Consider the following 144179-nt stretch of genomic DNA (forward strand, 5'->3'; position numbering starts at 1 on the left):
CTTTTGGGGCTGTTCTGCTGCATAAATAATATATGGCTGTGTGTCAGCTTACAGAATCTTGCCGCTGGTTTTGAAGAAGAAGTGCCTGGTACAGGCAACGCCCTGGACGCCCTGTTCCAGGACCTGCGGCATTGGCATATCCAGCCGAGTGACCAACGACAACAGAAAGTGTGAAATGAAAAAAGAAAAGAGATTATGCTTAATCCAGCCTTGTCTGACCAATGTCCCAAAGACAATAAAGGTATTTCCTAATAGAAAATGAAAATATTGGAAGCAATGGAAAAATAGATGTATTAGTAACTTCTAATATAAAATGACTTTTTCCTTTTTTAAAGGATTTTAAAACAACTCTTCTGTTTTCTACACTCAGCCTTCAGGTGTCAATAGTAAACTACAGATGTGCAATTTCAAACAAAACAATACAATGTCCTGAAGCATTGCTAGTGCTGTCCTGGTGCTCAGTCACTCCGAAAATATTTTCTATTTGGTGGCTGATAAAGAAAAATAAGACAGCTTTCAGGAGTAATTTTGAAGATATTTCTATGTAAATGTTGCCATTTTTTCCATACATGTTGTTTTTAATGTGTAAAAAACTCAGACTTTTCTTTGGTTTTATATTAAAGATTCCAAAAGGAAAAACATGCCAACCAACCTTCCAGCTTCCTGCAGCAGAGAAACTTGTTTTTTCGGGATGCTCGACTACTCAAAGCTACAAACTGACCTTCTGTGGGGTGTGCTTGGACAGGAGGTGCTGCGTACCTAATAAGTCCAAGATGATCACCGTGCAGTTCGAGTGTCCCAATGAAGGCTTCTTTAAGTGGAAGATGATGTGGATAACATCATGCGTCTGTCAGAGGATCTGCAGTGCTCCAGGAGATATATTTTCCGAACTCAAAGTTCTATGACAAGTTACGCCATTGACTGTAACGTACCAAAGGTGCAACAGCACATTCTCACCCTGGAGAGTCAGCGTAACCCCCTGCCACAGCAGTGTTCATAGTGACACTACATATATGAATATTCACTTTTTAAATAGCACCTGGAAAATGCAAGTGAGAGCACATCTTTTTAAATGTAATTGTTTTTATACCTTGAAAGACATTCTTGAGAAGGATGTATATATCTTGTCAAAATATTAATTAAAAAAGGCACAGCCAGACAGCTTTGTACCCCACTGTAACAAGTTGTTGCCCACAAAGACAAATACGTGTCAATTCACAGACGTTCTAATTAGGAAAAAAAAATACCCTGTAATACTTCATCTATCATTCTTGATTCTCAAACGAACATTTTCTCTTATGTATCTGCAATAGTAAAACACATCAATGCTGCTTCAAACAGAAGTCAATTTTAAGCTCAGATTGCTTTTTGCAGCAGATAATCTTTCTCTGGTGTTGTGAATATAAGCAATGCACTTGTAAAGGAACAAATAAGTGGGCACTCGCAGATAACAGATGCAAAATTTCAAGGAAATGACTATTTTTAGAATGTTTTAAAAAAAATGTTTTCAAGAAATGTTATCACAATGTTTTATTGAATACTTCTGGATGTATACATTCAAAATTGTGCTTGCTTACACACCCACTCCAACTCTGCTGGAAGGACTTCAAGCTTTAATAAATCATTGTATTGATCCAGTTTGATTTGTAACAGTTCACCCCTCTTGCTGTTCCAAGGCAGCCAAGACTGGCAAGAAACTGGAAATAGCTGTACATTGTTTTGTAAAAGTTCTTACTGTAATATAAAACTCTACTTACCCTGGTAATTATAAATATTAAAACATCTATTTTACTTGCATTCTTTTAAGCATAGAAACTTTGTTCTCCAAACAGTCATCACAACTTCATTGTAAGTGCATGTTTCGCTCAGAGGTATATTATACTATTTCATTATCAAGTGCAACTCAGCATTCATGAATATGAATCATTAAAATAATATATTATTAATACTTCAAGTATAATACTTGAAACAAAATTTTGTTGAATTTTCTGATATTGCCCATTTTGACATCAACTCAGAATGCTCTAATACAGATATGTACAACATGGAAGCAAAAACATTAAAACTGTGAACACAGCTTAGAGCATTCTGAAATTACTACCCTGCGAAGTTTAAGAAACCAGTTTCATCAGAGACTTGCTTTCATCTTTGAAAAGACCGTGCGGGCTTTTCTTCTCTTCATAGTCGTCTGTTAAAAAACAAATCTTGCAATGGTGATTCTTCTTTGAAGCAAGGCCTACCTTTAGTTTACCGTAAGCTGAGAGTCTGAGAAAAGAACTACATTTTTGGCTGTTACAAATGTCTCTTTCTTCTCTTTACAGCATATGGTATGCCAATTTACTCTACAATTATGAAGACTGCTCTTACTGATATCCGCCATAATTAGCTGCCTTCAAATCTGTCTTACAGGCTGGACCTGTCACTTAATATGACACCCCTCGGAGCTGAGGAAGCCATTGTCCCAGTCTCCCTTTGGAATTACAATAGCTGGGCACGCTGCAATTCATTCTGCTTAAGTGAAGTGGCTGGATGCTTGGGGGTATTATTTGTTTATAAAGAAATCAGTTCTTCCTTCTTTAAACAGCTATCTTCAGTCTTGATGGATCTGTTCTAGGCCCATCTTTTGTTGCATCCAGTTCATTGTACTCTTCTATTAGATCAGACAAAGATGATATGGCTTCAGAAAAACAGCTTTGCTCCATCCCCTCTATATGCAGATAATGGTGAAGGTGAGCCTATGAGAGTAAAAAAAAAAATATATAAAAAAAAAAAATCAGTGTTATCCTTTTTCTTGGCACCTAATTCCTTTGGCTTGATAAGTACCATTTAGCCTGCACTGAAGAGGGGAGCACTGCAAGCACTGTAGAAAGTAAACACTTACATCATGACACCCGTTGTTTAAATACTTGACAACTTCAGTAACAATCCCCTATGGAATCACAGTTGATATTACTGATTTCTTACACATCCATCTTTTCATATTCTGTCTTCTCGAGTACACCTGACCAAACTGCGTATTGGGTTTAGGTGGCAAGGTTTTGGCAGCAGGGGGGAGCATAGGGCTGCAGGGGCGGCTTTTGTGGGAAGACACCAGGAGCTGCCCCCATGTTGGACACAGCTTCAATAGTTCCAGACGGCTCCAATACGGACCTGCTGCTGGCCAAAGCTGAGCCCACCAGTGATGCTGGTAGTGCTTCTGTGAGAGTGTATTTAAGGAGGGGTAAAAAATGCCGCACAACAGCTGTGAGAGAAAGGAGTGAGGAAAATGTGACAGAAACAGCCCTGTTGACACCAAGATCATTGAAGAAGGAGCAGGAGTGAAACTGAGCCTGGGAAGAAGAGTGGGTGAAGGTGTTCTCAGTTGCAGTTTTACTTCTTGCTATCCTACTCTGTTATTAACTGGCAATAAAATAATTTGATATTCCTCAAGTCGAGTCTGTTTTGCCCATGACAGTAACCTGTCCTTATCTTGATCCATGAGCTTTTCATTGTACTTTCTGCCCCAGTTCTGCTGAGGAAGAGAAGTGAGAGAACAGCTTGGTGGACACCTGGGGGCCAGCCAAGGTTAACCTAACACAAACTGGTAGGCAGATCTGTCAGATACTGCCTCGCTGCTGAAGAAAGAAAGTACATTGGCAGTAGGTACAGATTAATATGGGGTTTACACTTTTAAAGCAGCAGGTGTTAGAACGATTCCTTGATAGGTGACACAAATAAAAATCTTGGGCTGTTACTTTTAAGCAGTCCCTTGGTGATACTAAGATTTTCTTCCCAGTAAAGCAAGATGCTAACGATTAGTGGCTATGGATGTTATAATGACAAGAGTTGTACCTTTTTCTTGTAAAGCTTCATAAATTTGTCTTTGAGTTCAATGAAAGTTGGTTTTACGCAGGTGTTGTTTGCTAAAGCCAGAAGGGAATGGGAATGGCCCACAGGAGGTACTGAACACAAACCAGTTTTCCAGCCCTCTTGATTCCAGGAGACAAAGTGCAGGGAAGGCTTCAACCTGTGATACAAAAATTTAGTTACCTAAGGAATGTAAAGAACACGAAGTTTAAGTTTCCTTTGCTAACAAAGAGTCTGAAAAGGTTAACATTTAAGTTTTCAGAACTAAGCAAGCCAGTTTTACTTTGAAATCTAAAGTAACCTATTCAAAAGTAAAACACTGTGTCTATTTTAAATTTAAATTGCCAACACCAATTTTATTTTGTTAATTTAAATGTATCAGGGTTTGAAAAGTAAAGTTACAAAGAGCTATTTACATAAAAGGGACTGCAAGCACTCTGAGATTTAGGCGAGGGGCAGTTTATTACTGTGTGGGGACAGTCAGTCTAACTGTAGTTTAGAAATAAGTAAAATGCTTTAGATTCTCAGAAGTTTTCCCCACGCACCCCTGTCTGCCTGTAAACTCCATTCTCTACACAAAGTTTGCCTGCCTTTCCTGTTGTAACTATATATAGATCAATAGTGTAAGAGGTAGAAACAGAGTGCCAACAACAGAGTTGTTAAAATAAGGATGATTCCCTATCTACATGAAAGTAACCGTGACAGACAGGGGCATTCTGTTCAGTAAAAACAAACTTCTACTACGAATTTATTCCTCCAAAATCCTTTACTGGCAGGAGACCTCTGGAAGGTCAGGCTTTGCTTTCTTTTGCATTTCTGAGAATGAGAGGAGTGGCACAGGGACACCTAGTCGGCTCCCTTTATTTGGAAATCCAAGAATGCTGTGACTTATTCTAACTTATAATGTACATTAATTACATTTTCTTCCCTTCTGAAATGAAGAAAAATATTTCTCAGTAAACTGATTTGGTATCAAAATACTTCAAATGAAAAGTGAGAGTGCTTTGGACAACTGACAACAATTTCAATAAGTCCCATGACTAGTTTGCGTGGTATTACAAACCTTTCAATATTTCTGCGAAGGTCTGAAACCTGCACGTTTCCTCGAACGAGAAGGGCACAGGCAAGGTAGAGGCTGTGCTTTGGATCTGCTTGAATTAGTTGATGATCTCTGCTAAAAGCATCTGAAAACATCTGATCCAACCTAGGGGAAAAGAAAACAGAGTTACCTACTCTTACTGAAGCAGACTACACAAGTTCTTCAGTATGCCCACCTTCAGGGTTTAAAAATTCAAGTTCATAAATTTCTGGAGATAAAGGTACGTTTAACCTGGGACTGTGAATGACAGGAAAAAGATTTAAACCTTTATATGTCCATATGTTGGCTTTACAAGTTTTTAAAAACACACCAGACCCATTTTTCCCCCTCTCTCTTCTCCCTCATGTTACAGCCACTGTTAAGCCTGAAGTCAGAGAAGCAGGCAAACTAAGAGACCTTTATTACAGCAATTTTAGGTCTATGGTTACAAAGTATTAAAAATATGTAAAAAGATTTAACAACTTGAGGTTCTAGCTATAGGACAATTTGAGTGGACAATCTCACTGTTTGTGAAGGATCTGACTAGGAATACCGAAGTGCTGCTGACCCTTACAGAACTGATTATCTGCCTGTTACAATTCATTGTTTAAAAGGATCCACAAATCATAGAAGTGTATAATTTTGATTAATGATTTATGAACAGACAGACTATTTTTTTTTGACAGACTATATTTATTTGTCTACTTATTCTAATTTTATCATTGTTGTGGTTTAACCCTAGTTGGCAGCTAGAACCATGCAGCTGTTCACTCATTTCCCCCCCTCCAAATAGGGTAGGGAGAAGAGAGAAAAAAACCTTGTGGGTTGAGAAAAAAAACCAGCTTAATAGAACAGTAACAGAAGAGAAAAAAAAATAAAAATAATAGTAAAAGAATATACAAAATCAAGTGATGCAATACAACTTCTCTCACCACCTGATGATCAGTTGCCCAGCCCATTCTGAGCAGCAAATGACGATTCCTATCCCCCAGCCAAGTCCATTTACATACTGAACATGATGTCTATGGTACAGAATATTCCTTTAGCCAGCCTGTGCTCCCTCTCAGCTTCTATGGGAAGCTGAAAAAGTCCTTGACTTAATATAAACATTACTTAGCAACAACTAAAACACGTTATCAACATTACTATACTAAATCCAAATCACAGCAGCTACTAGGAAGAAAATTAGCTCTATCCCAGCTAAACCGGGACAATCATGTATGACTCCTTTAAAAGATGACACTGCAGATCATATTCTTTCTCTTTTCACCTCTTCAAGCAAGTTCCACTGTACCATGGGATACCAAAGATGGTGTCTTGATGTGGTTTCTATGGAGGCATAACATCTAAGCTATTCTTTCCATTCGTCCCAAACTCTCTGCATCATCTCTATTTCTTTTTTTTATAAATCACCTCCACTACAAACCGCCTATTAAAAAAATAGCTAAATAAAGGAGAAAAAAATATTACTTATCACTCCTCATTCTGAAACATGATCAACTGAGCACCTCCTCACAGTCTGCTACCTTCCCTCCAGCGCTGTACTGTCCCCTCTGGGATTGGTTTCAAGAGGTTCAACTGATCATCACAACTTGCTGTCAAAGAAAAGGGGTGGTGGTGCCCTCTTCTCCACTTTGCGTACTTCCATCACCTACCCTTAGCTGCCTCTATCACTATTTGGAACTTCTGCTGACTGAACCTTAAATGACTAAAACGAGTAAAAACTATTTTAACTGGTCATTTTTCTGCCGTGTCAGTGGGATAAATAACCTTACAAAATTTGACAAGTTTCCGCTTATTGTTACAATAAGCTGTTAAATAGGCTCACTGCATCTCCAGACTGAAGATGCCATTACTTCCCAGGCAATCTAGTTTAATTCCTTGTTTGTCTTTACAGTACTTCTTGAGTTGAGTGCAAACTGCTACTCAAAAGAACTTGTGGTGTGGGTTCTAAGTAATACATTTTTCCAACAGAAACATTTCCCAGCAGAGATAAAAATACATTTCAAGTTTACTGGCTCAACCATTACAGAGAAAAGGGACAATAGATGTTCCTAAAAATCAGAAGAACAAATTTGAAAACGTGGCAGACTTAAAACTTCTAGAAAGAAAACTTCTAGCCTTAGTTTTGCTATAGTATGACTTTTTTTTTTTAACTATGGAAGAATCAGAAATTAAGCTTCAAATGTAGAGCTTTCATAATATTTTTTTCTTACCTTCTAGAAGGTACATTAACATCAGCCAATGTATACAGAGGAGTTAAGCTTGAAACCAAGTAATGAAGTCGAGGAAACGGAACCAAATTCATGCTGATTTCATTAAGATCCATGTTAAGGGAACCTTCAAACCTAGCAGAGCTGAAAAATTAAGAAATGGTTATAAAACTGTTATGAACTAAGTAAATTACTTTTATAATGTAAACATTCATCAAATCTATTTTTCAACTGTTCTGTACAATAAAACAGTAAAACAATGTAGCGTTCAAGAAACTGTTTATGTATAATTACTAAACTTTCACATTTGGCAGTACCAGTGCTATATCTTATTTACTTACACTTCTCATTATAGAACAATAAGTCACCAAGAATGAGCCTGTTTCCTGATTGTAGTCTTTAGCACTGTTTTTCAGTATGTGGACATAGCTGCTGAATACCAGGTTTAATAAATATGCTATGATAAAACGCACGTGACTTAGCATTCCTGACAAACCGTTCAAAAAAAAAAGCAGGCCAATACTTTATTATTTCAACAGGAGTTTCTTGCAGCAATAGAAGGTTTAGGAGCAACAATGATCTGATGGTATTTATAAAATAATACACCTGGCCTAAAAAGGCAAACTTCCCTGGGCTCCATGAAGCATTAATAAAGGACAATATTTTTCTGCCTATAAAACTTTTCTTGCTCCATTTCTAAGACTGTCATGGCTAGAGAAACACCACTGCAACCTGAATGCTTCCAAATACTTTAACGTTTAGTAACTAATTCTTAAGAAGAGGAGACACAAAGGGAAAAGATGATGCAGGTCTGCATATTTGCAGCACACACTGCCTCCAGCAATACCACTTTGACAGATAAATAACCTGTAACTTTACCTTGTCAGGTTCAGCAGCAAGTTGGCTACGATATTATTCATTGCGTCAAATGGCTTCTCTTGAGCAGTTTTTGCACTGCCTGCACTTGACGTTACCAAGCTGCTCTGCTTCACAGTTGATCCTAGTTTCCCAGAATTGGTCATCTGATGAATTTTATTAACTATATCAAACAGAGACTTTGAAAGAGAAAAAAAAGCATACAAGAAATCTTGAGCACTGAGCCTTCAAAGTCAGTACACCAATTTTTCATTTCAATTAATCTTAAAGAAAAGCATGTACACAGACACAACTCAGAAGTCTGAATTTTATTCAACTATTTAAAATCCTATTCTTCTAAAATTACATTTTAAATTTTCATCATTCCTGTGAAAGCAAAAGCATATTCTCTAAATATATTTCACTTTCTCTTGCTTTTTTCATAAGCAAGCAGCAAGACAGTCATTGAACTTAGAAACAAATGAGTCTAGTGATTTGCGTGGTCAGGTGTGCCTATGATGCCCATATCACCAATCAGTAACGTAAGTCTGTTGGAATTTGGAGTGATTAGTCATTTCCCTTGCAGGGCCTTACTAATACTACACACAAATGATTGCTAAAACAAGGTAAGACTCTCAGCCTCAGTAAATAGAAGCTTTTCACTGTTTACCTCAAAATAGACATTAAAAAATTCACTTTAGACTACTTTGAAGGTGCAGAGCAACATTTTAGTGACACCAATATGAATTTCAGAAGTTTGCAAGTGACCTAGGAGTTCAATTATTACTTTAAAAAATGAAATTATGCTTTAAAGACTTGGTACTCAAAATCAATACACTGAAGGAAGAAACACTTCTTATGTGCAGTCCAATAAAACAGAAACTGACAGAAATAGAATATTATTTCTTACTTCATTCTCTATTGGTAGCACACAGTCTGCATGTTCATTAAGCTCCTTCATAGCCAGAACACTGTTATATGGAGAAGTAATAACATCATCTTCACCAGAGGGATAAACTGAAGTAACAAATCTATATACTTCTGGGAATTCATCCTCAAGTAAATTTAGTACAAAAGTTCCAAGACCAGATCCTGTCCCTAATTACAAAGACAGAATGAGAGAAGATAAAAGGTTCCCCATGTTATCTTAAACCTTAAGTCTCATATATTTGAAACATACAACTTTTCAATTATATATAGTAATATATTCTGAAGCATTTTGCTGACAGTGGAGGCTACTTGGATGTAAATTAAGGCAGGAAGGTTTTTCCCAGACAGAAAAATAATTAAGTGATAACAGTATTTCTCATAGTATAAAGTATGCAATACCAAGAATGTCTGCAAACCAAAAATTCCTATTACTTAACCAACATTCTTCTGACCTACTGTTTTTATTTCTTATTTTAAAATCTTTAATTTGAATTTTGAAATAAAACATTTCTTTAAAAACACTGAATTGCCCCAAACTATTATTTACTTTCTTTTGGGGTTTCTTTATGAAGTTTTCTCACTCGCCAGTCAAAACAGAGCAACCCCTTTCCCCCAGCACACATACTATTTTCCTCACTAGCACTAAGCTCAAGGCACTGAGTTCAAAACAGAGAACTGAACTCTTATTTTTTCAAGACAGAAAAAACAATTTCATCTATGAACAAGACAGCAATTTTCTGCAATAACGGAAACAGTATCTGCAGAGTCTCTCAAATCAAGCAAATGGCCACAAAAAAGGCCCTCGACAAAACTCTTGCTTCCTATTTAGAGCTATTTTCTGTGTCTTTTTCCACATCATAGTTATAATACAGGCTCTCCCCATATTTCTTGGGGAAGAAGGCTTAGTGGCAATACAGTAATGACAAAATTGTCACTGCAAGGGATTCTCCCTCCTGATTTATTAACAAAGTAGCTAGACTGGATTCAAGAGTGGAAGGAAAACAGAAAAAACAAAGTTCTTCTGAAGTCAAGCAACATTAGAAGTTTCCTTCAAAGCCTTTCGGAAAACTCTTTCCCCATGATTAAAAATAACTTGATTACAACAATGGTGTCAGTGTTCTGAGGCCGCTGTCCCTTCTTCTGACCAGTAATACCTCAGTGTTTCCTTGTATTTGGTAACTGTCCTGATCCACCCACTGCCTCGTATTTAAAATTTCAGCAGTATTTTTATTCTGGGTAGCACTTGCCTTAGTTCATGATTAGTGCTCCTCAGTGCTCTAACAAACCAAATAATAAATAATTCGAGGTCCACTTAATTGGATTGTGTTAAATTTTTTATTCTGCACTCTGAGTGATATTGATTATTACATTGATCTTCTTTTCAAGATCCAAGTTTTTCTTTTTTATCTGTGGCTGGTGTAATCATATTAAACAAAAAAAATTACTTACCACCTCCCATAGAATGAATTATAAAAAAACACTGTAGACAGTCACAATGTTCTGCTGTTTTCCTCAGCTTTTCCACAATGTTCTCCTGGTACTGATAGCCATACAGCTTATGACCTACAGCCCTGAAGAGACAAAAAGTACTCTTAAAAAAAAATAATCCAACAATCAATCTTTCAGTTTTTTACTTTAACTCTTCCTATTTGACATTTTAGAGTTCAGAGGTGAGTGCAATACCCAATTTATGAGAGTTGCTAAGCTGTGACTACATCATGTGAATATGGGAGTCAGGATATGGTTTTAATTTTGAAGATGCAAGCAGCATTCACAGCTTTGGAGCGTGCACTATTGCTTTGTACCAATAAGGAAATCAACTCCCACATCAGATGATCAAATTGCAATTATGAAATGAAAATTATGTACTCCTTAGAAATAAGGATTTCCCTATGTAATACGTATACTGATATTCCTTTGAGTACTATATGAGTCAGTTGCTATCAGTAATAAAAAAACCACGCAAACAGCTCATTTTCAAAATACTTGTCTGCTAGATGGTGAAGTTACAGAATTCTTTATTCCTTGTATTGCACTCTCTTTTCATACATTTGCTGATTTGCTTTCCAGGCTATAGTGCACTGAATATTATAAGAGGTGCAGTAAGGTCTCAGTGAAAATTTGGAATTCAGTATGTTAATCAACCTTTTTCTGGATTTCTCTTTTTGGTAATACAGTTTGTATGCACAAAGCCAGACTCTGTGGTGCTTAGAAATCAGAAGTGCATTTGTTCATATATCTCATTTCCACATTAGTTGCACAGTCTCAAAGTCGATTATGGCTTTGACTGAGCAATGGAAGCAGCTGAATACCAAAGAAACAAAAATAAAAAGCATGTTCTTTTGAAAAAGAAAATCAAAAAAAGAGGAAGAAAAAATAGACAAAATGATATACCAGCAGAATTATCCTTCTGTAAAGGCTTTTCAAAGCCCTGTTCCAGACACCAGTGGCTCCAAAGTTTACTGGCAATATGCTGCAGCTTCCCAGGTGCAGAACAAACCAGAAAGCTACTGTTATCTTTTCCTTTTTCAAATGCCATCTAATTAGTTGCTAAGAAATGCTTTCTGAAGAGGTTCTCACCAGTTGTTTCCTGAACCAGAAACATCTGTGATAAGCTGCTTGCTATCAAACACATCCCTCAATGGTCCCTGCAGAATTTCATTTACCACACCCTCCTCCATGTCAATCAACAGTGCCTTTGAGAAAGGAAAGAATTAAAATTCAGTCAGTACGCAAACTAGCCTTCAAAATAATCACACAAATACAAAATGATTTACCATATAAAAGGTATTTTGTTTCTACCGTGCTACAGAGAATCTTTTTTTTTTTAAGCTGTTAACTAGGAGACCAACTGGATTCACCTCGGCTGTCATTCAAGACGACAGTGTTTCAGATAATGCCATTTTGTTAAACTTTTAAAATATTTTGCCCCAATACTTTGAAGTAAGGAAATTAAAGAATTTTTGTTTCAAGTTCTCTTCCCTCTTAATCACTTAAAGTGGCTCTAAGAAATCCATTCCTTCAAAAAATTCAAATAAAAACTTGGTTGCTAATACCTGCAATCATTTTATTAAAATTATAATGTAAATTACTCAACCAGACTGGCAGCAAACCGCATTACTTTACTGAACCATAAAAGTTACTATTAGAAATTTTACTATTCAAAGTTGTATTTAAAAACATATGCAATCATAAGGGCCTTATGAAAATTCCTACACAGTTGCATGTAAATATGCAATGTAAAAAAAATGACCTTTATAGATTGCCTTACTCGTGCTTTTAAAGAGCAGATTTTTCCTTTGTAAATATCAGGGCCATCACCACCACTTCTGAAAAAAAAAAAAAAAAAGTAAAATCCAAGCTCAGAACTGTAATAGAAAATAAGGCAATATATATCATAATAAAATTCCCTCCTTAATCTTTCATGTTCAGAGGACTGTTACAGTGTAGACAAACAGAAACATGCTGAATATGCTGCTAAGAAAGACCTCATAATTCCCTAAAGTAATGCAATTACAGGACACAATCTCAATCAGAAACATCCTAAACAGTACTTCAGGAAGCTGAAAAGATAAGCCCTGAAAGTCTACTCTCAGATACAGCCTCTGCTCTGGGACAATTCTACAAGCATTGCCAAAACTTGAAAGGATTATCTTTTATCCAGCATGTGGTATATCTGCATCCTATAACAGAACAAAGTACACCAAACAGCACCACTGGCTTTTCACTGGGGGATATACAGCACTGTACTACTGCCTGAGGTGTGAAAGCTGTGTAACTGCACTAGCACAGCACTCGGCTTGACTTATTTTGCCATTAAGATTTACCAGTCCTGAAATCATCCTGGGCTGACATAGCTTAATTTTCCTTTCTTTTTTTTCCAGGATTGGTTGTATTGAGCTAACCTAGAGGACTACGCATTGTGTACAATCGCATTTTTTCCACCATGAATGCTGGTGCTTCTATGCCCAAAAGGTGAGATACCCTGGTCTGGCCAAACTATACTCAACATAGGGGAAAAAAGGCAGGGATACTAGAAGACAGACCTAATTTTCCCCTCAATTATTTACCTAATATGGGGGCTGGTCAAGCCTAAATTTAAAGTATCTCTTAGGCTATTTTACATTCAATTACAAAAACATTAGCTGAAATTCACTACAGCATCAAATGTTCTGACCATGCTCAGTTCCATCAAGAGTGAGGGGAAGAGACTATGGGGCTGCACTGAATTCTTCAAGGATCTTCCAACCTTTCACTCAAAGAATCTCTCCACATACTGCTCATTAGCTGAGCAGCTCACTGCAGCCTCCAGTACTCACCTGATACCTCTAGCCTACATAACTCCCTATATGAGTCCACTATAGCACCAAATTTCAGATACTTGAAACAGAAAGGTAAAGATAGTGTTTTGAGGAGAATACAGAATAGCAAATAGAACACAGAAAAGCAAAATCCTTTTCTAGCACAAACTAAATATGACCTGAAACAAAGAAAACTGTAAGTTCGATTAAGAGAAGATAATAGAATTGTTGATCTACTGTGTTAAACTCATGAGTACTCGATAAGAAGACTTACCTTGTATCTATGTTCCTAAAGAAACTGCTTAATGCTTCATCATAAATTCCTTTCTAAAGGGAAACAACATGACATAAGATAATGCATAAAGTCAGAAATTCTCAGTGCTGTTTCATAGAATAATTTAAAAGTTGGAAGGGACCTCTGAAGGTCACCTGTCAAACCACCTCCCTCAAAACACAGTGAACGTCTATGTTGAATCCAACTAGCTCTAGTCAGCACTAAAAAGAACATTTCATTGAAGCGTCAGCTTGATATTAAAAACTGGCAGGAGGACATAACTAGGAAATTAATTTTTCAGCACATGATTTAAAAACTACTCTTCCTTAATTTTTAAAGATTTAGGATTTTAATGACGATCCCAATTAAATCCTCAATTAAATTGAATCAATCCCTCAATTAAATTGAATAGCTGCTGTTTAGCTGACTTGGGGCATCACTGTTACAACACTCAGTTCATCAGGGGCTCCATGCCCATGATACCAACATCCATGAAGTTCTGTGGAAAGGAAAGCACATCACACTGTATCAGTGATTCCCAGAATTCCCTGCTGAGGGCTAGTATGCAAATTACTTACTCCACCACAAAGCTAAAGACACCTGGCAAGTTTAAATATGTTATTATTTTACAGACTGCTTACCACACTCCTAATGACTTGACGAAGGAGAATTTGGAAGTCATTGCTCCCTACAACACTAAAACCAAGAGACTCTCCACGTCCTTATGAACTTCATCCATTGCCTTTTTACAGCTGCTTCAAGAGAAGGACTGCTTGTCATTATTGGTTAACACAGGGTGTTTACCAGGAAATAGCATCTCTATAATCATGGCAAGAGGGGTGTAGTTTTGTTCAGGGTACCCAGCGCCATCCTACGCCCTCTTTACATTGCTATTCTGGCCTTCACAACTGTACAGCGAGTCGTACAGCGAGTCACCGCACGGCACGCGCTAACATAAAGGTGGGCTTTGGTGGGACTGCTTTTGTGCTTTACTGCCCGGGGAAAAGAACCTGCATCGAACAACCCTCTCTTTTCACTAACTGCCTCAAACCAGGGAGCCATCCTGGGCTTTTCAAAGTGAAAAGGCCAGAGAAAGCGGATCTGAATTAGAGATTATCAGTTAAAGGGCATAGAAACCTGGGGGACAGTTTTGCTCACAACGAAGCGGCCTGGGTTTAATCAAACACAGTGCTTGGCAGTCACAGTGAAAACACGAAACCAAGCGAGGGCCACCGTCGGCCTCCTCAGGGCGAGCTCACCCCAACCGCCGCCCCGCTCCGGCCGGCAACGCCGTGAGGGGAGGCGGGGCGGGCGGGGGTGAGGGAGGAAGCGGCGCCGTTACCTTGTTGACGGCGGCGTGCTCCCGCAGCGCCAGGTCCCAGAAGCGGCAGCCCACCTGGTTCCCGCACTGGCCCACTGTAACGGGGAGAGACAGACGGGTCAGGCACAGGAAAAGGGAAGGGAGAACGGGACTCCGGGCGCCAAGACCCCTTACCCTGCACCACCACCGACTGGGTCATGGCAGGCCGGCCGGCGGCCGCCTTCTCTTTCGAACTCGGCGCCCGGAAGCCGCGCCCCCTTAACGGCCGCGGAGGAGGGGGGGGTGGGGGGGGAGAGGGCGTTGCGGTGGGCGGCCTTTTCCAACGGCGCGGCCTCCTTCCCCCCGCCTTCCTCCTGCGGTGGAACGTCCCATCGGGCGCTCGCCGCCTCCCCATGGGCGAGTGGAACGTTCCATTAGGGGGCGGGGGCGTGTGTGTCCGTGCGTGAGCTCGCCTGAGGCGGGCGGGTCCCCCCGCGCTGCAGTGTGAGGGAGCGGCGTCTGGGTGTTCATCCTGAGGGACGCGGCTGCTGCTGTAAGATTCAAAGTCTGGTGTAAAAATGAGTGTGCGCTGAGAGAAGCAGAGGGAGCAGTGAGGTGCCTGTCGCCTCTTCGGCAGTACGGGAACTGCCGTGGAGGTGGGGAGGTACCACCAAGCTCGGTGTAGTCCTGAGGGTGACACCTGTCAGGGGCTACAGGGTCTCTGCTAAAGCCCAAACACCAGAGACATGGCAGAGGCCTCAAATGAAGTCTTTCTGTGGGAGAACAGAAATATTTGCATGCAACACAGTTCATTACCTTTTATGGCTAAAAATGGGTGAGGAGATGCGTTTTATTTTCCCCAAATACATTATTCAGAGTGATGGTGTGAAATGTGCCAAATGATGTGAAAATACAAATTTAAAATTAAAAAAATGGTGGGGTGGAAATGCTGTAATGATGTACCCTTCCATCAGGCTTGCAAACTATCTTTTTCTTTAAGCTCAGTTTCACATTTCTTACACAAATAATTGTCCACAGTGTAATTAGGAGGTGCTTTTACCCGTGTTGAGCATGGCAACTTTGGGACTAAAAATGAGAGACTAGAAATGTAGAGATGCCGTTGTCCCAGCATGTTAAGACTGGTCCACAGCATAGCTGCGCTGCAACATGATGTAAAGAATGTGTGAGACGCAAAGCAGTCAACTGCAGAAAGCTCTCTTGTGACACGGATGGCATTTCTGCTTCCTGTGGGGGAACAATAGTGCTTCCGTGCAACCCAGTTCATTAGGTTTTATGGCTAAAACTATCCAACAAAACACGCTTTTTCCAAATATATTATTTCTAGTGCTGGTGTGCAAACAAAATTTGCTGAATGAAATCCTTAACAGAAATCTGAAGATCAGTGTATCTTAATCCTTTACTTGCTCTGGAGAAACCATGGCTCTGACTCCTGGACATGACCTAGGATCCTGTCCTGTAGAGATCAATTATATTTCCACAGGAAAATAAAGTTATACCAAATGACTACTTTAAAAAACTTCCCTGGAGAGATTAAGTATGTGCTGCAGCAAATACAATATTGTGCAATACAATATAATACGTAAGAAATACATATAAAAACTAATTTTTAAAAACATAATTGAAAGAGAAGAATCCTTCTACTTGAAATTCATATTGTTCTTAAGAAAAAAGTAATGAGTGGCCCGAGCTTACACAAGCTTCAGGTTTAAAGTTGCAAAGGACCAATGGCTTCAGTGTTATTGGCAAGTGGGAAGTTTAGCTCAAATAGAGTATCACTGCCTCAAATACTTATTTTATAAACTAATCACCAGTGTAAAACTGCATGAATATTAATCGGGAAAACAGGTAGTAATTTCTCATCTCTGGCAAACTAGATGGTTTTTTTTACAGTTTAATTTTCTTCCCTGTGGTTACGTGAACTGGTCCGAACCTGTAGGCTGTGGTCTGTTCTAGCTACTAGAAGTGAAATTGTTTCTATGCTTCTTGCCTACCATCATGTCCTTAAAGTCTTCCCTTTACAGGTCTTTTTGATGTTACTTAGGCTAAAAGCAGTACAACATTGCTTGTAAGCATTCTAAAGCTTAAATTAAAGTCTACAGAAATCTCTTCATATTACTGTATCTGACTTGCTTTCTTTTTGTGTAGTTAGCTACGCTTTCTATTTGTTCTTTCAGTTAGCTGTAGTTTTTGTGTCTGATGTCCCATCAAGATTCAGCTTAATGGGTTTCACTCCATTGAACATGAGATTGCAGGAAGAAATTCTGTGCTTTGGCTTCCAATATGCTATTAAGAGGTCTGTGATGGCAAATGTAAAGTGATTATTCTCACTGAACTTGGAAACACTGTGAATCAGAGATGCAATTGAGATTCATATTCATGTGGGAATATTTTTTAGCTTCCAAAGGAGGTCCAAGGGCAGGAAGTGGATGTGTAATAACCAGTTTGGCTTGATGCATGTGCTCAGAGGTTTAATGAAATGGGAAGCTCAACTATGTGAAAGAAATAATCACACACTGACTTTCTGTTTTGTTGTAGATGATGACGCTCTACTTCATCTACCATAGTATAAATGCTTCAATCTAGTCAGGTCCCCTCAGAGACTTTTTGTCTATGTTAATCATTTAATCAGCAGTCTTATGCTAATGTGTATTTCTTACCCTTATTTTCTCAGTAACTTTTTGTTGTTGATGATATACAGTAATAGCGTTCCACAGCTTTGGAACACGAATTGAATAATTGAATTGTAGGAATAACTTACAATGTTATTGAGAGGAAATGAGTTGACATGGACCACTGTGTGAATCTGTGAATAACCCTTAATTCCCAACCATAACAAGAGCCAAATGTACATCACAAGTTAAGTATGTGCTGTGCTTTCAGCATCTTTTTAATGACAGTCATTTGACTATATAGGCCACATGCTGCTGTAGGGAGAATACACTGGAATTTGAACTAATGTTATTCCTTGATTTATATCAGGGCTTAGTTCACATATGAAGGTTTGTTGGGGTTGTTTTTTTGTTTGTTGGGTTTTTTTTTCTTTCTTTCTTTTTTCACCACTTATAATGATTGGCTTTGGGGGAATTATTGTCAGACCTATAACCCTTCATCTCTCATTTTTCTGTTCAGGCTGTGGTCCATACTCTTGATCCTTGAGGAGAAGGAAAGGTTGGTAAGAACCTTTAACTGTGGGAGATCTCTACAGATCTTCACAAATAAGAGATAGAGGGGCCAGAGTTCCTAATTAAATACTCTATTTTGAAGGAGTTTGTTGAGTATTTCAACTTGAAATTGGATTCTTTCTTACATACTCATGCAAATGTCAAATTTCAGAATGATCCATGATATAATAACATTATAGTTGTAGCCCCGATTTAGGTAATGGCTGTAACAACGCTTATTAAAACCTTGAAGGTGGCAAAGTTATAATCTCCTTAGTCAGTGCTCATTTTTTTGGTAGGCTTTCTGCAGAATTGAGGTAGTTATGTTAATAGTGAAAATGCAAATGTGCGATCTGGCAATGTACCTCAGAACTTCGAGGGTTTTCCAAAATCTTTGTAGATGAAGGCTGTAGTACTTTGGAGCTATAATTCTTAAGATAGATACAGAAGACAAATTGAATTCTGGGAAGATTTTGACTTAGGTGGTTCCTTTCTCTTAAACACCAGGAGCTTTGAAATTAACGTGGAGGTGTGTAAAATGCAGTGCATCACATACAGACTTTCTTTGGTGCATATGGAATGGTAATTTCAAGGTCTATGTGCGTGTTTGGGGCAGGAGAATTTGCATTATTCTCTGCTCTCTCCTGAGTCTGGAAGTATCCTCTGGTTTATAGTACTTTTCTTTGGAAACCTTGTTTTGCAGAGGGAAAACCTGCATCTCTGAGGCCTAAAAAGGAAAATTGAGGAAGATATCCTCCACAAATACTGCGTGTTTGATTAGCTGGTGATATAGTAAAGAGAAGTAAATTGAATGGTAGCAGTTTATGAATTTTAATGTGTTTTTTATTCACATACTATTTTACTGTATTTTTAGTTTTCCATATATAAAGTATTCAAAGAACTGATTAATCAGAAAATTCATTCTTAAATGTAAATCCACTGGACAAACCCAAATCTCCTTACAGCAAATATGGCTAAGAAAAATATTGTTTACTCACAGAGCTTGGATGTGGATATGAGAAGATACGCTTTAGTTTGAAGTAGGTGTAAGATGGAAAAAATGTTCTGAGTATGTATGTACCAGTTAACATACAATGCTCCACTCAATACTAGCATTCACTAAACTGTGCTGCTCTTAGGGGGCACAAGCATGTGCTTGTTCCTGGCAATCTCTGCTTAGCAGCTGCAGACAACCTTGAAAGGAATTTCAGTAATCCTTGTAATGAACCTATCTAAGCAGGGAATCTGCTCCAGCTATAGGGTCCTGGAGACCAGGGTCTGAGGAAGCTTAGCTCAGGTTGTGGTGTCATGAGATTGAGCCACTCTTAACAACTCGCTGCCACTGGAAGGAGAGAAACTTCCTTTTTCACCTGTGCTCCCAGCTGCACAGCCCCGACACCGTGCATGGCCTCAGTTACCTACTGGGAACCCAGATCACTGATCTGAGGACATTCCCCCTCAAACCCAATAATAAAAAAATTCCCAAACCAAAAGCCCTAAATCTTTTTTTGTTCAGAATCTGGGTTGTAGCTGGGAGCAGGAAAGAGTTGAGCAGGCATACTGATTTTGGTGTCTGAGACAAAGATGGCATTTGAAGGCAATGGGTTTTGGGACCCATGATGTGCTTGATTCAGAGAGACCACAGAGGGGTACTCTTACTGCTTGCTTCTGAAGTATGAACAGTGGGATACAGAGTGATGAGAAGAGGGGGCTATACACCACTCCCCGAAATAGGGGGCCTCCCTATGGGGTTGGGAAGGGGATCAGTCCTGGGAGCATATTGCCTGAGAGTTGCAGACAACAGAGTGGGAGGTGTGGCCAGGAAAAGGCAGTTAGAACAGGTATGGGGCTGAAAGCATGAGCAGAACTGACAAGGCTGGTGGAAGGAGAGACAGGGGCTGCTGGAGCCACACTGTCTTCTTTTGTCCACTTACCACCCAACAGTGGACTCTAGAGACAAGTGAAGAGGCAGTGACGGGGTCCCAGCTGCTGGGGAGTTCCTGTGCCAGTCTGTCCAGAGCTTGCAGTTCCTTATCCAGAGTAAGCCAAAGCAACTTCAATCTGTCAAAACCCTTTTCCTACTGAGAGAGTGGTAGGGAAGGTAGGGATTAGTGCTTTCATATATATCATATTCTGGTGGTTCCTCCAGCTGTCCATAGATTCAAGATCTTTGGATTCCAGTTGTTACTTGTGTGTTTTCCAGATGAGCTCCTATTAATCTCTAGTCTGTAGGGTGTTGTCCTTTATTTTCGCCTTTCATACTTCACTGCTTTGCAGCTGGACATGTTTTGAGTTGGTTCCAACAATAATTTGCCCAACAATTGTAAACCTTTCTGTCAACAGTAATTTATTCTTTAAAGAAAAGAAACCTAAATGGCTTTGATGCCTTGTAGGTTATCACTGAAGACTCTAAGTTTTGCAAGTGACTTGTGCGTGTTTGATGTTCAAGCCTACTGTGAGCTAAAGCCTAGTATTGACTTCTGTCTGCCTTCTATGGTTTTAACATAGCTCAGATGTGCAGCCCTTTGCCTTCTGCTTACATCTTCCCGTTTCACCCCCAGTTCCTCTGCAGCAGCATATCTTCCCTCAGGAACATGTTCCTAGTTTGAGGATGACTTAAACTGTAACTGCTATAGTTGCTGTAGCTGAAGTCCTGCAGCAGTCTCACAAGGAAGTGGTGATTTTATGTGATAAGGGATTTGCCTGAAACTGTGACTATGATTCTTCTTTCTATGCTATGTGTTTGCTTGTATTACATTAGTTCAAATGAGATCACAATGAGATTGTGGATTTAGCGCTGTTCTTGTATGTAAGTGCATTTAAAAATTTAGAGAGAAAACTTGAAATTTGGAATTTTGTCTCTCATCTTCCTTCCTACGTAAGGCAAGTATTGCTCTAAATTACCTAGTTTAGGTAAATGATCAGTTATATCAAGTGTCTGTCTTAAAACATATGCATCCTATCTTCACATGCTAGAACATATCCATGAAGTCTAGAAGTGGAATAAAAATTTTAGGTTTTCATTGTTTGTAAGATTGCATAACTGGTATTCTCACTGCCCCCCATTTTGAGGAATTTATAAATGAGTTGAATGGAAAGTTAAAAAAAAATAAATCTTTGAACACAGTTATTTGTGATGTAAGTGTATTATCTAGCTTTATTCTTTAATGTGCATTAGCAGATCTTTTCCTGCGAAACAAAAGGTGACTTAAGATATTGAATGAACTGATGTGGAGGATCTATCTTGAAAGTAACATATTTAATATAACTTTCATTTCTTTTATAATCGCACATTTTCATGTAACAGACTGGCCACACATACACTATAAGAAATAGTAAAGCTCACTCTTGTGGTATAGTAAGAGAAGTGCAGAAGCAACAGCCCTTTATTCTGCAGTGATTGTTGTTTGCAAATAAACATTAGAAGTGACCCTTAAACATACTGTTTTCTGTACATGGATCCTTGATATTTTCATTCTTCTCTCGATGAACATGTTTTCTTTTGTTCTATTTTTTCCTTCTGTGGTCTAAAGAACTTTACGGGATTGATGCAGTGCATAGTCAGGCTGCTGGACAGGTATTGATGCTTACAGCACCACTAACCAAAGCTGCTTTACTGAAACTCACTGGTTTTTCATCAATCATGAAGTTACGAATGCAGCCAATGAAGGAGTTGCGTGTAGTCAGGCTGGATGTTAGCAGAGACTCTGGAAAAGGAGATTTAAAAAAAAAAATAAAAATCAGAGCTCGTGATGACCAAAATAATCAGTTTTGTGGCAGAATCTTTTAAATTTGCTACTAACTGCAGCTCTGCTAAATCTTCTGTCGGTCTTTTAAAAAATATCTGGCCTACTGCCAGTGTCCTAGAGGCCAGTAGAGTAAGTATGGCGAGTTATCTACATTTATGTAAAACTCTTGATACTACATAGTCAATAGAGGCCTAATCTTCCATTTTTTGACAACTGCATTTTCTTTTAAGTAACAGAGTAGATGAAGCCTGGGGAGCGTCTTTGCAATTTCTTTTAACACATGCATTGTCATCTGTGTCTGATTGGTTAGTTTGCATTTAGTTTTCTATATTTACATGGTATTAGTATTATATCTTGTTTGTTGTCGTGAAGTTCTTTGCAAGATTCCTCTGTGTCAGGGTGATAATAGCATTATAAAGCCAATGTATGGCATTGCTTTGGTATTTTATAATTAACATAGAAATAGAAGGCTCTGTTATGAAGCAGAACAGCATTTGCAATTACCACTTTATATTACCTCTCTGGGAAGAGTTCTGTCCTAATAAAATTCCAGTTTGGATTTAAAGAGTGAGCAGGCATCTGCACATAGATTTTATTATTCCCTTTAGGCTCATTTTTCCTCCTGGTAGTGTGGGATGGGTGAGAACATCACGCACTCAAGCCGCTAATCCATGATAAGCAATATAATAAATTTTGTAGTTAGAGCTGTTCATGATTGACATGCAAGGCACACAGAAATAATGCTCCATGTTTTCAATGAGAAATGTACAGGAGATTATTTAAAAATTGAATCATGTAGTGTTGATTACAGTTTGTATATGAACCCCAACAGAGTAGCTCTGTCTGTTGAATAAGGGAAGTAAATGTAGTAATCTTGGCCCACGCTACACAGATGGTCTGTGAGTCACAAATTCACATTAGCAGACATCTGTGCAGTAGAAATCACTAGTCAGAAAAAGAATCTTCATGTTTTGTCTTGTGTTCAAAGATGCCATTGCTTGAAGAAGAGAAAAGCCTAACAGCAACAAAATCTTGAGATTCCATTTACAGTGACAGTGACTTTCCAATCCCATAAATAAGTAAATCACTTCTTAAAAGCTAGTATTCTCATACTGCAAAGTAAAATGGAAAAAAAGCTATTTTTTTTCTAGCTGGCTGGCTTCTCTACTGAGTCCATATCTATCCCACCAGCAACTGTGAATATTTTAATTTCAACGAAGCAGCACTTTTTTTTCTTTGAGAACTTGAGGCAGAATATTTGTGATCAGCTCTTGAGCTTTTTTTTTTTTTTAACCAGGTTGTTCACATGAGGTATGTTTTTTTCTTTTTTGAAATGAAAACTAAGTGTCTACGCTTTTTCTGGAAACCGTGTTGGAATTTAAGAACTACGTACCCCAAAGCTGCCCAAAACTTACCTGGTACACCTCCAATGAACACTGGCTCCCTGTGGTCAATTGCCTTTGGATTTAGTGGCCCTACCACATGGTTGACTTCAGAGTCTACGTCCAGCTGCACCACATTAGCATCTCGAATAACTGAAAGGAGAAGGAACAGGGATCAAGAAGATTGTAAAAAGTAGCACATGAGTTTTCTATGACAGACAGGAGTTATCTGTTTGATCCGAGTAGTTTGCTGTTTGTTTTGGTGTTTGCTAGATGGGATGTGAGGTATCCATGACAGTACGTGACAGATTCTGGCATAGAGCAGGACCAATGGAAGATACAGTGTAGGAGCAAGGGTGCTTTTGAGTGGGACTCTTGATTGCTGGCAGCTGTGTCTAGACTGCAGGGTATGAGCATACAATGGCACATGGCTCAGAAAAACAGTTTGCCAGATCATTCCCAGTAGGGGACATAGTAGAACGCAGTGAGGTTTCCTCCTTGCTTGTGTGCCTCACCTTCCTTCAGAAGGACCCCAGAATGCATGGAGAAAGGGTGCACACTCACATCTCTTCTGGATGTGACACTGGGATACAGGATCTAGACAGGAAGGTAAGGGAGTTCAAAGTACCTGGGGTTTAGAAGTACTTTTTGACTTTCAAACCCAGGAAAGGAGGATGGCTATCGAGCACAGAGGCAAAATCCTGACTGTAGACATCTCTTTGTGTGAGGCAGGGGCTTCCCAGATCTGTCCTGTTATTTGGCCTTTAAGGGCAGCATATACTTGTGCCTACTACATTCTACCAACTTATTTAACCTCTAATTGGGAAAAGAAGAATATCAGCTGGTATGCAACTTAGGAAAAGTTGTCAGAATTTCAGCTAGGCTGTCTTGTATTCTTTGAACAAGGAGCTTCTATCTTTGCTCGTTCTTTTTAGGAACCTGTGCACGTCCTCCTAGGAAGCTCTACAATTCCTATATCTGAGAGACAAATACAGCTGTGTCTTTCACACAAACTTGTGTCTTGACAGGTGAAAAGGAAGAACTTGAAATATGACCCCACTCCCAGTGCAGTAGCCCATGGAGATGGGTATCTGGGGACAGCGAACTGGGCTCTGTCATCTTACTTAGGGGCTGATCATGTTTTACTGACCTGCAATTCGGTGCCACTTTCCATCGCAGAGGCTCTGTTTCAGTGTCACTGAAGTTGAAAAATCCCTGATTCCATTATTCAGTTTCACAGTAACCTGGGGGAAAATAATGTAGCCGTCACTGTAAACCCCCTCCTGTTCTCTTTTTTCCTTCTGTTGTAATAATGCTGTATTCTCCACTCAAAACATGTCTAGTATTTGTAAGTGAAAGAAAAACGTGATTTCATGAAATTCTTTAAACTAAAGCAACTAATTCACAGGTTTAGGGTGGTGTGGTTTTTTTTTTTTTTTTTTAGATTCAATAGTTCTGGAACATTTCTGATTTGAACACAAGGAAGAATTAAAAAAAAAAAAACCACATTAAAAAAATAACAGCTAATTTAACTCAGATTTTCTAGTACTGCTACTCTATAATTTCCTGTGTGGTAAATTAGTGTTTAGAGGCATCATATGATGTTTTGGCATCTTGCTAGCCACTTAGTAAGGAAAACAGTCATGAAAAACCTAAGTATAAACAAGCAGACAAGATGTAAGAAAGGAATAGATAGGGAACTTAAGAATGACTTTTAAGTTACTTGTTCAAGCTTACCAGCAAATCTTGCTACAGAGCTAGAAAGTGAACCTAATTCTGAGTTTTTGCACCTCTGCTTATGTGAATTAATGTCTTTCTGCATGGAAGTGTTACAGCAGTGGCAGAGCACTGTTGCGTCTCTATTGCGGGGCACAATCACCAGTGGTGATTGCTGGAGAACTCCAAATACTGAATCCAGCAGCTCAGGATTTTCAAATGTCTAAGTTGTCCCTGATAATGCTGATGCATTGTTGACTTAAAAAGTTGTGAGGAAACAATTCAGTATAGTTGTAACTAAGAAGCTTTTAAACTTTTTTTCCGCAAGGGCGTCAGCTAACAAAAATGAGATGATCTTCATGTTTTCTTTGATCCACCCTTTGACAAAATATATAGGAGCAATTAAATGCAGAATCCTGAGAGAAAGTGCCTCCTTAGTAAATCACCCAGACAGGCTGTACTGATAGAGATGTGTACATTTAAAAAATGAATTAAAGGTGCTGATGGTTCTTATTTGTCCAGCAAAAATGTTTTCACAGGGCAGGTCTCTGGTAATGCATTCAAAGAGAGCAGATAGTTAGTGGTAAAAAACAGATGCTTACTAAGAAAGTAACTGACATACCTGTTGCAGTGACAAGCAGGGAAGAGTTGCTTTTCCAGGGTGAATTTTGTTAATGATTTGCATATGTGTTATACAGGAAGTGAGGTATGAAGTCGTAGGTGAGACAATATTTTTTTTTAGACCAATACAGTTGGAAAACCAGACAAGTTTCTAGACATGCTAACCTTCCATCAGATCTTTACATAAGAAGTACCAGTTGTATAAAGATGTAACCTTTAAGTGTGGCTTGATATACAGCAATGCAATGTGCTTTAAGAGGTTCGTTGTTAATTCACCAAGGACTAGCTACAGCTGTAAGACTGGGCTTTACCTTACCTAACAAGCTGTCAAAAGTTAGGTGCCTCACTGAAGCACCTGTTCTCTCTACAGTCAATATAGAAAAATAGATTCTCTAAATGACAGCTCATTTAGTCACCTATATTAGACACCTGCTTTAGGATAGGATGAATCACTGTTAAACTGTTCACTCGGTCACTCTACTGTAGGTTCCTGTTCAAGAAGTGACAGCATGTCACGTGTGGATGAAAAAGCAGCACCAAAGAGTCAGTGCTCTTGCTTCTTTTCAACTGCTCATGGAATATTTATAGTTGGTATCAGTAAAGTGATCTGATTTTGTCTTAGGTGTTATTTTTTGTATTTTAAAATAAATATCTGGGTTGCCTAATCTAAGCAATTAATATGTTTAGGAGAGAACTAAGAATGAATTAATGGCAAACTTGTAAGTCAAAAGCTGCACATAGCAGAGCCCTGGTATGTAGGAGAGGAACCAGTCAAAGCAGTGAAGGAAATGTGACCTTCATTTTACCTGTCCATTTCTCATGTGCATATTCAAGTATTCTCCGTTCACGCTGTGACCGTGCAGTAGAATTCCTGAGCTGCTTCGGGGACGTATTTCAAAAACAACTTCAAATTTCAGGCCTAAACTGAAGGATTCATCTGCAAGGTAAAAAGAATAACATTCTTTTAGTACTAAGTTAATGATGAAATTGGACTTTTATTAAAAATCAAAATAGAAATTCAAAGCCCGGGGGGAGCTTATTTCCCCTGTCTTTAAAACAATTGAAACATGTGCCGGTACACATACTTGAAGAGTCGGCGTGGTGTGCCATCAATGACCCTTTTCAGCTTTTGTTTTGATTATGTTTGCTTGGAGTACTAATAGAGGTTCATTTATTTTTGTCATTATTTAAAAAAATGTATTTTGTTTAAAAATATTTCTTAGCAATGAAATGGACAGCAGAAAGTAAATGATCTGTACTTTTTGGCAGTTTCTTACTGTGCAATTTGCTAGACATTCAGCAATCTATACAGTGAGTGGGAGTTCCCTTGACCTTTGATGATTCAGCAGAAGAAACTCCCTTTTTCAATCTGGTGGCAGGCCAGGGAGCAAATTAGAAACACAGTCTAATTCTTCTTGGTGTTGCCAATGAATAGGGTTGTACAGTTTCCTTTCTGGTTCAGATCAGAGCTTATGTGACCAAAAAACCCTCATAAAACTCTTCCCGGAACACAGCAGGCATAAATGATAGAAAAGATGTGTTCTGTCGTGCTATTCATTATCAAGACATGCAGAAAGCCTTCCCTAGGATTTTTGAATTACATGTTGTCTTATTAATTAAAAAAAAGAAGGGATGACCATTTGCTGGTGTACTTGGTCTTAGCCACATTGACTTCTGTATGTCTATGATAATTTTTACCATATCATAATCTGTTCTCTTGTGAAATTTTCTAATTATTTGAAATACATACATACAGATGTATTTATGTAACAACTTGTAATTGTGACCTGTCAACATCAGCTGCTTACCACAATAATGATCTGTATCTAATAATCCTTACAGTTTACAGCCTCAGAAATTACCACATCCTTTAGTAAAATATGCTATTCTGAAGCACAGTGAACACTACAGTCTTATTACACGATACATTTGTTTAGTAGTGTATTACCAAGGACCACATATCCTCCTTCTGATGAAAAGTATGTTCCTGCTTCTGATGGGCCTTCAAAGCAAGGCGTTACACTGAATGTCTGCGAAGCTGAAGTAATTGATCTTCCATTGAGCTGTAAATTGCTGAGACAACCACTAAAACTGTAGACAGAGTTAATCTGAGGGAGGGGAAAAGAAACATGATTAGTAGATACTGTGCCTGTAGAATGAAATAAACTCTTCTGTCCTTATTTGTTTATGAGCTGTAAGGCTGTGATTGTCGGGTGCATTATTTTTGAATTAAAAAGCAATTTCCAGAGAAAAGAAGCAGGACAGATGCTTTTTGTATCTTCTCATGTCTCTCTGATGACTTCAAGGTAACTCCAACTTGTGTTTCTCAAACAAATCTTACTGAACTGTGAGAAACAAAGTGCAACTAGAGCAAGGCCGTGCTCATACCCTCTACCCTTAAGGCAAGACAGGGGTCTACTTTTTCTGAGTAGTGTATCTATTGTGTTAGGCATGTAACACTAAAGATCACCTTGAAAGAGACTTGGTTATGTTCATTTTTGCTTTAACGCTCCTTTCCATATACTTCAGTACCAAGTTGTAGAGCAGAATCCTGACTTCTAGGTACTGCCTTAAAACAGAGATACTAAGACAACACTAAAATCGTGAAGCTAATCTTATCTAACTTTACCTGTCTCATCATCTAAGCTTGGATGTCACTAGGATTTCTCTGTTCCTCAGGGACCACTGGCTTTCCAGTTGCTGCTGCAAGTCTATGGAAGTCTAGTCCAGCTACTGCCAGCCCAGACCTGTGGGAGCTTTGCTGTCCACTTGAACTGAGCTGTGTGCTCCTCAGTGTGCTTAGGATTCAGATCATAAGATGCTTTTGCCTGTATTCATTTTTGAATACAGTCAGCTTTTGCATTAGCTGTACATAAAGGTATGGGATGATGTAATGTGTGTCTGCTTTACCTGGATATTTCTTACAGCTTTTCCGGGAGCTACACCCCCAATATAGAGTGGTTCAGTGACTTGCCAGGTATTAGCATTACCACCAAAAGGTTCTTCCAGTACTCGGAGACCATCAATTATCAAGCGACCAATATTTTTTCCTCTAATAAATATTACCTAGAAAGGAAGGAGAAACATTTGGAAGATTACTTTCATCTATTGAGGGAACACTCCTGTGCAGTGGAAGAAGAGAAGATTGAGAAGAAAAACTTGTGAGTGATACTCTCAAAGCCTGTATTATTATCTGCCAATATTCTTTGCTGGACAACCCTCTCTTTTCACATTCTTGCAAAGGTTAGATAGTAAAACTGCTGTCTTTCTTACATTTTGGTGTACAAGGTAGAGGTAATTAAGGTGTCACAAGGTCTGCTGAGATCTGCCCATCTTATATTAACATATATGACTCATAGACTATAGATGGAGCCCAAGACAGCTGTGCTCCGTGCTTAGGCACTTTAAAGAAATTTGCTGAATAAAATTATCCTAGTCCTTCCTTTCCTAGCTAACTTAACTCTTAATTGCCTCGCTGTTCTGCTTGTTTCCGTCACTTCTGTTCAGGTGTTAGTGTTGGGCATTGCTGGATTTTTATAACTGACTCTCTTTCCTGTTCCTAATTAATGACGATAAAATGCTGCATGGAAGATTTAAAAACATTGGCAGAAGTTTCTCCACATATAGGTGTGGTTATGAACACATGAATGAAAACTTCCTGACCTGTCACATCAGCAATGGCTTTACTGCAGCCTTGGTATCATGTGCCATCATAATGATTGCTTTCTTTTACTTACATTGTGCCAAAGGCCATCATTGTATTTCTCTTGGCTCTTAATCCTTATCTTCTGATGACCAGCATTAAACATAAAAATGAGTCGGCCATGAGCAACGAAAAGGGCCATGAAGTTGGTCTCTTTTTGATCCGAGACGTAGAAAATCATTCCATGAGATGAGTGAGTTTTCAGACTGATAGAGAACTGAGCTCTGGCACATAAAAAACACGATATTAAAATTAGAACAGATATAATTGACTAAAATCAAACTGCAAGCAAAGGAAAACAGATTTTCCTTTCATCCAAAGGAATATACATCTCCTTTATGTAAGTGGTGTTTCTAAGAAACATTCCATACTGTTTTTTGGAGTAGAAGTCAAAGGTGGAGGAGCAGCTGACTTGCGAGGAACTTGTTTTCAGAAATTAAAATCTCTGGAGTGAGTAAAATCAATACAGACCACAAATAACTGACACTATATACACTACAGTTCCGTTCCTGTTGAACAGCAACACTGGGGCACTTTTTAACTGGGGTGGCATGGAGGCCCAGCGGTTCACAAATCTTTAATGTTATTCCACATAAGCTTCTCCTTCCTTGTAGTTCCTTGTGAAGTCCGAGACAACATGGCAAGTTATACTAGCTTAGTTTCATGCTGTCAACAGTGAAGATTTCTTGAGGGATTGGCATTATTACTTTGGGTCTAAAAAATGGCAAAGCTGTACTGGTGTAGGACGGTGCCAGAACAGATTACTTCTGCTTCTTATGTCAGGCTTCCATTCTTTGTATTGCCTCAAGGATCTATACGTTCCCCATTGCATGTGTCTGTACATTCCACACACACTTAGGCCCTTGCCAATGGTCGTTTTAAAACACAAGTCGTCGTTTTTTAAAAATGTGCATTACAATGATGAAGCTGTAATAACAGTTGTAAAACAAGTATGTCTTGTAGGGATGAAGAGACATATTAGAGTTTGAGTTTTCCTTCTTCATATGGGCACCATCAGGACTGCCCTAGGTAAAACACTATTGAATTAAAACAAATGTAATACTTTTTTTTTTTTATTTAAGTCAGGAAATAGCACTCTTCTTTTTTGAGTTAGTGGTCTGGTATGCTTCCAGGAAGTGCTATGTTGTTGAATTTATAGTCTTTCATGGAAAGTATTAAACCAAAATCCTTTGTTGGTCATAACATACCGTATGGCATATTCTGTGGGAGCCTGAGAATTAAACGTCCACAATATCTGGACTCATTATTAATTACTTGAATTTTCATTATGGCTTGAATTGGACATGGTTTTCATAGCTTTATGTCCTACTGCACTGTGTAGATTCCTAACTATTAAACAGCTGACGAGGTACACTCAGCATGTAACTGCTTAATTTCTTGCTGAACTATTGTGTTCTTTTCCAGCTCTGCTCTAATGCCATTGTTTCTTGTGTAAGGAGAGCAAAGGAGCGTTGCTTGTATAGAACTAACGTCCTCAGAGGCTTCACACAAATAGGCAAGGAGACACATTTTCTTAATATACAATGCAGATGAAGACTCCACAAGAGGGATGTAACTCAAAACACATTGTATTTATTGCTCTTACTCAACTGAAACACATTTTAATCTATCCTAACAACATGCTTGATACAAAAGTTGGCCTAAGATATAAAGGGAAAAGCCAGGGTAACAGCAGAAATGTATCCTTCTTTTTTTTTTTTTTTTTTTTTTAATTTGAAATACATCTTTCCCCTCCCTAGTGTATTTAATTTTTATTTCTAAGGTCCCTTTACCTTTGACTGAAATCCTTTGGTATGTGATCAAATTCTTGACGGCTGTTTGCTGTCCCTCCAAACTGGTACGCGTGTTCAGTTGCCTTGGGATTCATGGGCAAGTGGCACTGAGGATCTCTTTGCATATTCACTTCTTGATACAGCTTTTTGAGGCCAGTTGAAGGCTGTGAAATCTTGTCTTTATCTCTTCCCACCTTCATAGAAAGAGAACCATTAATCATAGATTTTAACTAAGACTGGACATAATAAAATAACAGTATAATTTCTATCTAAACTAGTACTGTATTTTTTCCTTACAAAAATACCTGGAATGGTTCCAAGTCAAATTTTCCTTGAACAGATCTACTATATATGCTCATTTAGGGCAAAAGAAGGGATAAACAGAATCCTTGTGCAGCTAATGTAATTACAATTCAGTTCTTTTGCAGTTTTTCTAATTGAGTCTTCTCTGCTTTTGATGATATCAGCTATACTGTAAGCATAGAGGACATGCTTGGACGAAAAGTTCTGCATACTGGAAGTTGTTTTTTTTTTCCACATTTATATTAATGTGTGCTAATTGTACCCAGTAGAGAGCGCCCCACAGAAGTAACTGAGAACAGCAGCTTATTGCCTTTAGGATAAAGAGGAAACCAAGAAGGCTTGTTTCTGCAGTACTTTTTTGAAGATGTCGTAAATTTTGTTTAACAGTTCTAGCAAGAGAGAATGATGCAAGTGTAGGCCAGATAGACTGGGTCAGGGCATTCATTTGCAGTGATGGAATATGGAAGGGAACAGGATCCTTCGGATATCTGAAATAGCCTTCATGTGGTATATTTTGGATCCGTGATTTGGAGAATTCCCAATCACAGCACAGTATGTATCAGCTTTGGAAAACTCTAGGGTGTTGCTAAGGCAATTTGTAGCAAACCTTTTTATTACGGTTTCCTTTGGCTTTTGATGAGTTTTTTCCTTTCTTGTGGAGAAGAGCAACTGGAGGAGATTCAACAGGGCATCCATATAAAGAAGTCTGAACTTTCTCAGGGTACTGCTGGAAATCTTCCACTTCAACCTCTCGATCCAACCTGTGTTTCAAAGAGGGGATGACAAGAACAGCTTTTTTCCAAGTGTTGGAATTGTCTTCATAAAAATAATAGAATTTTACATTTATAGTTTAAATGGTGTTTGGATGGGCTTTTTTTTTGTTCTTGAATCGTGGATAAAAGTACAGATTTATCAGTGAATGTTTGGTTAATGCGGGCAGCCTATACTACCTCTGCCTGTTGTATCCGTGCTTGCATAAACAAAGAGTATCAATCTGCAACATCAAATTCACTTTAAAATCTTCTATATAAGAATATTTCATAAAGCAATTAGGATCAACAATTTCTGACCATTTTCACATGACCAAACTCCTAACTTCCCCAGCTTCTGTGAGTTGCCTTAGTATCATTTTGTTTCAAAGGCAGAGCTGAAAGCTACATAATATAAATGTAAATTACAGCTATGCAAATTATACATTGCACCAACAGCATTAGCAGGTGTAGCACTGAAAGCTGATTTACATCGTTATTCTCACTTTTACAATATCTTAACCTAGCAGGTCTGTGCCAACATATTCCATGGCAAATAAGGTAAGAAACTTTTTCACACATACTGTCGTCTCACAAAATGAGACAGGGATTTTTATTGTGACAATAAATCAGTTCTCTTGAGCTACTATTCAAGCTGTCAGGCAGCAACTGCCTGGTAATGCGTTTGGGAGGATGCTATGCACCTGGTGAAGTAAGCATTGCTTATGCAGCCAGTGAAGTTGGCTTGCTGCGTTCTGAGGGGAGAGCCTCCAAAATAAAACTTCTTGGCGCTGTCCGGGCTTTTCCCTGCTCTGTCCTTTGCTGGGTTCTTCTTGCTTTGTTTCTTGTCATCAACAGTCAGCTCATATCTGCAAAGAGAAAGTATCCATTTTGTAGGCTAGTTTTGGAAACGTTGATGCCAGTGGTTAGGCAGCATATTACACATGCCCAGATTGCTCCGCTCAATGACTGGTAGTGCTCAAAGTCATGAGAAGACCTTCTCGTTTCCAGCTGCACAAGTAGCAGTGCAAAGCAGCACAGGCAAAGTTGAGTCCAGAGGCCCATGGATTTCATAATATCCTGGGGTTAATTGTGAAGTCAAAAAATACAGTCTGTTTGGTGAAGATACATAAACTAAGGATTGCTAATAAATGGATGGAGCCACCATTTCAGTAAAATAAGATCTAAGCACATGTTAATTGTTTTTCTTTATGCCCCTATCCCTTTTTCCTTCTCTTTCACAGTACATTGATGTTTGAGCTTTTACAATATTTTTTACCTAATCTCATTTTGCAATGCATTATTTGCTGCAGAAGTCAGGAAGGATTTGATTCTTTTAATAAGAAACTGAGTATAACTAAAGCATTGGACATTGATTTTGTTTGGCAAGTTCATAATTCAGCACACACAGGAAAACATGACAGTCCCCACGGCTATTCCAGTCCCCACGGCTATTCCAAGGCATCTTTTTGCACCTTCAGCTTTTCAAACTGTTTCTCAGATGAAGGAAGTCATAGGTACAAACCTCCATTAGAAAACTGAGAATGACCTGGTTGTATCTTCATAGGCAAGATTCTTGAAGAAAGTTGCTTTGATTATTTGACCTTCTAAGAAAATTTTATACATAGAAAACAACAGTAAAACATATCAATAAAACAATGCTTTCAAGTTTTTTAAGAAGCACATACAGAGATTTATTCCCTACTGCTGTATTTAGTCTTACATTTGTGTCTGTCAGTACTAAAAATATTTTGAACACATTCCACTGCATATATCCCAAATGAATGCTTTTTGTGAAGATGCCTCAATTATTTCTGGGTCAATCTGGGATTGCTTTGAAAAATCAGAACAATCAATCCTGCTGAAAAATTAATCTTATGCTAGTCTTAAATTATATTAAACTGCTATCATACCCGAGGACAAAAAATGACTAAGCTTTTAGAAAAAGTTATTTTAGTTTTACTAAAAAGTCCCAACATCTTGTGATCAGGCCAACCTGGCCAGTTTTCAATCACATCGATTTTTGGCTTTGTATTTTTTTGACTGGATTGATCAGTTAAAAATATCACTTTAAAAACCCATTTAAACATCACTTTGAAAGTGAATATTAAATGATAACGTGCTTTACAAGAAATATTTGTATTCTACAGGTAGGGAATAAAAGATGCCTGACAGCTTTACCTTTCTGGGGTGACAGAAGTAATGATGAAGTGGGTTTTTCCATCATTGTAATTTCGGTCTGGTGATTGAATTTTGATTCCACTTGCATTTAAAACCACAGCACCTCTGTCCATGGAGATGGATAATATATCTGACTGAAAGAGAGAAAAAACCCATCTTCATAAGCAAGGGTAACAGAAAAATTAACAGGTCTGTGCATTTTCCTGTTGTATTTATTTCCCTTCCTGCTTTTTTTCCCATTTTTGCTTTATTTGCAGAAAGGTATATTGAGAAGCAAAACAGGAGATGATCTCATTAGAACTGATATTCTTGCTGGTTTTTAAGCCTGAATTCTGGGAATTCTGCTGCTGATTATGTCTCATGTATCTGTCACATGAGCTCCTTCCATCTAGCACGGATATATGATGTTTACTTTTCATTTGTGTTTCTGGTACTGTATAGAGCAGCTGTTGCTGCAAGATTCCTGCTGTCATAAGACTAATACATTTTTTTCTTTTCCTAATTCCCTCTGATCAGGCCTGTTCAATCACTCAAAATTATCTCAGAGATAAGGTCTGCTATCTGGGTCAGGCATAGGGGATCACCGTGCCACATAGCAGGAGTATTGTCCGTTCCATGAGAGCAGGCGTTGCCACTCTGCACTGGTAGGAATCATCCTGTCAAGCGCTAAAGAGCTGAACCTCCATTGTTAAGTAGGGCACTTGGCACCTCATAGGATTAGAGCTTTAGAATTAAAAACCAGAAGTGGTGTATGTAAGGCCTCATTTATGCAAATTATGTTCAATTTAAGCTAATATTCCAAGCTGTAAATTGTAAAAGTTCAGGAGTAGTTATCAGTGTCATACAGCCTTCCCTGCTGTGCTGCTGCTGTGCTTCTGTGAGTGGCAGAACAGACATTTGGGGGTGGTTGCAAATGTTCTGTCATCTCAGCTCATGCTTGCTGCAGATGTCAGTCTGAGCCTGCAGGATCTCGGAATTGCTCTGGCTCACACAACATTTTGGAAGTGCAAGTCCCTACTTCTGCCCATGTCACACCTCTGAGGGGGCATTTAGAGCAGCCTGGCTTCCCAGAGCTGCAAGGAGCCATTCTCAAGTGCAGCTTTTCCCAGTCACACGTGGAGGTCTAAGTACCATGTGGGAATAAAGGCAGCTTTCTGACTGACTTCTGTCAACTCAGCAATGCTCAAAATACTACCCCACTAATTCAAACAAACTTTGCCTTTGCTTCTAGGGGATTGTCTCGGGATGGAAAATGTCAGACCCTTAATATTATTTGTTCTTTGGTAGCACCTACAGGTCCAAATAGGGATTGCAGTGCTGCTGAGCACAGCCAAGATCCACTGCATTTCTGCGCTAAGGACTTTATTGAGCACAAATGGATCCATGTTAATTCTAGGCATACGATCAAATCCTCTTCTCAACAGGAAAATAATGTCTAAGCATCTCTGGTTTTCGTCTGTAGATGAAATGCAAACTGTGAAAATGAGGTCATTAATGAATGCTTCTATATTGCAGTGAAAATTATATTATTCCCCTAATATTCTCCTGGGAAACAATGCAAGGATAAAATAAAACAAACTGTAAAGAAATATATACTCACTCCTTCAGAATAGTAAAACAGCAGCCCGTTGGGCTGCAGTGTCCGGAAATTAAAGCCTCCTTCAAATTCACTAAGGAGAGACACTTTCTGGCTTGATGCAATGAAGCTCTCTCCATTGAAATATGCTTTGCGGGACATCTGTGTATTAAATAAAACAAAATTACAAGCAAACCTCAGAAAACATTAAAATAATAAAAAAGATTAGGCTATTTCTTTGTTTTTAAAGATACAGCCAGTTCAGTTCTACCACAACCTTCAATTTTTCCTGTGTGTCTTGAAGCCCCATTTATATAGGCTTTCCCTCACATACTGTGAAAATCTCCAGAAAGTGTAGCCATTTTAGACAGTGTAAGCCAAGTTGTTCTCGGTTTCCTGGGATTCTTGGCCTCATCCTAAGTCTGCTGATGTTAGTGAGCATGAAGACTAGAAGCAGAGGGAACTTAAACCCAGATCTGAGCTGTGTGGCACTGAGTCATCATCCCAACACGTGATATCTTAGTTTGCGTGCTGCACTCAGTGCTGGAGCGGGGCGGCGCGGTGTTAGACATGGTGGTCTATAACCCTCCGACTCTCAGGAGTAAAACTGGGTCCGAGGCAGGACAAATTGCAGCTGGCTTCCTTCTTGACAGAGGGTGAGATTGCCTGCTGAGTTCTACAGGTGATGGGCCCCTTCATCTTCACAGGTTCGCAGTATGGGTTTGCATAGACATGGCCGCAGGATAAGGACCACAAACACTGTTTGGATTTACCGGCCTTGCATTGTATGGACAAATGAATAATGATGGAAGGGATCAGAAATGAAATGGCAATTTTCTTGATGTGAATGCTGGTGCAGTTGGTTTTGGTATCAGAGATGAGAAGCTGGGCTGACTTAAGGGGAGGCCTTATTTGAAGGGTGAGTATCTTGCTGTCTTTTTCATTTCATATGTCTGTATTAGGATGCATGTGAGGACAATTCTCCTTATTTCTTTAAGAAAAAACAAATTATGTTGGAATATTTCCTTTCAGAATACAGCACACAATTTATTTCACATCCAGCTTTCACATTGCAATCTCACATATGATAAGAATATCAAGTGAAACGCCTTTTGCTGTAATTCAGGGTGAAAATTGGGTAGTATGTCAGCAGACTTAACACACAGACCACCCCTGCCAGTCAATGAATGCATTGTCATTTCCTTGGTTGAAGACTTTCTTTCTATTGTTTGGAGTAAAACTCAGGCTCACAGCTGTATCCATTGCCAAAATTTTGTTGTTATCTCACAAAAGATGTTATGCTTACTAGTGAATCCTCTGGGCACCCATAGCTGATTCCCAGGGTTCCGGGTTCTTCTAACAAGTTGAAATCCTTCTTTTGGAACTGGAAACCCTTCATGCAGCCTTTAAAGCCGATACTTCCTGCCAGATGTGAGCTAATGCTGCTGGAAAACAATGCCAAACAAGCTGCAGTTAGATAGGCCTTGCCTTTCTGAACAGACTTTTATTGCTAAGGTGTTCTAAAAAACTTGGAAGACCCCCAGTCATTTGCCTCACTAGTGCACAATTCCTGCATCTTTATGTAAAACAACTAATTAAGCACATTATGTGTTTTGAAAAGTCAAGATACACAAGTTGTAATAAATGTTATGGGGAGAAATTAATATATGAGAGTTTGGAGAGGAGATCCATGTAGTGTAACTTAAAAAAGATAAAAATAACTCAACTCCTGAAATTAAAGGCTTATTTTAAATTGTATTTCTGTCCACTTACAGTGAAAACCAATGGATTTCTATCTCAATTTTTTATCATTTTAGAAAAGTTTTGCTTTAGTTTTCCTGTCTTGCTTTTACTAGCAAGCTCTGTTCTTGTCTTTGGAAGCAAATGGATCTTTATTTCTTAACAAAAAATAGTAACAGAGGTCAGGGAAGTCAGAGTAAATTCTGCTTGCTGATGAGTGGGTTTACGTAACTAAATGAGAGCAGTAGGTGGGCTTCCAGGATCCTTTTTATGTCAGATTTGAGGTGGGCAGCACAGCAGTGCATCCCAACTGCTCCTATTCACTGCTCCAAGTTTTTCAGCTCCATCCAGTGATAACACGAAGATATCACAGCATTATGGCACAGGGCAAATACAATTGAATACAATTTCCCACATTTCATTATGGCACAGGGCAAATACAATTTATCCCCACAATATTCAAGGTACATGAAGAAGAAGTCATTTTTCTAAAATCACAGATGGTCTGTGACAGGGCAAGGAAATGACATGGGATCTACTGGGTACCAGTCCAGGAGATAACTAGGAAACAAATACACTGAAGGAGTGAATGTGAAATTCGGAGTTTTGACCTGGCTACCTGTAAACAGTCCTTGTTCTTTTGACAGGATGTACCTTAAGCAGTGGGATTCTTCTCACCTCACACGAGGTGATACTTGACAGTGTTGACATCTGCTTCTGTGCTAGTTGTCTATGAGTTATCTCATTGTAAGGTGGACATTGGAAACATGATAAGTGAATCAGGCTCTGGAAATGCTTATTTTTCTACATTGGCAAAAATGGACCATTAGGTGAAATAGTGCAGATGTACGTGTCTGAAATCAGGTGAGAGGAGGAGCACTGCAGGGGCTTAACCTGCTCCCCAGTGCAATCATCAGGAAGGCAAAATCAATGGGAAGGCTCCTGCCATCCTCACTGGGGTTTGGGTCAAGGTGTGGGGTATCAGTCAACCAGCTCTACTCTATTTGACTGTGTGACTGGCTGGATGCCACAAATATGCCTTTCTGTTAAATGCCATTTACTTAACAACATTTTATAGGAGCAAAAAGAACTATAGAAGATAGGCTTTAACCTAAAGAAAGGCTTCTAAGTTTGTTTCTTAACAGTTCCCAGCGCCCAGTGCTCCTACCTCCCTATAGATTTCTGCTTTATACAGTGACTGAGGTGGGAGAAAAATAACATATACTTCCAGATAACATACTTCCAGATTTATTTAATTGGGAAAAAAAGCAATTGATGGGGGAAAGTGCTGTTGCTGTGAATGAAAATACGCTGCCTTGAAAGAATATTAAACTCCTCTAAGTCTGGAGCTATTCCCCCCCTGCTGCTGCCCCCCAGTGTCAGTTAAATTTAAGTCTGTCTAGAAAACGGAAGCATAAATATCAGCAGTAGATAGTAGTAGTAGGGGTAGTAGAGAGATAGTAGTAGAACATCAGTAGATGATATAATTCTAATACTGACTTATGCTCCTGATGAAAATGGAATGATGTCACCACATTTGAACCATACTTTTTGCTTTCTACCTTGTAATGAGAACCAAAGCTGAATACAATATCAAAGACAAAGGTGTAGCTCCGCTTAAATAATTTCTGTATACGTTCTTCAATATTATAATTGGTCTTATTTTTACAATGCCTATGGATTTTTTCTGGTACAACTTATTTATTGAGATGCTATTTTTCCTGCTATGACAGTACCTTCAAGGTGTTTTGCAGAATAACCACAGTTCAGTCAGAAAACTGCAGGCATAATTTATGTGATTCATCTTGTATCCTGCATTTGTGAACAAGTCTTGTCTGCTATTGAGCTGCTCAATTGCCTAGATTTCTAGGTCCTTCTGGGCTTTTTCGGTGTTCTCTAGGCTTGATTAAACAAAGCCATTTTCACCATCCTTTTGTCCTTTGTTTCTAGATCATTAATGTATTTAATACCAGCCCTAAGAGGGATACTTTGTGCATGTGCTGTAGACTCTTTATATTCTGAAAATTGAAGAGTTACTACTATGTCTTATTTTCTCTTTCCCAGCTGCTTTCTAACCCACTGCAGCCTTTCCCCTCTCCACCCCACTAGTTTTCTTAATAGCCCCTTATGACAGACCTTTGTAAAGAACTATTTGAAAGGCCAGACAAATTATATACTCTGCTTCTCCATTGCCTGCCATTTTGTTTTGTTCAAATAATTACATGGGATTGAAAGGCATCATTCTCATTTCCATGAAGTTTGTCCCTATCTTAAAAGCTTAATCTGTAAGTATTTTATATATCAGACATCATTTATTGATTCAACAGGCTGTTCTGACAACAAAATAAGGTTTCAGGAGGTTTATCACTAATTCCTAGAAACTATTGTGCAACATTTGCTATCTTCCCTTCTGGGTTTTTTTTTTTTTTTTAGTTTTTTTTTTTTTTTTTTACATAGAGGGTATTATAAAGAGAGATGGTATTTCTGTTGGCAGTTGTGATGCTTGAAACAGCAGCTGGAGCCCTTCTGAAAATACTGGCCTTGCTATCTGACCCCGGGAATGAATATTGCCTGTCAGAAGAGCATACCCTTCTTCCAAGCAGCCAGTCTGCTCTCCCAAAGCGTGACCCTGGTCCAGCAGGAAATGAGAGTTACACAGTCTACTGAGATTAAACTTGGCTTCTGTCAAATGGTATGATGGGAAAATGAGACATTTTCTTTTCTTCCCACGCCTACACAGAGCCTGCTAATTTGGGTCTAGAGAGAACCTGAGATGGATCAGAACTGAAGTGCATAGTAGGAAAAAGATCATCTTTAAATTTGAAAATGTAGCTGGAAAAGAGTTTTGATACTTCTGCTAGAGCATTGCTATTTTACAAGATCACTGTTTGCAGAGCAAGGAGGAGTAGTGATTCTATGTATTCATGTGTTCTTTGAAAATGCCTTTTTGTTTTATGAAGACAACGGTTTCTGTTACCCTTACTAAAACCAGACCAGTTTCAGCAGAATTTACCTGTGCTGGATCAAGCCTAATCCTTGGTACTTCAGAGCTCCGAGAGACACTTAGAAGAGTGTCTGAGGGGTTGTTTTACATGAGGTGTTGAGGCTGGGAAGTATGTTTTATTTTAAGCCCATCAGTGCAGGTCATATAATGTAACTTCAATACAGTTGATAATGATTGAATCACAGTTTTAAACTAACCTGGAGTGCAAGATCTCAGCAGGTGCTCCTCCAATGTAGATGTCTGTGAATGGCATTGCTGTTCTTTCATTGTCCACACTTTTTATATGTCGTCTGTCTACTACCAAGATCATCTTCTTAGAATTGTGATATATAATAGAAATCTGAAAATAGAAACATGTGCTTAGAAGTGTCCAAAATGTCATATTTTGTAAGTTGCCATGGTGATTTTGCAACATTGATTACATCTTTATATCTTTTTGTTTGAAAGGTTCTTCCCATTTATCAAAAAAGCTGTTTGTTAATTGGGAGAGGCTGACAACAATTACTAGTAGGGAGCTTATTTTGATGCCCCAATTTTTCTGATGACTGAAAACCCAGGATATTTCACTTATGAATAAATCCACATGTAAGTACCCCATGCCAAATTCTACACTGCAGCAAACAGATAAGCTCCATTAACATCGGAGTGCTTTCTTGATTTATCTAAGAAGTTAGAGCATACTTCTTAAAAAACTTATTTCATTGTCAAAGCATAAAAAGCTTAATTGTGCTCTGCTTAAACATTGAACAGAACTGTAGAAGTAGTTGTGAATCAGGAATCAGACTTTGAATTTATATTAAGTAAATGGCAGAAGAAACAAGCCACTAAGGGGGATTTGCTACTGTCACTGTCACAATTACACTGGCTTAAAGCAAATTCTCTTAAACCAAATACAAGTAGATATTTTAGATCTACCAAAGTCCCTAAAATTCTTTGCATATGTGAAAGACTGCTACCAAATTAATTCTCTCTTCAAATGAAATAGGAAATGCAGTATCTTTTTGTAATACACTGCATAACAACTGAGGTGGTCAAGTTAACATAATGGCATGTTTTTAGTTGAAGAGAGTTGTATATTTGAAGGATATAGTTGTCCTGGATATAATTTCATTTTGAATTAATAACACATTTTCTCCCATATGAACTGTCCTGTCCTTGGCTAGTAATATGCAGGATCTGTCCGCAAGCACTGATTTACCGGGAGGCAGGGAGAGCCTTCCCTTTCTGTTTCTCAGTGGTGGTGGGACTTGCATGTGCTCTTTCACATGCAAGGCAGGCATGTGCTCTGCTCTTCTGCCCGCTCTACTGCGTCACCACCTGGCCCTTCATCCTTTTGCTCCTTTCACTGATGTTGGAGTAAATTATTGCTTTTTTGGAACTGCTGGGCTAGTTGGTCAAATGGCTGTGATTGTAACCACATCTTTACCTCATGAAATTTAGCATCGTTTATCTGAGCCTTCTTCATGGAGTCCTCTAGCAGCACAGGGCCGGTGCTGAAGCCAAAGTCATAGCGGAGGTACAAGAAACCATTGTGCATCTCTAGACTGAAGAACATACTCTGTATAAAACAAAACAGTAGTCAAAAAAGCACTATGATTGTGGCAGAAAAAAAAAATAATAAGCAGTGTTATGAGAGTGTCTGACATTGTGAAAAGCATGCTGGGATAAGGTATTTTTGTTTGCAAAACTATGACAGTTTCTGGATTGCTTTTTAAGGTATATAATATTTGTGTATACGTATACATACACACACATAATTGTTTGATAAACAGCACTTATTTGAAGACTTGGTGAACTGTTTTCCTGTAGGAATAGTATTTGGTAGCACAATAATGTCAATATTCTTCACCAGCAAAGTATTGCTCATGCAAACACATCTATTTACTGTCGAAGTAATAGATGACATGCCCCAACTGAAAGATGTTAGACTGCTAAAAGCAATGTTGTGCTAGAATGGCTGTATCTGCATTAGCAGCTTGTCTCATGATGCCTGTAATAGCTCAGGATTATATCTTTTCACAGCCCTGATCAGCACTGATGTATTTACTGAAGGCTGATCAATACATAGAGTGTATTTACTGTGTATTTGGTTTCTGGATTTCCTGACTATTGCTGCTTCATGGTTTGGCTTCTGTTCTGCGGCTGGGTGACCTAAACTTTACAGAAAGGAGCTCTACTTTAGAAAATCTTTCGGGAGTGCATGAAATGAAGATCTGTACCATAGAATTAGTCTTGTTCCAAAACTGAACATAAAGAAGCAAAAAGGGCAGTTTATAGCAACTGTGCATCTGGGTTAATGCTTTTAATGCTAATGTTTCTCTTCTATCCTAGTGTTCATGCTGTTGTTCCCATGCCTAATAGAAACATGGGAATAATCATTGTCAAAAAACTACTGCAGGCCAAGAACTGCTGTCACTGACACAAATGAGTCCACCTTCAGAAGTCATTACTTAAAGTAGTAAAAGTAGGTTTTAATTTAGCGCTTTTAAATGAAACTGCAGCTTGGGCTTGTTCTGAACAGCTTAAACTTGAAAGTGAAACAGGGATTACATTCAACATATTTATGAGCTGTTCTAGCAGAACTGAATAATGGGCCGGTTTACACAGTCTTTCTAAAAGTGTCTGTGAGCAGGCATGGTCTTCCACAGCTAACATCCAACTTGATTGCAGTTTCCGCCGTAACACACAAAGTGCATATATCTCTGACAAACCTCTGGGCACTTTTGCTTGGAAGAAAAGTGACTGATCTGTGGTAGAGGCTGGTAAACTTTTAGCAGCAGTTGCTTAGTTCAAAACCTCCTAAGAGCGAAGGTTAGTGGTGGCATGCTATGCTGCAGAGCAAATTGCTCCCCACAACTCTCCTCAAGAAGTTACTGTAAAGGCAAATGCTGGAGAGTAGCTCTTCTAATGAGAGTGGATTTTTTTCTCTTCTAAATCCTTGATGTGGTGGTACGTGTGGGTGTCTAGACAAGTGTATGTCTGTGGACTGCATCTACATACTAAAATGTTTTCTGTGGCTTTACCAAATTGTAATCCAACAGGACTTGGGATCTCGATGTGGAAATGCCCAAAGACAAAAAATTCCAGGTTTGTCTTCAGAGGGTATTTACATGTGGAATCTACTTTCTTCAAACCCTTACGGAGTTTGCATTACCTGCAAACTTCTGAAAAGCTGGTGATATTTGGATCAAGCCTTTTTATTTGGACTACTTCCCATTTTCAGTAGCTTCGATAAACGTTTAACTCTAGTACACCCTCAGACACAGTTATAAAGTGGCAGCTACCACAAAGTGGCTGTTTTATGGGAGTTACTTCACAGAAGTTTCCTATTGCTTTGATTGTGCATTCACATGAAAATAAAGGTGCAACTACTGGGCCTAACTGGAGTCTCTCTCAAAGTGTCATCACAAGGGTATGACCAGTATGAAGTCCTTTCTGTCTCTGGATGAGAGCAGAATCCAACTCAGGGCTTTGGCTTCCTGGGGCCTCGCAGAGCCAGTTCCAGTTCCCTCCTAAAGTATACATGCATCAGACAAACACAAAGTATTTCCTCATTCCAGAAGTTAAATGTAAGGACATAGGCACTTTGGATTTTCCATGATATTGTAAGTACTGGGGAACTTGTGGTGCTCACGGATAAAGGGTGCCAGCAGGATTTGGTACTCACCCCATTAATCATCAGCAGGATCAATCCGTTGTCTGTAGGTGTTCGAACTTCTATGTCAAACCGAGTCACCTGGCTGAATCTTCCCCTTCTCTCAATGTTTCTTGCCAAGGCATAGCCAGAGCCATCAAAGAAATAGCTCACAGCCCGGCTCTGAGTGAAGGCCAACTTATTTCTATGAAAAAACAAGCAGGGAAGTAATATTTGGCATATCCCCCTTTTAATTTGGGGAACTTTAAAAGGCTTTACAATTAAAATACTTTCTTGAAATAAGTGTTCTGAACTGCTGCTTCTTCCTGGCAGCAGTGAGGCTGATGACTTTCAAATTCTTTCTGGGAATTTTTTCTGAAAAATAGTGTGTGGCTTTGAAGGTGCATCTAATTACTTCATCATTACATTGTGCTTTTATCCTGTGTTGTATTGTAGAGGACAGGAAAATTCTTTGCTCATCCTTGTAAAGTGGCAGGCCCACAACACCTCCTTATTGTATGGTCACATATATATTAAGAGCTTGTCCGGTTTGTGCAGAAACTCATTTGAATTCTCCACGGCCTTTCGCCGAGCATGGGCTCTGCTGGGGAGCCCAGGAGCAGCCTGTGTGCACTGTCCTGGAGAGCAGCAGCTCGTGCTCCCTGTGGGAATGGCGTGGGAAGCAATCACTTGCTCTGTCCCAACACCTGCATTTCTTCCCAATCAGAGCTGCAACCTTCTCTCCTGTTTTGTGTATAGAGAGATTTTACTGTTGCTGCCTGCTGTATGTACAAAATGTCTGTGCTAAACAGACGCTGTGGTTGATGTTCTGCTTTAGGGGCTGCATTTCCCAGTTTGCTTATCTGAGGAATTTCTGTTGTGGGTTTAAGAGTCTATGGCAGAAAGATAACTTCTGTACGGGCTTTGCTAGCTGGGGGTAGGACTGCACTCAATTTACCACTCTCTGGAGCTAGCTGTCTGGGCTGTATCGCTTGCAGCAACAGGATTTGAGTCAGGACCAGTCCTGTCCTAGGCAAGCAGTGGGGGTAAGGAGGGAGCCTGGACCATGCCCCAGTTTCCCTTTTGAAGACATGAGCAAGGCTGTGAGATAGTTAATGGAGACAGCAGCAAATCATACAACATCTCAAGTTGGAAGGGACACATAAAGATCATGGAGTCCAACTCCCATATATATAAATTCAACTTGTTGATGCAACTAGGAGTTAAAAGTCACCGAGTTCCTTCTGGACAACTCAATATCACCTTCACGTTTGTAAGCTAAACCGGGAATGAACCACCAGGACTGGCACTTGCAACAGACCGGAGCAAGCACAGTGACGGTGGGACTGTCCCCTACCTGGCACAAGGTGGCGATGTGGTGGTGTCGATGTTATAGACGTGCTTGAAGTTGTACAGGCTGATCACATCGTCGTTGAGGGTAGCGAGCTCCAGGCAGCCGATGAAGCCAGGCAGGTTTAAGCTGGGAGGGAGCTGTGCAGAGGGCAAGGAAAGGTAAAAGGAGAAAGGTCACACTCTTTATTTGGGTATCACGAAGGCATTTGTGCCTGGCGTCATTTTTGTCTGTGTGCTGTTTGTGTTTTGAAACAAATGGGATGGTGCTACCTTGGAATTGTCTTCGCGTTCCTTATAATGATATGGCCATTGTGCTGTAAGTTAAAATGGAGCACATAAATGGTCTCACAGTGACAACAATAGGCCAGGTGAGGCAACTGCAAACAAAAACTACTGTAGTTTTGAAGGGAGCATGCTTGGAAAATGGGAAAAGGGTTAAGATTTGACTAATTGCAGATCTTGTTCAATGTATTTGAATCTCTCAGTAGATATTTCATCCTTCACTGCCAGAAAAATAACTTCATACTGTGACGAAAGAGAGAGAAATGGGAGATCTTTTTAAACCCAGGAGACTTGTATTCAAAGTCTGTACCACTGGCTAATCCTCAGTAGGTATTTTTTTGAACAGTTAGCAGGATACAGAAGCTCCTTCTTTTAACGAAGTTCACTGCAAATGGAATTTAAATAGCCACACTGGTGAGAGGAAAAATACAAAAGAATAAAGCTGACAGAGCTAGTGAATCATTCTTTTAATATTAAAATACTCTGCCCTGTGGAACAGATGTGATATTGATAACACCTCTTGTACTTTAGAGTCTGATCACTGCAGTAACTTTTCTTCAGCTTCTCATTATTTCCATAATAATGGTAATACAGAAATGCAGAATATGTGTAGCTCTAAGAGAAAATGAGATTCTTATCTGCAACACAGGTACATTTGGTAAATGATTGTGTTTCCTCTTTTCCTTTGTTTCTTATACTATTCTGTTCTAATGGTTAAGTGGTACATTTCTATTTGCAAAGTATGTAACAGGGAAGCAAAGGCAAAAGCTTTTAGCAAATAAGACTGTATGTTAAGAAATGAAAATGTGAGGTCTCCATTCCCAAGGGAGAGAAGAACCATATGCTTATCAAATAATTCCATTAATCCTTTTCTTCCTATTCCCCTTCCCATTTTCCTTCACCTTTCTCTTTTCCTTTTCCTCTGTCTTGCTCTGGAACAGATCTGGAAGGTTCATTTACTGGGTTAATTTTTTTTTGTGTGTGTGTGCAAATATTATTCAGTCCTCAGTCCTATTCCCAGGAAATCTGCACTTAGGGCTCAGTAATCTAAAATTTAGAGCATGGCATATATCTGGTAGTCACAGCAATGGAAAAGCTCAGGAATACATAAGTGGGGGTTGGAACTAGATGATCTTTAAGGTCCCTTCCGACCTAAACCATTCTATGATTCTGTGATTCTATTGAGTTAATCTTTGTTTTTATATTGTTAGGAGGCCTGCTTGTGGAACAGTAATTGGATGCTTTTAGCACCTACTACAGTTAGCTTAAATAATTTAGCATTCTCTAAATGTACTTTCTAAGTATGTTTTCATTCAGCCATGCAATTTTCATAGCCAAGATCATTCATAGCCATTTCTAAATACAAAAAGAGAACCTGGTATGTTCACAGAAGCAGGTAAGTGAGGTGCTAATTCATTCTAACTATTAGGAACTATGCTGAAACAACTGTCTCATGCAGTCTTCAGACATGTTTTGCACAGGCAAGTCTTCATGCTGTTGTAAGGCTGGATTTAAACCAATGATAATTTAAATTCAATCAAAGCACTATATTGCTAGTTTCCCTGACTGTCCTAATATTAACAATACATTACTTTTCATTTTTGTGACAGTCATAAAAAAGAAATTGTAAGCACCAAGAACTCATTAGCATTGAAAAACACTGGTAGACTGCAAACTTAGTTAAGCTGGGCTAATAGGCTTTAATTTATGTATGCTACTTAACAGCTAGAAAGCTTTTTTCTTATTATTACATTTCAGAAAACTTGAATAACAGCTAATAAGTATCTGATCATCTTACTGTATGACATGATACGCTAGAGAAAACAGTAGTTTTTGCCACGGCTAGAAGATGGGATCCTATGATGATAAATGACTAAATAATTTATTAATTAATGACTGATAATTTATTATCCATTTCTGTGTTTATAGGGAAGCCCAGCAAGATAGGTTTGCATTATTTAATTTTGAATATAGAGTATTTATCTGACCAACCTTGAAGTCTGGAGGCACTCCGCCAACATAGAAAACAGCATTTTCAGGTTCCAAATTAAGGAGAGAGCCAGGACCAAGAACCTCTCCCTTTTTGATGAATTTTTCTTCAGCTGTGCTGCTAAGACTGGGCACAGTTAAAAACATTTTGCCGTGTCTTCCAATCCTGTAGAAGGGAATTGTAAGAGAAGAGAGTTTTGTGTTGGCTAGATTTAAAAAAGAACAAGCAAGCCTTCAACTCCAGGAAGGGGTTTTATTTCCTTACTAAAAGACTGGTACTCTGGGGGAAAAGAAAGAGAGAAACCACAGACACTTTCTCTTCCCCCCGCATGGCCCCTTGGGTCCTGGCTCTCTAAAAGCAAAGAGAATTTCCATTTTTTTAAGCAGTAGAGCCAGGCATTGAAGACTCCTGATGGGAAGTTCTAACGCAGCCTTTTCTGTCTGATTTTTTATTCTATTAACTTTTTGATTTGGGGGACATGCTTTACCTCTCAATTTTGATGATGCTGAAGTAAGAGGGCCAGGTGCTGACTGGCTTGGCATCCAGAGGTATCTCCACGTCTTGGCCCCCCAGATTATAAATGTACACAAGGTTGTCATTTTTAACTGCAAGACCCATGTAATTTTTTGCCTAAAACACCAATGGAGAAAGATGTCAGAGCTACAACATCAAAAGAGATTTAATGCAGAACATTAGTAAAGGGTGGACTTTGATCTTTAAATATAACTAATAAACAAAAGCTTCATTCTCTAATGGCTTTCTTTCACCAGATAAAACTGTGCAGAAAAAGTCTCTGATATTTTACTTTATATCATTTTGACTGACATAAATACAAGGTCATGAGATGTCTTCTGACCGTAAATTGGTCATGTTCAATGGGAAGCTGTTCATCAGTATTTAGTGAGCAGTGTCACATGCAGGAAATAGGAACATTTGTCTAAAGCCTAGGTATTATGCTGCAATTAAATATTCTGCCAAGAGGGGTTTCACCTGATTTATATTCAGTAGATGTGCTTTTAGAAAAGCTTAAAAAAAAGCTTTTAGAAAAGCCTGCCTCTTTACCCTTCCCAAGTAACAGCTTGGCAGAATTATAACTGCCTTGTGAGGTGTGATTTTTTTTCTTTTAGGAGCCACAATTTAAAGAACCATTATTTCACAACACTTACAGGTGGTGAGAGTATATGCCCTTTCTAGGCGTTTCAAAGTAGCGACGTACAGAGTGTACTACAGCAGCACAAGCCACAGGCAAAGAATTCAGTTTATTTTTTGGGCTTTGACCTCAGAGATTTGCAATTGACACTGTCAGCAGCATAAACCGGATAAAAACGTGGCCCACAGATGCCAGGCAGGTGGCATTAACTGCGTCAGAGCACCTCAGCACTGGCAGTGGAGATAGCAAGTGTGGCTCGCAGCAGTGACAGTCACAGCAGAATGCTGCATGGGCAGTCTAATTTGCTTTTTAGAGAGAATCCTTCGTTATTTGGGGTAAGAAGTTTCAAGGACAGGGGTCTCAGGAACCCTTGCTTTTTGCTTGTCACAAAACCAATGACAGTCATACAGTAAACACCTCTTATTTTGAAACACGGAGAAACAGTGAGAGGAAAACCCAAGGGCAAATAAATGTCAAACCTATTTCAATTTTCTTTCATATATATATATATAAAAAAATATATATGTGTATGTATGTAAATTAACTGGGTTATTCTCTTACATCTTTGTTTCCAAGGTACAAAATAAATCTGTCTGGAGATGCTGCCAGTTGTGGGTTGTCTTTTGGAAACTTTATGTACAAGCTCATGGAAGTGAAAGATTTCAGTTCCTCCACGTTGATCTTTGGATTGACTTCAACAGCTGATTGGCCTTCAAACATCATGGAAACTTGGACCTGCAGTTGCAAATGAGACATGTTATTGCTGCCTGGGGACATTACTTAAGGTAAATGTGCAAGAATACTTAGCTGGCAGCCTTGCTGCCCGCTTACTGCAAGAGTAGAGTTGACACAAATATATTGGCCATGCAAAATTGTATGTTTATAACAATCGCTTCTGGAAGACACTGTAAAGAAGATGAAGGGAATTAATTTTAAAAATAATTAAAGCTCCTAATTAACTGTGCTTAAGCATATTCATAAAGTAAATTAAATTTCAGTGGGGCATAGATGTGTGCTTAGTTGAATCAGGGCTACATCATTATGTATGGCACGTAATGGAATTCTTACATAGCTATAAAACTTCTACCCATAATTTATTTCTTTGCTTTGGGAGCAGTATGATCAATTTTCTGTTCATGAGTAATCCTGTTATGTTACTGAAGTTATCGTGCTATACATGAGATGCTAATAAAATTTTAAAACAAGTTCATTTTAGTGCAAAATGCCTTCAACATAACTGAAATAATGTTTTCAAGTTTAAGCACAATATGCCTGGATGATGAAATACACTTCAAGAAGTCAAGCACTGCACACATATTAACCAATTTTTCCTTTTCTTTTTTGAAATAACGTACGTGGACAGCATATTCCAGCATTGTGAACATATAATAATACACTTAATTTTTGATTTCTCTGAATCAATTCAAATATAGTGTTTTAATTTTTGACCTCAGTGTTCTTGTTACAGAAAAATTTATGTATGATAATGGAAGTGTTTTCCTCTATTAAATGTGTGAGCCAAAGATTCTCTTACCTTGCAGAAAATTAATTCAATAGAAAAAAAAAAGAAATACTGTAATCTCAGAAAAGTTTGCATTAAATTGCCGTAATTACTATTGCTTGTAACTAATGTTGCCAGCTGAGTAATGACCTATTAGTTTTAGCTTTAAATATTTTTGTTATTGGGCCATCTTTAACACTGTGCCAGTTACTTAAAGTTGCTACTGCAGTAACAGTAGTCTAACATGAATACCATGGTAATGTTAATTGCTTGCAAATAACAACTGTAAAGATTTTAATGACTTCCATGGTACTTTGTTTATCCACTTGTTGGGAAGTGATAATGTCAAGGTTTGGGCTTGTAACATAGCCCAAGAAAGAGGAGATCCTAGTAAGATGCATTTGATTATTAGCACTAGTAACCAGAATTCCCATCCAGAAGTTTTACCTTGCTTGCTACACTCCTGGTCTGAGCAATTAACTCTCTGATCCGCTGAATGTTGGAAGAAATATTGTTCGCTGGTGCCTTCTGTTCTACTGTGCGCAGTTTGTCCAGGAGTTGAGGGAAGACTTCTGTAAGTTTCTTCACTGCAGTTAGAAAAGAAGTGACAGCTTGTTTTTTTCCTCTTTCTAACACAGGTTTCACACCAGGAGAATTCCTCCTTACCCTCTTAGGTTAACTCACCTATCTCCTTCTGCATTAAGAACAAGTCGTAACTGTGGTGTGTGAGAGGCAGTGATTTCAGAAAGGGTAGTGATTTATCATAATCTAGTGTTGCAAACGTTTTTGGAAAGAAGTTTGCACAAAGGAGACTACTTTTTCATGGGACTCCTAGGTACTTACTATGGTCTTGTACCTCTGCAATACTTTCCTCAAGGAGCTTTGCAAATGTAAATCACCTCAACCTTTTCATCTTCCTTCAAGGCAAATAAATGTTAACCCAAATTTTACAGATACAGCAACTGGAGCAGAAGGATTATTTGTCTCACTGGATATCTGTGGCTGACCTGGGAACTGCGTCTAGGAGCTATGGTTCATGAGCTCTTCACATTCATTTTATGGGAGATGAATAGGTTGTTTCCCTCAGCTCTCAGCTGTGCATCTCTCCCAAAGGTTATCACCTAGATAGCAGCAATGGCTGCACAGGTGATGGGTCTGTGTGTGGGTTCACAGCCCACTCTGCTAACAGAAGCACTGCTGCTTTCAGACTGGCAACAGACCTGTACTCTGCAATGGTAGAAAGTCTTAGCTGATGATGCTTGTGCACCTCAACTGTGCTTATGATCTGCCCCAGCCCTTGTAAGTGGTAACCTCTCTATCTTTCCTGCCTACATATGCCAGGGGTCATGAATAAGAGTCCTGGACCTTCAGTCTTTCACTACTGTGTCTTCTGGTACATGTGCAAGTAGGATTGTTATCAAAGAGAAATGCAGGTGTTTTGTTCTGTTCAAAGGGAGAGAAGTCCTTAACCAGAAAGATAAGCAGACAGAAAAATTACTAAGAAAGTAAAGTAACTACCCCTAATTATAATCCCATTTCATCACATCAGATTCCAATGACATGCTGCCCTTTGAAGGTTATTTACACATCACATCATTTTTCATCTTTAATTAGATGCAGGTACAACTAGCTGAGTATAATGAAATGTGATTTTAGCCACAAGCTACATGCATATAAGAAAGATCCAGTATTCATAGTTAATTTTTAATGACATGGATTCACTATAAAGGTTAAGACGAGATTTGTAGGGTTTGCAGTTATATTTTAGGGGTTGTCAACTTAAGTCCACCATTTTTACTCATCTGAGTAGACAGCAGAAAGACAGGTAGAGGAGCTAATCCTCAGATGTACTGAGACTGTATAGAAGGGAAAGAAGGCCTACAATCACTTTTCTGTGCTTCCAGTTCTGTGTTGACTAAAGACTGAAGCAGCTCTCAGCCTCATTCAAAGCAACCCATGGTATGAGAAGATCCCGTGGAGTCCTACAAGTCCTGCTTCTCTTTGGATAGAGTGAAAAGCTATATTTGTCACAGTCTTGCCCTCTCTCTGCTGGGCTGTTTTCACTTGTGTTTTATTTTCCAAGTGTAGAAGTGGGCCATTTACAGCTTTAGACTCTCCAGTCATTCCCATTAAGTCCTGAAAGAACTTATCTGCTGGGGTTCAGTAATCAGATATTCTGTATAAAGCTTACTGTACATTAAAATGCCATTATTTTAGCAAATCCTCAAAGAATTGTTAATTAATTCCACAATGCATTAAAATTTCATCATAAAAAATAAATAATATAATAATCAACTTACAGAAAGTTTTCTCTGCCTTTTGAAATGAATGTTCCATTGCATTGGAAAAAAGCCCACATTTTTATTAAAGTAAAAAAATTGCAAGCTCAGAAGTGATTTAGCAAATTTCAACCATGTTTTTTTTAATAATCACCAACCAAATTGGAATTGTGTCTGATCTGATATCTTGAAAAACTGGCTTTTCATCTGTTTGAAATTTGAAGTATTAAACTTGAAACACAACTGTAACATGAAAACACAAAGTTAACATCTATTACTACTAATACTATTTATAAAATCTGACCATAAATCTCTTCCTCTTGTCCTTTATAATGTCATTCTTCAACACAGAAGAATATTGATTTTTGATTTTACTCTTTGGTATAATGGTGAGTGTGAAAAAGGAAAACTAATCTTACCCAGTGATAAAATACAAAAAAGAATACAAAGGAAACTGTCAAGGAGGAAATGACTTAACTATCTTTCGTGTTTTCCTTCCCAAACTGTCCTTCGTCCTCTCTGCTGTAGCCCACCATTTCCCTGCACAATGATGATACGGAGTATTCTCAGACAAACTGCTCAGCCAAGACATGCTCTCACCTTTCCAAAAATCAATTCCAAGCTTTATTCAAAGGTAATCTGGCCATGCCAGTTTAGAGGCTTCAGCTATCGTGATCATGTTATTGGTATGACGATCCATTGTTTTGGTGTTTCAGGCACCTGTCTGAATGCTTTTTGTGACTTTCTTTTGAACTTTGATGGACATTCCTCTTGCCATGTCAACAGTTCCTGGCAACATACACAGCTGATCTGAGAACACTCCACCCTCCCCCAGCATGTCTACATCTGTCTTCCCAGGCAGTGATCACAGTCACATCTGACTGGATCATCACCCATGCCAGCCTCCTTTGTAGCACTGATCTGTCTTCTCAGCTATTCCCACCTGATCTTTCTAGCAAAAAAATCATTGTGCCTTAAAACAACAACAACAAAAAGCCTTCAGACCAAAAATCATAGACTAGAACCATAGAATTGTCTAGGTTGGAAGGGACGTTTAAGATCATCTAGTCCAACCATCAACCTAACTCTGATAAAAAACCATCACTAAACCATGCCGTGGAAAAGCTGCCTCTACAAATGTAGTAGGGCACACATTGCTGTAGTTTGCATATTAGCATTAGTTTGTGGTCAGCAGGCCCTCCAGGCACTCTGGTATGATCACAGTACTTTCAAGGTGACTCCCTACTGCAAACTCACAATCACAGAGAAGACATTTTCGCCAGGCACATCACATAGGAGCTGAGCTGTTCTTTACAACTCGTGGTGAATGTACCATGCCTGACTTTTTGGGAACATAGACAACTAGGAGAGCTGGGCCATGTTAGGACTATGCACTTTTATGGAGCCTCTCAAATCCTACTGGAAATATTTTTTTCAGTATCACAGCTAATATGAGCAGATTTTTTGAATTCTGAATGTCTGCTGACATTTTAAGCATGAAGAGTCAAATGCAGTTTATGTTACTGCTCTATCTGCTAAGCTGGCACTAGTAAATGTTAAATGTAAATCAAGTGTAAAGGTGAATAAAACCAAAAACCTTCATGTGTAAGCTATAGCAGAGTGTTTCTCTTGGATGTTTTTCCTCATACCATTCCCTCCCCGGATGCCAATCACATCCACATTTACATTAGCTTAAATGGGAGTTGGACCCCACCTCACAGCCTAAACTCTGCACTGTGGTGATCAAAACCACTTTACAGCAACGCAATACAACTACTGTTACATTAACTACACCCTTATGGACGTCTGTGCAGTGATGAGCAGTGAGCTTACCCATTCCCAGAGGGAGTGGCTCAGTTTTTCCTTTGGATGAAAAGCTCAGAGAAATGTGAGTTGCTTCCAGTTCTTGAGCCAGAAGTCGGGCTATTGAATAGTACTAAATTTCTTCTTGTGGAGGGAACCACTTTTATACCAGTTCTTGGGAGCACTCACTTAACCCAAAATATTAGTGAGAGGGTCTTATCCATTACTGAATTCTGGAAATAACATTAAATTACTCTACTCTTACTCCTCCCCCTGATAATAAAAGTGGAATTAATGTGATGTTTACAAGCTTTTCCAGTGATCACTCTGCTTAAATATTATGTATCCTCCCTAATCCTCTTTGCCTCCGTTGTTTAGCCTGCAAGCTCATCGAGTCAGGGACCATTTCTCCTCCACATTTGTACTACTGAGGACAAAAGGGCCCTGTTTTAAAATGCCTCACAATGTTAAAAAAACAAACTTAAATGCCAATCACAATAGCAAGAAGTATTTAAACAAGCTATCTACCATTCAGTGTGACCCTGGTACCCTGATAAAATCAACTTAGAAGCCAATAAGACTTCAGCCCTTAAGTGTTTAAGTCATTTTTGGAAATGTGCAAGTATCCAAAAGTTTTAAAGTACAGTCAAGCCTCTAGACAACTGCTGACTTTATAATATTTTCATGGAAGAAAAATGCTAGAAGACTATAACCGTAAACAATTCTTACAATATGATGTTGCAATGACTCCCTGACCTTTTAATATTAAGGAATGGCAAAATTCAGGTCACCATACCTGCATCCCCAGCTGAATACATAGCACTGTCATATGCCACTGAACCGTGCTGGAAGTCTTGCAGGTTTTGAGACCACAGCCTCACGTTCTCATCCATGGGAGTTGTAGCCTGTGTTACTGTCGTGGTAGCACTTACAGCCTCTGCAATCTTCATTTTAGCTTTCTCCAAACGCTCTCTGGCCTCCACTACAAAATAAATAGCGGATGAGAAGAAATGAACTCTTTCAAAGATTCAATCAAGCTGTAACCAGTATTTAGAAAGTAGTGAGGCTAAGGGGATTATACCTTCTGCGGAATGGACACCCAACCTAGCTCGGTTCGTTTTCCCTTTATTTCCACAGGGAATATTCAAAACTTCCAGTTGTTGGACAACAGTTACTTAATTCTTAAAATTTAACAAATTCTCATGTCCAAAGTGGTTTTGTTTTGTCATACGTGGCGTTTTGAGGTTTTTATTCTTTTTGGAGTTACCAACTACTGTATTTGTAAAACCTGTGGGATTTTGCATATGATAATGTCTTGGCAGTAAAACCCAGCCATTTTTAGGTGAAATTAATGAAGAAATCTTGACCATGTCAGCTTTGAACACCTTCAGTTATACTTGCTGAACGCTCTATGATGTCCCTTTTCTGAAAAACTAACGTGATGTTTTATCAATCAAGACTGCTAGTAGTTACCTCCCAAATACTCGCCAGGTGTGATGTATACGTGAATTAGATTTTGATTATCAATACAACAAATCCACAGACTTGTAGATTATCCAAACTCTGAAAAGATCAATAGTAGCATGGGAGAGGACAATTATAGTAAGGAGGATCAAGAAGAACATTAATAATTTCAGGTGGAAAAGCATATAATTTCGTTATGAATGTGTTAAAGCTGGATGTTTGCTATCCAGATCTTATAGTTTCAGTCAAATTCCTTTAGGCTTCCTTGGGACTGAAATCTTAATACCAACTTTATAGGCCATATGCAAAGATAAAATATGCTCTTAAATATATGAAGATAAAGCATCACAAAGATGAACTTCCTCTTACAACCTGGCTCTGCTGATTGCATTTTTGTGATGACTCTCATCAGTTGGCTTCGCAGAGCATTCATTCTAGCAAAAGTGCCATTAATGTGCAGGCTGGTGTCTGCAATGGTTAAATCATTACCTGTAGGGAGAAAATAGGAGGTGTAGTTCAGTGGCATCAAAGCGGCATTTAGAAAAGTAAATTTTAGCCTGTAGAGGTATGTTATTAAGCATTTAATACACCATAGGCAGTATACCATGGCCTCTTTTAGTATAGGCCATACCAGCACTCTTGACTTCACATAATCTAAAGGAAAAAGCAACCTTGCAGCTCCCAGCCATTATTCGCTTCCCGCAGGGTGTCTCAGAAGAATCTGGAGACCTGTATCTCAGTCAGTGCTATCTCTCTTTGCTTTACCAGAACTGCTGAGAATAGCTGCAAGTATACAGGAGAAGTTTTAAGGAACTCAAAAGGTCCTGAAAAAATTAAGAGATAATTTCTGTAATTTTAGATCTTTCTTTCATTTTCAGTGAAAAAAAGGCCAAAATCCTTTAACATTTTTTATTATCCTTCACTGGTGAAATCCAGCTTTCTGAATGCTTAAGCTGTTGTGAATTGATTTCAGTTGAACTACTTGATTGAGCATATTTACCTGTGAACAACTGTTTGCAGGATAACATGGTTAAACAGTAGTTTATGTCTGAAGTGGTCCTTTTGTGAATGAAATAAACTTTCAGCATTTGTCAGGATGACAATACATGAACGACTCAAACTGTGCCTGTGGCCATTTCAAGTACTTTGTGTGGTAACTTCGATCAATACGCTATTCTGTTACAGCAGTAGTTCTGCCTTAGTGATGTGCTTTTGAAATTTATTGTAAAACACACGCGCTTGTAAACTGACTGGAAAAGTAGAGAAGATGTATATTTACTGCCAGCTGCTGTCCGTTGTAACTCTGTGGCTTGGTTGAGAAGTTCTTCGCTTTTACCTTTATGGTAAATGATCTGAGTATCAATTCCAACTGCAGCCTACAAGGATGTTCCAAAAAAATAAAGTCAGAATAATGCTTATCAAATGTTTCTCTTTATGGTGTTTAATTGAGGACAACATATTACTTCACATAAATGCAACTGCGAAGTCGCTGTAGTTTCATTTCCTTTGTTAACGTTTACAATTGACAGTTGGATTGGAAAAAAAAAGTCCGCAAAGCAAAATTTTCTGTAGATTGCAATTAAAATTTGGAGAAATGTATGTTTTTCCAGACAACAACACTGAATAATGAAGGTGCAGAAAGCGCAAAAGTCCTCTTAATTTATCAGCTCCAGCATGCTCAACCTGATACTCATGCTGCATGTTGGTTAGGCATTGTGACTGTTCGTTCCTACTGTCATCTCCGATGGGTGATGAACACTTGCACTGTGTGTGTCTGGCCTTGCAGTCCACAGTCGCATGCTGGAAGCAGAGGACTGGACCTGAAATGCCACAGCTTTCTGAGGTTCAGGCCCCTGTAATCTAGCCAAATCCTCTTGCTATTCCACTAACAAATTGCTGTTAAGTAACATGTATATAGGTCAGAAACTGTATACGTACAAAAATACAAATAAAATATTTTAGAACAACAAGGGCAGAGACAAAATTAGCTTCCTCATCCCTGTATGAGTGTGTGAGTGGGCTATTTGCCCCATTTTAACTTGACTTTCAATGAGAAACAGTGATGCTTCTGTTAGATCCTTTCCTGGCACATGGTGCTGTGTGGAGTAGGTGGACTTGGGCACTGAATGTCAGCTCAGGGTCCTACAGGGCCAGGGAGTTGTCTGGACTTTAACAGAAATGCCTCGATTTGAGTGACGACACAGAGAAGCATCACCCTATACTTAGGGACAGAAGAACCTGTTGCTTCTTTTTGAATACCAGGGAACTTTAGGCTGGCAGAATAATTAACCACCTAGGATTTAATTCAGGAAATAGTAGATGAAGCAAAATGTGCAATGAGAAGTTCAACGCTGACAGTTAAGCTAAATCTTGTTTTTTCTTTATAGTTAACTGTCTGAAGTCCCTGAGGCATTGCAAAGTAAAAGTTGATATTATGAAAAATACTTACATCATTGACCCGGTTTGTTGTGTTCAGTGCCAGCAATGCACTTTTATTGGCTTCTTCAATATAACCAGCAATGTTTTCATACACATTTGAAGCATTTATTGCCCTTTGTACCAAACCATTTGTATCAACACCATACAAATTCCTGTTAAAAAGAGAGTAAAAGGAGGAAGAAACCAAACTGAATCAAAGTACTTTCAAAATGAATAATTTTCGTAACATTGTGTGAATTCTGACTATATAATCACATGCACAAATGTACTTGACCTAAGTAGTATTCTCTTCATTGTATACGACCATTTATATCAATCTGAAGCAGGTGAAAAGTATGTGGATAGAAGGTACTTCCCAGTGGTTTAATTCTGGGAACTTTTCCCTTAACATCTATGTGAGCACCAACAAGTGACTACTGAGTTTTATCTTTTTTAATCTAGATTAGATATTTCATAATTTAACAGAATAACAGATCTATCAGTTGTCCTTCTTCAAGGATAACTCCTGGCCATGAATGGAAAGGCTTGTGTGTTCCAGTGGCCAGGACAGCTTTATCACTGGGCTATTTATATTTTCCAAAAATAGGTGGGAAAATGGGGAGGATCAGATGAAGAACTGCCTGTGGTCATGAAACTTTGCAAAAAGATAGATTTAAAAAACACAAGATAGTTTTGCTGTCATGGTAGAGCTTGATTTGCATATTAGAAAATGAATGGTCTTCAGGGGAGATTCCAAACACCAGGTGGTTTGGGACTCAACCTTCAGCTGTTAGCAACTTTGAATAAATATTATTTTTTAATATTTTTGTGATAAACAGATTTCAGAATATATGTTAGTTATAGACTATTTATATATAATTACACGTGTGTGTATTCACTTCAAATTGTTTGCACACTAAGGGATTATTAAGTTTTCAGATTCATTGTTGTTGCAAGAATTTCCTGCTATATTCCCCTAAGACAAAAGGGGACCTAAGACCAAACAAAAGCCTAACAGGCTTATAAAGCAAAGCAATAAAACCAAAATGATTTGAAGACAAGCTAAATATTTTAAAGGATTAAAGTTTCACTGCAGGAAATCTTCTCAACAAATAAAAGAGTCAGCACATTTCCATCTGGATATTTCATAATTATTTCTATTTACTTTCTGTTAAATTCTTAATGTGTTGGACTTGGTAGTAATTTTTAAATTATTTTGGTAAGGGATAAAGGGTTAGCCATATGGGGTATTTTCTTTCAAGTGATTCTGCTGCCCCCAGTTAGCTGATCTCAGACTGAACATATTGTTTGTTTTTTGGGCTGTCTGCAGTTTGTGTGGCATTATAGAACAGAGTTTCAGATGTCAGCTTTATACAATTGTACAAAAGAAAACCATCTGTTATTTTTTTTTCTATTTTAATCTCCTATCTAGGGCACACTAATATTAAGAAATAACTGGTATTTAGATAACATACTTGAAGAGTAGTTTTGTCTTCCAAAAGCTTATGTCCATGATGTTACTTAGGGTAGAATTTGGTGACATATTTTATTTAAGAATTCATTTGCAGCAGTGATTTTTCCATGGGTAGTGCCAATTGCAAATAAAATCATATTCCATATCTGTCTAGAAGTTACTTTTTAGTAAATTAAGGGAAAGTTGATGCATTTAGTATTTTTCAGCAAAATAGGAAGTCTTACAGTAAGTTTTTGGTGTTACAGTGGGCCAGTTTCACTAGGACACAACCTATTGAGTAGCAGAACTATTCCATCTATAAACCAGTTCTTGAAAAACAATTATCCCAAAGCCCATTTTGTGGCCCTTAATGCTAAACATTTTTTAATGTGAATGAACTTACTGACATGAGCTGTTTCTGCAAACCCCATTTAATCTGCCTGTATTATTTTACTTGTCAGTAATCTACCTTTCCCATTCTCTTGCTATGGGAAGAGAAGAACATGCCAAATTGGAAAAGGGAGAATATTGTGCAAGATACATGTTTATTCTTTGAAAAGATTAATAAATTTTCTGTAACTCAACTTCAGCTTTTCCCTCTGGACCATGACAAGTCCTTCCATACATGACTTAGCAGTGATTTGTTTAGTGCCTATTTACAGACAGAATATTTAATGTCACTGTGTTTCTGCTTGTCTTTTAGTTCATTCAGCTGTTCAATCAGTAGCACTTGTATGAAAAGAGTCTGCTGAAGTTAACTTTTACCGGTCCAGCTCATCAGCAAGTCTTCTTAGGTTGTGTGCATGATGCATAGCCTTTTCTACCAAAGCATCATCAAACAGAGACAGATTGGCTATTTTTTCTTGCAATTCCTTTTTTGCTCCATCTATTTCTGCGTAGAACCCTGACACATTCTGAACAAAATAAGGAAGGAAGGAAAGAAGATGAAAATTGTAAAAAATCAAGTCTGCATTTTGATTATTATATTTTATTTTAGCCTTTATATTATTATGATGTTGTTTTGTGTTTTATTTGTTTTATGTTATATTTTTAACAGATAAGAAAGAGGAATGATATAAAAGAGTCTGTCCCACGAATGTCAGTATAGCAAAACAAATGCACGAAGAAAAAAATCAAGCAAAATTCCAGGAATCCCTTAAAAAGATATTAGAGACATATGTTTAAAATATGAAAGAAAGACAGTTGATAAATGTCTTACTATCTTGTATGTTTACTTCAGAATGCTGCCAATGACAAGTCTTTCAGCGTGAAGTGCTCATAGGTGAAGTAATTAAACTATATCTCCGCCAAAATTCCCTCATTTTGTTGCTTCTTAAATTGGGAGGTAGAACCCCTATTTTTTTAAATTTTTTTTTTACTTCTTCTCTGTGAAGACTGCAGGCCAGAAATTGGTTTTTGAGACTTCTAAATGATATCTATACAAGTAAACTAAAGAGTGCTGTGGTGGTTGGGCTTATGCATCATCCCATTACTGCGTGGACCCTGGCACTGTTTTGGCCCTGGCCACCCGCCACTCTCCCAAACCTGCCTCCTTGGGGGATAGCATGGGGCAGTGCCTGTGCCCTGGGGACAATTTTGCAATAGCTGGAGGGGGGCAGAGAGTTTAGCTGTATGGCTGTGAACTGTGCCACATTGTGGAAAACAGGCCCTGGCCTTTCTGCCTCCTTGCACAGAGATATCCCTCATTCTAGGAGATCTTGGGGTAGTCTAATTTGTAAATCAGTCCACCTAAACACTATCTATATGTACGTATAGGCAAGGAGAAGTACTATCCCTTTGCCTTAGTCATACTTCTTCCTTATATGAAATACTTGGGGGGAAGACCAAATGGGCCTGCATTCACCTGCTCTCCGATACACAAACTTGCTGATATGTTTGAGGATTATATATAGAACCTAGATGAAAAAAGTATGAAACGGAGGGAAAGAAAAAGGATGAATGAGTGAAGTGCGAAAATACTTATTGCTGATGTGGATGAAAGATGTATGATATTTGCATACTACTTCCTTCCCTGCAGTGTGAACGTCCCCTATGTGTAAACTTATCCATAGGAGTGGAGGACCCAAAATGATAAACTGCAGCAATTTTTTTTTGTACAAAACACTGGAGAAAAAAAAAAATCATACTGCTTGATCACTTAGGGAGGGTTATAAAGCAAACTGTCTTCTTTCTGTTTTTTTTAAATTACTTTTTCAAAGAAAAATGAATGACTTTTGATATTTGCTTTTATGTTAAAAAAAGAAGTTGGAAACTACAACCAGAAAAAAAGACTATGGAGAATTTTCATTTGTCATAAATTATCTCAGAATTTTAAAATAAAACATGGTGGGGAAAAGAAGCAGCTTTGGTAAATATTTTAGTTAGCAAAATCCCAGTTGTATTTTCTTCATCTTTTCATAATAAGTCCGAAAATCTAAAATTTCTAAAAATTTCCTACGTCATCTTGTCTCATTCAAAACACCAGATACTAGCCTACAGTTCCAGAAGAGGATTTTTCTAACGCAATCTGTTTATATGTGTTTTAAACTCTGACAATGGCTGGTTTTAACACCAATAGCTGGGATCTTTAACCTTCTCCTATGCACACTTGCAGGCACGAGAAAAGGAATTTAGCATATATTGCAGTCTTTTACCAGGGCATCTTTTTGCAGCTGCTTGTAACGAAATGATTCAGAGCTCCATAGCAAAACCCTTCATTCAGCTCTGCCTACAGTAAGGTGTCCTTATAATATAGTTGTTTTTCCGAGGTAGTAAAATGTAATTACATAGCTTTTCATCGAGGAAGATTTATACTTTTTGGGAGGAATATTCATCAGTATTTCATTGAAACAGTATAAAAAAAGGAGAGGTTTTTATTTAGTGGTCTAAACATATGACTTAAAAGTTAAAAAAATCAAGACATATCATTTAAACAGGTCATTGAGGAACCTACCTTTATTACCTCACTTAACTCAGAGTTGACCTTTTCTGGTCCTGCCAGAATAGTTGTGGCATTTAACAGAATGCCATTCACTTCATCTACTTGTTCTTTTATCTTCTCATGTTGTTTCTACAATAAATAAAATAAAATTAAATCACATCCAAACCCATCTTTGCATTGCTAAAATACAGTGTTACCATTTTTGTTAAATAAAGTTAAATCAAACGATAAAATGATGAACTAAACAGATTTTAGACAAAGTTGAAGTCTAAGTTTTTCCCAGACATGTCTAATAGCTGCATATTGTAATACAACTCTTTGCACTTTCTTGTCTTTGTGAAAGAAATTTTCACTTTTTAAAAAATTACTAATTTCATTCTGCGCAGAGAAGTCGTGGATGCCCCATCTCTGGAAGTGCTCAAGGCCAGGCTGGATGGGGCTTTGAGCAACCTGGTCTTGTGGGAGGTGTCCCTGCCCATGGCAGGGATGTTGGAACTCAATCATCTCTAAGGTCCCTTCCAACTCTAACCTTTCTATGATTCTATGATTTTATATTACAGCATGAGCAATTATTGGCACGAAGCCTTATTCAGTGCACTGCCAGCAGAGACAAATTAAGCACGGATTTTTCGTAGTGGTCTGGAGACTATTTTTTTTTCTGGAGGTTTGTTAAATCTACGGTACAGAGATCTCTTTTCTTTGTCAATAGTAAAGCTGATGTGAACAATCTCCTTTGTACAGCATCTGGCTTCATTGTGAGCAATAATGAAGTTCCAACTGGTTAAAAACAGTGAACAATTGCCACTACACACTTCAGGCTTTGCTTCATAAATGTGAGATGAGCTGCAGCTTGGCACTGTAATTATGAAACAATGGAACAACAGAAGAGGCTTTGTATGTAAGGATCCCAAGCTGCTTGCTGAAGAATTCACGAGAGCAGCACGCCTGATTTCTCTATTGAATTATTAGACCTTCCACACCAGCATGAACTTCTAGCTCTGCAAATTTCATGAGCTCAAAACAGCCACTGAAGCTATGAAAGCCAGAGGTTGGCCTGAATTTGCAAGATCGTTCTTCAAATACCAAAATTGCTCCCTAAACCCCTCTCCTCCAGAATCCAAAAAATTTCAGCCATTGAAATGAAAACAGTTCATATAAATGGTTAGAAATTGTTCTCTTTGTCACTTTCTTCCTTGCTGAAAAAATAAATGAAAAGTTTTAGGTGGACATTCTGGTTTTGCATCCCTAAAGGACTAAAAAAAACAGCTGAAGAGTCACAAAACTGCTGGGAGGAGAAACAAAAGTCTTTTTGTATGGCTGATGGATTGGGTATTTTTCTGGGATAAGAAACCTGAAAATTCAATTTCCTCATCAGTCAGATGGGATTTGAACCTAATACTACCACTTAAAGGCAAACATGCCCCCCTTCCGTGCTTCAGGGGACAAATCTCTGAGCTCTCCTCTGGAATGATTACTTTGTTCAAAGTACTGAAGCTATTCATTTGAACAGAGCATAAGGGAAAACTGCTGTAGCCTTATAGCTAGGCTGTTCACCCAGCAAGTAGGAAACCCAGTTTCAAGGTATCTGTTGTGGAGCAGTTAAAGAATGGATTTGTGCTTAAAGATGCAAGGACAATTGTCTGCTCTTCCTGAAAAAGCGGGGATGCATTTTGTTTAAGGAGAACCAGAGAGAAAGTTTGGACGAGACGCTATGAATGCACTCAGCCAAGGGCATGAATGTAGAGCAGAATCTTTAAAAATAATTGTTTTGGTAGAATAAAATTAATTTTGTGAGCATGAAGTCCTTCCACATTATAAATCAGTACATAATAGGTGAAACAATCCCACCACAATGTTTATAGGAGCCATGCTACATGGAATTTTAAGCTTCTTGGGTTTTGTTGTAATATGTCTTCCTAGTTTAGGCATCAGTATCCATCTCTTCCTTGGCCTACTGAGACACGTGATGCCAAACTTGTCATTTATTGTCACACCATGAATATATAATAGTACCTTGCACTTCCACAACTTGTTTCTTAGAACTGGACAGTCAAACTCATCCCATTGAGTGGTCCAAGAAATTCTTTTTTGGTGTAGTGAGTCCTGAATCTAAATTGTTTGAAATCTACTATTTTAAGCACCGGCAGAGATGGAGTGTTCACAGACAACAGTTGTGATAAATGTACCTCACGCCTTTGAAGGTTGGCTCTGTTTTCCTTATTTATATCCTCCGTTTGTATAACATGGTCAAGTGCCTGGTTTAATGCCTCCTCCAGGTCTGACAGCTTCACATCCTGTTCGCTGAGCTGCTCCAGCACATCAAATACTAGAGATCTGGTGTCATTGTACCTCTCATGAAACTCTTCAACCTGCTGTAGCACTGCAAGAAAAATCAGAGGCCACTGATTAATCCAAAGCTTGGATTTCTGATGAAACTTACTGATGCAGCAATTTCTGTTGTTATTCAGGGGACACGTTTGTTAAAATCTCACTTGGGAAATCCTAAACCTGGATTTTAATTTTCCCTCTTTTGAAAAGGAAAGATGCCTCTCATTTTAGTATCTCATTTTTATCCCATTAATTCCCCCTCTCAACTAGCTTTTCCTAAAAGAAATTAGGCTTGGCTTTCCTTGCTTTTCATTTGCTTTTCATTGTCAGAGCCAACCAGGCTATTCTGGAGAAGGCCGTCCTTATTGTCCTGGGCCTCTGACTCATGGTCACCGAGCTGTGAGAATTAGGCTCCCACTCTTTCCCATACAAGCAGTTTTTCTCTCTCTGCTGGAGTTTACTGTCCCCATGGCAGAGCTGGCAGGGGGGAAGGCAGATGTTCACATGAGCAGTTCCAGCCCTGGCATGAAGCTTCCTATACAGCTATTGCTGAGGTGGTGCGGTGCACAGGCACACATATTTTTCTCCCCTTGGGGGCAGCAAGCACCAGTAGAGACTTGGGGCAGGCAACTGGAAGCAGCATCATCTTCAGCACACCAGTCAGTTATGCCAAGCCCTGCTGATCCTCCCCCGGGGCTCAGCAGTACATCCAGAGCTGCCCAGCCCAAGCCAGCTGCGCATCAACATGTGGCTGAATGGAAAACAGACTTAAAACTCACACTTCTCCGCTGCATTTTCCTCCTCATCTGCAAGTCGCCTCTGGTTAGTGAAAGGCTTACGGCGTTTGATCTCCTTCAGCATCTCCTCAGCCACACTCAGCTTCTGGGCAATTTCTTCAGGGCTCAGCTCTTGTTGAACTGCATAGTATTTCATCTTGCTGCTGATTTCTGTGGGAAAAAGGAACAGATGGTCAATCCAGCATAGCTACAGAGAAGTAAATACTGCGGAGTGCTTTTACTTTTGTGAATCCAGTTCATGCTGATGACAAAAGAAAGTTTTAATTATCTTCCAACTCTATAGTAGATAATTATTATGTTTAATCCAATCTTAAAATTAAACCTGTAAATAAATCACACTTTCTGGCATATGTGTGGTCTCATCAGCAGAGGATGAGATTAAGCAGGCATGGGTTGTGTGCATTATTCAGCTTGGCAGTTGTTACAGGCTGGGATCATCATTTTAATCTGAGTTCTGTGGCATGCAGCAGGCTGGGGCTTTCATCCAGGACTGTGGTTTTCAAATGCTGCTGCAAAAATGTTATGTTTATCAAATAACAACAATGGCAAGGAGACTGAAGTAACCTCTTTTTCCATCTGAAGAAGTTGGAGGCACCCTAAAGAGATAACATATGGCTTCTGGCCTGATACTGCCTGGCTGGTTTGGAGATAGATACTCTTTCAAGGTTTTGGTCTCAGTTCAAAAAACACTATTGGATTCCTACAGCTGAAATTGAGTTTACCCATCCCCAGTGTAGGCATTACAAAGTTTACCAACTTCTCACTCCCTGGCCTTGAATACCAATAACCTCTTTTATGCCCTATGATGTGAGTAGCTTTGGCTTGTGTTCATCGCTGCTTTTGTGGATAACCAGAGCTGGCAAAGCCAGCACTATGCATCTGTAAGATTTTTATAAAAAGTAGATGTGTAATTATAGCACAACTGATTCTTTGACAGAGTGGCTTTGTACGCAGTTTCTTGCTGGTTCCTGAGCTCATTAGTGAAGCTTTGAAGGCTCATACTGAGCAGTAACTGATCACCACCAGGGGCTCCATGGATTTCTTTTGCTTTCTCGTGCTGGCACACGCATGTGCGTGTGTGCACACATACACCTTCCCTCCAGTAAAGAGGGGCTTGCCTTCTAACGGGTTGATGCCCCTGTAGAAGAATAGTTTTAAGCATGGGGAAAATAGTTTTCACCTACTTGTCTCCAACTGCTTTCTGGGTGAACAAGCATTCTCTTTCAATTCACACCATGGGTCTTGGTTCTTTGTTGACAGCTCAACCTGATTGTGCTTTTGTGTGCCAAACTAGATACATGTCTGCCTTCTGTGGTTCCTGTCCTTCCCCAAACCTATTAACAGTACAAAAGGACAATCTGCGGAGGTCCACCATTTATTGTTGGTGACATAAACTGAGACTCACGCTGACACTTTTGCTCAATAATTGTAGAAATAAAATGTGACGGATGGCCAGACAGTCCAAGGTGATTTAGCATCACGGGTGTATGAAGGTAGTACAGATGAAACATTCTATAAGCCTGGTCTCAGCCTCTTTTGTGTGATGGAGTATGTTAACTGTGCTTGTTGAAATAAAACACTGGTTGAAGCACTCATGGAGATAAGGATAAGCAAGGGTAAGAGTTGATATATAACTTCTCTTCCTTACAGAAGTTGCCACAGATCTTGCAATAATTACTCTTAAGACAGAACCACTCAGGTCTGTTAATCAAGTATTTCTGTTGAAAAAGGGCCGTTTAACCTCAGCTGCCAGTCAGCCTGTCTATTCTGGTGCTATACATGACAGCTTTTGTATACCATTGGCTTTACCAAAGACTGGGGGAAATCAGTGTGCTCTGTGGCAGGATGCAAGTGTTCAGGGGACAGGGATGCTTCTGAGTATGTTCACTTGGAGTTTATTGCTTTCTGTAGGTACTGAAGAAGAGGCTGCAGTTTGTTTAATCTCAGTTTTATATATCAGCATGATAACGATATGTCATAGTTATTCCAGATGAAGATGATCATCTCTGACTAGGAAACTTTTTTTAAGTGCGGTTGTGCTTGGGAAGGTGTTCACTGTTGTCATTTATCCTCTGATATATAGGACAGTAAAAAGACGCAAGAAGTTTTGCAGGCTCTAAATAAAAAAATATCTTCACCTGGAAAGTTGTAAAATAAATACATTTACAGTTAGAAGAGAAGTTATGTTTTGAAATTTATGCTAGTTCTAGAGATGCTTTTATTGCTCTAGCATGTTGCCCAAGGACGGACTTTATCAGTTTTACCTGCGTCCCCTCACATCACACGGACAGATGAGCAGGACACTGAGACAATAGTTGACAGTTTGTCCCAACATTTTAACATGAAAACGCTCTTGGTTTCATTCTTTCCCTAATTTTGGGAGACCTTCACCATCATATTTACCTCTCCTACTGCGAAACTGCATCACTCTAACCGTTTTGGACTGACTGCGCTAGCCACATGGTTTACAATTCTGCCTTTCACTTTTACTAGAGGCAACACTTTCTTTGGGGAGAAAGTTGGCAATAAGAATGCAGTTTTCCAATTCTACTTCTTTTTTTAAGAAAAAAAACCAACAAGAGGACAGCAGCTAGTCTGCGATGCTCTGTAGTTGTGTCTGGACCCAAACTCAATTGGAAATTCTGGTCAGATGAAACAATAAGCAGCTTGAAAAGAAAATCACCACTGCCTGGGGAAGCAGTAAGTTCACCAAATTATTATCTGTGTCCTTTTCTTTTTAGATGCATTTGCATGAAGTTATATGAACCAGCACAATCCTACTCAGCAACAGTTTGTTAAAAGGCAAAAACTGGATTTAAAGTTACACTCACTGTTATAATCACCAGAGTTAGTCAGACCTAACTGACGGCCATGGGTTCAAAAGGGAAAGCACAATTTAAAAAAAAGCTGTCTAGCTGTGACCTCCATTATTTATCAGCAGGATGGGAAAAGTGCACTTGCATGAATCTGCTGACAAGTAAGACATAGAGCACTCTCATCACCTGTCCTGTGCTTGTGTTTGTGGCTTCATCCAGCCCCAATCCAATACTGACTCTTTTTTTTTACCACAAGTGTACATAAATACCTTGAGCAGTTATTCAAACAAACAAAGGCTACAGGCTGAATTAGCTTGGTGTATTTCATGAAAACCTATTTACTATTATTTCACTCTGTCAAAGAGAGAAAAAAGAAAGAGAAGCTCTTGGTTCTGGGTGTCAGTTGTCTTTAAAAAAGACAAGATTTTGTCATGACATGGCAGGCTGCAAAAGCCTTATGTGCGGGTTGCTTTGCGAGAATGCCCAGGTGCTATGACATTTTTTTGCTGGAGGTTTCATTAATAAATGCTTGACACTGAGCTGAACCAGAAAGAAATCTATTTACCTTGAATGTTATCCCTCATATTACTGAGCTGCTGCACAAGCTGAGTAGCGCGGTTGTTGGTCTCCATGGTTTCCTTCTGCACCAGTCGGCCTTTGCTGGATGCTTCATTTCCCTATGAATAAACCATGTGAGCTAGACATTAGATTTCTTTTCAGATCCACACGCATGTGTGAGGATGAACAGTGTAAACATGCATTTTGCTTTCTCCTGATGAGTATGTGAAAGTCCATTTATCATATAAAGTGGTATTTACAGAGGTGTTTGAAGTGAAGGGCTGTCTTGTCAGTATTTTCAGAATTGCAGAGTGAGAGATTAAAATCTGTCCCATATTTATCCATCATTTGCTGCAATCAAATTGCTATAAATTATGTACAGTTGTAAAACTCCCATCTGCTGAGTCTCCTAGGCATTCATCGGGGCTGGCTCATTTTGCTGGGTATGGCGTTTTCTGAGTAAGCATATAGACTGAAGGGTGGGTGTCAAGCTCACAACCATTTTTAGATCAGTGTCTCCCTCAAGTGAGGTCCCCAGCTCTGTAACTTGTTAAAATTAGGAAAAAACATGAGGATTCAAAATGCTATGAAGAGAATAGCTGCCCTCCTATACTATATTAAGTTGGAGGCTGTACTCTGTGTTGTGTTCCCTTACATGTAAGGAAAATGAAGAGTTACCATGTCATAGTTACTATCTTTCTGAGAACGTCGCTGACTTTGGGAGTCCTTAGATTTAATATTCACTGGTATTTCCCAGGAAAGAGAAAAAAAAAATAGACTACTGTGCCATCAATGTTTCCTGGACACTGTGTTGTATGTGTGTGTACACGTGTAAGTCCACACCACCGCTTGCCAGTGGTGTTCCATTCATGGTCCCCGTTGGGGCTGCAACAGCAAAAATTACCACTGTAAAATTAGTTTCTGGGTTTGGGGTGCCAGAAGATATTTGGCAGTTGGTGGGGTCACTTCATACTTGCTTTATGCTGCAAGGGCCGAGGACTCTGCTGCCCTTCTCCAGCCCTGCGCCGGCAGCTGCCGTCACCCACAAACACGGGTTTCACTCCGGGTTTGCAGAGGCACCAGGTGGCGCTTGAAGGCAGGGCCGCAGAAGTGGATGGGCACCCGAACAGAAGAAATATGAGGGTTTATTGAAAGGTTTTGGTTTCATTTCTATTTACTTGGGTTTTTTAGTCTTTGGAGGGAAAGAATGCTGTTTTTTATTTGTATTCCTCTATTTCTATCAGGGTTTTTTGTGGATGCTCTCTTGCTCAGCATCTCCACTTCATGCTTATTTTAAGCAACCTGTTACTGTTTTTATACATGTTTGCCCTAATAATACTCTTTCCATGCCAGACTTTTCTTTAACTATTGAACACATGGGGCATTGCTGAGACAGGCTTGCTGATTGCCATGAGATTGATGGGAAACACAGCAGCATGAGTGAGGGGTGCTCTTAAAGACACTCAAATTCCTGCTGATGCACAGATGTGCATCCTGAAATTTGCTAAGAGTGCAGGAAAGAAAGGTGCCTGGCTCCCCCAAGTCTCTGCCAGACATTCAGGATTGAGCTATGTACTGTTTTACTTTAAGCTCATCCCAAGCAGACTCAGGGAGTTACAGGTCACATTTATTCTTCTAATTTAGCAGGAGGATTTGCCTATAGTTGGTGCATTCATCCTGCCTTTGGGGTTTAGATCAGAATTTGCAGCAACCCCTCAGACACGGGGACACGCATGTGAAATGCGCTGAATAGAAGATGCAGCATATCTCTGCAAAACCTACTCAAGGCCCTAGCACCCATTTTCTGTAAAAGTGCCTTGAAAAAGCAAAAACTTCAATATATTCAGAACTACTACTGTGGTCTTCCTTCCACTGTAAGAGTCTCAGGCCATTATTTCCCTCCCTTTACAAGCAATCACAAATGTTCATGTGGAACAACTATTAGAACTAACCAGGGAGAAAAGACCAGAGGAAATACTGAATTTATTGGTTCAGGGAAATTCAAACTGAGGAATGAGCTAAGAAATCCCCAGATAGTACTGAAGATGACAAAAATGTTATTATCCAAATGCACTAAGCCTTAATCATCCTGCCTACCAACTACATAGAGGGACACTGAGGTCCACGAGCTCTGCCAGATTTTCACAGGTAGAGAGGTGTGCGTATGCGTGTGTGAGCTGATTTAATCAAACCTCTCTTGAACACAGGCATAGTCTGTGTAATTCTGCAGTGTCCTTTCTGCTAAGTAAGTGCTGATTAAGAACATCCAAACCCAAATTTTCTCTTCCACCTCTCTATACAGTCCTTTCTCCTCTGCCTTTGTGTTTGTTTTTTTTTTTTTCTCCTACTTGCTCCTGTATTTAAGTTTTAGTCCAAAGTAGGATTTTAATTTGGAATTGGTAAATAAATATAAGGTCTGTCATTTTGCAATAAGCATGAAATATACTCTAGTCCTGCTACAGCTGTGGTTATCTCTGAGGATAAGAGTTATGTATCTCACTAATATATATATTTCTTAGCAACAGAAAGATGTTTAGTAATATCTCTTTAAAATAGAGGAGAAGCAATTTTGAACCCTACTTCTTCTTTTAACATATATCATATCAGTATTATTTTAGGGGGCAATGAAAGTGTCATGTGAGCTGAGAACAGATAACCTTAATTTTATAGCCTGGCAATTGAATGTGGATGCAACATTTTTGATTACAGTTGTGTTAAAACATATCTTGAGGGCTGATCAGGCTTCCATCTCAGTGGGTACGTGAAAAACCTTTTAAACTGGCAGTTTTGTAATGTATTTTGAAGTGCGTAAGCGGGGATAATTTAATTTTATGACAGCATACATGTAAAAAAGATATAGTACAAATACTCCCAAAGTCAATCTGAATTAGTTCGGTGCCGGTTACTTTGCTTAATTAGAAATCAAAATGTGAAATGAAATGGAAAGGCAGTGTGTCTATCTCAGATCAAACATTTTGTGTAGGGGGGTAGGTGGGAACTCAGAGCCTGAGAGGGCGCTTTTTGTGATTAGTGACAAACCTCTGACCGCATTCAACAAAATTTGGCCCTACATCTTTCCTTTTCTGGGAAGAAGACTTAATATATCATTTATGCTTTTAGTTCATAGCTAAAGTAGGATGTTTAGAAATAGAAAATAGGAATAGAAAGTCCTCCCAACTATCTTTCAGGGCACTCCCAGTCTTGTTTGGTGAACCTAGAGGTTCAGACTAGGTGTTAGGAAACATTTCTTTACCCAGAGGGTGGTCAAACACTGAAATGGGTTTCAGAGGAGCAGTTGATGCCCCATATCTGTCAGAGTTTAAGAGGTATTTGTACAATGCCTTTAATAATATGCTTTAACTTTTGGTCAGCCCTGAAGTGGTCAGGCAGTTGGACTAGATGATCACTGTAGGTCCCTTCCAACTGGAACTATTCTATACTAACCTATTATACCAGCATGAGAATATGACAAACCGCAAACCCTCAAGAGTTCTGGCAGGGGGCTATAAACAAACCTGTTCATCAAGTGTTGCTGTCTCTCTCAGGAGATCATTTGTTTCATCTGCAGTATCACCAACCTCAATGGCCCAAAGCGCAGCATAGTTCTTTTTTTTGGACATTGCTTCCTGTGGGGGGGGGGAAAAAGTCAGTGCATCTGAAAACAAATTATTTCTCTAGTGAGGGCAGTGATTGAAATTTACAGGAATTGAGTGGAAATTCATAGATTAAAATTACATTAAAAAATGAAATGTCATCAATATTTGTACCTTGAGATGGCTGGTAGTGAGGTTCAGGTCATTCAAGCGCTTTTGAGCTGCAACACCTGTAGAAATGCTCAGTAAAGTTGATTTGCTTTCATCGATTGCCAGAACTGCTAATCGGATGTCATCTGTCAAATCCCAAATACATTTATCGCAGCCTGATAAGAAAATAAAAGAGTGTCATTTTTCTTTAGTGTTTGTGTCAGTTAACAGCAAATATCTTAAATTCACATTATAGTGCTCTTGCCCCATGGTGTTCCCTCTCTTTGTCATTGATGAATCCTGATGTATACCCATTTTTCTTTCACTTCCATCCGCCCACTTCCAAGGTCCCACAGTACAGTCATGATGCTTCCAGTTGAGCAGCACCAGATGGGACTGCTCCAAGAGGCTGCCACAGCGGCTCTGTAATCAGCAGGGAGAGAGACGAGGTATTTCCTGGCTATTCCCTAGAGGCCCTGCATGTTTGTGGTGGGAGGAACAACAGATGAGAGTCAAAAAAACAACTTCATTTTGTCAGAACCCAAAACTCTGTATTTAAAATGTGGTGGTATGAGAAGGTAGGGTGTCCAGCGGATGGAGTCTTGACTGCCTATTTCATTAGGAAGGCAACTTCTAAAAGCACAGTTATAACACGTTTGGGACATGCTTGCACAAAACTATATCTTTGTCTCTGCCAAATGCTTGCAATACAGCCTTATTTTTAGTGACATTGATGCCACCACTAAATGCAGGAGACTTAGGTGAACATGAAATACTTATTCCTACAGAAACTTTTGCTTGGTAGCAAAAGCTTGTATTATGTAGCAAATAGCTTGTATTCTTGATGGCAGCAGCTCCTTCTGTTTTCCTTCTGGTTGCACTTCCAGGGACATGACCCCCCTTATTGGGAGTTGGTTTAGGAACCCATGTGTGCTACATGGTCTGCATTATGCCACAGGCATAATTATACTAACATTTATAAAAATATCAGTGGTTACCAATAGTTACAACACAGTGCTTCTGGAAACTCCCCAGGCTTCCAATCATTAGAATAGGGGAGATGATAGTGGAAAAGCAACTGACTGATGGATATATGTCAAATTGTCAAAAGCAACAATTTATATTAGATGTACAGCTAGAAAACCAGAAATTATATGCAAGATGGCACAGATAAGTTGTGATGGCAGTTTTTAGGGCCAGAATATGATTTTGCAGGCACTGTGTCTCAAAGTCTATAGAAGTGGCTTTGGTGATACTTCAGTACTGCTCCTCAGTTTGTACCTAAACATTCGGCTTGTGTCACAGAATTGGACATACCCACATACTCAGTCAAACAAGAACATATTTACTCAGTCAGCGGGGCACTGTGCATATTCACATGTTTAAGTGCCCTGTGGGACCCAGGTCAAAGTGCTGAGCTCACTGGACAGCCAAGCTTTTAAGTTAGTATTTGTAAGCATCTAAATACAAGAGCGATATTAATTTTTGGTGTTCTTGTGATAATCTTCTTACTGATGGTTGGGCAGTCTGTGCCAGTAGAAGCCTCAGGACTGTCTGCAAGGCATTCTCCGGTCTGGCTGTCACACACTCTCCCTCCACAGTTACACTCTGGGGGAAAAAGAAAGGATTTTTGAAAGAAGAATCTTCAAAATGTACAACTCGCCTTTCCCCTCCCAAGACTAGTGAAATGATTGTATGTAGGATTGTGCATGGGTAGTCAAACCAAAGTCAAGGACTTCTTGTACTGGTTTTTCCCTTCAGAATGTAGAAAAAGGTGTTTTTTACACTGCCGTCAAATGGACCAGATAAAATATAAGGCAGAAAACAGAACCAGAAATCCTCTGCTGAAACAACTTGTTCAAAGTGTCTCAGCTGGTCACAAGCAGAGGCAGCAAGGCCAGAGTTGCCCAGCTGGGCCATTGGCATCACTGTCTAGAGAGGTTGACATTTAGGAGATGGGCTAAGAAAAGCAGTACAACTAAAGTTAATTATTAGTTAAAAGTCTCTCCACAGCCCTGTGGAATTTTTCAGAGCTGTGTCAGGCTGCCACTAAATAAGCTTTCCAGCTATCAGGGACTGATAGTGGACTCCAGTTCCATCAGCAGCTTGCACATATCAAAAAGTAAATATCTCCTACCACTTGCAATGAAGAATAAATGAGGTTTTACATTTTTTTAAACTTGAATAAGCTACATTTTTATTGCCAGCACAAGTGGCTTTTTAAAAAGTATAATTTTTAATCTCAAGTGTCTCTTTCAAGGTTTAGTTGGCCTTTTAAAATATATTATTTTAAAGATTAAAATATTTTTGGAACACTTTGATAGAATAATAAAAACTCAAACAGAACATAAGAACAGTAGTAACTTATCTGGAATTTGTTTTACTCTTATGATTCATGGTTTCAGCAGAATCTCATATAACAAAGTTGTTTACTGCCATTTTATTGCAACCCATTCATTGTTCTCTATGAATTACCCTTGTATTTACATTCCACATTGCACATTCGAGGAATTGTCAGGAAAAATGTTTAATGCAGCTTCAAAGTCAACACAATGCACCAACATTGGAATAATTCTGTATAAAAGTGAACCAGTGTTAGAAGAACTACTCAATTTTTGTAGTAATGTAAGAACAGAATTTGGTTGTTAATTTTGTGGTGCAATCAATGTTTTGACCTCACCACGATGTGTATGAACTCGGTGCCTCCCAGATTTTGGATCTATGATTTTTTAAATTTTTTTATTTCTTTTGTTAAGAAGTGAAAAAAAAGTTTCAGTTGAAAGCAGAGATTTCCCTTTACCTATATCACAGGATCTAGGCTATCCCCACGTGGCAAGATTGCAGTTACAAGAGTGAAATTTGGATGAGATTGGTGCTCAAGAAAATAAAATTATATCTTCTTATTTAAATGGATAACTCTTAATTTGCTACACAGATGCATACAGTAAATTAATTTCAAAAGCAGTCCTGACATTTTTTCACCTACTTGTATAAGGAGTTCCACACTTTTAGTAGGGAATTAAGACTTTCAGTGCTACTGTGGCTTACTGGTGGAGAAAGCTTCTAAATTTACCTTTTTTTCTGAGGGACATTTGTGGAAAGCTTTGAAGTATGGCTAAAGGACATGTGGTTAAAAAAATATTGAAAAGAAACTGAAAACTGTTGACAGCTACGCAGATTTTTGTCTTTTGCTCAAAAGAAAAAAAGGTGATCTTAGCTGGATAGAGCTGTTCGCTCATTTAGTTCTCTGGAAATTTTTTGTTCTATATACCCTTTGAGGTGCTCCGTGGAAACCATGTATACAGACTCTCTTGTTTCTTACACTGGTTTCTGTTCTGTGTTTTTGTATTCTAAAGAAAGTATTTGTCTTATTTCAGAACCAATATTTTTCTAAATAAGAGTTCCTAATTGCTCCAAAATGCCAAAGTATAAACTTGCCTTGTAAACTACCCAAATAGTTTGGAAATCAGCAATGTATTGAGTGGTGCACACAGTCTACACAGCACTGTCAAGTACAGCACGTTGCGGTGTTCAGCAGAAATAAAGGTGAAACAAGAAGTGTGTAATTCTCTGAAACATAATACTTCAAAATCAGGATTTGCTAGAGTCAACTACAAGATTAAATTCATTCCTAAATAGAGAAAGCTGTACCTCTCACAACATATTCAAGTGCCCAGGCACTTTTTATTTTTAGCAAAGATCAAACATTACAAGGAAATCTGCTGACCAAGAGAATTACGAAGCTGATTTATACTCTGCATGAAAAACCTGTATAGAGAAGCCCTGTGCACCATGAAATCCCACTTAAACTGTACCTCAGAAACGTAAATAATACTGAGGCATTCTGCCTCTAATTCCTGCAATTCCTTAAGGGTGCAAAGCAAAACTATACTGAGGTGATGAAAATTTGACTTAACTTCAGTTTAGAAACTCTGTGTTCAGAGATGCCTTCCAAAATTATGTTTTACATAATCTTCTTAGACACTTGGAATGCCCTGTAATCCTCAGACTTCTGGCAAAGCTACTCTTAGCAGTTTGAAGCTCTGCTTTTGCACATGGCCAGGGCATGACTGCTGCGGTTTGCTGAGTTGTGCTGGGTGCGTTTCTCCTGCCTCATGGCATCCAGGAGCCACAAACTAGATCCTGTCATTCCTTACGGGAGAACTGCACTTAAATCATCTCTGGTGAACTGAATTAGGCAGTGAAGTGCATAAGCAAGGTTTGCTTTGGCAACCTCAAAATCACAGAGATGTTGAATTTCAAGCATGTCTTGGTTGCCTAAATCCTGGCAGGAGGTGAGTTTTGGGGCACACTATTCCCTACAGCCACTGTCTTTTTTGGCTGGTTTGGATACTTGTGATTCGCTTCTGGGATTACTGTGTGCAAGCACCATCTCTCCCTGTTCAGCGTAAAGGGAATTTAAGCACGTGACTTAGTGATGTGAATTACATCCTGGAGTTGGACACACAGGGATTGGGTCAGGACAGGAAAGGCAGTCCTGTTCCCATAAAAAATGCTTTCAAGTCTTTAAGCGCCCTCAGTCTGAGTGGTCATGTTGGGCAGCATGTGGTTTGACCAAACACAAAGGTGAACTCTCTGCCCAAAGAAAGCTTAGAGACCCTTATTTAAAACAAGATGCAGGACACAACGTTGCCTACATTCATCCTGTCCAGACATTTGAGATGTTGGGTTCTGGGGTCTGAGACTTCCTTGTGGGCGATGGAAAGAGTGTTAGTGCCTGGGATGATTCAACTGAATAGGCATCCAAATTACCCTGCAGGTAGACCCCCTGCCTCCCAGGGCCACAGGTGTCTGATGACTAATTAAGGCATCTCTGAGCTCCTGGAGGTCATCCGTAGACCATGCTGTGCTTTGTTTTGCTCGGCTCTGCTATACTAAACTATAGACAATACCTGTACAGTTTTTAGCGAATCTGGCATCCCCATAGTAACCTGGAGCACATCGTTCACACTTGAACCCACTGGTGTTGTGCAGGCAGTTGCGACACTGGCCGGTCACTTCATCACAGTCTTCAAAAATCAGGTTTGGGTCTGAGTTGCCACTGCAGTCACATTTTTTACAAGTGCTTCCAATCAGCAAAGGGTTGCCATAGTAACCAGGGGCACACCTGAAAAAAAGATCAAGCCCAGTGATGATGAGCAATATTTCCATCTGCAGCACCATTTTTTCTCTGACCTTATTTACGTCACCAGGAATTGATGACAGTCTGCAGCTACTAATGTACAGAAGGCAAATTAGGAGCTGAATTCCTGCAGAGGCTGTTTTGTGCTCTAATCTCAATCTGTACAGTTATAGATTTTTCCCTTCTTGCACACGCCTGGTATCTCAATCACACCAGTCTGCATTTTTTTTTTGTTTGTTTTTGGTGTGTCTTTAGCAGTAAAATGATTTGTTTCCCATTGTTTTAAAATCTATGACAGAATGACCTTGGCAGAGAGGCAGCTCTAGTGTTTATTTCGGTCTCTTTCAGCACTGGATCTCGCCAACTATATTGTGTTATATAGGAAACTGGGCTAAGATACTGCATTTCATGATGCTGAAACTCAGAGGAAGTTCAGACCTTATTTCCATTATAATGCATGTAACAAAGTACTGACCAGAAAAGGTTTATATAAATACTTGAGGTGAGGCATTGGGATGGTTTCTGTTTTTTGCAAAACAGAATAGGCACTGAACCAGCCTCAATTTTTCAGCTTTGTTCGATGTTAGCCTGCTGGTTGTGGGCAAAAGGCTGAGAGCAGCCACCAGCCCAAGAGGGGAGGACTCCTCTGCTGGTTTGCAGAGGGAGAGAGGGAGGTGGGTAGCAAGCACTCCAGGAGTGGCCTGAAATGGGTCCAAGTTGGTTTTCATGTCTTGTCGTGTTTAGGAAGTGTTTCAGTTGAAAACTTGCCACATCTTAAAATGGAAGAGATGTTGAAACTGCAGTGGGTTTTGAAGGTCTAGACAAACTAGGTGTTACCTAATGCACCCAGGTGACCAGTGACCCTAAGCTAAGACAAGAGGTAATAGATTTGGTGTCATCATTTGGAAAGAAAGGAGAGGGTTTCAGTTAAAGGAGTTTCTGCTGGTCACAGGGAATGTGCTTAATCCTATGGGCTAGAGGAGCTTTTGCAAAACAAACAGCAAAGCGAACAGAGCTGGCACCGGGGTGGGCATGGAACAGCTCGTGGGGCAAATCCTTGAGCAAGGACATTGCTGGAGGAGCTGGTGGCTGAAACAGTGCAGAGCAGCATCTGATGGACTGGAGGGGATAGCTGGCAGGACAGGGCAACATATGCCATTCATGGTGTCACTGCAGGGTGGCAGGAGGGTCCATGACCCAGCAGCCTGGGGCACAGAGATCAGGGACTCCTACCCCTAAACTGTGAATGAAGAATTACTGTGGGGAGGGGGATAACTAGCTGCTGTAACAATTGCTCACTGAAGAAATTGGAGGATTGAATAGCTGTTGCAGTGATTTAGGTAAGGAATAGTTATTGTATTTCATCCTGTTTTATCACTCTGTTGTCCTTGTCTTTTCTCCCATCCTTAAAGTCCTGTTTTAAGATGCTCTGCCCTTTGTGGGTGGGGAGGATGAGCTCCCAGGCAGTTTAGTTTAATTTTTGCAGGTTTCTGACTTGGGGACCTGAGCCGAGGTCTGTTGTCTCCTAAAATCTGAACACAATCAAATCCAGGTTCTGCTCTGTCTGAACAATGAAAATGTGGGAGATCTGATAAGACCTTCCAGTTTTGATCTGTTCCTACATTTGCTGAGGTTCTTTTTTAGTTTTTAATAAAGAAAGTAATTTCCTCAGTGCTGCTTTGTTCATGTTCCAGTCCTGAACCCCCACAGTAAAAACACATAAAACTTTAAGCATCTTAATATAAACCACTTGGCTGCGTCAAACACTGCCTTTGCCAATGGCAAAGACTCTGTCTCTTTGCAGCACTGCCAGAACCTTTGGTGCAGATCTTATCATTTGGGTGACCCAGATGTAAAGAATAAAGTGTGACCTGGAGTTCTATGCACCCCTTGAAGGATTGTGAATGTGACACGGAGCATAATGAGCGTGATTTAGCTGACTTCGGTGCAGTCACTCCCCGTTCTCATGGGAGTTACAGCAGGCAGTGATGGGTAATGCTACTATTTAGTCATGCCAAAAGCCTTGCTATAATTTCCTAGTATTTCAGCCAATATGAGATTGTAGTAATTTCCCAAATTTGAGAATTTTAGTATTTATGACTTTTGAACAAAAAAAATCCCTTTTTTTTTTTTTTAAATCTGTTGAACCATTTGATTTATTCTGAAGTCTCAAAATCTTGCAGAGTTGCTTTTTAATTTTCTCTAGTTCAGTACTTTCCAACTGATTCTCTGTCTAATGTGGCTACCAAGTCACAGAAGTCATTGAGCTGTGGTGACACCAACGTTTTGCCTACTGCTATCCAGCTCTGGCTTTTAGCCAGCATCTACCAAAGACTGGGCTATTCCCATCAGGCCCACAATGTCTGCCCTCTCATCAGGGCAAGGTGATTATCTTTTTCTTCTTTTCTGAAATATACCATTCAGCTCACTTGCCAGAAACTTAGTGGACAGTTCCTCACATCCTCACAGATAGATTTTGTAAATGCTGCTTTTTATGACCATCTGATTCACTTTTATTAGCCATATGTCCTCATCTGGACTAGCTGTGTAAAACAAATAGAAAGTTTTAGTGCTAAAAGTAAACGTGTCACCTTCACTTTCCCCTTCTCTTTACCTCTCAGTGCACCTCAGAGGGCTGGACTGTGCTTGGCCTCTTTTGAATAGTTGGTAGCACATGAAAAGAGCAGAGACAGCTGGATGGAAACATACTGCTCCATCTCTGTGCTTTACGGTCTGAAAAAGTAGAGACCTGTAGTAAATGCCTTTTCCTCTGTTGTGTCAATAAATGGCTCTTTGTTGCTAGCAAAGAATATTTCCTCTCCCATAATAAAGATGCTAAGTTATCTTTGTTTCATTTTACAGCCATGTTTGCTTCCTGTAATTATCGGTGAGTAAGAGATTAACTTCCTCTTCCCTGGCAATGCCAAAAGAACTTTTTTCCTCTATTCACTTTGGACACTCAAGTATAATTTCTTCAGTTATCTTTTTTTACCATTTGGGCACTAACAAAACCTGGATTTCATCTGCTAACACCTTAATGCCTTATTGCTGGAGTCCAGGAGCAAAATGATTCATTCCTAAATTTTGAATTGGGAAGCTGGTTTTCTCAGTACCTAACAAAGACCTCCAAATTTCACATCATTTGCTGGCAAATATAAACCAGATAGGTTTGTGCCAAGCCCCTGGAGCAGCACAAGAAAGGCTCCTACACGAATGCCAGAGGAAATGGAGCAGATTGCCCCCCCGGTGTGCTGCTCCAGAGATCCCAGGCGCTGCCCATGGAGGGCTGTCCTGCAGCTCACTGCCCCGAGGTGCCTGCCATACACTGCTGCGGAGAGCTTGGAGGGAGGGTGGTGAGGAGGCCGTAGCCTTCCTCTCCCTGGGGATATGAGCTGCTATTTGGGCTGCAGGGAGGGACAGGGGCAATGCCCCTTCTCGTTCAAGATCCCCCAGTCCTCCTGCCAGCATGTTGAAGGCACAATAGCTGCCAGCAGGAGCAGGGGGTGGTGGCACTGCCCAGCAGCACCTTACGTGGGGCAGGGACTTAATCTTTAGCAAGTGGGGGGACAAGTAGTGCATTTCTCATTAGTCATTGAAATGCTTTTTGTCGTTTCTGACACGAACGGGAGTAAGACTGGGAGGGAAGTCCCTTTTGTCACTGCTTGCCACTTACCGCAGCAGTTAGTCAAGGACTTAACATGGTGACCAGGACAAGCTGATTTCTTCCTGTAACTTTTTCTAACCCATTTACGCAGCTTTGCCTTCCCTGAGACAGATGCATTGTGTCAGGCTGAGGAGTGGCTATTAGAAAACAAAGCTGATGCTATTTTCTGCTGTTACTATGCATCTGCTACTCATTTCGTAGGATTTGAATTGCTTGTAGTCTAGGTTGACATTTTAATAACCATTAAGAAACCTCACTGACCTTTTAATTGTCTGCGTTATCCTTTGTGTATGTATCTGGCATTTTGGAAGAACAAAAGACTACAGCCATAGGCCTGAAAACAAGGGTGGGTTTTTTATTTTTGTGCCATCTGTCTAAAGGGCTTTCACTATTGCTGTAGCCATGTTAGTGATGCAGAGGTAATATGCTGATGTTTTTGCATCATCTGCAAGGGCAAAATCCTTCACTCTTTTTTTCATCTTTTTCATATTGATTTCTCTTTACATCTCACACATTCTCTTTCTCCCTTCTCTGATAGTTACATTAAGTATTATTTGAATCCAAGACTTACCCATTAATGACAGTGGCCTGAAGCCATGGCAGTAAGTCATTCTATTAGTTTCTTACCTTTCACAGTTGGGTCCTGCATAGTTTTCCTTACAGACACAGCGCACGCTTCCACTTTTCCTGTAACAGGAGACTGCAAAGCTGGAATTTCATTAGAATAAATAGTTAGAATAGCAGGCAATGGCAAACACTTGGGAATATTTCTTTATTACATTATGGAAATTCGCTGTCAGTGTGAACTCTGACTCTTGGTTACTCATTGCTAAATAGGTATTCTTAAGCTCTGTATGTTACTCATATTATATGCCTTGTTTAGTCTTTTTAATTAGTGTAGAAAGCACTGATTAGTGCTATGGAGCAATATAAATACAAATATATATAAGTTCTTCTCTGGCAGCATAGATCAGACACACATTTTAGATAAGGGACTTAGGAAAAATGTGTATGTATGTATGTCATACGAACCTAATTGCTTCCTGTTTTTTATTCTAAGGGGTAAAATATTGCTTATGAAAGACACCACAGTGAGCACTTCAGGAACTGAGATTCTGGAATGGGTGCAGCAATTTCCTATGCAAATCCTACAGTTTTCCTCAAATCCAGTCTGGAAGTACCGAGTGGTTAAAGATGACCTCTGTGATGCCATTCCCATTTACGGTAACCAAAGCTGCCCTACCATCTCTCTGAGTAAGCTTAAAAGAGCCTGAGGCCTCTTCTGAGACCAACATGCCAAGTAGTGATACTGATTGCAGTAATGGCTTGGGCTCCAGTTTTCACTGCCACGATTCTAAATAATGGATTCCTTTGCTTTCTTATGTTTTCAGAATTTAACAAATGTTTAACTAAATATGAGATCCAAGGAACAGCAGCAGGCAGATGTGGAAAGTGCAAATTGTATATACAAACACAGTGATAGACTGCTTAAATATATTTGCAGGAAAAAGACATACAATCCTAAAGATGTTTCCAGTTATTTTGCAATATGTGTGAGTAAATTCCTGCCAGAACTGGAATGTGACCAGAGTAGTGAGTGGCAGCAGTTGCCAGCTGCAGGCCCATGGTTGCTAAAATACAAGCCCCACGTCATACAGTGCTGGGCAGCTGTGGCCAGGTTGCATGCCTTTTGCACAGAAGGACAAAAGACTCAGAGCGATGGGAAAGAGCACAATCCACACACTGCTTGTTCCAGGAACAAGCAGCATTGAAAAGTGACAAGAATTCCTACATAATTTCACTTCCCATCAGCATTTCTCAGCAGGGACAACCAGGATGAAATAAATCTGTGTCAGGATCTGTGCTGCCTCAAAGAGTTTCATATAACCAGAGGAACATAAAATGAGATTCTTCTCACAGAATTCACAAATTAACTTCAGTAAAGCCTTTTTGAGAGCTTATCAAGAAAATCATAACAGTTTGGCAACCTTCCTCTTCTTTTACAGAGGCTAATTCCTTCATGTAGTTGAAAAAAACACAGTGTGGATTTGAGTTATGAAATAAGACTGAAGCCTTCCTGAGGTTTTATATTTTTTGTTATCTTTTAGGAGAAAGAAGTTCATAAAATTCCCTCAGGTTTGAAAAGAAGTAACATCTGCTGGACTGTGAAGCAATCTCCCTCTTTTTTTTTTATTCTAAAGAGATGACATGTGTAATGTCTAAAAGTTATTCCAAAAGTTCCCAGGATAGCAGATATGAAGACAGTCTGGCCAGAAAATCTGGAAACACACAGATGAATCCCAAGAAAAAATATGTGTCTGATGAGTCTGTCAGTTTACAGATTTGGTCACTTTGTCTAGTCATTATGAATTCGCTGGTTATTCCCAAAGTGAAACAGAGTACAAACCAACATCCTTTGGATGTTCATTATTTAAGGCTTTTAATGCTTCTCTGCTTTCTGGTAGAATTACTGTTTTGCCTTAGTATAAATGGAGTAGGATTAATGGAGTAAAAATGAAAAAAATAGAAAAGAACAGTTGTTCTTTGAATTTTGTTATGCAAGGCTGAATGTTGCTCAATCATTGTTATTTGCCTGTTCCAGCCCCAGCTGAAGGCTACTGCTGTGGTTAGGTCTCTCTCATGCAAGAAGCTGAGCAGGCAATTTATGCATGTTATTTAAATAGGGGCATGAGGCAAATTGGGATCGGATATTCCTTTAACTATTGCCTTCAGTACTTTTCTGAGGGAAAAACCTGAAAAATTGAAGTGGATTTTTACTGAGGTAGTTTTAAAGGGGTGACAGAACATAGAATATCCTGAGATGGAATCCATGAGGATCATCAAGTCCAACTCCTATATTGCTGTAATATTGAAGCATCTGCATTCATGCTCCTTGCAACTTTTGTTCTCCCTTCCCAATCCCCATGCTGCTGTCCTTTTGGGCTCAGGGCTTCTCTCTCTCTAGTGATCTGGAATGGGAGAGGTGTATGTCCCCAGCAGCAGGGCTAAGGAGCGTGTTGAAGCAGGGAATGCTCCTTGGCCTTTGTGCTCATCTCCCATAACACTGGTAGAGACAGCCTGTAGCTCAGGTCCTTGGTGGTCCCACCACACCAAACCCTGCTGGGCCAGCTGGCTTCCTGTGGTTAGGGGGCACTGCTGCAGAGCCCGGTGGGCTGTAGGACTCGGTGAATGCAGGCTGGGCCATGGCCTCTCAAATCGCACCATAGGGAGGACAGCCTAAATGTTCGCTTGACTGTCTGTGCTTGGTAGAGACTGGGTCTCACCATGCGGTAGTGCCTCAGGCATGTGCAGCCCAGGTTGTGGTTGAGAGAGCTGCTCCTTACATCGAAGCGGCTGCTCTGTGCCCAACAGGTTAAAAAAAAGCATCACTTTCCTTTGCTAAGGAAAAAGCACTGCTTCCGACTGTTGTATTTCTACTATTTCTGGCATTACAGCCGCTACTGGAACTGGAGGAAGCGAGCTGCTTCATCTGTGAGCTCTCTCCTAAACCTTTCTACATGTGAGCAAAGCCAGGTTCTTCCCCTGTCTCTGGAGGATTTTCTCTCTAATCCAGGCAAAGCTGCAGTTTTTCAACAATAGCTGTTCTCCACCCTCCTCACATGTCTGCAGCTCACTGTAAAAGCCAAGAGGCGATCTGTGGGAGTTTGGCTGAGTGATTTTGCTCCATTGCCATTTTGAGCCTGTGCCGCTGAGCAGCTGAGCAAAATGCAGCTCATCCCACCTTAAGGCTGTATGAGTAATCCTATAGCAACAGCAAACAAATACAGTGAGGAAATTCCCCTCTGCTGAGAAGCCCGGCTGAAAGCAAAATGGGAAACACCACAAGGGGAGTATGTAGCTCATTAAAAAATAGCTTCAACCCGTTGACAAGTGTTTACTAGCATCTCCTCTGTGCACGACAGTGGGATTCGCAGAGATGCCTCTCCCAGAGCATGGACCTCAAGCAAGAGGAAGTTGATAATTTCTTTCATCTGCATTACTGACGTACCACTAGCAGTTTCTAATAGCTGGTCATGGTTTGTAGTTATTTGTTTCTTCTGAAGGCACGAAGAGGGTAACAGCTGGAGCTCTTTGTCTTGGTCTTGGTTTTCTGTCAGGCTTTGAGTTTCTTACCCAAAGGTAGCTGGAAATCAGCTCAAGGGGCACTGTACCTGTCACAGGGTCCTCCAGCCCTTTTAACTGTTACTGTACTAACCAGATCCAGCTGCTGCTGACTCAGTAGACTGCCAGGCTATGCTTTTTTGTGGTTGGTTTTACCTTCCAGAGGTCATGGTTTGATCTTTCTGTCTGCCTGTTTGTCTCAGTCACATACATCCCTGATGCCACCTTCCTTGGGAATTGGTCATTAAGGGATTCTTAAAAGTAATTAGACAGCTGACTAATCGCCCCTGGATAAAAGAAAATCAACTTGAATTTGCTCAAATATTTTCTCCCCTCTCTTGGTAAGAATTGATATGAGCACTTAAGGGTATTTTTCACCTAAATTAAATGCTGTTTCCTGTGGTTATAAATGTGAGCAGCTGAAAGTCCTCTTATTTTCCCCCGGTTGGCAAGGGCAGCAGCCTTTGTCTCCTGCATCCAGGAAGGGATGCTGACCCCACCTTGGAAAGGGCCAAACCCAGCCCAACTCAAAGAGAAGCAAACACTCTTTACGTACTTGGCAAGTGCTGGCAGGGGGCAGGGGCAGGGCTGGCAGAACGTGGGCACTCCTCTGACAGCGTCACCGATGAAGCCATCCGGACATTGCTCGCAGTGCTGGCCTGTTGTGTTTCTCTGGCAGTCCTTCAGTGGGAAGAGAGAGAGTGGTGAAAGTTAAACGGAGGTGCTGCCTAATTCAGAAAGAAATCATTTAGCTGAAGACCCAGCCAAGCAGAATACAGGCTGATGCCAGACCCCAGCCCTTCAAGGCACTGTCTGATGCAGCCAAACCAGCTAGCACTGGTGCAAATAAAAATGCTATAAATGATTACACTGTCCAGCCAGCAAGTGGTGGCAAGGTGCGGTACAGGACAAACCAGATGCGTGCCTGCTAGATGCTGGAGCAGAAGCAGTGCTGCCTGTCGTCCGAGATGTTGGGGTACTCAGGTGTAGCTGGCAGCCCTGTTTTGAATTGCCAGTGCCATCAGGAAAAAGTCCCTTTTACTGATGCCAAAACAAAATGAAAAATATCAGCTGGTAAATACTATTAGAAGATTTCAGCCTAGATACAGGTTTCAGCGAGGCTGCTTCTTGGACTTGATGAGTGGAAAAGAGCATCAGGGGAATCTGCCTGCAACTGGTGGCTAAAACACCAGTGGCCCTGACGTTTTTCTTCTGAGATGAAAAGTGTTACAGCATGAAGGGATGTGTTATCACTGCACCTCATTCTCAGCCTTAAAGGAGGTCCGCTTAATGGAGGGAAGAAGCAGGAGTCATCTATAAGTGGCCTTTCATAAAATACAGAGCAGCTGTGCAAAATGTCACCCACTTTATAAGCAAGTTTCATCCCCGCAGTTCAATGTTTGTGAGGAAATATGCTTCCTCATGCAGAGGCAAATTGGCCACCAGTTGATATTGTTGGGGCTCTGTGGAAGTAAATCAAGCTGTGGTAATTCATATAGAATATTTGTTCCAAAATATTTCAGATTCATAAACGAATTTGGAAAGGATTCAGGAGATGGTTGCTGGTGGAGCATGAAACAGACTCCAGAAGCAGGCCAGGCTGGCTGCCCTCCCCAGACATCATCTCCTGCGTCACTGCTGGAGACCCAGTATGGGCTGCAGAGACCTTTGGTCAGTTGGGCCCTGCAGGGGATCTCTTCTGCTATGTTCAGAGTTGGCACAGGTGTTAGGAAATGACTGCCCCAGTTTATTCTCCAGTCATCATTTAATCCCACCACAGAAGTTGCAGTGCTGTCAGCAGCTGGCAGTTTCTGGAATAAGAGGGAAACTGAGTGTGGGATTTCAGGGTCACTCTCAGCAGGAGGGAGCTCCCCAGCACAGGGCAAGGGGGACCTTGACCTCTCTGCGGTTGGAGGTTCTTCAGCAGTGCCAGCCTGGGGGTGGTGAGCTCAGTTTACTGATTTGTCATCTGAGCCAGTCCCTACAGATCTGAAACTCACTTTCTACTCCAACCATGGTGTGATGGAGTGTTCTTTGAAGAAGAGAGTATGAGGAGAGAGGAATGTGATTAGGGAAGATGTTTAATGAATGCATTTTGGATGCAAGTATTGTAACTTTGATTTAGTGGCAGAATTTTGTCCTGGCAACATAGATTTTTTTTTAATTTCTTTTTCCCCTAAGTCTGTGTCCAGATATTATCAATCTGCATTGAAAAGTGTAATTTCAGTCAAGGACACTCATCTGAAGTTTTTTTTAGCCAATATTCCTCATTTGAATCTCATTAAAGCCCCTAGTTAGGACTCATTAGTTTAGTTCAGATTGTTTTTGATTCTCAAAGACTTTCTTATGTTGCTGCACTTTTTATCGTCGTACAGACCCTATTGCACAGCAATTATTTCTACAAAGCTATAATTTGGCCAAAGAACTCTACAGGAGGTAGAATATGATAAGGAAAGGAAAAAAAGTCCATTTCTTTTTCCATGGATCTTTAAATAGATTATACACCAATAGTTGTAGAGCTCAAGGTAGTTTTCATAGTAATATTTGCTGTAAAGAAGAGAGTATTTATTATACAGAGAACCAGAATATTATTTTAACTAAAAGGCTCTGAAATACAGAAATCTCTGACTAGGAGGAAGAGGAGGAGGAAGGAAGCTTGGTGAGAGCAGGGAAGCTGAGAGCAAATGAGGGCAGAGTGGCAGGCAGCCGCTGCGGAGATGTCCAGATCTCACACTCCTCTCTTGCAAGAGTGGAGGCACTCCACTAACTGCGAGGCACACAGTGTGAGCCAGAAGGCACTGGAAGGCTAACAGTTTTAAAAATAGTTTGCATTTGTCATTATTCAAAGAAAAAGTGATTTTAATGTACCACAAGAGAGAGATGAGAGCGTAGCACTGAGCGCTCAAAGAGAAAGCGCAATCCTGTATCTGAAGCACTGGCAGAGACCTCGGGTGGGATGCATTCAGTTGTAGCCTTCATCACGCTCTTTGTTTGTGCTCTGAGCAATTCACCTCTCTGGTCCTCAGCTCTTCAAACGACATACAGTTATTATCAGAATAAATCTGTTATTGGTTTCCAAAGCTCAGATACTATTCTGATGAACAGAGCAGGGCAGCGGGGGAACTGATGTTGTTCCTTAAATCTGCAGTGTTTTTCATCTTCTAAACTGAAGTGTTAAAAGGCCCTTTTACCCAAAGACCCTGTTAGCTGAGTGCATGAGGCACTTTTGTAGTTTTTCTCTGGTTAGTGATTATGTAAAAGTGGCTTTATCTTATTTAACAAGTCAGAAATCCTGTGGGTATTTAGGATCATATTTTTACAGTGATAAAAAAAAAAAGCGTCCTTATATTTTATCTTCCATTAGCTTGCATTTCCAACAAAACTGCTGACTGCAATAAGCCTATGAGACTTCTCTGAAGGGAGGGAGGACACCCTCCCTGCAGCTCAGGGGTAATTCTCAGCGCTGGGCGGCACTGCTTTGGTAGTTTGAGAAAAGTGTTTTGCTTCTGAATGGGTCACTTTTGATGGAGAAGTAATGAAGAGGAAAAAAACGGAATTCTACTTATGGCAATTTTTGTGAAATTGGATTTTAAAGAAGTGCTTTGCTGTAGGAGATCCAACAGCTACTCTTGGTCCCGGTATTCATACACAGTTTAGAATGAAAGGCATCATTTACAGTTCATGTCAGAAATCGGATGTGATTGTTCACAACCTTCCCTGTCTCAGTGGTTTGTTCAAATGTACTCACAGAATTGCAGAAACATTTACTGATGTTGGTGTCTACTTTTTCAAATAAAGAAACTCAGTATATTTTTTGTTTCTGTTTCCTTTGTAAAACATGGAAGACAAATAAAAATCCCTAGAAAATACTCAGTGATACATATCTTAGGACATCAAACACTGAAGCTAGCAGAAAATTGCTGCCTTTCTACAGAACAGAGTGAGACATGGTAAAGGTCACAAAAACAGATACGACCATGCAGTTAAAAGTATTGCAATGAGGTGTTATAATACTCTACTTTTGGCAAACTACTTTTTAAATTACAGTAAGTGAAAATTCTAAGCTAAATTATTTCCATATGCCCATTTAATACAACTTTTATTTTCATAATGCAAAAGTCAAGGCAGAGGTGTCCCTTCTTCATGGGTACTTCAGCTTCAGAGGAAGTAATCTAATGTAATAGCAGCCTGGCTTCTAAAAGCTTCTATGTGAGGATACCGCATATAATCATTCGTCCCTTGGTACACCAGCAGGAGCTGGTCAGATGAGAGAGTGGCTGGAGTGTAGTTTCCTGTGTTAGCTTTAGCTGGTCCTACTACTCTGCTCTCACTGAGTACCATCAATCAGGGTGAGCATTTCTACCTGACCTTTATTGTAACTGTCTATGCACATGAAAAATAGGTGAAAAGGTGCCGTAGTGGGGGGGATACTTGGGGACGATTGTCAACACTGAGATCCTGCATTCATCTGCTTGGAAAGTAAAGCTGGAACCACTGCTCTGAGATCATAGAGCACTTTATGTGATGCAGTACTGCTCAGTAAATATGCTTGTGTACAAATAATAATGAAAAGTTTGTCTTCAGCCAATGGTACTGGGACAAGTTTCCCAGAAAAAAAACAGACATTCTTTTTTGTAAATGTATATAACTGAAAATCTAAGAGGTGGGAATCTGCCCCATCTTAATTTAGGAATCTGAACTTAAGAGAGAAGAGCTCCTTCTAATGGTCTTCAAAGGCACCAGCTTCATTAAACATGCCATTTGGGCAGTTATTTTAGAGAGATTATTTCATTGGATGGCTAACACTTAGTGCAATTTAGATATGCTGGATCTCCTCCTTTTGACAGATAGTCCTGTAACAATTGTTAATGCAGAAAGATTGCACAAGAATAAGTAAATTATGTAGGTAAAGGGATGCAAGTTGTTTACATTGCTGTGCAGTCTGTCTATATTTATTGCCGGGCCAGTAGAGATTGGCCTGAGGTATAATATCCGGATGTATTTAGACTTCCTCAAATCTGGGAGATGCCCTCATATCTGAGGTTATAGAACTGCATAACATTGCCCATGCCAGCATGCCAGAACTTATTGTTGTTCCAAAATACTAGTAGTAAAAAAAGTACTTCAGTACTTTTGAGTACTTCAGTACTCAAAATGACTTGAAAGCCAGGAGATTTACATGTTTTAACTTTTTCTTCTATAAGGTTTGTGATTTCAAGCCTTCTCTCTCCAACCACTGTGGATGAGGTGCAGTATTGTTTTCAGAATTCCTTCTGGAAGAAGGAGATGAGGCACTAAAAAGAAACACTGTGTGTTGTGCAACTTTTACTAAAATAAAGACAACTGTCAACCTAAAATAATGAGAATAGCAAAAAACTTGGTTCCTGATCCAGTTTGGGTCAACATACTCCCTCCAAGTCAAAGTTTTGGTTTGTAGAACTTGTCCTGTTTGAATGAGTGAAGTAGGAGTTGATGTCTTGCCAAAACCACTTGGCCATCTATTTTCTCAGTTCATCGCTTGTCTTAGGTGACTGTGGGAAATGCGGCTGAGCAGGCATGAGAGCAACAGCAGCCCTTCCTCGTAGTCTTGGCCTGACTTCCTACATGCGTCTTGTACTGCTTGCACAGGGAATGGAAACAAAATGGTGGCATGTTGGGATCACTATTGCAAGTTTTTAATAGAGTAGAACAGTCAGGACAACAACTCATAAGTTAAAACATAGCTAAAAGGGAGAGAAATATCTACAGCTGAGGCACTGAGACTATTAACACTAATGCTTTTGACAACTACTGCATACCAAAACACTGGAGAAGGGCTGCATTTCAGCACCAGACTCTTGTACTTCCGGCTGGCTTTCCAAATATGTATTGCCAAGGTCACTACAGATAGATGTAGTTCATCTTTATAGAAAGAAACAGTGAGCTGTAAGCTGCAAGGCTTTTTGTGAAGCCAGAAGTACCTAATAAGCTGGAGAGTTTTGCTAGCTCTCTGCTGCTTTTTGCTCGTGCTTGATGGATGGTTGTAGATCCACTGGCGATTCTCCAGACCTGCCTTGGCAATCATGTGGAACATATTATCCTCTCGGGCAGAACTGCCAAATCCGTTCCAACCTTTCCACTCAGCTGCAAACCCAAACGCTTAAACACAAATCACTTACACGACAATACTCGCTATTGTAAAAAATTCCATAAAAGGCTGGAAAAGTTACCAGAGTATTTATCCTCTCCACCATTATGATCCTTTGGTCTTTCTTGTTCCAAAAAGATCATATTTATTTAGTTATTTATTTTTGAGTAATCTTTGGATGCTTATATAGATACTGATCGAATATACGGGACTGACTTGATAAAAAAACACTTAGGGATTTTTGGGTAGACACCAGCAAATTTACCCTTCGCCTTCTGCTATAGTGCTCTATCCAGACCTGCTTCTTCTGCTCTATGTGTTTTCATGTATTTATGAAGACTCACCCTCCATTTACAGTAGAAACATCAGGAAGGAGACTGATAAGTCAGTCCAATAAAAATTTTGCCTGGGTATCCAGCTTTGTAATCTTTAAATCCTTTCAACCTTCCAATCCATTTTATTGCGTTGTGGACTCATTGCCATAGTACATTGCAGTCACCTCAAGAGATTTCCTTTCCTAGTGTATGCAATCAAATTTTTTAGTATGGTAAAGCCCTGACAATTATACTACTGGTATCAGAGCTCATATGGTGTCAGAGATCATTGCTTTAGACAAGCTGTTTCACCTCCATATACCACTCATTTCAGAGCTGACCGTCACAGCGGCTCTGACGTTCTGCTCAGCTGCCAAGTCATTTGAAGCCCACTCCCATGTCTGAATTTTCAAATGTTGAACCCTCAATGGAGGTGCTTTAAAGAAATAGCTCAGCTGTGGGTTGCTGATGGGCTAGAGTCTGGGGATGGTGAAGGAGGCAAAACATTCCCTTCATATCTCCATATCTTATTAGCAGTAAAACCCGGTGGGCTTTATGCAGGAGAAATGCATATCAGTCTGCAGACTGCCACTTGCAGCTGTTCCAGTTTCACCCAGTTAACAACAAATATATGCACGTTTTCCAAAATCAAAAGTTACAGGGTTCTCTAAGTGACTTCCTTTTCTTCTCTTAGCTAGGATTGAGAAGGTTACGTTAGAAGTCCAAAGAATTAGTGCGTCTTCCTCTACTAGCCTTATATGCTTCACCAGATAATGTCTTTGAAATGAAGCATTTTTTGACATCTATACTGTATTATATCATAAATGGAGTTTACACTGTGCTGGTTGCTCTTCTTCTAACACTTGGGTGATTTTCGATACGAAAAAAATGGACTGAGTGGCTCTTCAGTTTTAATCACAGGACAATATGATTGATTTCTACACCGGTTTTATGTGGGCATCTGTACAAGAAAGGCTCTGTCTGCAATAATTTCTTCTGTCTGGTTACTTAATGAGATTATTGATTCATTGATTGTGTCATTCAATAAGCTTCTAAAGATTTGTGGATTTGATTTACACTCTATGAGTAAGATGAGAGAAGTTTTGAAACAGAACCCTAAGATAGATACTTATGTCAGCAGAAATCAAAGATGTGAGTACTTTACCCTAAGGCATCGTTAATCGGGGTTTAATTTTATTTGATTTCAAATTCAGGGCAGAGGCCAAAGAAAATTTCATTAATTTCTGTGCTGTGGGAACTACATTTGCCAAATTACTTTGGAGGATTTGCATAATATGATGGTCTTAGAGCAGTGTATGGAGTCTGACCCTTATATTTCATCCCTTTTGAAGTAGAGTACTTTTTCATTTTCATACTGCCTTGTTCATTTATTGAGTTCTTATAGCTTAGTTATTACTTCAACTACAAAAAATAATTGTCTACCAACTGAACACACTGTTATTATTACATTCATGTTGTCTTCCGTCATTGTTACCAGAGTTAGCTTTAAAAAAGTTGTTTTTTTTTTTTTTCATGTTTAAATCATTCCATTGTGTGAATAAACAAAAAAGGTAGAAACCTTTTGCTTTGAGCAACGTCACCTCTTCTAAAGATCTTCTGCTAAGGACATTCCATAACATCTATGACTATGTGCTGCTACTGGAGACTGCATAAGTGATAAAACTTTAGAACACTGCTGCATCTCAGAAGCAGGTTTATACTGATAGAAATGGAGGATGACAATTATAATAATATGGGATACAGTCTCTCCCTTTTTCTTTTTTTTAACAGCCTATTAAAAACTAACTGAATGCAGAAAGTCTTGTGTCTTACTGTCAGGTGTTGTGGTGCAAGAATTATTGGAGTATTATATTGGAGTATCTGCCCCAGCCTCAGCCCCCAGCAGGCTTTTGCCAAATCCATTCCTGTACTTCTCCAGAGTGGTCCTTAGGGAAGGCTGCTTTGTCCACTGATTCTGATACCAATCACGTTATCAACCATCAAGTCTCCTTTTCCCAAATTAATTGCATTCGTTCATCTAACATGCTTCTTCTAGCTGCAATTCAAGTTACATCTTTCTTTCTCTAATCTTTTCTTCTCCCAGGCTTTCTCAGTCACATTTTGCAGTTTACCAATTTCATCAGTCTTCCGATCTTCCCTGGAAATTTCTAAATCCTCAGGAAAGTCCTCTTATTGCAGTCCTCATGGGCATATCTGGTTCTGTTTTATGCTATGAAACCTTCAAAGCCCCTTTTCATTCTGCTCTTTCTTCGCACCATACTCTTTCCCTCTCCCTTTCACTCTTATTTCACTTAAGCCTTTTCACCATTCCTCTTTATTCAGAAGTAAATGGCCTGAGCTTAATGGCTTATTAAATCATTCAGATAAGCCATCAAATGGCTTATTTGAACTCAAGCAGTAAACTGGAGTTTAGCTCTTAGTTTTGTTCTTTACTACCTGATCGATTCTGAGAGTTTAGTATCCTGGAGAAACACCAGTCAGGAATGCACATATACTTTCAGATTATTTCCTGCTGATACAGTAACTTTGTTTTTCATTGTGGTTTTTTTTTTCCCAACCCTTGACATCAGCCTTATTTTTGTAGCAGATAGGAAACAAGTCTTCTGTCGTGTTTGTAAACTGAGGATCTAATCACTTCCCTAACTCATATATTCTACTCCAGAAACTCTCTGGTTACCAGAGTCATCGGAAGCAGACACTTGTCAAGCTCTCTTTCTTGTTCTCAAGTCTTCCATTGGAAGTTTCGTCTTGTCATTGGAGTCGCCCGGCACCAAGGGGGACAATCATCCCATGAGCAAAAGCCACGTAAAAAAGAATAGCTTGGAATGTGTCGTGGTTTGGGCCGGACTGGCCACTCAGGCCAAGACAGAATGCCTGGCAGTGTAACACCACTTTTAAATATTTGATATTAAAACACTAAGCCAATCTGTGTTCTGCAGAAACCAGCTAGTCCTAAGGACGCTACAGTGACCAAGCCATAACAATTGTCAGCTTCACTGTCTTTGTCCCACAGGAATAAAAATGGTAGGAAATATGCCACAGAGCATGGCTTTATGTATTTGTATAACTGAAAACTCAATAGAGGCTGCAACGATGCAAAGTATGTGAATATTATTAGGCCATTTTATGAAGAGACAAGAAACTGAGGGCAAAGGTTTATGACTTGTCAAAAGTAACACATGGCAGAGCAAGGAGCTCTGGGCTCTACTCCTGCTTTACAAGCCTGTAAAGAGTACACTAGTGCTTAGCTCTTGCTATGTGGTTCGGATACATGATACTATTAACTCCATCCTTTTTTTAGTGTATTACTGCTCTGCCCACTTGTAATTTGGTTGCCCACTTGTAATTTGGATAAGTTTTACTGGACTGATTTCTGCTCTGGAGGTACAAGTGATTAACTACCAATACTAACTCACAGTTTTCCCCATGAGCTGATTCTGAGTGAGACCGAACATATGGGAATTTGTAATACTACCTCGGAGTTTAGCACGCTCTTCCCTTGGTGTATTATTTCAACCTCCTCGTGTTGTTCCTTCACAGCAGGAGGCTGCCATGCAGCAGAATTACTATGGATAACACATGTACATGCACTCACAGGGGTCACTCACCATTGTAAATTGTTTATATGATATACAACACTCTATTCATAAAGGGGAGAATGAAATGTGTTTGAATTTATACATTTTTCTCCAGGGGTATACAAAACTCTTTCCATATTTCTGATGGTCTAAAAATTTTCCCCAGCGTACTGGCTTTCATAAATGCTGTATACAGGAAGTGTTTTGAATCTACAGAGATAATTTAAGTAAGTGAGAATGAAATTTGGCCAGGATAATCTTATTAATGTATTGATCTTGGCCCTACTTGTGATTACTCTTCAGCAAAAGGCTCCTGTGGTACAGACACCGCTCTTGCTGTGCATTGAAACTGAGCATTGGTGTTAACAGAAGAGTCAAACCGTGGTCCATAGTTTCTTGGCTTTGCCTAGAAAATATTTCCTCCATGTGAAGCCTCATGCAAGAGCGAAAGAAGGTGAAAGAGTTCATGTTATCATTAAAAAAATAAAAATGGTACTGTTACTCAGTGAGGGACTAGCAGAGAAGTCAGGAATTCCTTACCACACAGATTCCAGATCCATCAAGGCATCTGTTTGCATTACCATTACAGTTGCAAGGAGAGCATTTTCCTGAGCTGGTGCGGTAAAATCCTTCTTGGCAATCCTGCAACAAAAAAATAAAAATAAAGTATTTCCTATGCACATACATTCAGAGAGTTAGGTTTGGCTGAGAGGCAGGGCAAAGCAAGAATTACAACCCTCAGGTCTCCCCAGAGCACACTGCACAACCCCACCGTAGCAGACCACACACATGCTGCTGAACTCAAGTCTGTTCTTTCACTCCCTGCCCTGGTACTGTTGTTTTGTTTTTTTTTTCCCTTACAGTATTTAAGCTGTCAGCGTTCCTGCCTGTGTCCTGCCCCTGGCCAGTGGTGAGTGCCTGCCAGCACAAGGAGCCTGCAGATTCTTACTTCATTTTGTACTAGACGATGAGTTAACTAGAAATGATGATCCTTACTCAGTAAAGCATGTATTTATAGGAAAGGAGTAGCTTTTACTTAAAAAAGAAAAGCTTTAGAAAGTTTACTTTACATCAAAGCTTTGATAAGCTTTCGATGAAGAGCCTAGAGGAGACAGAAGCATATCTACAGAGATCAATGCCCTTCTGAATGAAAGGTGGCTGAGAGAAGCTACCAAAACAGGGCTGGCTGGCTGGCCGTGAGGCTGGTGAGATGTGCCAGCAATAACCTGTTTTCATTCCAGGAAGTAATTTGTCCCTGGGAGATAAAGCAGTTCTTCAGTCATTTTTCACGTGACATAATAAATAAATGGGGGGAGATTGCATGAAAGGTAAAATTTTCTTGTTATTTCTTAAATGTGAGGCTGTACCTGTTGCATATAATTTAGTACTTTTGATAATTTACCAAAATTACTGACAGAAGATTGTATATATCTAAATCACCTTCTTTTAAATACTCATTAGAGCAATAATATGAGGAATCAGAAACCCAAAGTTATTAAGATGCCCCTCTAAGACTGGGAAGTAAAAAAAAAAATAAAGAGGATAGCTTTAATTTCATATTGATATATTATATATTTATCATCATGGTGTAAATTCTTGTTCTCCACTGAGGAACTTCTACCTCATTTTGCAAAGCTGGTGAGACACGCACAGATTGACCTCAGGAGCAGTCTCTATCACTCAGGCAGCACCTGGTTGCCTTGTGCAGTCTCCCTGTGTCTCACGTATGATGTTAAATCCATGCAGACTCATGAATTTTTGGATCCTAAATCTCTTACCCTTGCCTAACTCTTGCAACGTTGTTGCAGAGCTGATGTGAAGGTCCTAGCATGTCTTTTAGATCTCCAGAAATTATTTACCACACCCTATTCCTGCTAGCATTTACAAACAGTGTCCCTGAGGTGGCTGTCAGAGCCTGAGATATGCCAGGCTCTCCAGGAATATTTTTTTTTTGTGTGTCTGCCTCTACAGCACTTTGTGTATTCTGTGGCTCTTGAGGTCACTTACTTTTGCAAAAAGTGGGAAAATAGAGAGGTTCAAGCAAATCAGAAGGGTATGATCTTGCATAGCTTGCGTTTGTGTGAGTTATTAGGCTGCTATTTGTATTGTACCAATCTAATTAGGATTCAGTGTCCTTTGTATCTCCCTCTTCCTCATTTTCCTGGGTTACCTTGAAATAAGGGATGGTTTCTTTTTTGCACTGGCCTAGCCATTGCTTCTCATGCCCACTGTAAGCTGTGACATGAACAGCAGGTCTATAATATTGAATGCAGCACTGCTCAGCGATACCTCCACTAGCTGCAAAAACTGGCCTGTGAGTAGTATTGGTAACTAGCCCTGTTGGTGCCAGTAGCTAATTAAGACATAGCACAGTGCTATGTCCATATTGCTTCTGGGACCTGAACCTGTATGTCTGCGTGGTTCTGTAGATACAGCTGTGGAGCACTGGGTAGCCAGAGCCAGCAACCCTGAGGTTCATCTGCGTGTCAGCCTCTGTTCTCAGGGGTGGGTAGATACTTCTCTCCAGCTAGATGAGCTGCTTGTTTAGAAAAGAATGTATCTTACGAGATGACTAACAAGAAGCTTTAAAAATGAGGTTTACAAATGAATCATTAATCCAATCTTATCCCACAGAGCTCTGAGAAGCTGAGATGAACATAAATGGAAAACTCAGTTGCCTTTACCATTCTTACACAGAATATTTTATCTGGTTTGCTTTGGAAACACTTTCTTAGATAATAGCTCCTAGGAGTAAAAGCCTTCATACCATAGCCACTTTGGGACAGCAGAAATACTATGTATTTGTACTGCTTGTTTCTTTCAGTTGTTTAGTCATAACACAGAGCTGTAGGACTGGCTCCCACCAGCCTAAGGATTTCAGCTGAATGATTACGCCACACACTGTGGAAGGGAGACAGTTAGTTTCTAAATTGAAAACAGATTCTTATCCCAGTGGCTGTCTTGGCAATATTTCTCTCCACTCGTATAGATCTAAGGCGTGTTGTATTCTCTGATGCCCCTAAACTGTTGGGTGGTCCTAGATGGTCCATTAGTGTCTGCCCAAAGGCTTTCTTGGTTTTGCAGGTCTAAGCAGAATAATTTTTTACTTACAATGGTGAATATGGACAATGGAAATGCATGAGTGTGTGCAAAGGTGTCTATGAAAATCCCTCCATCAGCCATAAAGATCATCTCCTTTATACTTCAGCTAAGGGCATGCCTGCACTCCAGCCATGAGTGAGCTTTCACCTAGTCCTGTCACTCAGCAGGAACAAGTTAGGTGCAGTTCAGTGCAACACCACTGGTTCCAGCTGCGTGGGCAGGGTTGTACAGTCTTTGCTGAAGTCCACTGGGAAACAGTTTACTCCCTATTCTGAGCAGGGACACTTCTCATTTCCTCAAGACATCTGCCTCAGTTTTGGGTACCTCTGCCATTCTCGCTGTCAGAGCCTCTCTTGAAAATGAGTTGCAGGCTCAGAAGTCACCTGGGTATTTTTTGGCAACATTTTTTCCCCACGTTATTCAGTTCATCACAAAAATTTGGAAGGTGCTTATGCTCACTATTTTAATACAGTATTTTAAAACATGGGTTGCATCAATTCAAACCAGAAATGAGGTATTGACAATCAATGCTATGAGGGAAGTGGGAATGAGGGGAAAATGGGATCCAGATTGTTTCCTTTGGGTTCAGAAGTTTTCTCAGGCACTCTCAATTATTCTGGTATATTTTTGTTGCTCCTTGCCCTATTAGTGATAATGGAGTGATCGGTTAGTTGTTCCAGGGCATGAGCCAGCAACATATTTATAAAAAGAAGTGTTAAGAGTGTTGAGCTAATTGAGGGATTCAAATGACCAAATGTTCTGGGAGGACAAAATTATGCACACAAAGCACAAACAGGTCTGGACCAAAATGGAACTAACCTCCCTGAAAAATCGTTATGTAGGCAATTGAGTGAGGAACATTTCCGTCCACTGTGTTTCTGAATGGTGAAGACAATTAGTAGGCCAAAATGCTAGGTCTGCATTAGCAATTATGTCTTCACAATTATTAGATTTTTGTTTGCCCGAGGGACAATGTTTGCTCCAGCTCAAGCTGAAAAGTCCAATCTAATGTGGATCTTGCTGAGCTCTTAAAAATCTCTTACACCCATGATGCATTTATCCTCCTCCCCCCGCTCCTTGCATCTGGATTTAGTTATTACATTTCTTAAAAACAAGAACCAGCTGCAGTGCTAAACGCGCTGTGGAGCCTGTAGTCATTCTGTTTCTTCAGACCTTTGTGCTGGTCTGAAGCACATGGGTGGAAGACGGGACTGAAGATGGAAGCCCACCAGCATACACAGGTTACTCCCACATTATGTTCAAGCAGTTTCACCGATTTCATTGCAGCTGCTCCTGATCTACGTCTGCATAACTGAGGACAGAATCGGGTACCAGTTCCTTCCCTGCTGCCAGCTAACAGCAGTGGTGCAGCCGTGCCAAGGTAGGGGTGTTTGCTGTGACCCTGCCTCTTCTGGGTTGCTTTTCCCAGAAGAAGAGCACTGCACTAGTAACATGCACAGACTGAGGTTCCATCTGCACCAGCCAACTGAAGAAGGGCAAGGCATGGCTTCAGGCATGGCTTATGATCATCCGTACTGACTGATGGTTCATTTTCTGCCTTGATTTTGCTCTTCGACAGACTGTGATTTTCTCGACGATGTTCAGGCACAACTCAGAGCATGGCACCTGTTAGGACACGTTCCCTCAAGGCAGTCTGTATGGGACTGTCCTTTTCTGGGCAAACACAGAGAGAGCTTCAGCACGTGGACATGGGCTGTGTTACGCTACTTGACTAGGAGGTTCCCATACTGCTTTATTTGATAATTCTGATATAGCCATTGACTCTCTCATCTAATGGTAAGAAAACATGGTATGTTTCTTTAGTTAGTACTGGAACTTGTGACTTTCCAGTGAATATAAAAAAGCACAAAGGGTCTCTTTCTTCCACAATAAAAGGCTCCCTTGGAACCTCACCAGTGTTTGTTATTTCCAGAGTTCTCTCTTGAGTATTGGGGTACAAGAAGGGGTCTGATTCAGAGTTAAATGGTCTACATTAAGACATTTCAGCCTTTGTTATATTCATTATACTCATGTCTGCCAGTCTTGGGCCAGGAATCTCATTACATTTGATCCGAAACAAACCCAGAAAAAAAAGACAGTGCCTGCCTCCAGGACCATTGTCAAAGACAAGACAGCTGGTGCACTTGGGGAGCTGAAGCTGAGGAAAAGCACTTAAAGTAGCAGTCATGGCACATCAGATGCCAAGTCTCTGCTAGGTTTAGTGTCAGCTGAGACTTGGTTGTAGCTGCCCAGCAGTGTTATGCTCTTTGCTGCTAGAGGTGGAGTCAAAAGGTGTGATTCCTTCCAGGTCTGAGAAGGATCCTCAGTGTGCTGCATAGATGTTCAGAGATGAGGGCAAAGATCAAACATTACAGTATTACTTAGATTCTCACTTCAAAGTCTGTTCAGGATAGTAAAAGTGAGTGCAGCCTGGGCACAGTTGAATCCTTTAAATCCCTGCGCTTGCGATGACATAAAAATTAACTTAATTAACCTAATATCCCAAATCTACGTGCAAACATACAAAGAAGTTATACCCTGTGTCATAAACAGCTGTATTTTGTGTAGAAGGGTGACTGTTTCTGGCAGCCCTCACACGTAATTTCTTCATATGCCAAGAGGCTAAACAAATTATCATAGCATAATTTATGGTGTGCTACCCAAGTCATAATTGTTCCTGATCATGCTCTTTTAGCCTTCAGTGGAAGAGAATTAAATTAATTCTCATTACCTGTCATCTAGTGATGGTCAAGAACATGCATAGATAGTTATCTCTGGCTAAGCTGACATACCAGCTTGTTCACCGGCTTTATCTTGATGGTTTAGCAAGTTCATTGGACATACAGTTTCATTTTGCAAAGATTTTTGTGCATGTGAATTTCTTTTTTTCTGCAGTCTGACCTGTTCTGTAAAGGTGATAATAATATTGTCAGAAGACATATACTTAAGAGAGTCTTAGTCTGAGAACTGTGAAGTCTGGTGTGATAGGCTCTCTCTCAATGAAACATCTATGGAGAATTGTGACACTTATTGTGAATTATTTGCATAATATTTATCACTTGACACTGATCGATCAACAGTTTCAGAACTGTGAGACCCTCAAAAGTCCTCACTGTCTCCTATGGAGTGAAAGAAAAGAAGAAGAAAAGAAAACAAACTCTACTTGAACATTATCAAGCTTTGTCTCAGAGCCCAGGGAAAAGAAAAGAGAAAAATGTTGCTCCTATGTCTGAGATAACAGGCATCGTATCAGCCATAGATACCTGTCAAAGTAGGACACATGAGTAAATAAAGCCAAAGATTTTAAATACATTGATGAAAACAATCAGACAAATTGAATGGAACAATGGATTCTTCCCTTCTTGACAGTTTCCTGTCGAGGTTCAATGTTTTCTCTGGAAGGAACGGTTTAGCCAAACACAGGTTTAGGACTCAACATAATACTATATCCCTGAAGCTCTCCATCTTTTGCTATACAGGGGTCAATGAATATTCTAAACATCCTCCACCCATTTCAAAATACCTGGATCTTAAAGAGAAACCAGTCTGCTGGAAGTGCATGGTATTGCCATGGAAACAACAGCCCTTTGCTCCTTGGGGGATGTTTCCAAACCGAACCCAAACATTCTTGCTTTTGTTTATTTTTTTTACAAGAAGTATTTGGAATTGGCAGCCACAGTTCTGAGGCCTTTTTGAAGATTGTTTGCTTAGGCCAACTTGAGATAAATAGCTACTGCCCTTCCTAAAAATAAAGATGTTTTCCTGCTTAAATATCTCCCAGTACTTTCATTTAAGTAATTATTTATTAGAAATAAGAACATTAGAGGAACAACTCTAAGAAAGCAGTCCTCTACTTTTGTGCTATTCCATTTTTCTCTGGTCTCCTAAAAATAGGTAGGAATCTTTTCCGAAGAGATTCCTTGTCTTTCTCATCTACAACAGGGTCTTAATGTTCAGAAATACTCAATCCCCAGCCAAGCACTCCAGAAGGCATGCCAAATTTTCAGCATTTTGCAGGCCCCACCTGACATGTCTATGTCAGCCCTGAAGACAGTCCCAGGCTGAACCCCAGAGGACCTGCGTGCCCCAGGTGCAGTGCTGTGCTAACACAGCTGGGGCTGTGCTAGTGCAGGGCCATCCTGGCCAGCAGCCTCCACAGCTGGCCGGCGGGACTGCGTGTGTAGGAAGCCCAAACCACAGCAGGCTGGGAATCATCAACATGGAGACATCCACATGGGAAGAAGCCAGCTAGACACCCTTCATATGGTTTAATTCCTTCTGTACTAAAATGTGTCTAAAGTAGGTCAGCTGTGCCTGTTGCTCTCTACTGACTGCAAAGAGGGTCGTGGGAGGCTAGCTCACAGGTAGGCATCTGTACTGCATACAAAGTCTGGGGACATGAAGCCTATTGCCCATGTCAGGTGTGCTGTGCTGTGTAGAAGTGTCCAGGTTACGGCTGCTACGCCACAGATTTGGCCAAACTTCTAGACACCCTGTTCCTTTGGAGAAGTGCAAAGGCTCGTGACTGTTCCACCGGTTAGTATCTTCAGGTAGAGAAAGTAGATGGATCTAAAGGAAACCTTGGTGTCTGACAGGCCCAAGCGATCCTGTTTCTACATTTAAGTTTAGGTTGATTCTGACCAGTTCAGAGCGTAATCATGGGATATTTCCTTTTGTCCAGATAGTGTCTCCTTTGGTATTTACAGCTAGCTCTCCAAAGGAGCTTACCCTGCACTGGTGCCACCTTCCTCACTGAATACTTGTGCATTCAAAAATCTGCAAACAAAATCTTTTCACGCAATTTCTGAGATTTTTTTTTCTTCCTTGGGGGGCATAAAGCATACATGTACATTAGCCCCTTTGGTGAAACTATAATTCTTAGGAAGAGGTTTAAAATGCCACTGGACATTTGCTATCCGGAAATTAATTTTATTGCTGCTAGTAGCTCAGTCCCACTTCAACTTGATGGCTTTGGACAGCATATAACTTATTTAGGAAAGAAATCTGTAAGAAATTATTATTAAGACTTCGTATTGTCTGAACTACTTGGTGCTCACTGGAAACAGTGACTTTAGTTCTAACATATGCCTGTGAGATGGTACAAGATTATCCCATTTTACAAAGAGCAAAACTGATCCCTGCCATCACGTTAGTGCTGTCATGTTTGTTCCTGGCTCAGGTTGCAATTAAGCACTGTAGATACAGCTGGGAAAAAGAGCTCTGATGCTGTGAGTGACTTTGACAATCTCCAGAGCTAGTGACTTGGGTAAAACTCCCCGAATAACTATGCAGCTACATTCTAGCACAGAAAGGAGCATGACCCCATTCTAAGGACACCTTCTGTTTCCCTCCAAAATGCACACTTTTTGCTGCACTAAAAATACCGCTTTGCCGAACTGGAATGTAAAGAAACAAAATGTTTGACTCCACAGACATCCTAGCTTGAAACCATTCTGGGTAGGCACAAATTATATAGCTTATCATGCCTGGGAAGCATTAACTACAAAACAATCTTCTTTACCTCAGATAGATATATGGGTCTGCTTCTGGTGTTTCATTCAGCAAGCAAGTACTGAGGGCACCAACACTACTTCTACATCTGCTTTTCCGCTCAGGGCATAATTGACTTCCAGTACGTTTAAACACGGACTTTTAAAATCCAGACTGCCAGTTGTAGACTGATGGACATTTGGCCATTTCTTGCTCCCTGGGAGTACAGTAACAGACGTTTCAAGTTCCTCAGGTCAAAAATGTGTTACTCATAAGCATAGCATAGACACAAAGATTTAGTTCTTCTTCAGTCTGCTGGGAAACTTTATAGAAACAGAAAGAGCTGCAATAACACTGCGCCCCACTGTCCTGACCTTCCTGCCTTTGGTGACCTGCAGGAGAAACCCCTCTCCATTTGTTGCCAAAACACAAAATCCAGCAGATCTACAGTACACGCTGTGTGCAACTGCAGCTTGGTGCTGGCATATGCTACTGGTGAGCAGCGAATTCAGGAGCCCTGGGCTCATTGACCTCTTACAGAGCCACCATGCCCTTTACTGCCCATGGAAAAGGTGCCTCACTGCTGGAGGTCACATTTTGGCTTGAGCATTCAGCATGTGTGGTATTTAGGAGTATCTTGTGACTCCAGGGGGTCTCAAAAGTGTATGTGTACATGGGGATGGATGAGGGTTAAGTGGGGGGAAAGGATATAGCTATATTTGCTCTGCAGGATCCTGGTGTTGACTCAGCCATGCTGGTTCCTGCTTTGGTGCCAGAGAACTGGATGGACTTGCACGTTCACTAGAAAACCTATGAACTGCACTGGCTGTGTGGAGCCAGCAGACAGAAATGCCTGCATCCATTTCCCTTGTTTCTGAATGCATAGGCAGCTGCATTGCTGCGAAATCCCCATCAGGGGTTGAGTTTACCAGACTAATAGGGTGTTTATTAATTAAAGCTCTGGTTTGCATGGTCTACATTGAAATGCCTGTAAATTATGGAGATGGAGCCCTATTTCTAGCAGGGAATGAACTGCCAAAAGCTTTTATCACCATCTTATATCTTATCCAGCCAATGCTGTGCCCATCCAGGCAGCGTGCGGTGTTCTGGTACACTTCACACCCAGATTTTTCCACTTTTGTGGCTGAGGAACTCACTGGGTCACCACTTCTTGCTGGAAACACTTTTGTACTACAGCTGAGAAACACTGTTAAGTAAGGCTTGTGATGAATTTGGCTGATGAAGGTTAGAACTATGTTGGTTTTGTCTATCCCCAGGAAACTGTATGTATTTTAGGTACAGTAGTTCATGTAAGCTAGATAGCTGAGAAGTGTGCATCATCAGGTAATCTGCCTTTCCTGTTTGACTTACCTAACCATGAAAGACTGTCTTGCTATGCTTCATAACTAGGAGATAACAAATCACTGAACCCAGGATCAGATACTGCCAAACACCTCTGTATGATCAGACTCCTGATTCATGTTTTCCAAAAGTGTAGGACAGTCAGTGATAACTGCATTAAAACAGTGCTTTTAATATTATTTGCTGCTTTGCATGTTAATTAGCATGCAAAGGGCTAATTGCTCCTCTTCCTCACAGCTTTTACTCTCATCTGTTCCCCACATGATCACTAGACTGTTCACAAGATTGCCAACAACATATAACTAAGAAATGCAGAACAATTCTTTGCATTTTTTCCTGTAATACCTACTATGGGAGAAGCTTGAGGGGGTGGTCTCTGTCTCTCAACAGCTGAAATGGTTGAGATAAGGGATGGCTGTATTTAAACACTTTGATTTTTTTATTCCTCCAACATGTCAAAAGCCTTCATCTCTACAACTACATTTGCTCTAACCATGGTAGGCCATATGGATAAAGGATCTGATGATCTGATGGATCCTATGTGAAGTGTATGACTTGGGGTAACATTTGTCTAATTAAATTCTCTCGGCTTCACTTTGTTCTGAATTTTTGAGGCAGAAGAGAGAAAAATATTTCTAGACGGTGTCCTTGGGCTCTTTATAAACAAGTATTTGATGGTAGCTCTGTCATTCCAACAGTCATTCATATCTCTGCCCCCTTTTTTACAATCATAACTATATAGTTGCAAATCATTTTTATCCATTTATTCTAGCTTTCACGTCCCCAGAATTTGAATTTACTGAAGGAGAAAGAATAATCACATGGATAGAGATTTGTGTAGTGACAGTTTCCTCAAAAGTGTAGGGAGTACTCGTAGCAATAAAGGGTTTGCTGCAGACAGCATATTCCAATAGGTCTGTTTATGTATAACAAGGCATTGATTAAATCCATGGTCCTCAGTTTATATTTATAGCACACATTCACTCTAGTTTTTATTTATAGGTTACCTTTTAGTCTTGTCTATATTATATGTCTCTCTTGTTGGCAACGAAGCTTGAATGTCATTTAAATAGTCTTACAGTAAATGCCAACCAGATGAGATGGTCGTTCATTGGCCCTTGTTGGGGGAGGCCTCTGTACTTCTCTTGGGCTGTTTCTATTAATGGACCATCTGAACATTACACTTACGGGCTGTGGGTCTCCACCTACCCCCCATTGGCTCCCACAGCCTTGCTGCTGCTGCCTTGCTCTTTACTCATGCTCGTGTCCTTCCTGTCCTCCTTTCCATTTGTCCTCCTACTCCTCTTCTCCACTTTGCCTTTCCCGCACCTGGTTCTAGTCACTCACCCACTTCATGAATATCCTTCACCTCTAATCTATTAACATCTTCACAGCAATGGTTTCATTGTGTTGTTTGGAATTAATGTAAGGAAAAATATTCCTTCTCCCTGGACAGATGAGAAACTTATCACCTTGTTTCTGGGCCTGAGCTCCTCTGTCCCTGACTACGTTCATAAGGATATTGGGATTCAGGAAAACACATTCTTCTGCTCATCTTTTGTGTGACCATGAACATTACTTTTTCACTCAGTTTCTCCATCTGTAAAGTGGAATAATGACCATAGTCACACAGAATCACAGAATCAGAATCATAGAATGGTTGAGGTTGGGGAACCAGGGACCTCTGGAGGTCACCTGGTTCAACGCCCCTGCTCAAACACGGCTACCTAGAGCTGGTTGCCTGGAACGGTGTCCAGATGTACCCAACGTAATCTGCAGCAGCGTACCCAATGTAATCCCCAATTACAGTGTTCCAGATGTACCCAATGTAATCCACAGCAGTGACACAAGTTAACAATTTATGTCTTTTAAGAGAACTAGTCAGAACACTAGGAATAATGAATATCCCCACATGGGCAGACACTTCTGTTAGTCATCATTTGCTTGTTTCAAGTGCCTGCAGTGAATATAAAGATGTTGCTGGACCCAAGACTTACAGTCTTTTTAATCCAGTGCTGAAAAAACTTTCTTGGATTCCAGCTAAACAGTCATACTTTAAAGCCATTTACATATTTACACAGCACTGCTTGGCATTGTGCCATCTTTCCCATTTTTTTTCTCCATCCTTTCTAAGGAATAGACCACACTCTGGTATTTGAGGGCAACTTTTATGGGTGACCTGCGAGGATTAACTGCCAAAGCATACCAGATATATGAAAAGGATTAGACAAGGAGGGTAGGGAGAAAAAAAAAAGAATTAGACCTCAGTGTTAAAATTTCACATGAAAAGTTGAAACTAACTTTGTAGGCGAGCTTTTAAGATATTTAAGGAAAATCTGTTTTCTTCAATTCATAGGAGGAAGGAAATATGAATATGGAAAAATTATTTGATATAGAAGCTGTTTTTGTTAAAATGTCTTTCAGGGCATTTGTTTTTGTTAGATACAATGATTAAAACATTTTCCTCTCCTTGAAAAAACAAATGAAGAACTGGAGCTCTTACTGAAGGTACAAATAACATTAGTTCTGCTGATAACTTCCCCTTTTAACCTGCCCTCTTCATTTCTCTTCATTTGCTACATGCAACTTCCTAGACCGGGTCTTGGCTATGGAAGAGGTTGCTGTGAGCTCTTCCACCCACTGAGTTAAACTATAACTAATTTTAAGAATAAAATGCTCTGGTGATGCCCTTTCCAAGAGCTGTCATACTTCACTTCAGCTTAAGTTATCATTTGAAGAAATAAATGGATTTCAAATTCCCAGGCCTTGAGTAATAGCAAATTCAAGACTGTCTTTGTGCTCGAAGCTATAAATCCCTATGAAGTGATATTTCAGAGGGATCTTTGTCTTTCTCTGGAGAATGAGGTTCTCAGAAGTTAGTAACTGACCTGTTGGACAGACATGCTCTACCATCAAAGTTATCATAAAGAGAGATGGACAGAAGTCCTGTTCTACACCGTGAGGTACTTCACAACATGCAAACGTCCGCTCTACAATCTTATTTGTTCTCCATCGATTTTTTTTTTTTAAATTTATCTGAGCTTTGAAGCCTCACAAACCTAGGGAATGAAAAACAAGCAATCTTGTTCACCAGCTTCCCCTTAGGCCTCCAAGCTCTATTTATAATTTCTATAAGCCTTCATTACTGGTCTACAGTATCAAATTCTTCTGAACTAGAAAGGTCACATTCTAACTATTATTACTGGAGAAATTAATTCAGTGTGTGACATCATAGCTAGACAGTTAATTACCCCACTTAATAGGACACTACAGCTGTTAGAAAACTGCATGCAAAAAGCCACTTTGTAGTATTTACCATTTCAAGGGCAGAAACCTCATGCAAATTAGCCATTTTCAATTTCAAATTTGTTTTTTAAACTGTAAACATTTCTGAGAGGAACACATTTTTTATATTAGTTCCCAAATCAATATTCATGATGGTTTTATAATAAGTATCATGGTGTGGTACATTAAATTCCTGTATTGTTCTCTTAAATTTCTCATTGTTAACCATGAAATATTTATTACTTCCAGTGCTCTACTGATGTTGCAAATTAGGAATTAACCAGAAGTTGGTGAAGAGTTTTGGGCATAATGCTGGTAATCTTTTTTTATCCACTTATCTTGACAGGTATCTCAGTTCTAATTGCATTTAATGAGATTACAAACTGAAGCAATTATGTGAATTACACAATAACAAGCTTTCTGTTTTGTTATTTAGGTTGCAAATGTAAAAGCATACTCTTTCTTGCTGAAATAGTTACTCAGTGAAAACCCCCAATATTGTTGCATGTTCTTATTTTTTAAAATAAATTCTAAGGCGAGATAGGTTCAATGACAATTAAAGCCTCACTGAATGCATTTCCCATAGATCTGGGCAAATTAATATAATAATGGAGTTATCTAGGTAAGTGACATGAAATGCTCATTAAAGCTGCAGTGGTGTGTTTTTGTGAAGCCCAGTAATTTGAATCTTCAAACATAAAATGAATCAGTGACATTGGTTTTGAATCTGTAATCTTTTTCAGTAAATGGACTGTTCAATGAGTGTTGAAAAAAACGAAGCCTTGTTTTCTGTTACTAGTGTCCTTTCTGTCATGCTCTGTGTGTGGATCTCAGTATTATCACCCCCAGCGATGCTCCCACCCGAGAGCACAGGGCTATGGCTGTTCTGGAGCCATGCACATCGTGTCCGGCCAGTCTGCAGCTGCTAAAGAATATATCTGATGACTCAATTTAGTCTGGTTTTCCAACTGTTGCTGTATTAAGCAACAGCTTAACACTGTAAGATCTCCATCGTTTATATATACAAAGGGGTTGAGCTGTCTTCAAAATTTACTGAAAAAATTGTGATTGCCTTGAGGGAGATGGGACAACATCTTAACTGAATAGCAGCCTAATTTGAAAACATCACTTGCTGAATTATCCATGACAATTGGGAATATTTATGTATCACCTGAGGAGCTACCAAATCATCACCTTCCAAAATAGAAGTTTATTTTTGATGATAATAAAGAACAGATTGTGGTGCTGATGGAAACCATCTTCCTGAAGACTTAGACAAAGAGCTCAGAGATTGCTAAAACTAAAACTAACAAGACTGATACTAGTTGCTCCAATTCTAGGTAAAATCCTGCTGGTGGGGGAGATGCAGAACAAAAGTTACCTCTATTTGTCCCTGTTGCATAGTTGAGTTAGGAGTTGGAAGGCGAGTGAATATGGCTAATTGTGCATGGGTAATCCCCAAACCAATAAGCAAAGCAGGTCATGGGCAACAAGTGAAAATGACACGGAACCCCCCTTCCTCAGTCCACTGTCACTGTGTGCTTGTTCCTAGGGTGGACTTGTGCATGCCTCCATCGCAGCAATGGCAGAGTAATGGTGACTGCTGCAAAGAAAAGCAATAGCTGAAAGCCAGATGGCTTTATGCAGAGCAACAACAGGATCTATTACCTTGACTAAGTAATTGTATTTAATTTTAAAAAAATTTTCCTGTGTTGAAAATGTTTCCAGGCTGTTACCCCTTCCCTAGTCCAAGTGGAAAACAAAATGCCATTCAGCAAAAGAGATGGGGTTGGATCCAACATAAACATTTCCCAGCTAGGCATTCTCCATAGAAGTGCATAGTCATTTTTTCCATGTACAGTGGGAAAGACAAAGCCTCTGCTTAAAAGGCATTCCTCTCCGAAAAGGGGGAGGGCTAAAATGTTTTAGCTGTCTGCAAGCTGGCTAAGGATTAGAGATTAATACCAGCCTCTGCTCTAATGTACTTTTTACTGCAGCCACTAAGTAAAAATCTTACTCTTATAGATGCTCACTGTTGGAAATAGAAAAGCTGCAGTTGGAAAGGTAGCTATTTGGATTCCCTCTTTCAAACAAAATGTCAAATTTAAACAAGGAGAACGATTTACAGGAAAAGGGATAAATGATTTTGTGTTGTTTCCTCATTAACCACCCTCCACCCAGTCTCCACAACACATTCACATGAGATGTGGATTCTGAGTCATACTTTCTCCTCTTGAGTTCCCCAGATAAGTGAGACATAATCAGTTGACAAACTACAGCACTTCCAGAGAGATTTCCAGATAGACACAAAAATTTTCAAGGGATGAAAAATAAAAGTGGCCTTTAAAGCAGGTGCAGCTGTGCTCATGGGACACTGCTAAACCCTATAGGGTAAATCTGAAGCTTCCTTTGATTTCCCTTTTGCAGCATCTTCCCACCACCCCATATTTCTAGTATTTACTGGTTTGATTTTGCAGTGAAATTTGAAATGTTGGAATTGCAGTGGGGACATTTAGTGATCCACTTGATCAATAGCCAAGGCACCAATTTAAAAGCCTGTTAGTACGAAACACAAGCCACAGTGTGAAAAGATGGAAAGATGAAGAGAAATAGCTTTCATCTACCACTCCATCCCAAGGGTGGCCCAACTGTGGACAAAACAGGCAGCTGTTGGATATGGCTGATGGGAAGGTGCCATGTTTATGGGCTGTTCTCCCTGCGTGGCTCCCCCCTTGATAGCGCCAGTGCTTTGCAAATGTGAGGAAAGGAAGGGAAACAGCTCAACATGGTTAAATTTGTACTACAGGTCTTACATCCAGCATGGAGGTGGGCAGAAGCTGTGCTCTGAAAGGAGAGAGGAAAACACAGGGCTCAGGAGAAGGAATAACCTGCCCTAATCTCTCACTGCCTCTTGGTCCATGGCTTGTTTCATCACAGGCATGGTCTGATACTGAAGAAGTTAGTTTCTTCTTGGCTCAGAGAGGGCTAAGAGTAGATGCATCAAAAGAAAAAAAATCATGCAATCTCTTTCCTTATGCCTCACAAAAATCCCTTGCTCAAACTTCTGCTTCCAGTTGACTTAAAAATAAGCTGATGTTTTGTGACGATGTAGAGCCTCTGCAGGCAACCCTCCCCATTGATGGGAAGTAGGGAGCCACAGAAAACCACAAACCTGCAAAAAGCTGAGCAAACCCCCTCTGACCTTAAACTATGTCTAGACCTTCAACATCTGCCCACCTCCTCCCTTGGATGGATCAGTGCCAGGTACTGGTGCTCCGGAGACCTTGCTAGCCCTCAATGGGCCAGGCTGTGGTAGCTTTTCTGGGGCATCTTGGTTTGTAGGATTTTTATTGGTGGGGTAGGGAGGGCTCTGCCAGGTTTTGCCCTGCCAGCTCTTTTTTTTTTTTTTTTCCCTTTTTTTTTGGATACTGGAGCAGATTTTCTCTGGACAAATGCTTGCTTCCACAGAGTGCTTCTGAGGAAGGGTCCCTGGAGCCAGGAGTGTGGGAGCACAGCATAAGGGAATCATGAGTAGCAGGCTCTCTGTGGCTCTCATTGGGCTAGCATCCAGACTCAGAGGTGGAAAACCACAGTGGGAAACCCTAGGACATATTGGCCTTGCATTAGCCTTGGCAGAAAAGAAATCTGCTCATCTCGTTGCTCAGTAGACCTTTGATACAACTGGCAACAAGATGCATTGTAGGGTGGTAACAGGGTACAATGCAGCCCAGAAATGATCTGGTTTAGTTGCTGGTTCCATGTGCTTTTTCTTCCACCTGATGGCAATAGTGAAAGGTTGAATGAGCTCATTTTTATTCATTTTGGGGAGACAGAGTCAAAAAATGATTCAGAGCCTTATAGTTTCAGCTAAAATGGCTATCTTTACAGATCACATTGGAAGTTGTTCATGCAGGTAGAGTCTTTTTATTCTGTAATTATTAAATTATGTTTCAAATTAACATTCAAGTGTGCCAGTTCTTCCCATGCTCCCTGGCTTCCATATATCATGACTTAGAAAAATAACATTTTACTACTTCTTACAGTCTTGTAAACTTGGGATAGCAATTTCTAAAATATTTTTCACCACACTATTATTCTTTGGGTCATATTAGGTATTGTAGTAACTCTTGAATGCTGGAGTTTTAGCACTGTTTCCTGCAGGTTTGTCTTAAAATTGAAAAAGGAGTTCTAGTATTTCTGAAGTATTTATTTTAAGAAAATAACCATCTAAAGAATTGCACAATACAGCTAAACAGCAATGACAAAGCCAGATCATATTTACTGCATTTTAGTCCATCTCTGTCTGCATTGCCAAATGCACACTGCATTTATCCTGACTGATAGTTAGGAAAAACTCTTTGAGATCATTTAATGACAAAGAATTAGATTTCAAAAACTGTGGAGTTCTGCTTTGTGTACAGTACTATTCAGCAATTGTTGAATCTTGCATTAGGATGCATAACCCAAACATCCCAGCTCATGGTGGTGTCTGAAAATGAACTGGGATCAGATCCAAACGTTCAAGAGGACCAATTAAAATATAAAAACCAAGGGTGTCTGGTGTTTGAAACCTAGGTCCAGAAGCAAATAGTAAATTATCAGTGGCTCATTACGTGTTACTCAGAAACTAGATCTATTTTACACATCTCTTGAACACTAGGAGATCTAATTGTTATCAGTTTAAATCAGGACACGTTCTCCTTCAGAAAACAATTCTTTTACTGCTTCTCATGCCCCCCTGGAAAAACTGGACTTGTAATTCCTCCTTGCTTTCCATGTCATGAATAAGAGCGGGCATGAAATGCCTTTTATTGGTTTTCACAGCCCTGAATAAGCTTTGGGGCACTTTGCTGGTACTTGCCCAAAACTTTGTGGGAACTCAATGCAGCGGAGTTTAAATTGGATTGTTATTGTGGGTGCTTTATGCACCTTCTTGAAATGGAGAACATTTCCCACTATCCATCTGCTCTGTCCTGTACTTCCATTTGCTTCAGCTTCCTATGATTTAAAAAGTTCGGGGTCTGGTGGCTCGACTCCAAGCAGCTGATTTTCATTAAAGCTTTGATGAGAAACTTAAGCTGGAATCGCAAACATCTGCAGTAAAACTTCCTCCCCACTAATAGACATTTCTCAGAACATAACCTTGTTGTAACAGAAAAAAACAGCAGCTAGAAATCCAAATTGCCCATTATGGGAGTTAACCTAACATAACCTCAAGGGTCTGAAATGAACTAATTTAAAAATCTGCTTTTTTAAAGGTAGATGCAGTTCCCATTAGCTTAAAAGAATATAAAGGTTTCTGTCAAGCTAAAACCCTTTTTGGCTCACACCTCAGGATTAGGTCTTCTCCTTTGTTTACTGCTAGTTTGTTTTGTACAGATTAATGCCACAAGTAAGGATCAAATTGTGGTTTCTCTAAACAGTCTGCAAGAATTTCTGTTCCAACCTTTATGGGTGAAGGGCTGAAGGCAATTTGGTGATGGTTTGAGTCTTTGTTAACAAGTGTCTGGGGCTTATGATTGCTCTCTTTTTATATATTTAATGTGACCATTTTAGGGAGGTGAGTTTGTCACAGGTCCTGTGCTAATTATTGCTTATTGCTTTAGAGAACCAGGAAGAAAGCACTCAAATACTCTTTCTTGCATTTGAAAATTTGGATCAGCAGCTGCTGGTAGAAGTCAGGTGGGAAAAAATGATTTTACATGCAAGCTCCAACAGATAACTTCTGCCTCTTAATTTATCTTATAGTGAATGGCTAATTTTGCCTTGACTATGATAATTGTTTCCTTTAAAGGACTTCTTTCATCTCTCTGCCTTTCCTCCGAGCCAAAAACACTGATGCTGGAACTGCACTGATGCAGTTTTCCTCTTCCATCTGTCCAACAATATCATGCCTTCCTTCACTCTGGGAATTGGCTTCCTGCCCTGTCCCAACTATTTTGTTGTTTTTCTTTACTCTTAGGGCTCTTGATTATCTCATTCTTGTTCTAATTTTTTCCTCTCCTTTTTCTTCTTCCTGCTTGACTTTGCTTCCTTTCCCACTATTTGCTTCACTTCTTTCCACAGAGGACATTTGAAATTACCTTTTCTTGCTTGGCAATTATCTCCATAGTACACCACCCCCTTTACTTCTGCTGTGTCCAAGCTAATGAATGGAACCCCAAAATAAGGATTCCTGATGTTTACTGCTCACTTGTTTACTTTCATTTGATGTATCTGTCATTTTAAATCCTCTGCTTCCATCTCTGATGAATCTTTCTTGGAAAATATTTTAATCTAATCCTTATTTGGAAAAATCAATCTCTGACTTAATGTTGTCAACTGCGGTTGGGTTCTGCTGATGAACAGGGTCCAGCGCTTTGAGCTCATTCGCTTTCTTTTTCTCACTGCCTCCCCGGTACACATCAGGATTCGGCACTGTAACATCTCCCTTGTGTCCCCTTATTGTCTTTGTGAGCCAAGGAACTTAATCATCCTAAATAGCACACACAAGCAACTGAGTACTTGAGAGTGTTTTTCGTATTGATCTGCCTCTTGATAGACAATACAACACAACCGGATAAAGTCTCCAGTGCTTAATTACCTTTGAAGTTAAAATTTGTAACTAACTTATAATTTGAACTAGGTCACCTTCAGTTTCCAGTTGTTTCATATGATGAGACCTTCTTTTGTTAAATTCGTGTGCCTATTATTTTTTTTCTTGTTTGTGCTTACACAATAAGTTAAAAGCTGTTTCTTAAACTCCCTCTGAGCTGAGCAGATTGAACTGTAGAGTCTCTCAGCTATCTTCCGATTCCTAACACTGTAAAACTTCTCATGATACTTTTCTGAATAATTTTCATCAATTTATAAGTGTTCTTGAAACAGAGGCAGAGACCTAAGTACATTATTCCATGGTGGTCACTACCAGTGCTCATTATGCAGGTAACATGACATTTCATTGGGTGGAAACTAGTCCAGTTAATTAATTAACCTGGTGTCTCTATTACTGTATGGGGAATTTGGGTTTTTATTTGAAGACGGTGCCTGATTTGGTTTGGAAAGTTTGGAAAAGTTTAGGCACAGTTTATGTGCCTAATTTAGGTGTACTGGATCACCTGTTGATTAACAACCAGGGCACCAAGCTACTAGGTGTTGCTGAGGTCCAACTCAAACCCATGATCTGCTCTGTGAATGGGTACAGTGTATTAGCATAGCATTGCAAATTTAGTTAGTCCCTTCTTTCTGCCTTCAAGAGGCTTTCATTCAAATCCAAGGCACAAAAAAGCTACACATTAACATTAATTCTGAATTTTTAAACCATTTCTCCCAGTTCCTCTGAGTTTAGGGCTGCAAAACATGGGAAAAGAAGAGGAGTGGAAAACTGAGAAATATTCACTAATATGTGTTTACATTAATTGGAGTCTCCTGTTCTTCTATAAGTTCATAATATCGAATGCTTATGAAGATCTAAGAGCATTCTACCAGTTATAGGTCGGAAACTCCCACCAGCACTGTTTCAGACCTTGCAGATTTCTGAAGATGTTGTGTAGAGCAGAATCATGTGTGGGGCAAATGCTGACCAGCACCTGCCCCACACATGGAAACATCGTGATTTCTGTCTGCCCTGATCTGTGCTCCGGCTTTACAGCGGCACGTTTCACATCGCAGTTGACTGGCACCACAGTCCACCGCGAAGCCCCATCGGTGGCTCCGTAACTCTGCCTTGTAAATCTGCCCCCTTTGTATAATTTGGCACTATTCAACATGACTAACAGCCTCTGTCTGCTCGGGAGAGCTGTAGGCCTGAGTCAATATTTAGACGAAGGAGCTGAATCAAACCGCGCTGTGTAAAGGAGTTTACTCTGTGGTTCACTGTCAGCTGTGGGTTAAGAACTCGGGCTTTGAAAGAGGCTAATTTAAACCTCCTGGGATAAACCCTGTTCCTGGGGCTGGGGGAGGGGAAAGCTCTCTGAGGACCAAAGGACATGTTCCTTCCTTGGCTGAGAGACTACCAGACCATCACTCTCCGGCCTCTACATCAACCTCCAGGCTTACAGCCAGTTCCTCAGCTCCTGTTACCAACTACGTACATGGATCAATGGCTCTCACTGTTACAGAGCCATCAGCCCTATCCCAAAAGAGCATCCTACTGGGCCTCCTTGGAAATTGCCATGGAGGTGGGCCCTGAAATGCAATAGTAAGGTGAGCCTGCAGCTAGCAAAGGGGCCTGAAATCCTGGCTCTCTCCTCATGAATCTATAACATTCTACAGCCAAGGGCCTTGGCATGGCAATAGCAGGCAGCATCGTTCATTCGTAACCTGGGCTTCAGAGTCTAAATGCTGCCATTGCAGGGGCTGAAGTAAATTGCTGGAGCAAACAGCGGTTAGTGAGTCTTATTAGATCGGATTGTACAAATGAAACTTTAGGGAGGATTGAAATGGGTAAATGTCATTCCTCTGCAGTGTTCAATGTATCTCACAGCACTTTCCCAAGATAAAATCTAATATATTAAAGAGAAACAATGTGAACTGTGTCTTTGGGAAAACCATGTTACGGAATCATATTGAGAAAGGCTACTAATGACTTATGCCCATTACTCTGTGAAAAGCAGCTACAAAACTCATCCGGCTTCTAAATCAGGCATTTCATTGAGGGACTTTCCATGTTGTAAGCAACAGGTGGCAATGAGGCTTCCCAGGGCTGATTCCAGGCCAGGGGAGAAGACATCCCATGTCATGGAGCCCATCCAAGCCTGGGACGGCTCCCGAGAGCCCCTGTGCCGAGCTGAGCAGGGTTTAGCCTCCAGTTTTCTCACCCAGGTCATGTTTCGCGCCAAGTCCCTGACAGGGTGGGCAGGCGTTTCCCAAGGCTGCCCAGCTGCTTGGAGCCACTGCAGCAGGGGGATCAGCTCTGCCCAGCCCCCTGGTAACCCACCCCGGCTGGCTGAAGGGCTTGTGCATGGCTGTTAGTTCTGGCAATTGGAGTGTAGGGGGAAAATTAGCCTTGTGATATCAGAGATTGTGATCTTGATATTGTCATAGTGACACGGCTGTGCTAATCTCACCTCATTTTTGGATGTCATGCTAGAAGAACTACTCTTTCCCTTCCCATGACCTTATGTAACTCAATTTGCCTCCTACTTTGCATCTCCCACGCATAAGACATTACTGTCCCCCTCTCCCAGCATATGCTGGAGTAATTTATTGTTTTCTCAAGCTGTATTTTTGAGTACTCCATTCCCAACGCAGCCTTGCTAGAATGAGGTATCAACCAATCCCAAAACACAGGGGTCACAGGAAATTTTTCTGCCATCAGATTGCTTCTCAGATCTCTGTAATTTCATTTTTAACTACTTCCAACCTCATACTTTTTGGAAGTCTTAAAATCTCTGCAGGTGTTTTCTCTACAGGCTGTTTCGTACACGTTTGATTTATTATCCCCACTCTCATCGTGAAAAGGAACTTTAGATTGTGGCATTCAGAGACAAAAGCAAAAACATATACAGTACAGTGTTTGCCACCAAAAGACAGACTCTTTCTGGAAGTTTAAGTGAATTACGGTTGCAAGAACTACAACAAGGCAAGCAGAAAAGTGTTGTGACAATTAACCCTTGTAAAATAGCTCTGTTTGGACAGGCCTGTTTAGTTATGTTGGCAGGCAAGTCAGAGATGTGCTAAGCCAGCCTGACTGCAAAGCACAGCAGCTGTCTGCTCACAGCAGGCAGGGCATGTGTACATTTTGAAGTCTGAACTGTATCTCTCCAGTCCCGAAATGCAACGTCTCAGACCCCCCGCAAAAAATCCTCCGGTATCGCTTTAAGGATCGAATGATTAAGCTAACGTTAAGCAGATGGGAGCTTCAACACAGACAGATGAAAGCAGAAAAGCGCAGACACTAGAGAGAGAAGGGAGTTACTGTACCTCAGCAAAAGGCACCCAACTTCCAGTAGCTACTGCCTGCTGCTGCCCTCTGATAACAGTGGCTTCTTGCGTGCTGACCGCTGAGCTACCTTCAAAGTCAAACTGAAAAACGCCTCCCTCACTCGAGGCTGTGCTGGAGGAGAAGCATCTCAAAAAGAATAATATAGGAGAAACGAGGGGCCAGGCGGAGATCAAAGCCATTTCCTCCCCTTACATCCAGCAGTGGTCTTCTAGCGTCTCAGTAATTGTTTACCCTCTTCTGCAATCAGCCCCCCTTGGCTTAGTGGTGCCTCAGTTATTTTAACTTTCTTTCGGCATTCAGTTTCCAGATGTGGCACTTCAAGGCAGTCTAACCAGATCCTGATTTAAAAGGAAAAAAAAAAAAAAAAGAAAAAAAAAGGAAAAGAAGGGAAGAAAAGTGCTTTTGCTGCCTCCCTCCTTCACTCTCTGTGCCTGTGGCTCCTCTTTTTCCCCAGAGGCTCCAGCTCAATAACATACAGATGGGCAGTGCTTAAGCAGAGAGTGTCAAACAGAGATTGTATTCCAGGAAAGCACCGCTGGCTCCCCAGCCACCTTATCTCCCCCTGTCAGGATACAGACTGACGCTCTGCTCAGTGCTCTGGCTTCCTTCACATGTTCACATCGTTCCCTTTTTTACCTTTCGTGTCGAGACCCTCCCACTCAAACTTTGCCATTCAGAAAGTGAGGTCACCCTTTCCGCCCCCCACGCCACCCCCCCACAACTCCATCTGACTGCTCCACATGAAGCATTGATTCTCATTACTAGGTTTTTTTTTAACAACTCCAGTTTATTCAGTGGAAGGCAGAAAGGTGCCAAATTTATTAAAAAACCCTCTAGACCAACCTTTTCTTTTGGCATGGGGGAGGGGAGGCTGTGGGCGGGAGGAGGAGGAGGAGGAGAAGAAGGAGAAGGAGGGAGACAGCCAGCCTGGCTGTGCCATGGGCTAATAGGGCTAAGTGGCTTCTCTAACATGTTTCATTCATATCCTTTCCCTCAAGCCCACCTCTCAGCTTCTTGTCGGCTCACGTAAAAGAATATCGTTCACTGCGATTTTGGAAAATGACTTCATTACTCAAACTCATGAACTTTTATTTACAAAGAGCATCTTGTATTCCTTTTTCAAGAGATGCTTTGTGAGGCCCTGGTAACAAGGCTTGCAGTGTGTGTATGAAAGCGAGCTGAATATATTGCCCACAGCTGATTTAATTTTATGACTACAATCTCAAAAAGACAACACCATAACCCTTGCTATGTTTTGGGACAAAGTCAGGGTATAATTATACTAATGTTCACCATTCCAGACAAGCGGTCAGCACCTCACCTTTCAGTGTGTGTGGGGGTTTGTAGCACCATTGGCCTGTCAAACTTCATTCTTAATTCTTCACATAAATTGGCTTATCGGGCTTCATTCTGGGAGCAGATTTCTTCTTTCTGCCTTCCTGCCCCCTTTCTTGTCTGATTGAAGATATTATGAACCAAGGAAGCAGTCAGAGGATTAAGGGTAAAATAAACTGTTTTGGGGATCTGTTAACTTCTACACACTTGTAGGCACAGCTTTGGGCCCATAAATGCTGTACAGATGTCATATAAGGACTATAAAGAAGTTAACCACTAAGAAATTCTGCCTGTTCCGGAAATGGTGTAGCTGAACAGGCAAGACCACTCAAGCTTGTGGGACAATGTATTACACTGGCAGAGAAGAAAAAGCTGTGCAACCCAAGGGTATGAGGCTCAGGACCAAGGTTTGTAGGAGGAAGTAAAAGATGGCAATGGTAGTTGCAGGTAGTTCTGTCCTGAGATCAATGGAAACATCTCACTGTTACCTGGACCTGATCTGGTGGCAAGCACACTGCCTCGCAGGAGCCTGAGGATGAGATGCTATTGAGCGCTGCCAGGACCTTTCTATCCCTTTCTGCTAATGCCAGTCCTGGGAATGGCCCAGAGCAGGTCTGAAGGCTTGGGGAGCAGAAGATCAGGGAGGCCCCAGCTAGGGACCCCATGAGGTTCCCATTGGGCCTCCTGCTATAGGGACAAGTTTGAGGTCTAAAGATAGCATTGAAGCAGGGACAAGAAAGAGAATAAAACATCTTGACAGTAACTGACAGAATCACAACTCGTGTGGTGGCAATGGAGATTTCTAACTACTTGGTGAATTGTGTAGCAAATTACTGGAATATGTGTGAGAATTTTTTTGATACTTTTTTTGGAAAAAGCAACCACCAGAGAACCTTCTACATCTGTGCCCAGGCATTAAGGAGAAACTGTTGACAAAACAACAAAGATAACCTGGGGAACAGTTACTTAAGGTCAACCTTTGGATGGGAAGAACAGGAAAATTAAATCTACATGTTTCTGGCAGTCAGTCTTCAACAAATTCAGAGACTTGGGAGGGAAGTTCTCTTTCTTAGTAGAAAAGGAATTGAAGAAAGTGGTCTGTAAAGAAATGACATGAGTCAGAAAGATGGGAAAGACAGGACGATTTGTCCAAACTGTGAGCTCTTTCTGAACCTGAAGCTCAAGAAAGAAACATGTGAGAAATGAAAACTGAGACTACCTCTGAGCACAGGAAGAATGTATTGAGACAAAAGCTGAAAGGTAAAGGTGGAAAATGAGATGTAATTTTACAGATAATAGGTGTGAGAGGAAGATATAGGAGACCTTTGGTTCAATATCTGTCTGTGGATATCTGGACTGTGTTAAATGGCTTCTTGAGGGTTTTCTAGCTCTGTGAGCTTTAGTTTCCTAGGAAGTCATTAGCTGGTATGGTTTTGGCTCTGGAGAACAAAACAGCTAATTATAGTGGAACAAAAATAAGGTGTAGCACTGTTTTTCTAAAATTGATTGTGCCTTCATTTCTTTTTTTAATCTGGATCGCATTACAACAATGAAGAACAAGATTCCTTCTAGAACATTTTGGGAGAATTTCAGTAAATAAAGTTTCAGAATAGAAGATTCTTTAAAAGAGTTTCTTTCAAAAAGGTAATTTGCTGCAGAGTATATAAGGGTTATTTGTGTCTTTTCATATGCCTAGTGATGTGGTTTGGGTACAGTTTGGGACTGGGAGTATGTCACAAAGAAGTATCAATATGTAAGAGGAACTGGAGACCAGGGGTAGGTTCTGGTCATTATGTTGAGTGATTTGTACTTTAGACAATCTAATTAATTCAAGGAATCGAAATGAATTGAATTATTAAACCCTGATAATTTAAATTTTTTTAAAGTCTTTTTATTGCAGCGATGGTGAAAGGAAGTTGAACAGTCTATTCATGCAGACTTATTTTAGGTCAAGATCCTGTAATCGTGTATATAAGTCACATAATGACTTTGAAGAGCTCAGGGCTTACAAGTTTGCACAACTGGGCTTAACTAAGTAGTTGTATTGGGAACCAGTAGCAGCATTTGGGGGGCAGCAGCTGCAGGGTGCCCTGGGTTGATCTAGCTGGCTTGACAGTGGATAGAAAGAACCTACAGTAGCCCAAAGCATGGCTCCTCTGATCAAACATGCTAAAAAGGGCAGTAGCTGCTGGGGCAGGAAATACAGGAGAGATGTGAGGGTGCACTGAGGACACACAAAAGGAAAGATATGAAGATGTGAAAAAGAGACTCATGAGGAGAAATATCAAGAGAAGCATTTTGAGAAATGAAATGGAGAAGTGGTAGGTGACATTGCTGGGGAGATGGCTGGTGATGCAACCTTGGAAAGATGCACTTGCTGGGTAGGGTGCCCACCTGAGGGTGACCAACACCAGGTCAGGTCAGGGACACCCTGAAGGAGTGCAGCCTGTGTGCGACTCGTGAAGGTCAGGGACAGTCCTGAAGGTGTTGATTAGGAAGGGGCTAGGAATGTGTTGGACAGAAGTTGAGCCTGGAGAGAGGCTGTTTTCTTGCTCATTTCTCAATACCTAAACAAGTGATTAAACATTTCTGTTTATTTATTTCCAATAAATTAAATTATGTGAAATGCCCTGAGTTGACACTGTTTTGCCTGCGATGGTAGTGAATATGGAAGTCTTGTGAATGAGGCTGAACGAGATGTATTCAGCCAGAGCAAATGTGAGCTTCATGAGCCTTGTTCCGTGCAGCAAACTCACCATCTGCACTCTGGGCATTCCATTGAGGGACTTTCTTCTTCAAGTATGCATCTGCTTTACCAAAGCGAGAAGTACCATTAGAAATATCATGAAGGATGCTTAGATTACAGGTTCTTCAAGTACAGCCTGATTTTTATTGCACATATGTAACAGGTAACAAAATGAACCTCAGTGTATGATGAAGGCGTCCCACCCAGTAGGTTATTAGCAATGCCAAAACTCTGAACCACATTTACAGAAAACTGAAAATACCATTCTTGAAATGGGCAAAAGAGACCAAGTGAAAATGACATTGTTACCCATCACATCTCTTCATGTAAAATTGGACAAAGATATTAATATCCCTGTAAAAGAGTTCACAATGCTAATTTACAGCACTTTGAGAGAGGTAAGATCGTAATTATTCTCAAGATCAAAGGCTTAAAAGGAGGAAGACGTCGGCTACACGTCTTTGGAAAATCAGATCCTTAAAATATAGACTGGCCCAAAAAATCTCATGTTATGAATCTATTTAGGAAAGGAAATACAGATAACTTAAAATGGTGGAATTATTAAATAAATAATTTATTCTTATGAAATACAAGAAATACAAGGAATCAAGAAAGACACAGTTCATTATAGATCACAAGATCTAAATCTCTCCACAAATATATATTAGTCCCATAGCAGGAAAATTATAACCAAAATAATTTGAGCAGAAAATATTATATATATAAATATTGCTATACAGTGGAATAGCTTGCTAAACAACAACTGTTTACAAAATCTGTTTTCTGCATTTAATCTTAAATCTTTTAAAATATTGCATTCCTTTTCAAAAACTGCAGATTTGTGTAGAAATTCAGAAAAATTAAAATGGTGCATAGGGTGCTCATAAAACCACAAGCCTCTGAATGCAAATTTGTGCTGTGATGGACTTCCAGTTTCTTTATCCTTGGCAGAGATGATGTGGGTGTGTTACGTGAGCAGTCTCAGATTTGGAACAGGACTTCTTCAATATGGGAGGGTACAGAAACAGGAGTTTTTCCTTCTGTTTCCACAGTATCATCTTCTGTTCTTTTTACGAGTTCTTTCCCCTGTCTTTAGCATTTGGTTTTGATTCATGGTGATAGACAGTAGGATTAGTGAAAGACAAAAGGAAGAATCCAGTGGAAGGCTTATTACAAATAACATATTCCAAATTAACCAATCTCAAGCTGTTGTGCGTGGGCCACTGGTGGTTTTTCAGGTCCCAGTGGGAGATCTGCAAGCAGGCTGTCGAGCTCTAGTGCCAAGTGTTACCAGTTAAACATTTGATAATGTTGCATGGTGGTCCAATGGAAATGTTGACAGATGACTGATGTTTGCGATCCAAAATGTTTTGGAGCCAGTGTTCAAAGTACCTTTGTAAAGGTTAGATGACGTTGGCAGCCTATCTATGTATCATCAAATGAATTAGCAATCTACTATCTGCAGTAGAAACCTATATCAACTGAGGGGCAACAAGCAATAATTTGTCTGTCACGGTTTGTGCCAGACAGAGATGCTAATAAAATCTCAGTTATGCCAGCAAAAAGGCACTTTTGTTAACTTATTTCATGTGTTTTGGATTATGGCATACTAGGAAAAGTCTAAGTTTGCAGATAGAAGTTAGAATATCTGCTGTAGGATTCAAGGATGGCATACCTTCAAAGCCTTCAAGTTGTAGATCTGGTGCACAGAAGCACGAGCATGTTCCTTGCTTCTTTGCTGAACTAGTTAATGGCATCCTCTAATGAATTTCCCACATGACAACACTTTAAAGCCAACAACTCTCATCCTTCATGTTATTAGTTACTGGCAACATGGGGATCTGGCTGATTCCAAGCTGCTTTCAACTAATCTCACAGTGTTTCTTTTCTGCCTTGATACTTGTTACTCCGTAATTTTTTCCGCTATAAAACTCTTCAATTAAGCTTGTAAAAATCTTGCAAGTCTGACGAAAATGCCATTATTCTTTGGTACTAGAGTATTAAAGGCAAGCTTGTTTACTGAGAAAGACTTCTCAAGGTTTTCACCTCCAAAGTGCAACAGGGAAACAGCTGCCTGTCCTGTGGAAAGCATTGTCCTCAGGAACTGTATAGACCTCGTAAGACTAGAAATGAACCACAAGTGCTGTGTAATACTGGATAACTTAGTCAAAAATTCCAATCTATGCTGGTTGCTGAAAGTCAATCAGATTTAGAATAACGGTTTTCCCAGTCCAGTATCCTCTCACCAATGGTAATCAATAACCAATAACACCTTTTTAACATGGAAGTCTTTCAGTACTTCTGATCATTTTTGTCACCCATGTCTGTACCCTCTGGGGCTCTTGATATATCATTATTCTTGTTGAATAGCCTGAACTATAGAGCTGCTATACTATCATTAATGATATTATTTACTTCATTCCTTACAGATCCTAAGATTCTGTCTGCTTCTGAGACAGCTTTCCTGAGAGGGGGGTAAGAGATGCTACCACAACTCCCATTGTAGAAGGGGGCATAAGAAAAGAAAACACTATGACACATAGTGTTGCATAAGTGGCAAAGACTTAGTGCTCTTAAAAAGTGAATTAGAATGAACTAGAGGAGGTGGGGCTGGAGGGATGAGGTATTTGCAGGGGTGGAGACTGTGCTTCCTCTCTCCTGTGAATGAACAGTTGAATCTTTTAATTTCCAGTTATGATTCTCATGCAATCTTGGCTGTGGCAAGAGGACCAATGTAATATTCCAATCATTCAGTTTCTTGTGACCTGGTGTTTGGCTCTGACACCTTGGCTTGCACATCCAGCACCTGATATTTCCAGATGGTCTCCCATATAAGTTCTTGGCATGTCTGCTTATCTTTTAAGATACAATAAGCCAAGACAAATCAATTCAGTCTGTTATAGCCAGGACAGTGATACCTTCTGCTAGAACAAAATAAAATGTTAAGTGAGAAATTTCAAAAAATAAGATGTTATTTCTACAATGGAAATTTTATAAAATACACTTGTAGGTTTGTGTGAGTCTGGAGGCAATATGATCAGGACGGAACAGGAAAACTATATTTTGCTCATAGATGATGATGCTGCTTAATAGCAGTAGATCCATTGATGGAGAAAGATGTGGCACTGTAGCATAACAAGAATGTGTTTATTGTGGTTATTGATATATGTTATTCATAACAGCAACACATTATACAGAAGAGAGTGGATGGCCCTGACTAACAAAGTGTCAACAGCTTCTTTTTGAAATCAACAGGAACAGGCTTCAAGGTCAGACTCATAGGGTAGAGTTTAATTGTTAGACAGACACATATTTTGACCTTATTCATAGGCAGTTAGGGAAAGCAATGTCTTGTTATAATTATGGAAGTTGCACTGGCTATTACTGAAGACAGAAATTATCACTGGACACTCCAGCATAAGTCTAGGTTGTGGATAGTGATTTTTTTTTCTGCTGTTAATTGTGTACTCATTTACTTCTGAAAAAAAATTACATAGGGAAAGAGAAATAATTTTGCACAATTCAAGCACTTTCAGACTAATGATGAGAAATGACCCAGTTCAGATAAATCCTTCCCTTAAAGTGGAGGCCTATCCCAACCTCAACTTTCCTAATATTTTTACCATTTGCTATTCTCCTTGCAAATCTCCTCCAAATCTCCAGAAAGATACTTCTTAATTTGTTAATCCTTCATGATTTCACTAATTTTCTTACTGCTCTGAAAATTCCTTTTTTGGAGAGTCCTCGAAGCTACAACAGTTCCTTTTGTGAGGCTGCCCTCTTAGTCTAATGATTCCTCTCCTTAATTTTAGCTTGGGTCCTTCACTGAAATGCTGGGCACAAGGGGCTACCTGCTCTTCCTGGTCAAGTCAGGAAGTGTTTATTCTAACAACAACAACAAAGAAAATTAGAGCAAAAGAAAGCCTCCTTTCTTTATTTCTAATCACTCATCCTCAACTTGGTTTTGGTACCGACACCCTGATAAACTGGAATATTTAGTTATTGCATTCCTACGCAGTGCAGCATTTCCGCTGCATTATGCTTTGACCTACACTGACCGCTTTCCTCTCTGTCTGGAGTCTTCAGATATTTCCCTTTCTCTCCCAACTTGTTTGTCTGATTCAAGTTGCATATCTCTTTCTTTTTTTTTTTTTTTTTAATTCTCCGTTCTCCCTCCAGGGAAGCTTCCCCACCCTTCCTCATCAGTCGTTGTTTGATCATAATAATGGAACATTGGCTAAAGAAAACAAGTTGCATAAAAATCCACACTGAACTTTACATCCCCCCTAGAAGTCCCCATAAAATATCTTTCCAAAACTGAAAAAAAACCCCACCCAAAACTCCAAACCCTGGAAAATTGGCTAACAACTCTCCCGAATCCGATAGTGCTTAACTTAGCCTTGGATATGAAGTCACACAGAAGTAGATATTCAAGCTCACTGCCAAAATGCTTCCCATGGATCCTGCGCTGTCAGCACAAAGAAGGAATTGTCTCAGATCCCTTCAAGTTTATCCTAAGCACTCCAAAGGCATGCTGGTGGCCAGAAAGGAGTGTGTCACCTACAGTTGACAGCAAAATTGTAATCTAACAGAGGTAACTGAAGTACTACAGAGAACACTAGCAGTCTAACCAGGGCAGCAAAGCCCTCGGTGCAGCTTGTTTTCTGGCAAGTTAGGCAGGTTTTATAGCCTCCACTGATCCCTGAACTTACCCTGACATGTCCCCTTGTGCTAGACGTAGCAGAGAGATAGCAGTTTGGACTTGTGAGAACAATCTTTTCCAACCCTCCACGTTCCATAGGAGGGCATCCCAACACCAGCCGGCTCTGTCTGCTCAGTCATTCCCTTTTTAAGCATTGCACAAGTTTTAAAATTGCTCTGTGCCAGCAGTGCTTGAAAACAGCCTTAGTTGGCTTGCAGAGCAAGCCTAAAATGCAGTCAAAAACTTCTCTACTGTGATGGGAAAGAGAAATGTTGCCCTGTAACATAAACAGTTCAGCAAGGCAGATTCAGAACATTTATAAGTCTAGATTTTTGTACCACACTATTGCCATATGATCTGATGGGGAATTTTTCAAATCCTTGGTTTCTCTAGTACTGATTTATGTTCGTTTAAGTGGAGGGAACTGTGAATATGCTCTGTCTTAGCTGATTGGTTTTGGATGCTAAAATTACTTCTCCTGAATGGCCCAGTAAGCAAGAAGGAGGAATAAATTTTGATTGCACTATGCCACCTGTATTCGTGACAGCTTAATTTGTTAATGTCAAGTCTGCAGGCACTAAACGAATGCTCATGAAAGTCTTGACTATCTGATGAAGGGCACTGGCTAGTATGATGCAATTAGCTGAGCTCATCGGTTATGATGGACAGCTGGAGCTCTCTGGGTTTTTCCGAAAGAGCGTAATCAAAGGCATTGGAATAATAGAAGCTCTCTAAATGAGAAAGGCAGTGAACTAAGACAGTTAATTAGATTTTTTTTTGAAATTGTTGTGTTTATTATACTCCCCATTTGTCCTTGACATTTAAGTCTTGGCCACAACTGAACATAACTGTATGTTGATTTCACTTCAATCAAAAAGAGTTTTAATTTGCATAATAAGTTGAAAGTATTTGTATGAAACTAAGACCTGTAATAAGGCAAAAAAATAAATTATCACACAGTTTTATGGCATTTTTATGTCTTAACAGCAAGGGTGTATGAATGTCACTTCCACATACAGTAAACACTTTTTCAGGGTTTTTTTGCTTCATTTTTTGTATTTTTTTGTGATTTTCACCCTGGCCAACTGATGGATTCAGTAGAATAACAAAGCAATTCCCTTTGACAGGAGGCACAATACCGGCTAACCTGTCTTGTCTGTTAGCAACGGGGCTGGCGGAGCAGCTGGCCCCTGTCCCACTGCCAGGAAACGCTGACAGCAACAGCTACACCATTTCAGCTGCCAACCAGCTCCATAGTGAGTCGTGATGGCTAATGAGTTGCGTAAGTGCTACCCAGATCTGTCCAGGTCTGAGGAAAAAGAACAGCAGCTTTGGGACGCCAGCTGCTTTGAGAGAGACCCTGAACCACAGAAAGTTTCATTACAAGCGTGTGGGTCCTGCTCTGTCTGCGGTGACTTTCCCTGGTGCAATTGCATACACCAACCGTGCTGTGTTTTCAGGTAAAGCAGAATGAAAAAGAGTTTAGGAGACACCAGCGTTCTTTCATCTGGCACAAAGTGTTTTGCTACGACAGCAGCCAGCCACGACGGAGCCAACAGACAGAGCAGTGTGCATGCATGTTGAAAATTGGCTGATTTAGTTGCCTGCCCACACATACAAACGAATCCTGGTAGCTCCCTAATTGCCAAGCTGTTAGCTATGCAGTCAGGCAGCTCCACATTAAGCCAGTCCCTTCAATTTTAGACACTTGCTTTCATTGCTGTGAGGAAATCCAAGTGGCTTTGTCCACTTTTATTAAGCTATCGGAGATCTGAATGTGTATGCATGTGGACAGGCATTGTGTAAAACTCCAAACAGATCAGTGCTAGGAGGCAACTGCCCTTAGCTACACACACCATGTGGATGACCAGAGGCAGCTGTTTCTGCTCCGGTGTCTTAGGCAGACTTTATCTGAAATAGGAAAAACTGTGTGCCTTTAACAAGAATCAGGAATTTTACTTGGTGGCTTTTTTGAGTAGTAGAAAGTTATTAACTTCAACCGGGATGATCACAAAAATGATGTGGTGAGTTTTAAAGACAGATCTGCTGCACATTGCTGACGGTTGTGTTGATGGTACAAGCTATTGCTTTGGGGGTAAACTGTCCTTTGACATCTCCTCAACCGTGCATTGGAACTTCAGGCCTCCTGGGAAGATCTCACTGCTAGATACCTCACATTTGGAGAACGAGTGGAGTGTTTAGATACCTTTGGAAATATTTCCTTGGATTTCTCTAAGCTTTGCACTAAGCTCAGGTGATTCTTCTGGCTAATCTGAGAATACCTTTTTAAGAAACTGCTCTTCATAGTTAAGGTGAAGGACGAAACAAGATGTGGTTTCTGAGCTGAACGTGTTTAACAACCCTTATAAATGGGTCAACTGTGTGGGTCTTAACTGCAGGCTACCTGGTCAGCTGGGATAACAGCCTTATAACCTGTAATGAGCATAGATGGATGTCATGTGGACTCCTGCTTCAGTGCTCCCCTTCTTTTCCCACAGAGCTCGTTGCCGTGTGCTGTATGAACAGAGCAATCCAGTCAAGCTGCCATCTGCAGCTTAGATGCAGTCAGGACCAATTGACTCACCCGTACAGAGGCAAGGAAGTAAACCAGTCACTTCACCAGTCATTTAATTCTACACAGTGAGGTATAGTCAGACTTTCCAGGATCTATATTTATTTTAAAAGCAATGCCAGTGGATGTATCCCAGTCCTCCTGACTCAGAGTCTGCTATATCATTCCAGCGCACATACTGTCTCCATAGCATCACCCATTACCCTGGTAATTGATGGGAAGTCCAAATGAGGCTTGTGTAGCCAGTATCATTCTGATAACTCCTGCCAAAACTGCAGGATACAAAGCACTTTATAGATTTTTGCTTACCACTAATCTAATGGTAAAAAATACACCCTGTCAAAATTCCTGGTACGGAGACAGCAGTAAACCCACTAACACTTTGACACCATTCCCATTGTGGTTTCCAAGAAAACCAACCACTTTCTTTAGTGACTATCACTAGTTTCCGTAGCTGAGAAATTACTGCTAGCTGCCAGGAAGGGTTTTTTTTCCCGTTTAGGTTTTATTCTTACTTGCAGCTGCAAAAGCTGTCATTAAGCTCCTATTTTCTGTTCTCCGTTTTCCTTAATTGATGACCACAGGTAGAGGATTAGATTGCTTTCTGTCGTGACAATCTTTCATGACCTTCTTTCCCTAGCTCCAGACCTTATCCGAGTGGGCAAATGCTTGAATCAGATGACACAGTGGTCTCTTAAATTTTATTTGTGTGATGGGAGAATTCATGGCTGCTGTAGTGACTGAACGTATTGTATCCATAGCAGCCAACGTCACACTTGACTGCTTTGGAAACAGTCCCCGATGAACACTGGATTTGCATGAAAGGCTCAATTGTTCATACACACCATCAAATTAAACAAAGGAAATTTCCCTTTTTGGTTGTGTTTGCAGAAAGACAAAAAAAATTGCTTTGGGCCTCATACTGTGAGTCCTCGGTGCTTGCTGGGCCAGAGCAGGTTTTTCCTGTGGATTAAATCAAGATATCTAAAAATCTTTTGTTTGCCAGATTCCAGGGCTGACACATTCCATCCTGACTCCTCTCTCACACCAGATGATTTTTACATTGTTCATCATACAAGACATCCTCTCATTTCTGATTCTTTTGCCTTCTTGTGATACCAGTGGTACCTGCCCTCTCACCTTCTCACATATCAGCGTGTGACTGCTTTGATCTGAGGATATTATTCTGTGCTAAGATGCTCCCTTAGCTCTCTTTCTTTGATACAGCAGAACTAGAAGTTTAAATATTTTAAGATTTTAAGCTCTTGGAGCTGTCATTATCTGGTATGAGCTGTCATTATCTGGTATGAGCCGTCTAATCTTTTAGGCTAGATTTTTAGCCTAGATTTCACAGTTTTTGGAATTGTGGATTAGCACTGGAAGCTTAGCTCTGGAACCTCTTACTTGTTGCCTGCCTGTTGTTGGTTGATGGTGAATTTAGGCTATGCTGGGTTTGGCTGTCTGAACTTATTGCTCTAGGTAGCAGACAAAAAGCAAGGCAACTTATACCAACGAGCTTTTAAAGTTTCATTGCAAATTTGCCATGTAACTACATGGTGCCATCAGGAATAGAAAAAGGTGTCATCAAAGAAAAAAGAATCTTTCCATAAACTTTTTTAGAAGCTCTTAAAGAATGACGTATAGAACTGTGCCTCATTTATAGAACTATATGGGATAGTAAAAGTCCCCAAGAATGTTTAAAAAAAGGGAAATTGCTCTGGCAGGTCTCTTCATGAGTAATAATTCTGGACAAACCTACTACATATTTACATAGGCTTGTTGACAATTTCATGCTATTTTACTCCAATGGTGCTGTCCAAAAGGATGAATGTGATAAATATGAAATATTGAACACAGTTATCAACTGTGAATTTAGTCAGATTCTTACTGTTCTGCTCTCACTCTTCTACCTAACTGCCTTTAAGCCCTATTTTCCAACTCCCTGACAATTTGTGCTGATCTAAGTCCATGCGCTAGCACTGGCATTTTTCTGTGGTGAGCCAGTTCAGGGAACTGAAGAGGAAGAAAACTAACCTTACAGAACAAAGCAAATTGTTTTCAGACAGTTTGCCTTCCTGAACTTGATTGCTAAGCGATCAGCATGCACCAGTGCTAGTGCAAGTTTAATGAATACTCTAGGAAAAAAACTATACTTCAGGACATGGGTATCCTAAATCTTACCTGATCCCTGGCTTCTCAATGATGTTTGCTAACATAAATCAGGATTCATCAGCTTCCTTACTAGGATAACTTGCTTTTCTATTTCCCAAATGCACCGTTCATTGTGACTCATTAGGACACACCTTGATGAAATAAAATGCAAAACAAATAACTGAACTGACTTAATGGATCTTGGAGCTATCCACATGCCAGTAAGAAAACAGAATATACAAAAGAAAATAGTAAATAGCATATTTCAAAATATAACAAGATTGCGTTTTGTTAGCCAGGTCATTTGCGTCATTTCATAGTTCTGCCAAACAAGCAGATAAGGTAAAGTCTTGACCCCTCTGGAATCCATAGGAGTTTTTTGATTTACTTGAAAAATGATTGACTGCAAAGATTTTTCCCTTACAGCAAAAAATCAGCATTTACTCTCTCTGCATCTACAGTGGCCACATATTTGAATATGTAAATATATTTTGTTTGTATAAAAGAGAGCTCACTGATGCAGAAATGCAATGTGGATTTAAAACAGAAATAGGGGATAACCATCTAGAATCAAATCAGAGACTACTGAACTGTCCATGTATATATTTATCAATGCAATATAAAGTCCAAGAAAAGAATTTATATTTGGGAGGAAAGGATTGCTTTAGCAAGCATTTAATTAATCTTAATTAATTTAATTTAATAAATCTTAATATTTCAGTGTAGTGCCTTGTTATGATTTGCTGTAGTGGGATACCTGCAATTGTGACACCTTGAAACATCCAGTGTTACTCTTTACGTGCTAAATCAATCACCTATTTCAGTGAGAAACTTTACCAGGGGATTTGCTGGGATACAATACAATACAGGTGAGAAGGCCCAGAAGTTGCATTCCTGTATTCTTACATTTATTTCTTCATAAAAATCACTGAAAGATTCAAAGATGTGTAAAGATGTTACAAGACAGCAGCACAGATATTGTGGCTGATCGCTTTCTCAGATGGGACATTGTCAAGGTCAGGCTGTTATTCTGATGTAGCATTGATGGTTTGGGCAGAGGGAAAATAACCTTTTCAGCATAACTATGTCAATTTGAATATGAGTAATGTTTCTCAACACTTGATCTGGGAAAAACTCTCAAAGGTCAAAGCTATAACGTGAAATAATGGAGGAAGATTCAGAGCTACGAGATGTTTGGCAGTCATCAAGACTGAAACCCAGAGCACAACTGAGCCTCAGCATCCATGTTATTCTACTGAAAGAAAACCAACCCAGAAAGAAAAGAGAAAGCCAGTGTTTAACACTGGCTGTACTTAGCAGAGTGTATTGTTAGTCTCCATCCTGTATTCATCCTCTCCAGAGACTGTACCAGTACACAACATTGCAGTTTTAAAAGGCTTAGCGTTTGGCAGCTGTTTTTCTTGTACAGTAGGCTCCATGTAGCGTCATGGAGATCTGGGTTTACATCTTTTTCCCCCCTCCACCTGAATGTGTTCACTTCCTTACAACAGTATTGCAACTTAATTCCCTCAGAGAAGGGAGAGGGGGAATGGAGGAGGAGGAGGAAGAAGAGGAAAAAGTCAGCACATAAAAATGCTATGAATTAAATTTGGACTAGAAAGATACTTCATATGTCTGGAAGCACAATAGCTCTTTCAAGGCCCAAATTATCCCCACACACTGACATTTGAAACATTCTCTAAAGTTTTATAAGAGGGATTATGTAATGGCTTGGAATTCGGATGCGTTCTCAAGTGCAGTGATAGCTTCATTGTTGGGACTTTTTCTGCTACTCCCCTCTGGTCTCTGATGAATTCGGAGAAAGTAGATCTGGCAAGAAACTGGAACTGACCATCTTTAAGTGAAGGTCTCTTCCTCCACAGCCATCATTAAATGTATGTGGGATGCTGGGATATGGGACGATGGGCTTCATTGCAATCAGTGGAGATGAAGCCCTTTATACCAGTAATGAGTGGCAGTAACTGGCTGGAAACATCTTTCTCGCATCTCTCAGACAAAAATGATTCTATCGCACTCCCTAGACAATTGGAAATACAGAGATTACTCCTGCCAAGACACCATTCTACATATTTCTGTATTCATTCCTGGCTGTTGAATGGAAATGTGGAAGGGAAACATGTTGATCCATTCACAGAGACTACCAGCATGCTAAAATAATCTAGAAGTGATTGTATTGTAGGTAGGGTAAATATTTTTTGAGGCCCAAGACGATGCAATTCCAGACTGGCTTTTAGATGTTGAGTGTAGTTTGGCTCTTCCTTGTCTCTGCTTGGCAAAGGTCTCTTAATAACCTTGACAAGATCCCCATTTCAAGTGGTCTATATTAAGAAGAGCGAAATAAGGAATGTGTTGGCAAATATTTCCTTAATTATTTACTTTGCATTGTGAGGGAGAGGAAAACCAACAGAAATGTATAGGGTGTTCCATAATACTTTGGTTTATATATTCTGCTAAAGGATACAAACAATCTTTTTTGCCATGTTAAGAAGCCAACTTTGGAATCTTTGGACTCAAATATACTGACTGTAGACATCTTTGACTAAATGTTTGCTAAAATACTGTATTTCATGCCTGAGATAGACAGGCAGGGAAGGAAAGAAGCTCACAAACATACAAACATCTGTGTATTCCTTGTGTAATGCAGATCTCATTGCTTTGTCTAACTCTAACAGCAGAAAGTGCTGGCAGCATCAGGAGTTTGGTTTAGATATCTTGTGTTTACTTTTAAAATTAAAAACCACATCCGTTTTAGACTTTATCCAGAATGTCCCTGAGGCTGCTCATTACCTTTAACACAAAAATTTCCCTGATTTTGTGCACTGACCCTGCCTAAAACAAAAACAGGCTGTATAAAACAAGAGAAGACTTTTATTTGTAGACGAAGCACAGCATCACCTTCGGAAAAAACCCTGAAGGCACAAATGAACTCTGTATAAAGTGCTCTCCCTTCAGTATCTTTGGCTAAAGTCTTTTTCCTGCCTGGCTATGAAATGTTTGGAGGGTGAATCACCCTCTTAAACAGCACACTACCACCTCTCTCCTAACTGGAGAAATGCATGTGGATGAACTCTGAGCATCTGCGCTTTCCCTTGTTCACCCGAAGGTAGTGACAAAGGTATTCTCACACTAAATTTATGTGTCTCTTTTCTAGGTTAGCAGGCTTTGAGTTGGCTCTTCACTTCTCTTTCCTATGTTGGTAGAGAGCTCCTTACTCAGCTGGTAGACGTTCAGACCCCAGGGACTATGTGCACAAAGACTCCTTTAGCTTCACAAAAAAAGGAGACTTCAGCACTGAGATGCCTTTCTGCTCCCAGAGGAAGGGTTGCCTGCAACTGCAGGGCCTGGGGAAGAACCATGAAGGCAGAGGTCAGACCCAAACAGGCAAAGGGTACATTCCTTTTCTGGTTGTGATGTGCTCTTAGTCAAAGGGCAAATACTTCCCAACAAATTGAAAGCTGCCACTTTGTGGTTTCTTTCATATTTTGACTACCAGGATATATATAATAGTATGACAGGATTGCACTGGCCTCGCAAAGGTGCTTGCAGAGAGCTGCTGTGAGGTCCCTGAGGTGCCTATGCCCATGTGATGTGTTTGTGCCATGAAGGCCATTCACTAGTGCGACAGCCATGGTGACTGCCTGACCAAGGATGCTGCTGCTCGGTTCACACCACTGTGCAGCTGCTGCTTCCAAGATAGCAACATGTGTGCCCTGTGACAAACTTACCCCTGGGAATGATCAACAAAATACATCACTGCTCGATGTTTGCAGACAAGCTGACCCTACCACCTCAGCAGATGACCTGAGAGGACTTCAGCCACAGTGCCGGTGGCTCAGTCCTGGCTGTGTGGCAGTCCATGCCCTGGCTGCATGGAAACCGGCCTCGGCTGTTAGACACCCTGATCTCTGACACCAAGGGGTGTATGTACAGCTCTGGAACTGAATGGGTTCAGTTCTTGAATATCTCAGAAACTCTCTGTATCTAGTACTTGAAACTAAATTTAGTACTTTATTTTTTAGTAATTTATTTAGTGCTTCAAAAACTCTCTGAAAAATACACACCATACACCTCTGGAAAGTAGAATGATACTGCTTTCTTGTTCCTGCTCTTGCCTCTTGGTCCTAATGAGCAAATGAGTTTTTCAAGGTCAAGAATAGCTCTTACTCTGTATATGTAGTGTCCTGAAGCAATGGGGTTGACTCTGAACTAGTGACATTATTGTCATAACTGGTCAACATTCCTGGTCTACTGGTCAGCAAGTAGAACTCAAGTCTTAGAGAGAAAAGCTCTAAAAGGTGCTATAGCCAAATTATTTGCTCTTCATACTTTTCCCCGTCTTTATTTAGTTTGTTAGAAAGTCTAGAAAGGGCTTTGGGGACTTACTATATTAACATTCTATTGAGGAAAGTGAGTGCTCAATGGACCAGACAATATCAAAGCTGCAGTGAAATGAATATTGTGAAGCATCTCATGTGTGCCTTTGAACTTGAAAAATTTTAGTGATTGGTTAGTGCTGATAATTCAAGTTGCACAGAAGTCAGAAGCTATAAAAAGAGATTGATTTGAGAAAGGAAAAGAGAAATGGAAATAGGATCTGCAGTAAGCTATGAGAATTACAAGCTGAAGTTTCTGTTCACCTTCTCAGTGTTTGGAGGCAGAGATGAGAGAAGATTTTTAGTTTTATTATTTATGGAGAAAAAATCAAAGAATGTCAATGAGAAAAAAAGATAAGAAAAAAACTAATCTCCATGACCTTTCTATCAGCATATGCAACCGTTTCCTCTGAGGAACGAAACAAGTCACGAAACACAGAAGAGCAAACTTGGTGGAAGGGAAACAAAAGGACTTGGGAGGGAGGATGGTGCAGTGGTTAGCACATGGGCTTGCAGTGGTCCACTTATTTGTCCTTTCTGGTCTTGTGTGGCTTCAGATCAGTTACTTCAGCTGTGCCTTCTGTCCCTTTTGGTGCAATAACATTTCTTTGATTATTGCAAGTATAAGCAGATTGAAACTAATTATACCACCTAAAAAATGTCGTAGACATCAGTACTGAAAAGTGTCAGCTTCTTCATATGGATTTGATCAGGTCTTACAACTTCCTCTGTAAAGCACTGTGATCTTCTGCAGAAGGTGACATTTTTCCTGGCTTCTACTATGGTATTGCTTATGGTGCAGGGAGAAGGGCAACACGTCTTGCAGCTTTGCCTTACTCCCCAGGTCTGTCACTCAAACCTCTAGAAACATCAGGCAATGCTGAACTCTTCATGGAGCTTCAAGGAGATGGGCCTGCAGCTTACTAGCTGGAAAGCAGCTTTGCAGTGAAATACCTTGGGGTCCTGGTGGACAAGAAGTTGAACATGAATCAGCCTTTGTGGCAATGAAGACTGTCTGCATTTTGGGCTACATTACCACAGGCTGTAGATTGAGTGGGATGATTACTACCCCTTCTCCACTATTTGACACTAATGGAACTGTGTGTGGAATACTGTGTCCAGTTTTGGGCTTCCAGTATGAAAGAGACAGTGTGAAACTGCAGCGAGTCTAGCTGAGGAAGATGTTTAGGAGTAGTATGTGGTGTGAGTTTTTCTGGTGAAATTTTGAACTCATCTTCATTTTTTGCTTCTACAGTGCCCTGTGCCAAAGGACTGTTGCCACCAGCCAGTGACATTTAATGCTTCCTGTTTCTTAGGGGATTTCTTCATTAAAAATTACTTATGCCTTCCAATCACAAGTGTTGCAAAATCAGCAGGTACTTTGCCTGTGGATATCTCACTGTTTCAGCTTCCTCTTTGTAAAATACAGCCACGTTCCCACAACATGTAAGGATGCTGCTTATGAAACACTGAGATGCTGTGCCAAGCCCATGGAAAAACCCATTGGGAAAATGAACAGCTGAACAGCATGCTGTACATGAAACTGAGGCCCAGATAGTGAATAATGAGGAGAAAACAAATTATCAGTGGGATGCTCATTAAATGAACACTATCCTCTAGTGTACTGGACAAGCATAGACAAGCTTGTTATCCACTTCTGCAATTAGAAGCAGTGTCCTAATAGATAAGCAGAAATGAGCCAAATTCAGGCGGCTCACATTTGACTTTGCAGTCTTCAAAAGTTTTTTCAGTGTAGCTTGTGCATGTCCATGTCCCATGTCAGAGATAACACCTTTCACTTAAAGTAAGATGGCTGCTTATTAAAAATTGATATTGTATTTTTTCCTGTTAAGTTCTAAAATACACAAGAGATTCAGTTTTGAGAGCAGCTGAGTTGTTTTTTTTCTGAGAATTTCATTTCACATCCTACCCATTGCATTACAGATAGGCCAGTGCAAATATTATTTCTGTAGATGAAAAAGACCGTGATAACTACTGTGACCTGTATAGATCATATGTGCTAGGGTTAACTGGAGTGTTTATCAGGCTCATGCTGGTAATAAAAACCATCTGCTTTTTAGTCATACCAAGTTTTTCATAGCTGGCAGTTCCCATATACAACTAAATTGTGTTTTGTATAGGGAAAGGTGTTTGCAAGACATCCCAGGCTGGTAAATACAAACGGAATGGATTTAGAAACATCTCTGAAATCAGTATCTTATGACATTTGTAATCAGGAAATATTTTTGTAACTATTGAGGAAAGGATCAAACACAGATGCCAGCTGTCTAGCTGTCTTAGCAAAGAGCCAGGAGTGAACAGATCCAGAAGAGGTCTAAGTAGATTTCTAAAGTAAACTCTCCTTGTTCTGCCAGCTGGTTTACCTCTGGGTTAGATATGACATAAGCTTCCTGGTGATGTTTGAAAGATTGCCTTCTTCCTCCGCAAGTCTTGCTTTCCTGTGGGTAAAAAAATAGTAAGACCTTTACCGTTCCACAGCTGTCAGTGGTCTGCAGGACATGGCAAAAGAGAAGTAGTAGTGGAAGTTAGTGTTGGTGAAGGTGGAAGCTAAATGCATAGGCAGATGAAAATTCAATAGTCCTATGTTCTATAGTATCTTCTGGCAACTAGCTGGGGCAGTATTTCACCATGGTCTTGTGTGACCACACTGAAAAAAGATGGGAAATAAACACTTTTTAGTTTCAAATTAAAAAATCAAAATATAAACATAAAAAGTAAATGAGTGAAGCAAACTTAAGTAAATATAAACTGAAAAAAAACAATTGTTTCAAGTTTTCTGGATATAAAGCAGTCTTTGGACATACTTCCCAGCATAGGCGTAGAAAGATGTGCCAGCCATACGTCTAGAATGGCAGAAATAAAGACTAGGAGGTATTGGGTTGGAGGTGGCTTTTTGATGTAAATTTGCATCACAGCCAAAGTAATTACAGTTATTCCTTTTAGGCCACAACCTGGAGCTGAAGATGTGGTGTAGTTAATTTCCTTGTGACAGAAGCCGACCTTCTCTGCAACAAGGGAACACATTGAGGAAAACCTGATGTGAGCCAGAACAATGTCTCACAGCTTTGTTTTTTTAGCTGTTAATACAAATGGTCATTACTCCATAGCTTCTTTCTTGCAGAAAGTGTAATCTTCTGCACGTGCTGAGGGAGGCAGAGGCAAGGTGCAGCATAAGCAGTAAGGTTGTATATCCGTGCTGTGGCATTACCCATGCAGGGCATTGCAGGTGTGTGTTGTACATCCAAATGCGCCGTACGATTGTACAGAAGGCAAAGGGAGGATGCATTAAGCCAAAAGGAGAAACCACTCACAGTGTATGACTTTGGGGGCCTGGTGGGAAAGGGACTCTGCTGTGTATTCGCTTTGTGGTCCATAACCTCTGCTTCCCCTCGACTCTTTGCTCATTTACTCTGGGACAGTTGAATACACACCACATGTATGGCACTTGGGTAGGCAACCTGTCCAGGCAGGGCCACAAAGGTTTTGGGGGTTGCTGCGGCGACTGAGAGACGGGACACAGCTTGATGCAAGCAAAATGTTCATTTATTGTATACCATCATTCCTTTATATATGCTTACTTTGGCTGCGTGTTTTAAACTGATTGGTCTTTTTGAACACACACTGCTGGCACGGCTGCATCTGATTGGTCAGTGATATATTATCACACCAACAACCATAGCTTATCTTGAGGACTTAACGACTCAGTCCTTAAGGCCTTTTTAGGCAGGGCGCCAGGAACTTGCCCATCTCAATGCTGCCCAACTCAGTGTGGCAACATTTGTCAAGTACCTGTTTTCAGGTTCTTGTCTAACCCTTTATGGTCAGGACCACCCTCAGTTTCCCATGGTTTATGGCCTACAGGTTCCAACATGTCCCGGCTTGTTAATTGAGCAGTACCCGGGGTTCTGCTCTTCAGGCCTTGTCCCACAGGTTGCCTTTCTGAGATGCCTAATTCTGCAAGGTGGCAGAAAATGGAGACTACTTTCCCGTTCCTAGACATTAGGCACCCAAATTTTGGCTCCAAAGCATGTAAAATGCTCCCTCAGCAGTTTCCACTGCTTGGCTTTGATGGCAGCAGTCTGTGAGGCTCTGGTTTTGGCAGTACGTTAGTACTAATTTTGCTGTGGGTATCTGGAGGTGGAGGAAGTCTGAGGGCTGATGGCAACTGCAGAACTTTGGAATCACCAGTGACTGGCGGCTTCTTCAAATGAGGCTATAAACCTCCTCCTGGGCTGTCCTGGGGCTGCACAGCCATCCTTCGTACCGATGGTCTGGCTTTCTGCAGTGAGTGTGTGAAAGCGAAGCCACGGAGCCAGCACTGGCTGCCGACCAGCAAAGTCATCCGCCAGGGACGGTTTGTTTGCCTGCTACCACACGGGCAGGGAATGTTCCCTCTTCACTTGCCCCCCGTGCCAGGGTGAAATGCTAACTTGGGCAGGGTGTGTGTGCTTGTAATGAGAGATCTTGCTTGTTATCAAGAGAGAAAATGTCAAAGATGGGTGGTAAGAATAACATCAAAAGAAATTATGGACGACTCTGTTGCTTTCCCTGCAGCTTTGTGTGCACGATGCTGTAGGAGCAGCCTTTGGCAGCTGAGCTTTGGGCGTATTTGAGTTGCTAAAAATTGCTCAAGAGTGACCATTCATGGGCACGAGGTCTACTATGGGAGTCGCAGGAAGCATGGTCACAGACCTTACTGAGAGGGGAATCAAACCTGTAGCAAACAGGCCATAACTCCCAACACTGGCAGAGCTTCTCAAAATCTTCAATTTGTTGTAGTTACCAAAAATGTCATCTTCTCTTCCATCATCACAGTAATCCCCCTACCACACGCTGTGCAAAAAGGCTATCTGGTATCTAGCAGTTCTTTTTCATTCATTTTTAGTTACTCATTTACATTAAATGGGAGGTCCCTGAGACAATAGCAAGAAATGAAAATAAGTTCTAGAGGTGCTTTACCAGGGTATTGTTTGGTATTGCAACCAATCTGGATATATGTGATTAGCATTTAGATTTGAACAGCTTGAAAAATCATTTAACATTTCCCCATCTTTTGTTTTTTTCTACTCCTCTCCCTTCCCAAAATACTGAGCTCTTCGAAGAATGATCTAATTAAAAATGAAAGCATATTTACTTGCTTAAAAATGCTTATGTCACTTTTTAACATCAAGGGAGAAGCTGATATATTATAAAAATTTCAAATTCAGCATTCTTTTTACTCACATTGGGAAAAGAAAGGAAGAAATGCTAGCTTATTTATTTCCAGGAAACATTAAAAATTCCCTGCCCTACCCCGCAGTGTGTTTTATTTTGTTTTATTTTGTAATAATCTGTATTCTGATTGCTGCTTGGTAAAGAATAAAAGAGGATTCTTTAGTCATGGGAATGTAGAGATGTTTATTTCCACTTTGGGAGTATAACATACTTTAAAAAAAATTCAACTATTTCCAGAGTTAGTTACTGAAGCACCTGGTATCCCACGCTCCACCCAAGATTATAAAAATATTTGAAACTGCAGGAAGGCAATACAGCTGTGCAAGATTATATGGAGACTTGTTGATTTAATTAAGTTCAGAAAAACCAGCAATACTAATAAATGTGTAGTTGCGCGAATGAGAGAGATGCCATTTGCTAAAAATAAAGTTTTTCCCCTTAATTATCCAGTATCTAGTTAACATTATAGTCTCTCATCATTTCTCTGGCAATGTGGCATAACCAGATTCTGTTCTCTTTGAAACCATGTATTAGATGATTATTTTTTAAGGGTGGAAAAATGACACAATAAGGAGAAATTCAGATCCAGGTGTTGCTGTTGGTATTTGTGGCAGTGCAACCTGGTTAAAACAAAACAAAACAAAACAAACAAGCTAAATTGAATTTTCTGCCTTTGTGAGTGATTCTCCTTGGCAATAAATGCAATCTCTTGTATGAAGACCTTCGATTTACTAGACAGGTATATAGTTACAGGATAGAGCCCTGGCTGGAGGATACCATATATACGGGGCAAAGGGCAGCAAATATTTCAGTGGATGGGATTCAATTCCCGGAAGGGCTGGATGAGTCACCTCCCGTTGGTCCAGCTGGAGGAAAACTCCAGCAGTCATCCTGGAAACAGGAAAAGTGGCACCATGCATCCTTGCTCACATTAAGTAAGGGAGGTGCTAAAGTGATGTTCAACATTCAGGGATAAATGAGGGTATGGAAAATGCTATTGCATATAAAAATGGGTCTACCTCTGAAAAACAAAACTGGAATCCAAAAGAAAGCTATTTGTTACAAATGAAGCTTTTCTGCAAACCCTTAGCGTGTAAATAGGGAATTTTCAGCTTTCCCCAAACTCAAGAATTCCAAACTATTTGGAAAATAGCCACAAATCTATGTGGGGAGCTCTTTGTAATTGTCTAGGTTACATACTTTATGTATGTGAGAAACCGACAGAAAACCGGCAAGTTTTGGATGTTTAAGTGTAATGACCATAAATCACTATATGATTAGTTAGCAGAACATATATTGATATAGGGGAGGTAAAGATGAAATGTAACTGGATTTTAGTAAGTATTAGATAACATTTCAAAGTCAGTTCAAACCAGCTGTGGTATGAACACCATCATGTGGATCAAAATCTGGCTAGCTGGCAATAGAAAGGCTGTAAAAAGAACAATATGTTAAATGCGAAAAGATATCTAGTTGTGTGATGTCAGGACTAGCTCCTCACTTCTAAATTCCCTGGTCTGGAAAGCAGTGAATAACATCCTTGTGAATTTTACAGCTATCAGGGTGATGCTTTAGAAAGCAGTGAAGACGTGAGGAAAAGGGGCCTAGAAACAGAAATGACAGTATTGCTAAATAAAAGATCTGCACACCCACAAAGGGGCACAGGGTGGCGGTGGCAATGGCAGGAGGAGGGAGCCAAAATAACATCCTGCCCTGGCTCCTCCCAGGCCCACGGCAGCAGCCTTCAGCCCTGGTAGCACCAGCCCACTCTGTGTGCCCGGAGGAGCACAGGGACGAAGGCAGGCAGGTGGGAACCCAAGCTCCAGGCTCGGAGGAGCGGACATGTAAACAGGATGCTTGTCCGGCCATGCCCCGCAGCTGATCCCTGCAGCCTGTCCTGTCTGC

At 40.1% G+C, this 144179-nt stretch overlaps 3 protein-coding genes across 4 annotated transcripts in view; 1 reads left to right on the forward strand and 2 right to left on the reverse strand.

Moving 5' to 3' along the window:
- CCN6 (cellular communication network factor 6) overlaps positions 1-905 on the forward strand; it is a 7540-nt gene extending 6635 nt beyond the window's left edge. Inside the window, exons 4-5 of the mRNA XM_074150818.1 lie at positions 48-241; positions 624-905. Coding sequence (XP_074006919.1) covers positions 48-241; positions 624-905 — 476 coding nt within the window. The remainder of the gene's footprint in view (positions 1-47; positions 242-623) is intronic.
- Positions 906-1519: 614 nt separating this feature from the next.
- On the reverse strand, positions 1520-15017 carry TUBE1 (tubulin epsilon 1). Its single transcript, XM_074150656.1, has 12 exons — positions 14993-15017; positions 14840-14913; positions 13498-13550; positions 12194-12251; positions 11503-11618; positions 10372-10493; positions 8903-9090; positions 8017-8192; positions 7141-7281; positions 4910-5050; positions 3832-4006; positions 1520-2735 (listed from the first exon to the last, which is right to left on the reverse strand). The coding sequence occupies exons 1-12, from the start codon at positions 15015-15017 to the stop codon at positions 2577-2579; spliced, it is 1428 nt and encodes a 475-aa protein (XP_074006757.1). The 3' UTR covers positions 1520-2576.
- A 3771-nt stretch (positions 15018-18788) lies between these two features.
- LAMA4 (laminin subunit alpha 4) lies at positions 18789-119748 on the reverse strand. 2 transcript variants are annotated; one of them, XM_074150139.1, is made up of 38 exons: positions 119118-119748; positions 96516-96617; positions 86492-86616; positions 82441-82521; positions 77920-78134; positions 74519-74614; positions 73031-73182; positions 72779-72889; positions 69271-69382; positions 65872-66039; positions 64951-65144; positions 62777-62893; positions 60589-60737; positions 58402-58543; positions 57232-57328; positions 56325-56441; positions 55285-55470; positions 50854-50993; positions 49467-49640; positions 48243-48385; positions 47758-47920; positions 45488-45621; positions 44164-44335; positions 41923-42054; positions 40694-40836; positions 37059-37197; positions 35777-35914; positions 34177-34310; positions 32700-32864; positions 31854-32007; positions 30944-31137; positions 29185-29374; positions 28358-28513; positions 27396-27555; positions 26254-26384; positions 24261-24354; positions 23144-23263; positions 18789-21686 (listed from the first exon to the last, which is right to left on the reverse strand). In XM_074150139.1, the coding sequence occupies exons 1-38, from the start codon at positions 119316-119318 to the stop codon at positions 21541-21543; spliced, it is 5487 nt and encodes a 1828-aa protein (XP_074006240.1). In that variant the 5' UTR covers positions 119319-119748; the 3' UTR covers positions 18789-21540. The 2 variants fall into 2 exon arrangements, with proteins under 2 accessions (XP_074006240.1, XP_074006241.1); XM_074150140.1 differs by having other exon boundaries at positions 37059-37194; positions 119118-119730.
- Between the last annotated feature and the right edge of the window lie 24431 nt (positions 119749-144179).

This window comes from Numenius arquata, chromosome 7 (assembly GCF_964106895.1).
Source record: "Numenius arquata chromosome 7, bNumArq3.hap1.1, whole genome shotgun sequence".
Lineage (NCBI taxonomy): Eukaryota > Metazoa > Chordata > Aves > Charadriiformes > Scolopacidae > Numenius > Numenius arquata.

Excerpts from the sequence above, each read along its gene's own strand:
- TUBE1 (XM_074150656.1), bottom strand. The coding sequence starts at position 15,017 with ATGACCCAGTCGGTGGTGGTGCAGG. Across the intron at positions 12,252-13,497 it reads TTTAGGAACATAGATACAAG|AAGTGGTGGTGATGGCCCTG; the intron begins GTAAGTCTTCTT and ends TTTTTTTTTCAG. Across the intron at positions 4,007-4,909 it reads CTTCGCAGAAATATTGAAAG|GTTGAAGCCTTCCCTGCACT; the intron begins GTTTGTAATACC and ends TTTGTATCACAG.
- LAMA4 (XM_074150139.1), bottom strand. The coding sequence starts at position 119,318 with ATGGCTTTGATCTCCGCCTGGCCCCTCGTTTCTCCTATATTATTCTTT. Across the intron at positions 69,383-72,778 it reads CAGCAACACTTGATGAACAG|GGAAATGAAGCATCCAGCAA; the intron begins GTTTGTTTATAG and ends GTTTATTCATAG. Across the intron at positions 35,915-37,058 it reads GGTGCCCAGAGGATTCACTA|ATGTCCCGCAAAGCATATTT; the intron begins GTAAGCATAACA and ends TTTAATACACAG.